Source organism: Rana temporaria (genome assembly GCF_905171775.1).
Source record: "Rana temporaria chromosome 7 unlocalized genomic scaffold, aRanTem1.1 chr7c, whole genome shotgun sequence".
NCBI lineage: Eukaryota > Metazoa > Chordata > Amphibia > Anura > Ranidae > Rana > Rana temporaria.
In genome coordinates, this window is record NW_024404470.1 from 1 (window position 1) to 107,714 (window position 107,714).

Consider the following 107,714-nt stretch of genomic DNA (forward strand, 5'->3'; position numbering starts at 1 on the left):
AGTATTCATATCCCTCTATATACAGAGACAGGAAAAAGTATTCACACCCCTCTATACACAGAACCTGGAAAAAGTCTTCATACCCCTCTATACACAGAGACAGGAAAAAAGTATTCAATCCCTCTATAGACAGAGACAGGAAAAAGTCTTCACACCCCTCTATATACAGAGACAGGAAAAAGTCTTCACACCCCTCTATGTACAGAGACAGGAAAAAGTCTTCACACCCTCTATATACAGAGACAGGAAAAAGTCTTCACACCCCTCTATATACAGAGACAGGAAAAAAGTATTCATATCCCTCTATATACAGAGACAGGAAAAAGTATTCACACCCCTCTATATACAGTGACGGAAAAAGTATTCATACCCCTCTATACACAGAGACAAAAAGTATTCACACCTTGAAATTTCCCACATTTTGTTACAACCTAAAACATAAATGTATTTTATTGGGATTTTATGTGAGAGACACACAGTGTCACATAATTGTGAAGTGGAAGGAAAATGATACAAATAAATGTGTGAAAAGTGTGGGGGGAGGGGCATTTGTATGGCGCCCCCGGAGTCAGTACTTTGTATGGCGCCCCCCGGAGTCAATACTTTGTAGAACCCCCTTTCTCTACAAGTCTTTTTGGGGTGTCTCTACCAGCTTTGCACATCTAGAGAGGAACATTTCTCCTCCATTCTTCTTCTCTGTAAAATATCTCTGTCTCTGTCAGATTGGATGGAGAGCGTCTGTGATCAGCAATTTTCAAGTCTGGCTACAGATTCTCAATGGGATTTAGGTCTGGACTGTGACTGGGCCATTCTAACACATGAATAGGCTTTGATCTAAACCATTCCATTGTAGCTCTGGCTGTACTTTAGGGTCGTTGTCCTGCTGGAAGGTGACCCCCCCCCCGGTCTCAAGTCTTTTCTTCTAAGATTGTCCTGTATTTGTCTCCATCCATCTTCCCATCAACTCTGACCAGCTTCCCTGTCCCTGCTGAAGAAAAGCATCCCCACCACATGATGCTGCCGCCACCATGTTTCACGGTGGGGATGGTGTGTTCAGGGGATGGGCAGTGTTAGTTTTCCCCAACACATAGAATTTTGGTGTCATGTGACCAGAGCACCTTCCCACATGTTTGCTGTCCCCTCCCCCACATGTTTGCTGTGTCCCCTCCCCCACATGTTTGCTGTGTCCCCTCCCCCACATGTTTGCTGTGTCCCCTCCCCCACATGTTTGCTGTGTCCCCTCCCCCACATGTTTGATGTGTCCCCTCCCCCACATGTTTGCTGTGTCCCCTCCCCCACATGGCTTCTCACAAACTACAAACAGGACTTCTTATGTCTTTCTTCTCCAATGTCTTTCTTCTTGTCACTCTTCCATAAAGGGCAGATTTGTGGAGAGACCACTAATAGTTGTCCTGTGGACAGATTCTCCCCCCTGAGCTGTGCAGCTCCTCCAGAGTTACCATGGGCCTCCTGGCTGCTTCTCTGATGAATGCTCTTCTTGCCCGGCCCGGTCAGTTTAGGTGGACGGCCGTGTCTTGGTAGGTTTGCGGTTGTGCCATACTCTTTCCATTTTCCGATGATGGATGGAACAGAAGCTCTGTGAGATCTTCAAAGCTTGGGAGATTTTTTTATAACCTGACCCTGCCTTATACTTCTCCACAACTTTATCCCTGTCCTGTCCGGTGTGTTCCTCGGCCTTCATGATGCTGTTTGTTCACTAAGGTTCTCTAACAAACCTCAGAGGGCTTCACAGAACAGCTGTATTTATACTGAGATTACATGACACACAGGTGGGACTCTATTTACCAATTAGCTGACTTCTGAAGGCGATTGGTTCCTCTAGATCAGGGGTCTCCAAACTTTTCAAACAAAGGGCCAGATTATTATCCTTTAGACTTTAGGGGGCCGGATTGTGACAGTGAAAGAATGTCTCGGGCCCGGCATCAGTGAGAATAAACATGGGTTTGTGGTCAGGAAGGAGTAATGCCTCATCATTGGTATCAGGTGACGATTTCGTGCCCCATTGTTGGTGTCAGTAGGAGGAATTGGCTTCATATAATTGTCAGGAATAGAACTCCAAGGGCCACATAAGGCTGGCGAAGGGCTGCAGTTTGGAGACCCTGCTCTAGATTTTAGTTATCAGAGTAAAGGGGGCTGAATACAAATGCCCCTCCCCCCACACTTTTCACAGATTTATTTGTATCATTTTCCTTCCACTTCACAATCATGTGACACTTTGTGTCTCTCACATAAAATCCAATAAAATTAATGTTTTTGGTTGTAACATGAGAAGATGTGGGAGATTTCAAGGGGTATGAATACTTTTTCCTGTCTCTGTAGACGGATGATAGAAGTAGAGAATAGCCGCCATGTCTTGTGATTTCTTAGCTTGCGGCTCCCTCTGGTGGACGGAGGACGTCATTACAATGATTGGTGATATCTCAGGGATGAGAGTGGAGACGTGGAGAACGCACAATTTCATGTGAATGAGAGGCGGAGACCACATCTCCGGTATTGCGACCCCAAAGCCGTGCGATTAGGGGGTGTGACCGAGTGCAGCTCTGATCCAACTTTACATTCTCCGGAATCAAAAGTCGCATCAAAGTGGCGCAGGCAACCTATTCCAAAGTCGCAGAGATGGAGACGGGGGCCATTGAGATCCACGGGCTGCGACTTGTCATGTGACTTTGTGTCCGAAGTCACACCTTTACACTTGTAGGACTCCTCCCACGATTTGGGACGAGTCACATGACAAGTCACCCCCCCCGACTTCCAATGACAACCATTCCTATCGGTGCGACTTCATCGTAGTCCCTGCACTGCTTTGATGCGACTGACACCGACATTCCCTCATTCAATGTGAAAGGGGCGTGGCTTCTATTATAAGGCTCCTCCTCCTCGTGTCTTTTATAGAATTTTTTTGCGTGTTTTTTCCTAACAACTGCAATGACATCATTTCACCAAATGTCAAAGCCCCTGCCCCCACACGCTTTCTCACCATCACTGCGTCCAATCAGATGTCCATCATCGTCAGGAGGTGGGAGGGGACGTCACATTTCTAATTGGCTGCATGGAGATGGATATACATTATATATACACCGTCCAACAGAGAACATTTTACAAGTTCACATCCCTTTAACCACTTCACCCCCGGACATTATGCAGGTAAAGGACCTATGTCCGATTTTGGCGATTCGGCGCTGCGTCGCTTTAACTGACAATTGCGCGGTCGTGCGACGTGGCTCCCAAACAAAATTGGCGTCCTTTTTTCCCCACAAATAGAGATTCTTTTGGTGGTATTTGATCACCTCTGCGGCTTTTATTTTTTTGCGCTATAACAAAAATAGAGCGACAATAAAAAAAAAAAAAAAAAAAAAAGGATTTTTGTACTCACCGTAAATCCATTTCTCTGAGTTCATAGACGGACACAGCCTTCATTGACCTTAGGGTTATGCTTCTTCTACCAGGAGATTTAGGCAGATTCTACAGCACTTAAGGTGATAAAAACTTTCCTTCATGCTGCTCCTCCCAGGGGGCGTGGCTCCCCCAGGCATAACCCACACCCTGCTTTAGCAGCCTCAGTTCGTAACAAGCAGTACAAACAAAGGGGGGTGGGTGCTGTGTCCGTCTATGAACTCAGAGAAAAGGATTTTACGGTGAGTACAAAAATCCTTTTTTCTCTTTCGTTCTTAGACGGACACAGCCTTCATTGACCTTAGGGACGTCCCCCAAGCAGTGTGAAAAAAATTCGAAGGGGCGGGAAAAATAACACAGCAAAAACAGGTTACACCCCAAACAAAAACCGGAGTTACTCAACGGAGGAACTCCAACCTTAAACTGCCGCCTGTAACACCCTGCGGCCAATGGAGGCATCGAAGATGCACTCACATCCACCATATAAAACTTTGAAAAAGCGGTTGGACCGACGACCAGGTCGCAGCCTTACACACCAGTAACACAGAGGCTTGGTGTCGGAAAGCCCAAGAGGCCCCGATCGCCCTGGTCGAATGCGCCATGACCCGAAAGGGGGGCGCCCGCCCTTCAGGCATAGGCCTGAAGCACAATCCGCCGGATCCACCTGGAAATGGTGGCCGACGAAACTGCCAGGCCCTTACTGGGACCGGACACAGACACGAACAGCGAGTCCGACATCCGGAACGGAGCTGTCGCCGACAAGTAACTCGAAGGGCCCGAACCACATCCAAAGAAAGTAAAGTGGCCTCCTTCGGGTTCTTCGGCTGAGGACACAAGGATGGAAGAACAATGTCCACATCCAAGTGAAAAGCCGAAACGACCTTAGGGAGAAAAACGGCTGCGGCCGCAGCACCACCTCATCCTTACGGATGACCAAGCAGGGAGCCTTGCAAGACAAGGCCACCAGAACAGCCAGACACCCGTCTGATCGAGGTAATTGCTACCAGAAATAAATCACCTTTTGTGACAATAAAACAAAAAACCTCCCGAATGTCCTCAAAGGGAGCATCCCGAAGCACTGAAAGGACTAAATTCAAGTCCCATGGGGGTAATGGAGGGCGCACCGGAGGGGCCACCTGCCAGACCCCCTGACCCAAAGCACGCACCCAGGAGTGCTATGCCAAGGGTCGCTGCAAGTAAAAAACAGCCAGAGCAGAAATCTGGCTCCTAACCGTACGTAAGGCGAGAGCCTGAACCACTCCCTGCTGCAAAGACAGCAGAATCCTGTACACAACGCATGTACGAGAGTGCCAGTTCATCTCCCCACACACAGAGAAGTAGGCCTTCCATGTATGAGGAAAAAACCTACGTGAGGTAGACCTCCGTGCAGGCAGCACGGTAGAGACCACCGAGCCCAATAGGCCTTGGTCCTTAAGCCCCTGGCTCTCAACAGCCACGCCGCTAAGGCCGGTGGCTGTGAAACAGGGTGGAAGATTGGACCCTGTAACAGAAAATCAATTCCCAGGGGAAGACGCTAGGGGGCGTCTGCCAGCAGACGCACCTGGTCCGCGTACCAGAAGCGACGCGGCCAATCTGGGGCAATCAGGACCGATAGAATCCCTACAGCTTCTACTCTGCGCAGCAGGCGAGGAAGAAGCTTCCGAGGAGGGAAGGGTGTAAAGTAGGCGACAGCGACCCCAAGGAGCCACCAACGCGCCTGACGCGTCCGCCCACGGTCCTTAAACCTGGCCACGAACCGTGGCACCTACCGATATAGAGACGGGACGCTAGAAGGTCCACGTCCGGAGTGCCCCACTTTCGGCACAGACCCCGAAACACCTGCGGGTGGAGAGACCACTCTCCTTGGCCCAGTGCAGTGCGACTTAGGTAGTCGGCTAGCCAATTCCGTATTCCCGGAATGTACCCGGCCGATAGAGCCGGAACGGACCCTTCGGCCCACCGAAAGGATGCGCGCGACCCCCGTCGCTGCAACAGAACTCCGTGTGCCTCCCTGATGATCAACCTACGCCACGGACGTGGTGTTATCGGACAGGATCCTGACCGGTCGGCCCTGTAGATCCAGGGACCACCTGGTAAGGCAAAGCTTGATTGCTCGGAGCTCCAGAACGTTGATCAGTAGGCAGGACTCCACCTGAGTCCAGTGCCCCTGGGCTGACTGGGTGCCCCAAGCGCCCCTCCCCAACCGGAGAGGCTGGCATCCGTCGTGACCACTGTCCAGTGGCCTGCAGAAAAATTACTTTCCGGCCCGAAGCACCGGAAATGCCAGCCACCATACCAGGGGAGACATGATCAGATGACTCAACTGAATCTGGTAATCCAGAGATGACGGAAGCTAGTCCCATCGTGACAGCAGTTCCCTCCGTAGTACCCTGGCGTGGAATTGGGCATACGGAACCGCCTCGAAAGAGGCTACCAACTGACCCAGAACCTTCCTGCAGAATCGCAGAGATGACCGCTTCTGGGTCGGCAACTACTGCACAGCAAATATCAGAGTCTGAAGTTTTTCCGCTAGGAGAAAAACACTCCCGCCCCGGAGGAATCCAGGACCAGTCTCAGGTATCCCTGAGACGGAATCAACCCTGATTTCAGGACAATCCAGAAACCAGCCGAACACTCGGAGAGCCTGACACGTGATAGACACGGCTCCACCAATGCAGAGCTCGAAGAAGCTCGTAGGAGAATGTCGTCCAGACATCCCATGATAACAAACCCCCGCTGTCACAGCCGGGCGAGTATCGGTACGAGCACCTTGGCGAAAACCCGCCGAATGGGAAGGACACCATTGAAAATGGTCCCCCCCGACCGCAAAGCACAGAATCTCTGGTGGTTTGAGGATATGCAGGTACACGTTCATGACATCCAAGGATGCCAGAAAAACCTGACAAAACAAAACGAGGGACTTGAGGCCCAGGATCGACCGGGCCCCATCCTCCATGGGGACACAAACAGAATGGAGTAAAACCCTGAGACCGTTCCAACGAGGGAACTGGCACAATCACTCCCCTGACCAGAAGATCCTGGACAGCCCCTGACGGAGTCAACCGGCGAACCGGAGGAGGCCAGAAGCCGGAGGGAAAAAACCTGTTTGGCAGACAAGAGAGAAACTCAATCTTGTACCCCAAGGAAAACACTTCGCAATGCGAAGCCAGTCTCCCACCCGAGACACGGGCGGGAGCAGACCTTCAGGCGGAAGCAGGTATGTCCGCAGACTTGTTAGGCATGCGGTATCCGGTGCGCTGCTACCCCGCAGCGGGGATTCAAGCACCATGTAGACCTACCCCCCACCGCACAGGGCGAGCGAAAAAACGCTCGGAGGTAGGCAAGGAGGGTCCTTGCACAGGGCGAGGTCCCTAGCCCTTCCCAAACCGTGGGAACAGCATGCGCTTACCACCTGTGGCATCCTCAATGATGCCAGTCAGGGAAGACCCAAAAGGACCGTTCACCCTTAACGGTGATCACCAAGGCCACCTTAGAGGTCCTTCTTCCAGCTCCTGCAGCAGGAGCTTCGCCCTTTTAGTCGGGGCCTGCCAGGGCCCCGGCCAGAGCCGGCCTCACCGCCGAACCCACCACCGTGAATAGGGAGCGGGCCACGGCCTCCACTCTCCTATCAGCGGGATCCTGAAATGCAGGAGCCCCTTCCACAGGCAATGTGGTGGCCTTGCGCAGTCTGGACACAGGGGGGTCCACTGGCGGAGGAGAGACCTACTTTTTTTTTTTTTTTTTTTTTTAAAACCCCCCTCAAGGGGGTAACGGGTTGCAAAGTTTTTTTGACAAACTTTTTGCGGTGCATCCCATTCCTTGTATAACATATAGTCCAAATAAGGAACACAAGGAAACACTTCAGCGATGCGTGGTAGTGTGCTGGTACTGACACGGAGGTGTCTCCGCCACATCCTCAATTTTTAGAGCCTCACGCACCGCAGAAACAAGAGCTCCAACAAATTCTTGCCAGCAACTGACTGCAGCAGAGTCATCCTCACTATCCATAAGGGTTAAAACCCGCAGCCTCTGACATAACAGAACCAGAAAAAAACAGCGATTCTGTGTCATCCCCAGAAGCAGGCTTCAGGGAGGGGGCGCTTTTTTACCCCCCATCCGGGCACTAGCTGCTTCAAACCTGGCAAGAAACCCAGGACAGCCAACATAACAGATGTGGCAGGGGGAGGGGCGGTAAGGGTTAACTCAGGCATAGCTTGAGTTCCATAGTGTCAGCGCTGAGTCACCCACCCTGCAAGGCAGGACAAAAAAACCCCACTGGTCACCTCCTTGCTGCTATTGCAGAGCATGGGGGGCCCCCGGTATTCACCACCCCACCCAGCTGCAGAGGGAGCTGAAAAACCTCAGGTGTGCTCTGATGTGCTGACTGTGATGTGTATTCACCTCATGGAAGATTCACAGCACTAAAACTGTAACAGCACTAAAACTGACCAGAGGCTGTGCCGAGTCATCTCAGGGAAGAATCACATCGTTACCAAGGAGATTTCCAAGATGGCCACCATCTGAGGTAAAAATTACCTCATAGAACACAGCAGCACTGACTGCTTTGTTACCTCAGAAAAGAATCACATCGTTACCAAGGAGATTTCCAAGACGGCCGCTGTCTGAGGTAAAAATTACCTCATAGAACACAGCAGCACTGACTGCTTTGTCTGTTACCTCAGAAAAGAATCACAGCGTTACCAAGGAGATTTCAAGACGGCCGCTGTCTGAGGTAAAAATTACCTCATAGAACACAGCAGCACTGACTGCTTTGTCTGTTACCTCAGAAAAGAATCACAGCGTTACCAAGGAGATTTCCAAGACGGCCGCTGTCTGAGGTAAAAATTACCTCATAGAACACAGCAGCCCTGACTGCTTTGTCTGTTACCTCAGAAAAGAATCACAGCGTTACCAAGGAGATTTCCAAGACGGCCGCTGTCTGAGGTAAAAATTACCTCATAGAACACAGCAGCACTGACTGCTTTGTCTGTTACCTCAGAAAAGAATCACAGCGTTACCAAGGAGATTTCCAAGACGGCCGCTGTCTGAGGTAAAAATTACCTCATAGAACACAGCAGCACACAGCAGCACCCCCCAGAGTAACAACACAGTCCCCCTAACAACACACGGGCCCCGGTGGTAACAAAGAAAACCCAGGAGGCCCCCCTTCACAGCCACTACCCAGTCAGGGGAAGGAGGGAGAGGAAGGGGAGAGAGGAAAGCAGGGCGGACCCTCAGTCGACCTCCCCAGGGAAACCACCAGCCAGACCACTTACCTGAGTAAGGGGCCACTACTTACCTGTCCTGCGACTACCCGGCTGGAGGTATCCCAGACAGAACCAACATCCGCGAACGGCATGGCTGTCGGCCAGACACACTGTGACAAAGCCATAGAGACCGGTCATATGTGTGCCCTAGAACCAAAGTTCCCCGGCCGCCCCTGGAGCAATGGGGCCTGTCGTGGACGTCCCAAAGCTGAGCTGAGGGCCGGCACACGCTCGAAGGCCGAACATGGGGGGACTACAAGAGTCGAGGACCCAGCCTGTCACCCAGTCGGCTGTTGATAGAAGAATCGCAGGATTCAAAAATGCAGGAACAAAATAATAAAAAAAAAAAAACGAGAAAAATCGCCAGAAAAAAACTCCAGAGTCCAGGAACTCCAGAGATAGCCTTGACCTCCTGTCGTTAGGCAGAAAACAAACTGAGGCTGCTAAAGCAGGGTGTGGGTTATGCCTGGGGGAGCCACGCCCCCTGGGAGGAGCAGCATGAAGGAAAGTTTTTAACACCTTAAGTGCTGTAGAATTCTGCCTAAATCTCCTGGTAGGAAGAAGCATAACCCTAAGGTCAATGAAGGCTGTGTCCGTCTATGAACGAAAGAGAAATATTTGTTACTTTTTGCTATAATAAATATCCCATTTAAAAATAAAATAAAAATTCTCCTCAGTTTCGGGCGATACGAATTCTTCGATCTATTTTTGGTAAAAAAAAAAAAATCGCAATAAGCGTTTATTGATCGGTTTGCACAAAATGTATAGCGTTTACAAAATAGGAGATAGTTTTATGGCATTTTTATTAATATATTTTTATTTATTTTTTTACTAGTAATGGTGGCGGTCAGCGATTTTAATCGTGACTGCAATATTGCGGCGGACACATCGGACACACTTGACACTATTTTGGGAACATTGTCATTTATACAGCGATCAGAGCTATACAAATGCCGTGATTGTTGTGTAAATGACACTGGCAGGGAAGGGGTTAACCACTAGGGGGCACTGAAGGGGTTAAGTGTGTCCTAGGTATGTGTTCTAACTGTGGGGGGGATGGGCTGTGTGTGACGTCAGTGATCACCGCTTCCGATGACAGGAAGCAGTGATCAGTGTCCTGTCACTAGACAGAATGGAGAAATGCTTTGCATCTCCCCATTCTTCCTCTGAGTGACGATCGCGGGACTCCCGGCGGACAGCGAATCCGCGGGACCCTCGGTCGGACTCACAGAGCTCGCGGCAGCTGTACGTGCCCACAATGCGTATCTATACATCCATCTGCTGACATTTATCGTCACGCGATGGTCGGCAAGCGCTTAAAGAACACTCAGCGGAGTTTTCCCACAATCACCACTGGGGGGCGCCATGCAGAGAAAATGCCACCAATAGGAGAAAGGAATGGAAAGTGATCAGCCAATAGTCAATGATTTCCATCAGGTTACATTGTTTATTTCTCTGCATACAATAGAAAACGGAACAAAACGCAGGAAATGTGTAGACAGGTTCTCTTCATTACATGCAGTCCTTACAATGTATACAGTGAGGACCCCGGAATCAGGATGACCCGTCCAAAAGGTGGAATCGTCTCCGCCCTTGACTCCTCCCACATACTTGTCTCCACCCCTCACTCCTCCCACAGACTCGTCTCCACCCCTCACCCCTCCCACACTCGTCTCCACCCCTCCACAGTATCCTCTCCGCCCCTCACCTCTCCCACAGACTTGTCTCTGCCCCTCACTCCTCCCACAGTATCCTCTCCACCCCTCCCACAGTATCCTCTCCACCCCTCACCCCTCCCACAGTATCCTCTCCACCCCTCACTCCTCCCACAGACTCGTCTCCACCCCTCACTCCTCCCACAGACTCGTCTCCGCCCCTCACTCCTCCCACAGACTCGTCTCCACCCCTCACTCCTCCCACAGTATCCTCTCTGCCCCTCCCACAGACCCGTCTCCACCCCTCACACAGTATCCCCCCCCCCCCCCACAGACTCGTCTCCACTCCTCCCACAGTATCCTCCCCTCCCACAGACTCGTCTCCACCCTTCACTTCTCCCACAGGATCCTCTCCGCCCCTCACCCCTCCCACAGACTCGTCTCCACCCCTCACCCCTCCCACAGACTCGTCTCCACCCCTCACTCCTCCCACAGACTCGTCTCCACCCCTCACCCCTCCCACACTCGTCTCCACCCCTCCACAGTATCCTCTCCGCCCCTCACCTCTCCCACAGACTTGTCTCTGCCCCTCACTCCTCCCACAGTATCCTCTCCACCCCTCCCACAGTATCCTCTCCACCCCTCACCCCTCCCACAGTATCCTCTCCACCCCTCACTCCTCCCACAGACTCGTCTCCACCCCTCACTCCTCCCACAGACTCGTCTCCGCCCCTCACTCCTCCCACAGACTCGTCTCCACCCCTCACTCCTCCCACAGTATCCTCTCTGCCCCTCCCACAGACTCGTCTCCACCCCTCACACAGTATCCCCCCCCCCCACAGACTCGTCTCCACTCCTCCCACAGTATCCTCCCCTCCCACAGACTCGTCTCCACCCTTCACTTCTCCCACAGGATCCTCTCCGCCCCTCACCCCTCCCACAGACTCGTCTCCACCCCTCACCCCTCCCACAGACTCGTCTCCACCCCTCACTCCTCCCACAGACTCGTCTCCACCCCTCACCCCTCCCACAGACTCGTCTCCACCCCTCACTCCTCCCACAGACTCGTCTCCACCCCTCACTTCTCCCACAGTATCCTCTCTGCCCCTCCCACAGACTCGTCTCCACCCCTCACACAGTATCCTCCCCCCCCCACAGACTCGTCTCCACTCCTCCCACAGTATCCTCTCCCCCCCCCCCCCCCCCCTCCCACAGACTCTCCTCCACCCCTCACTTCTCCCACAGGATCCTCTCCGCCCCTCACCCCTCCCACAGACTCGTCTCCACCCCTCACTTCTCCCACAGGATCCTCTCCGCCCCTCACCCCTCCCACAGACTCGTCTCCACCCCTCACCCCTCCCACAGACTCGTCTCCACCCCTCACTCCTCCCACAGACTCGTCTCCACCCCTCACCCCTCCCACAGTATCCTCTCCGTCCCTTACCCCTCCCACATTTTCGTCTGTCTCGACCCCTCACACCTCCCACAGTATCCTCCCGTCCCTCACCCCTCCCACAGACTCGTCTCCACCCCTCACTCCTCCCACAGTATCCTCCCTGCCCCTTACCCCTCCCACAGACTCGTCTCCACCCCTCACTCCTCCCACAGTATCCTCCCTGCCCCTTACCCCTCCCACAGACTCGTCTCCGCCCCTCACTCCTCCCACGGACTCATATCCGTATCGATAGCCACACAGTTGTACGCGGCGTAACGCAGCTTCTCCTCGCAGATCTTGGCGCTGAAAGACACAAAATACAAGTCACATGACATGAAGACACAACACCCCTTTCTGTCACTCAGTTCCTGACCCCATTTGTTTATAACAAAAATTGCCGCTCTTTTCTGCGAATCTTCGTGTGCGAAGGAGTGGAAAATCGAAGGTTATTAAGATATAATCTCTGCAGAGATTAAATGAATAGAGCAAATCAGGAAAATACCACATCATGGCCACTAGAGGGAGCCGATGATCATAGGAATGAGAGACTTTTTTTTACTTGGAATGTCGGCTCCATCTAGTGGCCAACATTATAAGAACACGTTTGCTTCGGTCTCTCGGCCTTTTCTGACACTTTTTTTCTAAAAATCAGTATTTCTAGAAAATTACTCGGAACCCCCAAACATTATATATTTTAGCAGAGGCCCTAAAGAATAAAATGGCAATCGCGATTTTTTTTATCACGTGGTATTTTCGCAGTGGTTTTTAAAACCCTTTTTTAGAAAAAAAAAACACTATATAACCCAATTTTTTTGGTAAAATATAAAAGATGATGTTCCGCCGAGTACAGAGACACCCAACAAGTCACACGTAAAAATGTTTAAAGCGTCGCCGATGGAGAGTATTAAGTATCGTAGTTTTTCGCCATAATTAAAACTCTCCATAGGCGACGCTTTACTTTTTTTTTCCACAGGTTACCAGATTTACTTTCTTTTTCACCGTCTCATTGATTATTTATTTTATCACTTTTATTCCTATTCCAATGAATGTAAACATCCCTTGTGACAGAAATAAGGATGACAGGTCCTCTTTATGGGAAGATCTGTAAGACCCCAAATCTCTCATCGACCTTGAAAAGCAAAAGATTAAAAAATAAATCGATCTTTTGCTTAAAAAGAAAACTAACAAAAAAAAAAAAAAATGTATTTTGGCTCTAGACAGGAAGTGACATCATGGCATCGCTCCGGTCCTCCTAGATCAGGGGTATGCAATTAGCGGACCTCCAGCTGTTGCAGAACTACAATTGCCATGAGGCATAGCAAGACTGACAGCCACAAGCATGACACCCAGAGGCAGAGGCATGATGGGACTTGTAGTTTTGCAACAGCTGGAGGTCCGCTAATTGCATATCCCTGTCCTAGATCATAGAGGTGATGAGAGACAATCTGGTCATTCTTCCCCTCTATGGTCTGTTGGATCGTTTCATTGGCTCGCCGGTGGGCAGAAAACGGATGTTGTGTATCGACCATTAGAATGAACGGTAACCAAACGCAAGTTGCGCATTTTTCTGCAATTTTAGCAAATTCCAAATCGCTCAGATGAGACCCTCCCAGCCCAGGAGCCGAGCGCCGTCATCACCCGGGGAAGATCTTTGGATCCCCACTGCGCATGCACAAGAGGCGCTGCACTTTCAGACCGGTCCTGCAGCCTCCATGTGTCCCTAGAGGTGGGGGGCGGGGAGGGGCAAACGTCCACAATGGATGGATAGTTTGGGGCGGATTACGTCTCTCGGGAGCGCGGGGATCGGGGGGACTCACCTGGGGTAGTTGGGAAGGTACAAGGTGCTGGAACACGTGGAAGACTCGGGGAGCGAATCTGTGGATCTGTGAAATAAAAGAAACAAAGTTTTCATCACGTGGGAAATAGGGGGCGGGGCTAGCGGGAGAAAATGGCCGTTTATCAGAAAGAAGGAGACGGGAAATGTTGAAATATTTTTTTGGGGGGCTTTCATAGACTTTCAATGGAGAGAAGGAAACTTCCGGTGACCTTTCTTCTGTATTCTGTGCAATATCTGCCTTCAACCCGCCCATCCCCCCTCATTATCCGGCGATGGAGGATCAATAATGAGAAATAAGGGGGGAGGGGGAGGTTCTCAGCAATCCGATCACACGGAATATCTGGAGGTACGTCGTCTGCGACATTCAACTGGACGTGTTCTGTAACAAAATTTCCACCCACAGAGGGACCGCCACACCCCAAATTGTACAGGTCAGGATTCAAGACTCAGTCAGTATCTTGAATCTCTGAATATAAATGTTGGGGCTCTTCCTCATTACAATCGTAGAAGTGGCTGCGAGAAGCTTTGAAGCGTCTTCAGTTGAATGCGACCAATTACAACTCACTTCTCCTTAATCCCACCCAAATCAGGGCGGAGCCTCTGTAGAGGGTCCTCATGATTGGTAGTTTGATCCATACCAGGCAGACCTCTCAGCTTCGATCGTCCATAGACAGAGATCAGACGCAGGTCACCAGGGCGGAGCCATTATCAGCTCTATCCTGCAGCAACCAATCAGATCCTCAGCTCTCCTTTTCCCATAATGCACCAGGTGGCAGCACAACCCTCTCAATCCATCACTCCGCCCCTCAGACATGTTGGTGAATTGGGGTCAGAGGTCACACTAATATTTCCAGGGGATCCCCGACTCACCCCGACTTATCTGGATATATGTAGATGGGAGCCGGAAGACGACTCCGCCCAGTCACAAACCTCAGGAAGCGGCTGCGATCCTCTGCGGGAGAAAGTTTCATTAGTGAGGGACAAAAATATTCAAAATAAAGATCCCAATCTAATGTACCCGCTACAGCCAAACGTCTGAGGACACGCCCTATTCCAGCCTGGGGGCACGCCCTATTCCAGCCTGATGACACGCCCTATTCCAGTCCGAGGGCACACCCTACTCCAGTCCGAGGACACGCCCTACTCCAGTCCGAGGACACGCCCTACGCCAGCCTGGGGACACGCCCAATGCCAGTCTGGGGACACGCCCTACTCCAGTCTGAGGACACGCCCTATTCCAGTCTGGGGACACGCCCTTCTCCAGCCCGAGGACACGCCCTATTCCAGCTTGAGGGCACGCCCAATTCCAGGCTGAGGACACGCCCAACCCCAGTCTGAGGACACGCCCTATTCCAGTCTGAGGACACGCCCCATTCCAGTCTGGGGGCACGCCCTATTCCAGCCTGGGGGCACGCCCTATTCCAGTCCGAGGACACGCCCTACTCCAGTCCGAGGACACGCCCTACTCCAGTCCGAGGACACGCCCTATTCCAGTCTGAGGACACGCCCCATTCCAGTCTGGGGGCACGCCCTATTCCAGCCTGGGGGCACGCCCTATTCCAGTCCGAGGACACGCCCTACTCCAGTCCGAGGACACGCCCTACTCCAGTCCGAGGACACGCCCTATTCCAGTCTGAGGACACGCCCCATTCCAGTCTGGGGGCACGCCCTATTCCAGCCTGGGGGCACGCCTAATTCCAGTCTGAGGACACGCCCAATTCCAGTCTGAGGACACGCCCAATTCCAGTCTGAGGACACGCCCTACTCCAGTCCGAGGACACGCCCATTTCCAGTCAGAGGACACGCCCCATTCCAGTCCGAGGACACACCCAATTCCAGTCCGAGGACACACCCAATTCCAGTCCGAGGACACGCCCTACTCCAGTCCGAGGACACGCCCTACTCCAGTCCGAGGACACGCCCTACTCCAGTCCGAGGACACGCCCTACTCCAGTCCGAGGACACGCCCTGCTCCAGTCTGAGGACACGCCCTACTCCAGTCCGAGGACACACCCTACTCCAGTCCGGGGACGCGCCCAATCCCAGTCCGGGGACACGCCCAATTCCAGTCCGGGGACACGCCTAATTCCAGTCTAAGGACACGCCCAATTCCAGTCTGAGGACACGCCCAATTCCAGTCTGAGGACACGCCCAATTCCAGTCTGAGGACACGCCATATTCCAGCCGGAGGACACGCCCTACTCCAGCCGGAGGACACGCCCTACTCCAGTCCGAGGACACGCCCTACTCCAGTCTGAGGACACACCCTATTCCAGTCGGAGGACACGCCCTATTCCAGTCGGAGGACATGCCCTATTCCAGTTGGAGGACACGCCCAATTTCAGTCAGAGGACACGCCCAATTCCAGTCTGAGGACACGCCCTATTCCAGTCTGAGGACACGCCCTATTCCAGTCTGAGGACACACCCTATTCCAGTCTGAGGACACACCCTATTCCAGTCTGAGGACACACCCTATTCCAGTCTGAGGACACACCCTATTCCAGTCTGAGGACACACCCTATTCCAGTCTGAGGACACGCCCTATTCCAGTCTGAGGACACACCCTATTCCAGTCTGAGGACACACCCTATTCCAGTCTGAGGACACACCCTATTCCAGTCTGAGGACACGCCCTATCCCAGTCTGAGGACACACCCTATTCCAGTCTGAGGACACGCCCTATTCCAGTCTGAGGACACGCCCTATCCCAGTCTGAGGACACACCCTATTCCAGTCTGAGGACACGCCCTATCCCAGTCTGAGGACACACCCTATTCCAGTCTGAGGACACGCCCTATTCCAGTCTGAGGACACGCCCTACTCCAGTCTGAGGACATGCCCTACTCCAGTCTGAGGACACACCCTATTCCAGTCTGAGGACACGCCCTATTCCAGTCTGAGGACACGCCCTACTCCAGTCTGAGGACACGCCCTATTCCAGTCTGAGGACACGCCCTATTCCAAGATCTTGGAGGGTGTCTGGTGGAAATGGCGCCCATTTGTGAGCTCAGCTACTATTGTTGGATGAGAAGATCTGGTTCTAAACCAGACCAATCCATTGTAAAGGTGATCAGTAGGGATGAGGTCAGGACTCTGTGCAGGACACTCGAGTTCCTCCACCCCAGACTGGTCACACCGTGTCGTTATGTTGCTGGCTTTGTACACGGGGGGGGCGCGGGGGGCACAGTCATTGTGGAACAGAAAAGGGGGGTCTTCACCAAACGGTTACCACAAGGTTAGAGGAGTCTACGATGTCATTTGTGACCCGGGTTCCTCTTCGGGGGTTTGCTGGAGTTTTGGCCGATTGACCTCCGACCTGATGGCACTTCCATGGTTCGGGTTCAGAGCCTCTGGTATGATCCCAATAATGTAGGGACATTCTCGGGCCCCCCAAACAATGGAGACCCCATCAGGTAGGAGGTCCCAGGGAACCCCTCACTACCCTTCCCTGGAAATATCTGGGCTCCATTCTTTGGAAGGGGGGTGTACCGACTTCTGGAAAGATAATGATCATCATTTTCACTCTACAGACCTGATAAAGATCCGCTTACCATTTGTGAAGCTGTTCAGAGCCTCCCAGAAATATTGAACTCGGATGTCTGTGGCCCCCAAATCCTCAAACCTGGCTGAAGAGACAGAAGAGACACAATGGGGTGAGAAGTGATGAGCAGGGGGCCAGGCTCCTCGGGGGCGGGGGTTCCTTGGGGGGCGGGGCTCCACGGGGGACGGGGCTCCTCGGGGGACGGGGCTCCTCGGGGGACGGGGTTCCTTGGGGGACGGGGCTCCTTGGGCGGGGCTCCACAGGGGGCGGGGTTCCTTGGGGACAGGGTTCCTCGGGGGGCTGGGGTTCCTCGGGGGGCAGGGTTTCTCACGTGGTTGGATGAAGATGTCACATGATTACAGGATCCCCTCCCCCCGCATACTTACTCAGTTTTTTCAGGGCCTCCACAGAGATCTCGGGGTCCCCGCAGACCCTTTTCTCCAGCTCCTGCCAGGTAAGGAGGTCCAACACAGCCTGAGGAACCACCTTCAGCAGTCCGGCCTGAATGGCTTCTACCTGAGAAAGGGAAGAAAAATGTCAGACGGGAGGCGAGACATGGGGGGGGGGGGCGAGACATGGGGGGGAGGCGAGACATGGGGGGGGGCGAGACATGGGGGGGGGGGGCGAGACATGGGGGGGGGCGAGACATGGGGGGGGGGGCGAGATGAAGGGGGGGGGCGAGACATGGGGGGGGGGAGACATGGGGGACGGGACACAGGGGGGGCAAGACATGGGGAGGTGAGACGCGGGGGGGCGAGACATGGGGGGGGGGGCGAGACAAAGGGGGACGAGACACAGGGGGGGCAAAACATGGGGAGGTGAGACGCGGGGGGGCGAGACATGGGGGGGGGGGGGCGAGACAAAGGGGGACGAGACACAGGGGGGGCAAAACATGGGGAGGTGACACGGGGGGGGCGAGACACGCGGGGGGGGGAGGACGCTGTCAGAGTGACTTCAGGAGACAATGCTGCCGCCACATACAGGCTATAGAAAGAGGGCGTGGTCACCCTTATACAGGAAGTCCCGCCTCTTGGGTGTATTTATAAATATTTCATTCTTTGTGAATGGAGAAACAATCCGATATTATTGGGCCGTCGAATGTTATTCATTCATACAGAACAGAGCCAATCAGGGAAATATCACAATGTATTTCCTACAATCGTCATCTCCATCTAGTGGACATAATGTGGCATTTTCCTGATTCACTCCATTCTTTATGAATGAATAACATTCAACCTGGAGAGAAAACAGCCTAATAACGTTCGTTGTTTTCCCCTCCGCACAGAAGGAGCGGACATGAAGTGTCGCAGAATAAATCGCCCTTCCCCCCGGAGTCCATAAAAAGAGACAAGAGTAGAGATATCACAAGATACAATGTTTCCCCATAAAGGATTGGATACACCTTGGCTCCGCCCACCTGCTCTTTACTCTCCTCCAGCCGCGCCTTCTGCACCATCTTGATGAACTCCAGCCGGTCCTCGTAATGTACGGATATGTTCCCGCCCCCGAGGACCAGCTCCACCATTCGCTGATCGCTCAGGACCGTCGTGTACGTCAGCTCCGCCCCAAACTTAAACTCAAACGTCTCTTTATCCATCAGCTCCATCATCTCCAGGAGTTTAACCTAAAAAAAGAGCGCCCCCCCGGAGGGAGACCACACCCCCTGGTTATACTTCCGACCAATCAAATCACACACAAGAGACGAGTCATGTGACTAAATAATCGTCAGGCCAGAAAGCTGCTTTAACCACTTCAGCTCCAGAAGAGTTTACCCCCCTTCATGGCCATTCATTGCTATTCAGCACTGCGCTGCTTTACTGGTAATTGCGCGGTCGTGCGACGCTGAACACAAATCACATCATCACTTCCCTGAAGAGCTGCGACTCGAGGGAGTTTAGGGAGACTTCAATATTAGGGCCGCGATTTCCATGGTGAATTTCATCCGTTGCGATCGCTCAAATTCGCAAGTCATTTAAATAACCATTTTCCACGAGCGCCGTTCACATCGACACGTTGCAGATCTAAGCTGCGGAAAAAATCTGTGTGCGATGCGAATTCAGCGAATATTTGCAGGAGAATCACAAGAACACAAAGAATTCGCAATGAAAATTGGCGCTGCAGCGTGTGAACCGCCCCTTACATTGCTTCAAGACGCGTCAACGTTGTGTCAGAGTCGCTGCAAAGTCGCGTGACTTTCCCGTTGTACTTTTTTTCCACTTTGCTGTTACCGTGACAATCACAAAAGTTCATTCATAACAGCTGTGATTACTATTGTGTGCTGTGATTGGCCCACCGCTATCACATGGTACAGGGTGCTGTGATTGGCCTGCAGCTATCACATGGTACAGGGTGCTGTGGTTGGCCCACAGCTATCACATGGTACAGGGTGCTGTGATTGGCCCGCAGCTATCACATGGTACAGGGTGCTGTGGTTGGCACACAGCTATCACATGGTACAGGGTGCTGTGGTTGGCACACAGCTATCACATGGTACAGGGTGCTGTGGTTGGCACACAGCTATCACATGGTACAGGGTGCTGTGGTTGGCACAGGTACCATGTGATAGTTGTGGGCCAATCACAATACCAAGTGCAGCCGTTATGAATGAAGAGTTTACACTGTGATCTTGTGATTGCATAGAAATCCCGCGATACCCGAAATCGGCCGAGTCCATTGTGGGCGTGTCCATCAGCTGGTGATCCAACCTGACCCAGTAATTGGACCGTGGGTGGGCGGGAACTGGTTAACTTCATAATAACTAGGAGACTAACGATCTTTTTTTATTTGATACATTGTTTTAATACATTTCCTGCTCATGTTTGTAATATTAACAAAATGTTTTAACCGCTTAAGGACCGGCGCACGGCGATTTACGTCGTCAGAACGGCACAGTTGGGCACAAGGGCGTCCAGGTACGTCCCCTTTAGGAACCCAGCCCCACCGAGGAGGGTTCTGTTCCGGCAGTCCCTCTGAGGAATGGGGTCCTTGTGGCTTCGGCTGTATGGACCGCAGATTACTCTTTTCCCTGCCAGGAGCCCAACGCCCCGGGGGGTCAGGGTTGGGCCCTTTTCGGAGGGCCACTTGGCGATGCCCCCGTCACAGTTTTTTGTGTATCACTCTTTATGTGTGTGCACATTTTTTCCTCCACCGGGTGAGGTTTTTGGGTTGTGTTATGCACGCCACGGGCTTTTCAATAGAGCAGGCCGCGCACTTGCGACCCAGTCCGAAGCTCCATGACAGCGCCCGCGGGACCCGATCACCGCCGGTGTCCTGTGATCGGTCACAGGAGCTGAAGAACGGGGAGTGTAAACAAACATTCCCTGTTCTTCTCTGTGGCTTGTCAGTGATCGTCTGTCATACGGAACGACGATCAGTGATGTCACACGTCCAGCCCCGCCCCCCTACAGTAAGAATCACACACAGGGAACACTTTACCCCTACAGCTCCCCCTATTGGTTAACCCCTTCACTGCCAGTGTAATTTTCAAATTTTTTTTTTCAAATATGTCGCTCTATTTTTGTTTATAGCGCAGAAAATAAAAATCGCAGAGGTGATGAAATACCACCAAAAGAAATCTCTATTTGCGGGGAAAAAAGGACAAAGATTTCATTTTGCTACAGCGTTGTATGACCGCGCAATTTTCAATTAAAATGTGACAGCGCTGAAAACTAAAAAATGGCCTGGGCAGGAAGGGGGTGAAAGTGCCCCGTAGGCAAGAGGTTAAAGTTTCACAGTGGCACCAACATTTTAATGACAAAATGGTTTTTAATCTTTTTTTAACTTTGCAATAAAATCATTCCTGGTGATCCTGCCATGAAGGACACTTCCTGTTAAATATTCGGTCTCCGTCTTGTGTCATCGCCCTGTCACTGCCTGAAGGTGGCAGTGTTCATTTATTTAAATATGTTAAAACTGGATGGACTTGTGTCTTTTTTCAACCTGACTAACTATGTAATTGTGAGATACAATCGCAGTATAAAAAAAAAAGGAACGAAAAAAATGATTTAGTAAATTTGTCAGCTTGTAATAAAAAGAGGAAAACTAGGACAGGCGCACTCCAATCATTAGCTATGATTAAGCACCGAGATACAGTGTGAAACGCGTCAGCTTCTGTCTACCTTTTGCTGTGGCATGTCATTTTTGTGACCAGTTTTAATTAAAGGAACGTTTTTTGGAGTGCGGCTGTCCTAGTTTTGCATATGGTTGCATTGCCGGCACCCACGGTTTGGACTCAGTGAGAAGGTTCCTTGGTATCATCTGAGCGGTTCTTCCTCTTCTCATTGTAATAAAAAGAGCTTTCTAAAAATCAGAAATATTTATATACATTTTACTTGTAGTTCTTGTTGAACGCGGCTGGCTCGGCATCGCTGGCCTCGGACCATGAAAGGACTAAATACAGAGACTATTATTATTATTATTATTGTCGGAGATATTTGGGAATATTTCTCACCAGCAGGGAATCCACCGCCGGGAAATCTTTACTCCAACTGACTTCCTCTCCGGTCAGCTGTTTCCACACAAAGCCGGGCAGTGCCAGGACCTGCGGGCACACAAAGGTCAGGATCACCGGGGGGGTCCAGAGAGATAAGAGACAACATAGAAACCATACAAAATACTGGAGGGGTCATTTACAAAGACAGAATCCCCCCCCCCAGTGTATGAAGGACGGAGACCAGCGCCCTCTTGTGGCCAGAAGTAGAATCGCACCTTCTATAAACATTTTTAGGGGGAAGTTGCAAATGACGTTATGAATTTATTTCAGCTTCATATAAAGAAACATGGAGAACAAACCAATCAAGTGATACATTGATATCTAATTAATAAAGCCAAAGGGGTAAAGGGGAACTCTAGGTGTGGTTACATTGTTTCAGCTTGGACATATTCCGTAGCTGTGGGGCTGGAGAAGGAGAAGAATTGTAGTAGTCGGAGTTACTACAATAATCACCACAGTCACCCCTCCCCCTCCCTGTGCCAAGGGGATCCCATTGGTTGGAATATAAATGTCACTTACCAGGAACTCCTTCCCTCGGAGAGCCGCGCCCATCAGCTGCCCGATCCATTGGTACTTGGCCAGATCTCTGCAGGACGGGTTTGGCACATACATGTCCCGAGCTTCTCCGGTGCTGTTACCCTGGAAGAATTATCAGGACAGTCACATGGGGGAGGGGCAGAGCCGGGGGGGGGGGGGGGGGGGACATTAGAGTGTAAGCTCCTCTGTACAGAGACTGATGTGACTGTGGGTGGGAGGGGACATTAGAGTGTAAGCTCCTCTGTACAGAGACTGATGTGATGTGGGGGGGGAGGGGACATTAGAGTGTAAGCTCCTCTGTACAGAGACTGATGTGATGTGGGGGGAGGGGACATTAGAGTGTAAGCTCCTCTGTACAGAGACTGATGTGATGTGGGGAGGGACATTAGAGTGTAAGCTCCTCTGTACAGAGACTGATGTGATGTGGGGAGGGACATTAGAGTGTAAGCTCCTCTGTACAGAGACTGATGTGACTGTGGGGGGAGGGGACATTAGAGTGTAAGCTCCTCTGTACAGAGACTGATGTGATGTGGGGGGGAGGGGACATTAGAGTGTAAGCTCCTCTGTACAGAGACTGATGTGATGTGGGGGGGAGGGGACATTAGAGTGTAAGCTCCTCTGTACAGAGACTGATGTGATGTGGGGGGGGAGGGGACATTAGAGTGTAAGCTCCTCTGTACAGAGACTGATGTGATGTGGGGGGAGGGGACATTAGAGTGTAAGCTCCTCTGTACAGAGACTGATGTGACTGTGGGGGGGGGAGGTGACATTAGAGTGTAAGCTCCTCTGTACAGAGACTGATGTGATGTGGGGGGAGGGGACATTAGAGTGTAAGCTCCTCTGTATAGAGACTGATGTGATGTGATGTGGGGGGGAGGGGACATTAGAGTGTAAGCTCCTCTGTATAGAGACTGATGTGATGTGGGGGGGAGGGGACATTAGAGTGTAAGCTCCTCTGTACAGAGACTGATGTGACTGTGGGGGGGGGAGGTGACATTAGAGTGTAAGCTCCTCTGTACAGAGACTGATGTGATGTGTGGGGGGGAGGGGACATTAGAGTGTAAGCTCCTCTGTACAGAGACCGATGTGACTGTGGGGGGGGGGGAGGTGACATTAGAGTGTAAGCTACTCTGTACAGAGACTGATGTGACTGTGGGGGAGGGGACATTAGAGTGTAAGCTCCTCTGTACAGAGACTGATGTGATGTGTGGGGGAGGGGACATTAGAGTGTAAGCTCCTCTGTACAGAGACTGATGTGATGTGTGGGGGGGAGGGGACATTAGAGTGTAAGCTCCTCTGTACAGAGACTGATGTGATGTGGGGGGAGGGGACATTAGAGTGTAAGCTCCTCTGTACAGGGACTGATGTGATGTGGGGGGGAGGGGACATTAGAGTGTAAGCTCCTCTGTATAGAGACTGATGTGATGTGGGGGGAGGGGACATTAGAGTGTAAGCTCCTCTGTACAGAGACTGATGTGACTGTGTGGGGGGGGGGACATTAGAGTGTAAGCTCCTCTGTACAGGGACTGATGTGATGTGGGGGGGAGGGGACATTAGAGTGTAAGCTCCTCTGTATAGAGACTGATGTGATGTGGGGGGAGGGGACATTAGAGTGTAAGCTCCTCTGTACAGAGACTGATGTGACTGTGTGGGGGGGGGGGACATTAGAGTGTAAGCTCCTCTGTACAGGGACTGATGTGATGTGGGGGGGAGGGGACATTAGAGTGTAAGCTCCTCTGTATAGAGACTGATGTGATGTGGGGGGAGGGGACATTAGAGTGTAAGCTCCTCTGTACAGAGACTGATGTGACTGTGGGGGGGAGGGGACATTAGAGTGTAAGCTCCTCTGTACAGAGACTGATGTGTGGGGGGGGGAGGGGACATTAGAGTGTAAGCTCCTCTGTACAGAGACTGATGTGATGTGGGGGGAGGGGACATTAGAGTGTAAGCTCCTCTGTACAGAGACTGATGTGTCTGTGGGGGGGAGGGGACATTAGAGTGTAAGCTCCTCTGTACAGAGACTGATGTGATGTGGGGGGGGGGAGGGGACATTAGAGTGTAAGCTCCTCTGTACAGAGACTGATGTGATGTGTGGGGGGAGGGGACATTAGAGTGTAAGCTCCTCTGTACAGAGACTGATGTGACTGTGGGGGAGGGGACATTAGAGTGTGAGCTCCTCTGTACAGAGACTGATGTGACTGTGAGGGGGAGGGGACATTAGAGTGTAAGCTCCTCTGTACAGAGACTGATGTGATGTGGGGGAGGGGACATTAGAGTGTAAGCTCCTCTGTACAGAGACTGATGTGATGTGGGGGGGAGGGGACATTAGAGTGTAAGCTCCTCTGTACAGAGACTGATGTGATGTGGGGGGGGGGGACATTAGAGTGTAAGCTCCTCTGTACAGAGACTGATGTGATGTGGGGGGAGGGGACATTAGAGTGTAAGCTCCTCTGTACAGAGACTGATGTGATGTGGGGGGAGGGGACATTAGAGTGTAAGCTCCTCTGTACAGAGACTGATGTGATGTGGGGGGAGGGGACATTAGAGTGTAAGCTCCTCTGTACAGAGACTGATGTGATGTGTGGGGGGAGGGGACATTAGAGTGTAAGCTCCTCTGTACAGAGACTGATGTGATGTGGGGGGGGGGACATTAGAGTGTAAGCTCCTCTGTACAGAGACTGATGTGATGTGGGGGGAGGGGACATTAGAGTGTAAGCTCCTCTGTACAGAGACTGATGTGACTGTGGGGGGGGGGGGGAGGGGACATTAGAGTGTAAGCTCCTCTGTACAGAGACTGATGTGATTGGCTCAGTGATCTCTGTACTGCACTGTGGTATATGTCAGCGCTATATATTAATAATAAAACAGACTTTGTAAAACAACATTGGCTTGCCTGGTTTGATGTGCGCACAAAGAAAGGCAGCGGCACAGGGGAGTCGGCAGAACTGGGGCACAGCTCCTCAGAAATATCAGCCAGGCTGTCCCGGAATCCTCCGCCTGGAATCACCACAATTGTAAAAAAGAGGAAACAGATATTGTTTTATACAAATAATAACACAAATGCATCGAGTTCATCCAACGGATACTAATCAGAGACTGCGGACATAATACAGGAGATGATCAGAGACTGCAGACATAATACAGGAGATGATCAGAGACTGCAGACATGATACAGGAGATGATCAGAGACTGCAGACATAGTACAGGAGATGATCAGAGACTGCAGACATAGTACAGGAGATGATCAGAGACTGCAGACATAATACAGGAGATGATCAGAGACTGCAGACATAGTACAGGAGATGATCAGAGACTGCAGACATAGTACAGGAGATGATCAGAGACTGCAGACATAATACAGGAGATGATCAGAGACTGCAGACATAATACAGGAGATGATCAGAGACTGCAGACATCGTACAGGAGATGATCAGAGACTGCAGACATAATACAGGAGATGATCAGAGACTGCAGACATAATACAGGAGATGATCAGAGACTGCAGACATAATACAGGAGATGATCAGAGACTGCAGACATAGTACAGGAGATGATCAGAGACTGCAGACATAGTACAGGAGATGATCAGAGACTGCGGACATAGTACAGGAGATGGTCAGAGACTGCAGACATGATACAGGAGGTGATCAGAGACTGCAGACATAGTACAAGAGATGATCAGAGACTGCAGACACAATACAGGAGATGATCAGAGACTGCAGACATAGTACAGGAGATGGTCAGAGACTGCAGACATAATACAGGAGATGATCAGAGACTGCAGACACAATACAGGAGATGATCAGAGACTGCAGACATAGTACAGGAGATGATCAGAGACTGCAGACATAGTACAGGAGATGATCAGAGACTGCAGACATATTACAGGAGATGATCAGAGACTGCAGACATAATACAGGAGATGATCAGAGACTGCAGACATATTACAGGAGATGATCAGAGACTGCAGACATAATACAGGAGATGATCAGAGACTGCAGACATAATACAGGAGATGATCAGAGACTGCAGACATATTACAGGAGATGATCAGAGACTGCAGACATAGTACAGGAGATGATCAGAGACTGCAGACATATTACAGGAGATGATCAGAGACTGCAGACATAATACAGGAGATGATCAGAGACTGCAGACATAATACAGGAGATGATCAGAGACTGCAGACATCGTACAGGAGATGATCAGAGACTGCAGACATAATACAGGAGATGATCAGAGACTGCAGACATAATACAGGAGATGATCAGAGACTGCAGACATAATACAGGAGATGATCAGAGACTGCAGACATAGTACAGGAGATGATCAGAGACTGCAGACATAATACAGGAGATGATCAGAGACTGCAGACATAGTACAGGAGACGGTCAGAGACTGCAGACATAGTACACGAGATGGTCAGAGACTGCAGACATAATACAGGAGACGGTCAGAGACTGCAGACATAGTACAGGAGATGATCAGAGACTGCAGACATGATACAGGAGATGATCAGAGACTGCAGACATAATACAAGAGATGGTCAGAGACTGCAGACATAATACAGGAGATGATCAGAGACTGCAGACATAGTACAGGAGACGGTCAGAGACTGCAGACATAATACAGGAGATGATCAGAGACTGCAGACATAGTACAGGAGATGGTCAGAGACTGCAGACATAGTACAGGAGATGATCAGAGACTGCAGACATAATACAGGAGATGATCAGAGACTGCAGACATAGTACAGGAGATGATCAGAGACTGCAGACATAGTACAGGAGATGATCAGAGACTGCAGACATAATACAGGAGATGATCAGAGACTGCAGACATAATACAGGAGATGATCAGAGACTGCAGACATAGTACAGGAGATGATCAGAGACTGCAGACATAATACAGGAGATGATCAGAGACTGCAGACATAGTACAGGAGATGATCAGAGACTGCAGACATAGTACAGGAGATGATCAGAGACTGCAGACATAGTACAGGAGATGATCAGAGACTGCAGACATGATACAGGAGATGATCAGAGACTGCAGACATAATACAGGAGATGATCAGAGACTGCAGACATAGTACAGGAGATGATCAGAGACTGCAGACATGATACAGGAGATGATCAGAGACTGCAGACATAATACAGGAGACTTCCTGGAACTTTGATTTCTTTGGCCCCTCCCCCTTCCATACCACAAATGATTGCAATTATTAGAATATAGGGAACTCGTACCTTGATCGATGATCCCCTCTGCGATGAACTTACATTCCCACCATTGGTCGTAGCGCACCGGCCACCTGCCAATCACAAAACACGATTATTAGACCCGAGTATGGAGAGGACGGGGAGAGACGGGAGATTCTGGGCTTTGTGTGATGAGCAGCGAGATGACGGCACAGAGCAGAAAATCGATGAAATATCCAGGATGAGGGGAAATCGGAAGTCATTTATTGTCTGTGGGCCCCGCAGGATAAAGATGGGATTTTATTTCCGTCGGTCAGCCGATCATCCTGTGTGTGTCGCCGCCGTACAATCCCTGAATGATGATTGGAGTGTCTGAGATCCTGTGTGTGTTGCTGCTTTATATTAAATCATCAATGTGAAAAAATGGACCAATTTTCCTGAAAAAAAGTCCCCAATGCACAGCCCCCCCCCCGCCACACAGCCCCCTGACATACAGTCTCCCCACCGCACAGCCCCCCGACATACAGTCTCCCCGACACACAGCCCCCCCCCCCCCCGCCACACAGCCCCCTGACATACAGTCTCCCCACCGCACAGCCCCCTGACATACAGTCTCCCCGATACACAGCCCCCTGACATACAGTCTACCCGCCACACAGCCCCCTGACATACAGTCTCCCCACCGCACAGCCCCCCGACATACAGTCTCCCCACCACACAGCCCCCTGACATACAGGCTCCCCACCGCACAGCCCCCTGACATACAGTCTCCCCACCGCACAGCCCCCCGACATACAGTCTCCCCACCACACAGCCCCCTGACATACAGGCTCCCCACCGCACAGCCCCCCGACATACAGTCTCCCCACCGCACAGCCCCCTGACATACAGGCTCCCCACCGCACAGCCCCCCGACATACAGTCTCCCCACCGCACAGCCCCCCGACATACAGTCTCCCCACCGCACAGCCCCCCGACATACAGTCTCCCCACCACACAGCCCCCTGACATACAGGCTCCCCACCGCACAGCCCCCTGACATACAGTCTCCCCACCGCACAGCCCCCTGACATACAGTCTCCCCACCGCACAGCCCCCCGACATACAGTCTCCCCACCGCACAGCCCCCCGACATACAGTCTCCCCACCGCACATCCCCCCGACATACAGTCTCCCCGCCACACAGCCCCCCGACATACAGTCTCCCCACCGCACAGCCCCCCGACATACAGTCTCCCCACCGCACAGCCCCCCGACATACAGTCTCCCCACCGCACAGCCCCCTGACATACAGTCTCCCCGACACACAGCCCCCTGACATACAGTCTCCCCACCACACAGCCCCCTGACATACAGTCTCCCCAATGCACAGCCCCCTGACATACAGTCTCCCCACCACACAGCCCCCTGACATACAGTCTCCCCACCACACAGCCCCCTGACATACAGTCTCCCCAATGCACAGCCCCCTGACATACAGTCTCCCCACCACACAGCCCCCTGACATACAGTCTCCCCACCACACAGCCCCCTGACATACAGTCTCCCCACCACACAGCCCCCTGACATACAGTCTCCCCACCACACAGCCCCCTGACATACAGTCTCCCCACCACACAGCCCCCTGACATACAGTCTCCCCACCACACAGCCCCCTGACATACAGTCTCCCCACCACACAGCCCCCTGACATACAGTCTCCCCACCGCACAGCCCCCTGACATACAGTCTCCCCACCGCACAGCCCCCTGACATACAGTCTCCCCACCGCACAGCCCCCTGACATACAGTCTCCCCACCACACAGCCCCCTGACATACAGTCTCCCCACCGCACAGCCCCCTGACATACAGTCTCCCCACCGCACAGCCCCCTGACATACAGTCTCCCCACCGCACAGCCCCCTGACATACAGTCTCCCCACCGCACAGCCCCCTGACATACAGTCTCCCCACCGCACAGCCCCCTGACATACAGTCTCCCCACCGCACAGCCCCCTGACATACAGTCTCCCCACCGCACAGCCCCCTGACATACAATCTCCCCACCACACAGCCCCCTGACATACAGTCTCCCCACCGCACAGCCCCCTGACATACAATCTCCCCAATGCACAGCCCCCCTGACATACAGTCTCCCCACCGCACAGCCCCCTGACATACAGTCTCCCCACCGCACAGCCCCCTGACATACAGTCTCCCCACCGCACAGCCCCCTGACATACAGTCTCCCCACCACACAGCCCCCTGACATACAGTCTCCCCACCACACAGCCCCCTGACATACAGTCTCCCCAATGCAAAGCCCCCTGACATACAATCTCCCCAATGCACAGCCCCCTGACATACAGTCTCCCCACCGCACAGCCCCCTGACATACAGTCTCCCCACCGCACAGCCCCCTGACATACAATCTCCCCAATGCACAGCCCCCTGACATACAGTCTCCCCACCGCACAGCCCCCTGACATACAGTCTCCCCACCGCACAGCCCCCTGACATACAGTCTCCCTGATGCACAGCCCCCTGACATACAGTCTCCCCACCGCACAGCCCCCTGACATACAGTCTCCCCGATACACAGCCCCCTGACATACAGTCTCCCCACCGCACAGCCCCCTGACATACAGTCTCCCACCACACAGCCCCCTGACATACAGTCTCCCCACCGCACAGCCCCCTGACATACAGTCTCCCTGATGCACAGCCCCGTGACATACAGTCTCCCCACCGCACAGCCCCCTGACATACAGTCTCCCTGATGCACAGCCCCCTGACATACAGTCTCCCCACTGCACAGCCCCCTGACATACAGTCTCCCCAATGCACAGCCCCCTGACATACAGTCTCCCCACCGCACAGCCCCCCCGACATACAGTCTCCCCGCCACACAGCCCCCCGACATACAGTCTCCCCGCCACACAGCCCCCTGACATACAGTCTCCCCACCACACAGCCCCCTGACATACAGTCTCCCCACCACACAGCCCCCTGACATACAGTCTCCCCACCGCACAGCCCCCTGACATACAGTCTCCCCAATGCAAAGCCCCCTGACATACAATCTCCCCAATGCACAGCCCCCTGACATACAGTCTCCCCACCGCACAGCCCCCTGACATACAGTCTCCCCACCGCACAGCCCCCTGACATACAGTCTCCCCGCCACACAGCCCCCTGACATACAGTCTCCCCACCGCACAGCCCCCTGACATACAGTCTCCCTGATGCACAGCCCCCTGACATACAGTCTCCCCACCGCACAGCCCCCTGACATACAGTCTCCCTGATGCACAGCCCCCTGACATACAGTCTCCCCACCGCACAGCCCCCTGACATACAGTCTCCCCAATGCACAGCCCCCTGACATACAGTCTCCCCAATGCACAGCCCCCTGACATACAATCTCCCCAATGCACAGCCCCCTGACATACAGTCTCCCCAATGCACAGCCCCCTGACATACAATCTCCCCACCGCACAGCCCCCTGACATACAGTCTCCCCGATACACAGCCCCCTGACATACAGTCTCCCCACCGCACAGCCCCCTGACATACAGTCTCCCCGCCACACAGCCCCCTGACATACAGTCTCCCCAATGCACAGCCCCCTGACATACAGTCTCCCCAATGCACAGCCCCCTGACATACAGGCTCCCCGCCGCACAGCCCCCTGACATACAGTCTCCCCGCCGCACAGCCCCCCGACATACAGTCTCCCCACCGCACAGCCCCCTGACATACAATCTCCCAATGCACAGCCCCCTGACATACAGTCTCCCCAATGCACAGCCCCCTGACATACAGTCTCCCCAATGCACAGCCCCCTGACATACAATCTCCCCAATGCACAGCCCCCTGACATACAGTCTCCCCACCGCACAGCCCCCTGACATACAGTCTCCCCACCGCACAGCCCCCTGACATACAGTCTCCCCACCGCACAGCCCCCTGACATACAGTCTCCCCACCGCACAGCCCCCTGACATACAATCTCCCCAATGCACAGCCCCCTGACATACAGTCTCCCCAATGCACAGCCCCCTGACATACAGTCTCCCCAATGCACAGCCCCCTGACATACAGTCTCCCCACCGCACAGCCCCCTGACATACAGTCTCCCCACCGCACAGCCCCCTGACATACAGTCTCCCCACCGCACAGCCCCCTGACATACAATCTCCCCAATGCACAGCCCCCTGACATACAGTCTCCCCAATGCACAGCCCCCTGACATACAGTCTCCCCGCCGCAGAGTCCCCTGACATACAGTCTCCCCAATGCACAGCCCCCTGACATACAGTCTCCCCGCCGCACAGCCCCCCGACATACAGTCTCCCCACCGCACAGCCCCCTGACATACAATCTCCCCAATGCACAGCCCCCTGACATACAGTCTCCCCAATGCACAGCCCCCTGACATACAGTCTCCCCAATGCACAGCCCCCTGACATACAGTCTCCCCACCGCACAGCCCCCTGACATACAGTCTCCCCACCGCACAGCCCCCTGACATACAGTCTCCCCACCGCACAGCCCCCTGACATACAATCTCCCCAATGCACAGCCCCCTGACATACAGTCTCCCCAATGCACAGCCCCCTGACATACAGTCTCCCCAATGCACAGCCCCCTGACATACAATCTCCCCAATGCACAGCCCCCTGACATACAGTCTCCCCACCGCACAGCCCCCTGACATACAGTCTCCCCACCGCACAGCCCCCTGGTCTCCCCCCAGCCCACTGACATACAGTCTCCCCACCGCACAGCCCCCTGACATACAATCTCCCCAATGCACAGCCCCCTGACATACAGTCTCCCCACCGCACAGCCCCCTGACATACAATCTCCCCAATGCACAGCCCCCTGACATACAGTCTCCCCAATGCACAGCCCCCTGACATACAGTCTCCCCGCCGCAGAGTCCCCTGACATACAGTCTCCCCAATGCACAGCCCCCTGACATACAGTCTCCCCGCCGCACAGCCCCCCGACATACAGTCTCCCCACCGCACAGCCCCCTGACATACAATCTCCCCAATGCACAGCCCCCTGACATACAGTCTCCCCAATGCACAGCCCCCTGACATACAGTCTCCCCAATGCACAGCCCCCTGACATACAGTCTCCCCACCGCACAGCCCCCTGACATACAGTCTCCCCACCGCACAGCCCCCTGACATACAGTCTCCCCACCGCACAGCCCCCTGACATACAATCTCCCCAATGCACAGCCCCCTGACATACAGTCTCCCCAATGCACAGCCCCCTGACATACAGTCTCCCCAATGCACAGCCCCCTGACATACAATCTCCCCAATGCACAGCCCCCTGACATACAGTCTCCCCACCGCACAGCCCCCTGACATACAGTCTCCCCACCGCACAGCCCCCTGACATACAGTCTCCCCACCGCACAGCCCCCTGACATACAATCTCCCCAATGCACAGCCCCCTGACATACAGTCTCCCCAATGCACAGCCCCCTGACATACAGTCTCCCCGCCGCAGAGTCCCCTGACATACAGTCTCCCCACCACACAGCCCCCTGACATACAGTCTCCCCACCGCACAGCCCCCTGACATACAGTCTACCCGACACACAGCCCCCTGACATACAGTCTCCCCGACACACAGTCTCCCCAATGCACAGCCCCCTGACATACAGTCTCCCCGACACACAGTCTCCCCAATGCACAGCCCCCTGACATACAGTCTCCCCAATGCACAGCCCCCTGACATACAGTCTCCCCGCCACACAGCCCCCTGACATACAGTCTCCCCAATGCACAGCCCCCTGACATACAGTCTCCCCAATGCACAGCCCCCTGACATACAGTCTCCCCACCGCACAGCCCCCTGACATACAGTCTCCCCGATACACAGCCCCCTGACATACAGTCTCCCCACCGCACAGCCCCCTGACATACAGTCTCCCCGCCACACAGCCCCCTGACATACAGTCTCCCCACCGCACAGCCCCCTGACATACAGTCTCCCTGATGCACAGCCCCCTGACATACAGTCTCCCCACCGCACAGCCCCCTGACATACAGTCTCCCCACCGCACAGCCCCCTGACATACAGTCTCCCCACCGCACAGCCCCCTGACATACAGTCTCCCCAATGCACAGCCCCCTGACATACAGTCTCCCCAATGCACAGCCCCCTGACATACAATCTCCCCAATGCACAGCCCCCTGACATACAGTCTCCCCAATGCACAGCCCCCTGACATACAATCTCCCCACCGCACAGCCCCCTGACATACAGTCTCCCCGATACACAGCCCCCTGACATACAGTCTCCCCACCGCACAGCCCCCTGACATACAGTCTCCCCGCCACACAGCCCCCCTGACATACAGTCTCCCCAATGCACAGCCCCCTGACATACAGTCTCCCCAATGCACAGCCCCCTGACATACAGGCTCCCCGCCGCACAGCCCCCTGACATACAGTCTCCCCGCCGCACAGCCCCCCGACATACAGTCTCCCCACCGCACAGCCCCCTGACATACAATCTCCCCAATGCACAGCCCCCTGACATACAGTCTCCCCAATGCACAGCCCCCTGACATACAGTCTCCCCAATGCACAGCCCCCTGACATACAATCTCCCCACCGCACAGCCCCCTGACATACAGTCTCCCCACCGCACAGCCCCCTGACATACAGTCTCCCCACCGCACAGCCCCCTGACATACAGTCTCCCCACCGCACAGCCCCCTGACATACAATCTCCCCAATGCACAGCCCCCTGACATACAGTCTCCCCAATGCACAGCCCCCTGACATACAGTCTCCCCAATGCACAGCCCCCTGACATACAGTCTCCCCACCGCACAGCCCCCTGACATACAGTCTCCCCACCGCACAGCCCCCTGACATACAGTCTCCCCACCGCACAGCCCCCTGACATACAATCTCCCCAATGCACAGCCCCCTGACATACAGTCTCCCCAATGCACAGCCCCCTGACATACAGTCTCCCCGCCGCAGAGTCCCCTGACATACAGTCTCCCCAATGCACAGCCCCCTGACATACAGTCTCCCCGCCGCACAGCCCCCTGACATACAGTCTCCCCACCGCACAGCCCCCTGACATACAATCTCCCCAATGCACAGCCCCCTGACATACAGTCTCCCCAATGCACAGCCCCCTGACATACAGTCTCCCCAATGCACAGCCCCCTGACATACAATCTCCCCAATGCACAGCCCCCTGACATACAGTCTCCCCACCGCACAGCCCCCTGACATACAGTCTCCCCACCGCACAGCCCCCTGACATACAGTCTCCCCACCGCACAGCCCCCTGACATACAATCTCCCCAATGCACAGCCCCCTGACATACAGTCTCCCCAATGCACAGCCCCCTGACATACAGTCTCCCCAATGCACAGCCCCCTGACATACAATCTCCCCAATGCACAGCCCCCTGACATACAGTCTCCCCACCGCACAGCCCCCTGACATACAGTCTCCCCACCGCACAGCCCCCTGACATACAGTCTCCCCACCGCACAGCCCCCTGACATACAATCTCCCCAATGCACAGCCCCCTGACATACAGTCTCCCCAATGCACAGCCCCCTGACATACAGTCTCCCCGCCGCAGAGTCCCCTGACATACAGTCTCCCCACCACACAGCCCCCTGACATACAGTCTCCCCACCGCACAGCCCCCTGACATACAGTCTACCCGACACACAGCCCCCTGACATACAGTCTCCCCGACACACAGTCTCCCCAATGCACAGCCCCCCTGACATACAGTCTCCCCGACACACAGTCTCCCCAATGCACAGCCCCCTGACATACAGTCTCCCCAATGCACAGCCCCCTGACATACAGTCTCCCCGCCACACAGCCCCCTGACATACAGTCTCCCCAATGCACAGCCCCCTGACATACAGTCTCCCCAATACACAGCCCCAGCATCGGCATCCATAAAACACAACAGCTAAGTAGTTATTGGCGCAGCCTTGCAGCACTGGGATCCTGGCTCCGTTATCTGAATGGAGTTGGTATATTGCCCCCCCCCCCCCCCCCCTCTTGTTTCTGTGAGTTTCCTCCACATGTACAGATTTCCTCCCACAAGAAGCCATGAATTGCATTTTCTGTCTCTCATATTCAGCCCGTTGTTTGTATCAGTATATAAGGGGGGGGGAGGGGACATTTACAGGTCCCATTATGTTAATGAATAGAATGATTACCAGATATATTCCCAGACTCACCTGTAGTCCAGAGGCTTCTCAGACTTATCGGTGGGCTTCAGACCCTCGTAGACCTGACATCAGACAAGACATGAGAAGAATTCACATTTCATAAAGATGAACGCCGGAATTTACCATTCACATACATATATTGGGAAGTTCTACATTTCTGCCCATCCAGTTCTGACATTTGTCACAGCTCTGTCACACAGCCAATCAGGAGACCCGACTTTCCTACGCTGCAGTCAGGCAACACAGCACCTCCCTCCCCCCTCCCCCCAGCCTGTGATTGGACCGTGAAGGAGCAGCAACAGACTGATGAGGTCATCTCTCTGCTGTATCTCCCAGCAGCCAGCTCCTTCCTTGTCAGCCAATCTGCATGCAGGATGTCCGATTGGCCCCAAGTTCTGCCCCTCCCCCTCTCTGCCTGAATTGCAAACTGCTGAAATAATGTAAAATTCAGGTAATCGCCGGGGCGGCGCGGCTCTCATTCTGGGAGGCGGCGCGGCTCTCATTCTGGGAGGAGGCGCGGCTCTCACCCTGGGAGGAGGCGCGGCACCCTGGGAGGAGGCGCGGCTCTCACCCTGGGAGGAGGCGCGGCACCCTGGGAGGAGGCGCGGCTCTCACCCTGGGAGGAGGCGCGGCTCTCATCCTGGGAGGAGGCGCGGCTCTCATCCTGGGAGGAGGCGCGGCTCTCATCCTGGGAGGAGGCGCGGCTCTCATCCTGGGAGGAGGCGCGGCTCTCACCCTGGGAGGAGGCGCGGCTCTCACCCTGGGAGGAGGCGCGGCTCTCACCCTGGGAGGAGGCGCGGCTCTCACCCTGGGAGGAGGCGCGGCTCTCACCCTGGGAGGAGGCGCGGCTCTCACCCTGGGAGGAGGCGCGGCTCTCACCCTGGGAGGAGGCGCGGCTCTCACCCTGGGAGGAGGCGCGGCTCTCATCCTGGGAGGAGGTCCTATGTGATTACTAATGATCCCTAGGAGGGAGAAGGAGATGTCTCTCTAATTCAGGGTTTGACAAATTTGCTTGGAATCTCGGAGCCAGCTAAAAAAGTTAGTAGCTAAAAACGCGCCCCGTCCCGACGAGCTCGCACGCAGAAGCGAACGCATACGTGAGTAGCGCCCACATATGTAAACGGTGTTCAAACCACACATGTGAGGTATCGCCGCGATCGTTAGAGCGAGAGCAATAATTCTAGCCCTAGACCTCCTCTGTAACTCAAAACATGCAACCTGTAGAATTTTTTAAATGTCGCCTATGAAGATTTTAAAGGTTAAAAGTTTGTCGCCATTCCACGAGCGGACGCAATTTTGAAGCGTGACATGTTGGGTATCAATTTACTTGACGTAATATTATCTTTCACAATATAAATTGGGCTAAATTTACTGTTGTGTATTTATTCCCAAAAAAGTGCGCTTGTAAGACCGCTGCGCAAATACGGCGTGACAGAAAGTATTGCAACGACCGCCATTTTATTCTCTAGGGTGTTAGAATAAAAAATATATATAATGTTTGGGGGTTCCAATTAGAGGGAAGGAGATGGGCAGGCAGTGAAAACAGACAGGGGAAGCTCCATTAGCATTGCTGGTTGTCTTGTCATACCAACGGCCACCACAAGAGGGCGCCAGAGATTCCAGAAGGAAGCATAGGACTGCAGAAGGCCGCAAAGCCGCGGCCTCAATTACCGGCCAGCACTGCCCAACGCGATTGCGCCTGGGGGGGGGGGGGGGGTTGGGTTTTGCGCACGGAGACAGGATATTCCAGCTGTGCCGCCCAGGTCAAATTCTAGTCGCAAATGTGACCTGGCGCGCTGGGTTTGTCTGCTTTAATTACTTGCTTACCGGGCCAATCCTGACACGTCTCTCCTACATGTAAAAATCGACTTCTTTTTGCTAGAAAATTACTCAGAACCCCCAAATATTATTTATATATATATATATACACACACACTCACATATACAGTATATATATATATATATATATATACACACACACATACAGTATATATATATTTGCAGAGGCCCTATAGAATAAAATGATGGGTGTTTGTAAAATATAAAAAAGATGATGTTACGCCGAGTAAATAGATACCCAACATTTCACGCTTTAAAATTGCGCCCGCCCGTGGAATGGCGACAAACTACAATATTTTAAATTCTCTGGCATGTGGGCACAACATGGCGGAGGGTTCAGGCTCAGGGGGGACGGTGTTCAGGGGCGGTGAAGGGACTTGGCGCCATTACAGGCCAATTGCAGGACACCAATAATCTCTTGTAGTTCTCTGGGGCAATTCTTCCTACCGACCAACAATGTAAGGGGCATCTTTCCCATTGGACCACAATTGGTTTTGGGGTTCCTCTGGGGTAAAAAGATTGAGAAAGGCTTTTCTAGAGGGTTCTCACTGGAATGTTTCAGGGGAACCTCAGATTACGAGGATAATCCGTTCCAGGAGAACGCTCGTAATCCAAAGCACTCGCATAGCAAAGCGAGTTTCCCCCATTGAAGTCAATGGAAATGAATATAATTTGTTCTGCATTGACTTCAATGGCATGCAATACCGCATGTGGCCAGAGGTGGGGGGGGCCAGAGAGCCTCGGAAACAGCCGAGACTCTGTTCCCGAGGTTTGCCAAGCTGTCCTCGGGCCTTTCCGAGCGGCGCCAATCGGCTCTGTTCGGTTCCAGCACCCCCCCCCCCCTCCGGCCAAACGTGGTACTGCACACCGCTTTGGCTTGAATCCTGACAACACTCCGCGTTACTCGCAATCCGAGGTGCCACTGTATATACATCGGTCTGAGCCGAAACAATGTAACTATGTAAAGATATCTCTAGCTGGAAATTTGGGCGACATAGAAAATGGTCTCCGTGGAAATGGAGGGCAATGAATTAATCAGAATCCACGTTTTATCCTTACAAGCCCTTTTCAGACCCCACTTGGGCCCCCTCCATCCTCCGGGCCCCATGGGGCATCTGCATGGGTTGCTATGGTTACAGTTACCCCCTTGATCCCCTTATAAGCCCCCCCCCCATACCTGGCTGAACACGGTCTTCTTGTAGGTGGGGTCTAAGGCAGGGTTGTCGCGGTGCTCCACGGCCAGTCGGCGGTTGATGTAAAGCCGCGGCATGCTGTTGGGTTTGGTGGTTTCCGAGTCCTTCAAGCACTGAGTGATGAGCGCGGTGCGGCGTTTCGACATCAACAGGAACTGCTTAATGTGCTGAATTCAGGAGGAGAGAATTCGGGGGGTTCATATATACAAGAAATGGGGCGTCATAACATTCGATCCGGGGAGCGGATGTAATAAATCCTCACCTTTAGCTGGCTGAACGTGCCGATGCTGTGATCCCAGGTGGGGACGAGGTGATTGAGGACGTTGTCAAGAAGCTTCACAAACCTGGAGGGAGAGGAGGACAGGAGGTGATTGGCCGACCAATGGCTCATTCTGTACATCATCATCATAGAGATTTATACAGGACGGACCCCAGATGTCTAAAAGTGTCCCACCGACCAGAAAACCCCGAAGGGGACCCCTTATGAGATACACGCTATATCACCAAAAGTATTGGGACACCGGCCTTTACACACACGTGACCTTTAATGACCCCCCAGTCTTAGTCCGGAGGGTTCAATATTGAGTTGGCTCCGCCCTTTGCAGCTATAACAGCTTCACCTCTTCTGGGAAGGCCGTCCACAAGGTTTAGGGGTGTGTCTATGGGAAGGCTTTCCACAAGGTTTAGGGGTGTGTCTATGGGAAGGCCGTCCACAAGGTTTAGGGGTGTGTCTATGGGAAGGCTTTCCACAAGGTTTAGGGGTGTGTCTATGGGAAGGCTTTCCACAAGGTTTAGGGGTGTGTCTATGGGAAGGCCATCCACAAGGTTTAGGGGTGTGTCTATGGGAAGGCGGTCCACAAGGTTTAGGGGTGTGTCTATGGAAAGGCCGTCCACAAGGTTTAGGGGTGTGTCTATGGGAAGGCCGTCCACAAGGTTTAGGAGGGTGTCTATGGGAAGGTCTGTCCACAAGGTTTAGGGGTGTGTCTATGGGAAGGTCTGTCCACAAGGTTTAGGGGTGTGTCTATGGGAAGGCCGTCCACAAGGTTTAGGGGTGTGTCTATGGGAAGGCCGTCCACAAGGTTTAGGGGTGTGTCTATGGGAAGGCCGTCCACAAGGTTTAGGAGTGTGTCTATGTGAAGGCCGTCCATAAGGTTTAGGGGTGTGTCTATGGGAAGGCCGTCCACAAGGTTTAGGGGTGTGTCTATGGGAAGGCCGTCCACAAGGTTTAGGGGTGTGTCTATGGGAAGGCGGTCCACAAGGTTTAGGGGTGTGTCTATGGGTAGGCCGTCCACAAGGTTTAGGGGTGTGTCTATGGGAAGGCTTTCCACAAGGTTTAGGGGTGTGTCTATGGGAAGGCTTTCCACAAGGTTTAGGAGTGTGTCTATGGGAAGGCTTTCCACAAGGTTTAGGGGTGTGTCTATGGGAAGGCCATCCACAAGGTTTAGGGGTGTGTCTATGGGAAGGCGGTCCACAAGGTTTAGGGGTGTGTCTATGGAAAGGCCGTCCACAAGGTTTAGGGGTGTGTCTATGGGAAGGCCGTCCACAAGGTTTAGGAGGGTGTCTATGGGAAGGTCTGTCCACAAGGTTTAGGGGTGTGTCTATGGGAAGGTCTGTCCACAAGGTTTAGGGGTGTGTCTATGGGAAGGCCGTCCACAAGGTTTAGGGGTGTGTCTATGGGAAGGCCGTCCACAAGGTTTAGGGGTGTGTCTATGGGAAGGCCGTCCACAAGGTTTAGGGGTGTGTCTATGGGAAGGTCTGTCCACAAGGTTTAGGGGTGTGTCTATGGGAAGGTCTGTCCACAAGGTTTAGGGGTGTGTCTATGGGAAGGTCGTCCACAAGGTTTAGGGGTGTGTCTATGGGAAGGTCTGTCCACAAGGTTTAGGGGTGTGTCTATGGGAAGGCCGTCCACAAGGTTTAGGGGTGTGTGTCTATGGGAAGGCTTGACCATTCTTCCAGAAGAGCATTAGTGAGGTCAGGTGCTGATGTTGGATGAGAAGGCCTGGCTCACAGTCCTCAATATTGAACCCTCGGGACTGAGACTGGGAGGCCATTAAAAGTCGTGTGTGTGTAAAGGAAGGCGTCCCAATACTTTTGGTGATCTAGTGTATGATCTCTCTGTGGCACATTTAAAGTCGCAGAATTTCCTTTCTCTTCTTTCTGCCCCCAGAGTAGGCGGGATTGGTGAACAGAAAAACCACTTCCTGCGATTTAAAATTTTTTATTTTAAAAAAGCCGACGCGTTTTAGGGCTGCGAGTTTCCCTTCTTCAAGGCTACAGAGATAGAAGGGAGGATTCCCAAAACGCGTCGGCTTTTCCTTGGAGATCCCTAATCAATGTTACTTCTGTATGTGGAGCGACGCTTCGATTTCTTCTTTTTTATCTCCGGATAAATAGAGCTGCCAGTCGACTCCAATAAACTTTTAAGATAAATGTTAAGGGGTCCATTTAGAAAACAAATCACTGTATGCGTCAAACATTCTCACAGCTGCAACAGCTCTGGACCCCTTTACATTACACAGCCCCCTGCACCTCGGGACCCCTTTACATTACACAGCACCCTGCACCTCGGGACCCCTTTACATTACACAGCCCCCTGCACCTCTGGACCCCTTTACATTACACAGCACCCTGCACCTCTGGACCCCTTTACATTACACAGCACCCTGCACCTCTGGACCCCTTTACATTACACAGCACCCTGCACCTCTGGACCCCTTTACATTACACAGCCCCCTGCACCTCGGGACCCCTTTACATTACACAGCACCCTGCATCTCTGGACCCCTTTACATTACACAGCCCCCTGCACCTCTGGACCCCTTTACATTACACAGTCCCCTGCACCTCGGGACCCCTTTACATTACACAGCCCCCTGCACCTCTGGACCCCTTTACATTACACAGCACCCTGCACCTCTGGACCCCTTTACATTACACAGCACCCTGCACCTCTGGACCCCTTTACATTACACAGCACCCTGCACCTCTGGACCCCTTTACATTACACAGCCCCCTGCACCTCGGGACCCCTTTACATTACACAGCACCCTGCATCTCTGGACCCCTTTACATTACACAGCCCCCTGCACCTCTGGACCCCTTTACATTACACAGTCCCCTGCACCTCTGGACCCCTTTACATTACACAGCCCCCTGCACCTCTGGGCCCCTTTACATTACAGAGCCCCCTGCACCTCTGGACCCTTTACATTACACAGCACCCTGCACCTCTGGACCCTTTACATTACACAGCACCCTGCATCTCTGGACCCCTTTACATTACACAGCCCCCTGCACCTCTGGGCCCCTTTACATTACACAGCCCCCTGCACCTCTGGACCCTTTACATTACACAGCCCCCTGCACCTCGGGACCCCTTTACATTACACAGCACCCTGCACCTCTGGGCCCCTTTACATTACACAGCCCCCTGCACCTCGGGACCCCTTTACATTACACAGCACCCTGCACCTCTGGGCCCCTTTACATTACACAGCACCCTGCACCTCTGGACCCCTTTACATTACACAGCCCCCTGCACCTCTGGACCCCTTGCATGTTACACAGCCCCCCTTCAGTGTAGCCCTCCCGTTCAGTGCAGCCCCTCCCCCATTTAGTACCTCAAATCAGCGCAGCGGCACATACACAGCCAGATCCCTCCACCCCGTTTACATAAAAACAGAGAGGAGGGGGAGGCGGCTTCACTCTGCTCGGCTGTCCCTGTGTGACATCCAGGATCGCACGCGGCCGCGAGAGGAGGGTAAGGTAGGTGCAGCGGTGTCACCCTGCACCCCCCCCACACACACCCCCCTCCCCCGTGTATCCCCACTATAGCTCGTCTCGCCTCTTTCTGCCTGTCTCTGTGCTGCGGTGCCACCGCTTCAATCGCGGAGGGGGGTGCCGGCCTGACACCCCCCAGTGTGTGGTCCCCCCCCACTTAGTACGCCAGTCTGACCTCTGGAGGATCATGGCTCTCCTGTACAAGACGTCGGGGTCGATGGCCTCCAGTCGCGGGTATCGTACCAGGTTAGGGGGCAGAAACATGTCGGCCCGGAGGCCCAAATCCCTTTCCTTGGAGGACTTGATCTTTATTCCTCGTAATCGGACATCAATCCCTTCATCTGCAGAAAGATCCATAAAAACAGGAAATTACAGGAGAGCAGCAAAAGATGAGTGCTGATTGGTTGTTCCGGGTGATTGGATCCCGAATATTATAAAGAGAGAAATGTCTGACTCCAGTGAGGGGTCCCGGCAATACTACAACATACAACATTGGAGACAATTGGACTCTTCCAACCCTTTTGTGCCCCCCCCCCCCCCCCATGACGGTGCCCCCCCCCCCCCCCCCGTGTACAAAGCCAGCTCCATACAGTCATGGTGTGACCAGTCTGGTGCAGAGGAACTCCATTGGCCTGCACAGAGCCCTGACCTCATCCCTCCTGAACACCATTGGGATGAATTTGTATGAGCCAGGAATATGAATAGCCCAGTCATGTGAGGAATGGAGCCAAGTTTCAGCAATACCGATCACATCATAGCTCTCCTCATGCACCAGAGCTTCCAACTCACCTGTTTTGATTGGCAGACTTCTGCCATTGGTGGAATTCATTTTAAAATCTACTCCGTGAACTAGAATGCCACCCGGTCTCAGACTTTGAATAACGTCTCTTCACCAAGTCATTGCCTGGAGCTGGCATGGGGCAGTAAAGTGGTCGGCTTCAATGCATGAAGGTAAAAAAACCTGTGTGCTGCTGCCCCCCCCCCCCCAATACTCACCCGAGTCCCCTCCCGATCCAGTGATGTGCACGGGAGCCTCGGCTGTCTGGGTCTCTCTCATTGCTGTCAATCACAGCCAGTGAGCCAATGAGAAAAGAGGGCGATAGCGGGGGCCGGAGTCTTGGCTCTATGTGTCTCATGGATGTATACAGCAGGGCTCGGGGGGGAGTGTGCACCAGTTGCCCCCACAGTGAGTGGCTTGCTATTTGGGGCACTGGTCAAGGGGGAGGAGCGCCGGTGGGGGACCCAATAAGAAGAGGATCGGGGGGGGGGGGGTCTGTGCAAAGCTACTGCAGAGAGAAGGCAAGTATAACATGTTTGCTTTTAAAAAAAACAAAAAACAAAGGCCTGGATTCAAGAAGCAATTGCGCCTGTGTAACCATAGTTACGCAGCGCAATTGCTTACTTGCCCCGGGGTAACGAGTGCTCCTGATTCAGAAAGCTTGTTACGCCGACTGCAGCCTAAGATCTGCGCGGTATAAGCCTCCTTATGCTTTCATATCTTAGGCTGCATTCTAGCGTTGGCCGCTAGGGGGCGCTCCCATTGTGCTCAGCGTATAGTATGCAAATTGCATACTAACGCCGATTCACAACGTTACGCGAGCCCTGCATACGCAATTTACGTAGTTTCCGTATGGCGTGTTTAGCGTAAGGCTGCCCCTTCTAATAGCAGGGGCAGCCAATGCTAAAGAATACCCGTCGTTCCCGCGTCACGACGTTTGAATTTTACGTAATTTGCGTAAGTGATTCGTGAATGGCACTGGACGCCATTCACGTTCACTTTGAAGCAAATGACGTCCTTGCGACGTCATTTGCCGCAATGCACGTCGGGAAAGTTTCCCGACGGAGCATGCGCTCTACGCTCGGCGCGGGAACGCGCCTAATTTAAATGATTCCCGCCCCTACGGGATCATTTACATTAGGCGCTCTTACGCAGGGCAAGTTTACACAGCGCACATGCAATTTACGGAGCTACTGCTCCGTGAATCGCGGGTAGCGCAGGAAATTTGCGGGGGCGCAGGGCAAAAACGCTGCCCTGCGCCTCTGTAACAAAGGGGCAAATCTACCTGAATCCGAACCATTGAATCTTTAGACCTTCGAATGATTCTATTTACAAAGCAATTCCCTGGATGATGTCACTTATTCCCGTGTTTTGTCCATTATGTGTATCTCCTATGATCATCAGCGCCATCTACTGGCCATCATGTGGTATATTCCTGAAATAACTCAATCAGGAGAAAACCTCATTACTGTCACTAGGTGGAGCCAATGAGCGAAGGAAATAAACACGTTCTGTGATAATTATCTACTCACCAAAGCACTCTGTGATCCGGATCTCGATAAGAGGCAGGTGACACGTCATATCTTCCAGGACACAGACATCCCCGATCAAATTACTATATGAGAGAGAGCGAGAGAGAGAGAGAGTGAGAGAACAAGAAAGAGAGAGAGAGAGAACAAGAGAGAGAACAGGAGAGAGAACAGGAGAGAGAGCGAGAGAACAAGAGACAGAGAGAGAACAAGAAAGAGAGAGAGAGAACGAGACAGAGAGAGAGAACGAGACAGAGAGAGAGAGACAGAACGAGACAGAGAGAGAGAGAGAGAACGAGACAGAGAGAGAGAGAGAACACGAGAGAGAGAGAACATGAGAGAGAACGAGAGAACAAGAGAGCGAGAGAGAGAGAGGAGAGAGAAAACACGAGAGAGAGAACGAGACAGAGAGAGAGAGAACGAGACAGAGACAGAGAGAGAGAGCGAGAGAGAGAACGAGAGAGAGAGAGAACGAGAGAGAGAGAGAACAAGAGACAGAGAGAGAGAGAGCGCGAGAGAACAAGAGAGAGAGCGAGCGAGAGAACGAGACACAGAGAGAGAGAGAACAAGACAGAGAGAGAGAGAACACAAGAGAGAGAGAACATGAGAGAGAACATGAGAGAGAACGAGAGAACAAGAGAGCGAGAGAGAGAGAGGAGAGAGAAAACACGAGAGAGAGAACGAGACAGAGAGAGAGAGAACGAGACAGAGACAGAGAGAGAGAGAACGAGACAGAGAGAGAGAGAACGAGACAGAGAGAGAGAACGAGAGAGAGAGAACGAGACAGAGAGAGAGAGAGAACGAGACAGAGAGAGAGAGAGAACGAGACAGAGAGAGAGAGAGAGAGAGAATGAGACAGAGAGAGAGAGAGAGAACGAGACAGAGAGAGAGAGAGAGAACGAGACAGAGAGAGAGAGAGAGAACGAGACAGAGAGAGAGAGAGAGAGAATGAGACAGAGAGAGAGAGAGAGAACGAGACAGAGAGAGAGAGAGAGAGAATGAGACAGAGAGAGAGAGAGAATGAGACAGAGAGAGAGAGAGAGAGAGAGAGAGAGAGAACGAGACAGAGAGAGAGAGAGAGAGAGAACGAGACAGAGAGAGAGAGAACGAGACAGAGAGAGAGAGAACGAGACAGAACGAGACAGTGAGAGAGAGAGAACGAGACAGAGAGAGAGAGAGAGAACGAGACAGAGACAGAGAGAGAGAACGAGAGAGAGACCGAGAACGAGACAGAGAGAGAGAGAGAACGAGACAGAAAGAGATAGAATGAGACAGAGAGCGAGAGAGAGACAGAGAGCGAGAGAGAGACAGAGAGAGAGAAAGAGAGAGAGAGAAAGAGAGAGAGAGAAAGAGAGAGAGAGAGAGGGGGGGAGAGAGAGAGAGAGAGAGAGAGAGAGAACGAGACAGAGAGAGAATGAGACAGAGAGAGAGAGAGACAGAGAGAGAGAGAGAGAGAGAGAGGGGGGGAGAGAGAACGAGACAGAGAGAGAACGAGACAGAGAGAGAGACCCCAAGAGACAGTGAGAGAGAGGGGGGGAGAGAGAGACAGTGAGAGAGAGGGGGGGAGAAAACATCAGAGAACTGTAATGTGTCACTAGAAACATTTTATAATAAAGTATCTTTGGCTCATTTTGCTTTCCCTGGTCCCTCTCAGCAACATTCTAATGATTTCTTTTATAAACCTTTTTCCGTTGGAATTTCATCTCCCATCTCAGACCCATTGATGTCATAACTGGGTCTCAGTGCTTCTCTATTCAATGCAGGCAGATCATGAGATGACATGAAAAGTAAGGGTCGGTAGGAAGCTCAGGAGGCCACATAACGGGTGGAGAAATAATGCCGGAGCTACGATGGAGAAGACAAAGCTCTGTAGGACGCTGCCGGCTCCTCCACATTTATTTATTGGTCCAACTTGTAGGTAGACACAGGTAGGAACAGGGGCACTAAGGGTTCACTCTGGCATGCTTGGGGTAGAAGCTTCCGGTTCGGACGCCATGCTGACCCACTGTATATGCCGCCCTTGTACTGCAAGGCAGGACCCACAGGCCACCCTCCCGGCCGCAACAGAGAGCAGGGGACTCCCCAGAGGACTCGCCACCTGACCAGGCTGTAGCGCTAAGGAGAAGCTGAGAACGCTGCCCGCGCTGTGCCATCCCTCAGGAAGAGCGCTAAGAGCTTTTGGCCGCCGAGTCAATAGAGGCGCGTCACCGGCAAAATGGCGGCCATACACGTGTTTTAAAAATACAGTGACAAACACAGCAGAACACAGTAAAAGCACCAGACCCTGCAGCCCCCCCCCCCCCAGCGCACACGGCATCATACAGGACAGGAACATAGCACCCCACAGCAGCGCAGCCCCCCGGTAGTAACGGAGGCCCCAGGGACCCCCCACCTCGCGGCCGCCACCCAGAAAACGGGGAAAGAGGGAGAGGAAGGGAGAGAGGAAAGCATGGCGGATCCCCGATCGACCTCCCCAGGAATGCACCAGCCGAACCACCATGCCAAGGCAAGGGGACACTACTTACCCGTCCTGCGACCACCGGCTGGAGGCATTCCAGACAGAACCAACGTCCGCGCAGTTACGGCATGGCTGTCGGCCCGGCACACTGTGACACGGCCATAGAGACGGTCATATGTGTGCCCCGGAGCGTATAGCTCACTAGCCACCCCTGGAGCACGGGGCATGTCGTGGACGGCCCAGCGCGTAGCTAAAGGCCGCCACACGCTCGATTGCCGAACATGGGAGGACTACAAGGATCGGGGATCCAGCCTGTCACCCAGTCAGTAGATCCCAGGATCCAAAAAATGCAGGAAAAATAAAATGAAAGCGAAAAAATAAAATCGCCTAAAAACCTCCAGAGCACATGGGCCCCGAGGAGCCATGTCTTCTCCTCGCGCTAGGCAGAAAATACTGGGGCTGCATCGTGCAGAGAGTGGGATGTACCCGGAGGACCCGCCCCCTGGGAGGTGCTGTACTGAAAGAAGTGTTTTAACACTTGAAGTGCTGTTTTTTCTGCCTAAGTCTCTCCTGAAGGGAAGGATATATAACCCGAAGGTCAATGCTGCTGTGTCTGTCCATGAACGGAAGAGAAAATGCAACAGGCATGAGCTTTATAACGTGTGTGCTTGATGAAGCCAAAAAAACAACATGTCCCTTTTTTATACACAGGAAGAGATCAGCCAGGAGGAGGAGGCGGCTCCGGAATGTGTCAGCCAGGAGGAGGAGGAGGAGGCTCCGGAATGTGTCAGCCAGGAGGAGGAAGGGGTGAGTGGCAGCCAGGAGGAGGAGGAGGCGGCTCCGGAATGTGTCAGCCAGGAGGAGGAAGGGGTGAGTGGCAGCCAGGAGGAGGAAGGGGTGAGTGGCAGCCAGGAGGAGGCTCCGGAATGTGTCAGCCAGGAGGAGGAAGGGGCTCCGGAATGTGTCAGCCAGGAGGAGGAAGGGGTGAGTGGCAGCCAGGAGGAGGCTCCGGAATGTGTCAGCCAGGAGGAGGAAGGGGTGAGTGGCAGCCAGGAGGAGGAAGGGGTGAGTGTCAGCCAGGAGGAGGAAGGGGTGAGTGTCAGCCAGGAGGAGGAGGCTCCGGAATGTGTCAGCCAGGAGGAGGAAGGGGTGAGTGGCAGCCAGGAGGAGGAGGAGGAGGCTCCGGAATGTGTCAGCCAGGAGGAGGAAGGGGTGAGTGGCAGCCAGGAGGAGGAAGGGGTGAGTGTCAGCCAGGAGGAGGAAGGGGTGAGTGTCAGCCAGGAGGAGGAGGAGGCGGCTCCGAAATGTGTCAGCCAGGAGGAGGAAGGGGTGAGTGGCAGCCAGGAGGAGGCTCCGGAATGTGTCAGCCAGGAGGAGGAGGAGGAAGGGGCTCCGGAATGTGTCAGCCAGGAGGAGGAAGGGGTGAGTGGCAGCCAGGAGGAGGAAGGGGTGAGTGTCAGCCAGGAGGAGGAGGAGGAGGCTCCGGAATGTGTCAGCCAGGAGGAGGAAGGGGTGAGTGTCAGCCAGGAGGAGGAGGAGGCGGCTCCGGAATGTGTCAGCCAGGAGGAGGAAGGGGTGAGTGTCAGCCAGGAGGAGGAGGAGGCGGCTCCGGAATGTGTCAGCCAGGAGGAGGAAGGGGTGAGTGGCAGCCAGGAGGAGGCTCCGGAATGTGTCAGCCAGGAGGAGGAAGGGGCTCCGGAATGTGTCAGCCAGGAGGAGGAAGGGGTGAGTGGCAGCCAGGAGGAGGAAGGGGTGAGTGTCAGCCAGGAGGAGGAGGCTCCGGAATGTGTCAGCCAGGAGGAGGAATGGGTGAGTGGCAGCCAGGAGGAGGAAGGGGTAAGTGTCAGCCAGGAGGAGGAGGAGGCTCCGGAATGTGTCAGCCAGGAGGAGGAAGGGCCGAGTGGCAGTCAGCAGGTGCCCAGACCCAGTGGCAGCACTGTATCACAGGTGCCTCCCCTCCAGATGCGCCCACCAAAAAAAATGAGGCGCATGACCCAGCTGGAGGAGGAGTCACTGCGGGTCATTAAGGAGGCAGCAGAAATTATGAGGGGCCCCCTTAACCCTGTTAAGAGCTTTGGCTCATACATTTCACATGAACTGCAAGAAATGGAGCAGCAACAACGGGGCCCGGCCCAGTCTTCCCCTTCCTGCTGCCACATTTTCACCACCTGCAAGGGGCCGTGGAGGGAGCCGTGGAAGGAACGATGCAGGGAGCCGTGGAAGGAACGATGCAGGGAGCCGTGGAAGGAACGCTGCAGGGAGCCGTGGAAGGAACGATGCAGGGAAGCGTGGAAGGAAGGCTGCAGGGAAGCGTGGAAGGAACGATGCAGGGAAGCGTGGAAGGAAGGCTGCAGGGAAGCGTGGAAGGAACGCTGCAGGGGAAGCGTGGAAGGAACGCTGCAGGGAAGCGTGGAAGGAAGGCTGCAGGGAAGCGTGGAAGGAACGCTGCAGGGAAGCGTGGAAGGAACGCTGCAGGGAGCCGTGGAAGGAACGATGCAGGGAGCCGTGGGAGGAACGATGGAGGGAGCCGTGGGAGGAACGATGGAGGGAGCCGTGGAAGGAACGATGGAGGGAGCCGTGGAAGGAACGATGGAGGGAGCCGTGGAAGGAACGATGGAGGGAGCCGTGGAAGGAAGGCTGCAGGGAGCCGTGGAAGGAACGATGGAGGGAGCCGTGGAAGGAAGGCTGCAGGGAAGCGTGGAAGGAACGATGGAAGGAGCCGTGGAAGGAAGGCTGCAGGGAAGCGTGGAAGGAAGGCTGCAGGGAAGCGTGGAAGGAACGATGGAAGGAGCCGTGGAAGGAAGTCTGCAGGGAAGCGTGGAAGGAAGGCTGCAGGGAAGCGTGGAAGGAACGCTGCAGGGAAGCGTGGAAGGAAGGCTGCAGGGAAGCGTGGAAGGAACGATGGAAGGAGCCGTGGAAGGAAGGCTGCAGGGAAGCGTGGAAGGAAGGCTGCAGGGAAGCGTGGAAGGAAGGCTGCAGGGAAGCGTGGAAGGAACGCTGCAGGGAAGCGTGGAAGGAACGCTGCAGGGAAGCGTGGAAGGAACGCTGCAGGGAAGCGTGGAAGGAACGCTGCAGGGAAGCGTGGAAGGAACGCTGCAGGGAGCCGTGGAAGGAACGCTGCAGGGAGCCGTGGAAGGAACGATGCAGGGAGCCGTGGAAGGAACGATGCAGGGAGCCGTGGAAGGAACGATGCAGGGAGCCGTGGAAGGAACGATGGAGGGAGCCCTGGGAGGAACGATGCAGGGAAGCGTGGAAGGAAGGCTGCAGGGAAGCGTGGAAGGAAGGCTGCAGGGAAGCGTGGAAGGAAGGCTGCAGGGAAGCGTGGAAGGAAGGCTGCAGGGAAGCGTGGAAGGAAGGCTGCAGGGAAGCGTGGAAGGAAGGCTGCAGGGAAGCGTGGAAGGAACGCTGCAGGGAAGCGTGGAAGGAAGGCTGCAGGGAAGCGTGGAAGGAACGCTGCAGGGAAGCGTGGAAGGAACGCTGCAGGGAAGCGTGGAAGGAACGCTGCAGGGAGCCGTGGAAGGAACGCTGCAGGGAGCCGTGGAAGGAACGCTGCAGGGAGCCGTGGAAGGAACGATGCAGGGAGCCGTGGAAGGAACGCTGCAGGGAGCCGTGGAAGGAACGATGGAGGGAGCCGTGGAAGGAACGATGCAGGGAAGCGTGGAAGGAAGGCTGCAGGGAAGCGTGGAAGGAACGCTGCAGGGAAGCGTGGAAGGAAGGCTGCAGGGAAGCGTGGAAGGAACGATGGAAGGAGCCGTGGAAGGAAGGCTGCAGGGAAGCGTGGAAGGAAGGCTGCAGGGAAGCGTGGAAGGAAGGCTGCAGGGAAGCGTGGAAGGAACGCTGCAGGGAAGCGTGGAAGGAAGGCTGCAGGGAAGCGTGGAAGGAACGCTGCAGGGAAGCCGTGGAAGGAACGCTGCAGGGAGCCGTGGAAGGAACGCTGCAGGGAGCCGTGGAAGGAACGCTGCAGGGAGCCGTGGAAGGAACGATGCAGGGAGCCGTGGAAGGAACGATGCAGGGAGCCGTGGAAGGAACGCTGCAGGGAGCCGTGGAAGGAACGCTGCAGGGAGCCGTGGAAGGAACGATGCAGGGAGCCGTGGAAGGAACGATGGAGGGAGCCGTGGAAGGAACGATGCAGGGAAGCGTGGAAGGAAGGCTGCAGGGAAGCGTGGAAGGAACGCTGCAGGGAAGCGTGGAAGGAAGGCTGCAGGGAAGCGTGGAAGGAACGCTGCAGGGAAGCGTGGAAGGAAGGCTGCAGGGAAGCGTGGAAGGAAGGCTGCAGGGAAGCGTGGAAGGAACGCTGCAGGGAAGCGTGGAAGGAAGGCTGCAGGGAAGCGTGGAAGGAACGATGGAAGGAGCCGTGGAAGGAACGATGCAGGGAAGCGTGGAAGGAACGCTGCAGGGAAGCGTGGAAGGAAGGCTGCAGGGAAGCGTGGAAGGAACGATGGAAGGAGCCGTGGAAGGAAGGCTGCAGGGAAGCGTGGAAGGAACGCTGCAGGGAAGCGTGGAAGGAAGGCTGCAGGGAAGCGTGGAAGGAAGGCTGCAGGGAAGCGTGGAAGGAAGGCTGCAGGGAAGCGTGGAAGGAAGGCTGCAGGGAAGCGTGGAAGGAACGATGGAAGGAGCCGTGGAAGGAAGGCTGCAGGGAAGCGTGGAAGGAACGCTGCAGGGAAGCGTGGAAGGAACGATGGAAGGAGCCGTGGAAGGAAGGCTGCAGGGAAGCGTGGAAGGAAGGCTGCAGGGAAGCGTGGAAGGAAGGCTGCAGGGAAGCGTGGAAGGAAGGCTGCAGGGAAGCGTGGAAGGAACGCTGCAGGGAAGCGTGGAAGGAAGGCTGCAGGGAAGCGTGGGAGGAACGCTGCAGGGAAGCCGTGGAAGGAACGCTGCAGGGAGCCGTGGAAGGAACGCTGCAGGGAGCCGTGGAAGGAACGCTGCAGGGAGCCGTGGAAGGAACGCTGCAGGGAGCCGTGGAAGGAACGATGCAGGGAGCCGTGGAAGGAACGCTGCAGGGAGCCGTGGAAGGAACGCTGCAGGGAGCCGTGGAAGGAACGCTGCAGGGAGCCGTGGAAGGAACGATGGAGGGAGCCGTGGAAGGAACGATGCAGGGAAGCGTGGAAGGAAGGCTGCAGGGAAGCGTGGAAGGAAGGCTGCAGGGAAGCGTGGAAGGAAGGCTGCAGGGAAGCGTGGAAGGAACGCTGCAGGGAAGCGTGGAAGGAAGGCTGCAGGGAAGCGTGGAAGGAACGCTGCAGGGAAGCCGTGGAAGGAACGCTGCAGGGAGCCGTGGAAGGAACGCTGCAGGGAGCCGTGGAAGGAACGCTGCAGGGAGCCGTGGAAGGAACGCTGCAGGGAGCCGTGGAAGGAACGATGGAGGGAGCCGTGGAAGGAACGCTGCAGGGAGCCGTGGAAGGAACGATGGAGGGAGCCGTGGAAGGAACGATGCAGGGAAGCGTGGAAGGAAGGCTGCAGGGAAGCGTGGAAGGAACGCTGCAGGGAGCCGTGGAAGGAACGATGCAGGGAGCCGTGGAAGGAACGCTGCAGGGAGCCGTGGAAGGAACGCTGCAGGGAGCCGTGGAAGGAACGCTGCAGGGAGCCGTGGAAGGAACGATGGAGGGAGCCGTGGAAGGAACGATGCAGGGAAGCGTGGAAGGAAGGCTGCAGGGAAGCGTGGAAGGAACGCTGCAGGGAAGCGTGGAAGGAAGGCTGCAGGGAAGCGTGGAAGGAAGGCTGCAGGGAAGCGTGGAAGGAACGCTGCAGGGAAGCGTGGAAGGAAGGCTGCAGGGAAGCGTGGAAGGAACGATGGAAGGAGCCGTGGAAGGAAGGCTGCAGGGAAGCGTGGAAGGAACGCTGCAGGGAAGCGTGGAAGGAAGGCTGCAGGGAAGCGTGGAAGGAAGGCTGCAGGGAAGCGTGGAAGGAACGCTGCAGGGAAGCGTGGAAGGAACGATGGAAGGAGCCGTGGAAGGAAGGCTGCAGGGAAGCGTGGAAGGAAGGCTGCAGGGAAGCGTGGAAGGAACGCTGCAGGGAAGCGTGGAAGGAAGGCTGCAGGGAAGCGTGGAAGGAAGGCTGCAGGGAAGCGTGGAAGGAAGGCTGCAGGGAAGCGTGGAAGGAAGGCTGCAGGGAAGCGTGGAAGGAACGATGGAAGGAGGCGTGGAAGGAAGGCTGCAGGGAAGCGTGGAAGGAACGCTGCAGGGAAGCGTGGAAGGAAGGCTGCAGGGAAGCGTGGAAGGAAGGCTGCAGGGAAGCGTGGAAGGAACGCTGCAGGGAAGCGTGGAAGGAACGATGGAAGGAGCCGTGGAAGGAAGGCTGCAGGGAAGCGTGGAAGGAAGGCTGCAGGGAAGCGTGGAAGGAAGGCTGCAGGGAAGCGTGGAAGGAAGGCTGCAGGGAAGCGTGGAAGGAAGGCTGCAGGGAAGCGTGGAAGGAACGCTGCAGGGAAGCGTGGAAGGAAGGCTGCAGGGAAGCGTGGAAGGAACGATGGAAGGAGCCGTGGAAGGAAGGCTGCAGGGAAGCGTGGAAGGAAGGCTGCAGGGAAGCGTGGAAGGAAGGCTGTATGGAAGACCAGAAAGTGATTCCCTGGCTTCAAGCTGATTTGGCATAAAACGGAGGTTGTTGTGTAGCACAGCTTGGGGTCATGTATGACATCTGCTTGTGATTTCTGGGATTTGGGGAGCACATTGTGCCCCACATTAGAGGGACTCCTGATGTTGATGATTTTGTGGTTGATCACGGTGGAATGTGCCTTTGGTGTCCGAAGTCGGCATATATTTGGCTGATTGGGCAATTGTTGTCCTTCGTGTTGATTTTTTTTTTATCCAGAATAAATGGAGATTTAAATGAAGTTAAATACGTGTCTATTGTGTTTTTCTGGTGAATAGCCATCAAACATTTCCGAAATACAATGTGTAATTAACAAAAGGACACAACTTACTTGGGGGGGGGGGGGGGTGAAAAAAAAAAAAAACATTGTGATACTTGAGAAAAAAAAAATTATGAAATTTCTCAAAAAAAATAAATTATTATTATTATTATTATTATGTGGAGTACAAAAAATTATTTTGGAGATCTGGCTAAAAAAAAAAGAAAACCATGAGATCACAAGCAAAAAATAAAAGAAGTCCGTATGGGAGAACTCTGTCTAAATAGCATCAGCAAAACACTGGGGTAGATTCAAAAAGCAATTGCGTCTGCGTAACCATAGTTACGCAGCGCAATTGCTTACTTGCGCCGGCGTATCGAATGCTCCCGATTCAGGAACCTCGTTACGCCGACTGCAGCAAGATATGCCTGGCATAAGGCTCTTATGCCCGCATATCTTAGGCTGCATTCTTACGCAGGCCGCTAGGTGGCGTTCCCGTAGTGGTCAGCGTAGAGTATGCAAATTGCATACTAACGCCGATTCATAACCCTACACGAGCCCTGCGTACGCAGTTTTACGCCGTTTGCGTACGTCGTTTTTTGCGTAATGCTACGTATACCCGTCGTTCCCGCGTCGCGTTTTCGAAAAATTACGTTGTTTGCGTAAGTGAATCGTGAATGGCGCTGGACGCCATTCACGTTCACTTTGAAGCAAAGGACGTCCTTGCGACGTCATTTACCGCAATGCACGTCGGGAAAGTTTCCCGATGGAGCATGCGCACTACGTTCGGCGCGGGAACGCGCCTAATTTAAATGATCCACGCCCCCTACGGGATCATTTAAATTGCGCGCTCTTACGCCGGGCATTTTTCAGGAGCGCCCACGCAATTTACGGAGCTACTGCTCCGTGAATCAAGCGTAGCGCAGGAAATTTATGGAGGCGCAGCGGCAAAACGGTGCGCTGCGCCTCCGTAAGAAATGGGCAAATGTACCTGAATCTACCCCAATGCGTTTATTCTAGCAATAGAACGAAGGAAAAAAATGCGCTGCAATAAACGAGGCACTAATTGTAAAAATGTAGAATGTGCTATGTCCAAGAACGAGCGCTCCCATCCCCTAGTTTAGTCTGAGCATGCGCGGGTTTTTAACCGATGGTCGTGCGCACTAACGCTCGGTTTTGACCTATCGGTTAGGAATCCATCGGTTAAAATTTAAAGCAAGTTGGCTTTTTTTTATCCGAAGGTTAAATAACCAATGGGGCCCGCCCACACATGACCCGCCCACACACGACCCGCCCACACATGACCCGCCCACACACGATCGGTTTTGACCAATGAAAACAGTCCATCAGACCGTTGTCCTCTGGTTACCCTATCGTGTGTGTTTTACTACGACTGCAACTTTGTATTTCACTAAATAAAAAATAATAAGCGTCAAACAGGAAATACTTGGCTCGGCGGTAACATTGTAAATACTGAAGATGAAAGCTTCTATTCTAAATAAAATAATTCTGATATTAAACCAACAAGCAAGCCCAGCGTTAGCCGGGCATCAAAAAATTATTAGAAACTCATAGTTGTTCCTCTCCACGGAAATCTTTAGTAAAAGGCGAAAGATTTATTCGATCTGAAGAGAAACCAGAGTATGCCCGGAAAGGCGCCGAGAGAACCGCCCACTGAGAGACCGTTCCTATCCACCTCATAGAGAGCCCCCCGCTCATTATATTTTATATCATTTATAATCCTCCATATCACTTCCTTCATACACCCCAAGCTAGAGAACATGAAGAGAGACACGAAAATGTATTATTATATTCATCAGACCGATAAATCTCTATAGAAGGGGAGAGATCTGTATGCAAATCATCAGGAACACAGAGAGAGGGATCATGGGAAGGGGCGGGACCTCCTCCTCTCCACCATGCCTCCCCCAGTATATCATTAGGAGTCCTGATTACATCCGCTGCCTATCACAGAACGCTCCGGAAGTGACGTTCCCTCGCCGACATCTTGCTACACTCCAAACTCCTGCACAGTCATGATAGTGTGACGGGGGGAGGCGGACATCTTGCTACACCCCAAACTCCTGCACAGTCATGATAGTGTGACGGGGGGAGGCGGACATCTTGCTACACCCCAAACTCCTGCACAGTCATGATAGTGTGACGGGGGGAGGCGGACATCTTGCTACACCCCAAACTCCTGCACAGTCATGATAGTGTGACGGGGGGAGGCGGACATCTTGCTACACCCCACACTCCTGCACAGTCATGATAGAGTGACGGGGGGAGGCGGACATCTTGCTACACCCCACACTCCTGCACAGTCATGATAGAGTGACGGGGGGAGGCGGACATCTTGCTACACCCCACACTCCTGCACAGTCATGATAGTGTGACGGGGGGAGGCGGACATCTTGCTACACCCCACACTCCTGCACAGTCATGATAGTGTGACGGGGGGAGGCGGACATCTTGCTACACCCCACACTCCTGCACAGTCATGATAGTGTGACGGGGGGAGGCGGACATCTTGCTACACCCCACACTCCTGCACAGTCATGATAGTGTGACGGGGGGAGGCGGACATCTTGCTACACCCCACACTCCTGCACAGTCATGATAGAGTGACGGGGGGAGGCGGACATCTTGCTACACCCCACACTCCTGCACAGTCATGATAGAGTGTGAAGGGGGAGGCGGACATCTTGTTACACCCCCCGGAGTTTTACATTTCACACTTATTTTCAACACAAAACGGAGCTTATTTGCTTAAAGGGGAGTTCCAGCCAATTTGCATGTTTATTAAAAGTCAGCAGCTACAAAAAGGTGTACCTGCTGGCTTTTAATAAACAGCCACTTACCTGCTCCAGCGACGCGCCGGCCGGGGCTCTGCTCCTCTCCCCCCCTCCCCGGCCGGCGTCTTCATTCTCAGTGTGGGCACCCGGCCGTGACAGCTTTCGGCTTCACGGCCGGGCACCCACTGCGCATGCGCGAGCGGCGCGGCCCGGTGCTGCGCCGTGTAATTGGCCAGGAGATCGCCTAGGACCTGTGACGTGTCCTAGGCGATCGCCTACAGCAGCCCCTTCCTGTAGGCGATTAAGCTTAGTCGCCTACAGGAAGGAGGAAGTGGGACAGGAAGTCCCACTCTTCCTGAAGCCCCCACTCCCCCCCCCCCAAAAAAATGACATGCCAAATGTGGCATGTAAGGGGGCGAGGAGTGGGTTAAGAGGAAGTTCCAAATTTGGGTGGAACTCCTCTTTAAATACAGTGGGCCAGATTCAGAGAGATCGGCGCATCTTTAGATAGGCGTAGCGCATCTCATATGCACTACGCCGTCGTAACATTGAGAGGCAAGTCCAGTATTCACAAAGCACTTGCTCCCATATGTACGCCGGCGTAACGTAAATTGGCCGGCGTAAGCCCACGTAATTCAAAGTAGCAAGGCAGTGGGCGTGTTGTATTATAATTAACCATGACTCCATGTAAATAAATGGCCGATCGAACGGGGGATGCGCGCGCATTCTCAGAATCACGTCGCAAATACTCCCTAAGATACGACGGCTCAATGCTTTCGACGTGAACATAACCGACACCCAGCCCCATTCACGTACGACTTACGCAAACAACGTAAAATACGACGCTGTTCCCGCGCCCATACCTTAACATGACTAACCCCTGCTTTATGAGGGGTAAAGTTACGCCGGACGTACACCTTACGTAAACGGCGTAGCTTAATGCGACGGGCGCAAGTACGTTCGTGAATCGGCGCATCTAGCTCATTTACATATTCGACGTGTAAATCAACGGAAGCGCCCCTTGCGGCCAGCGTAAATATGCGCCCAAGATACGACGGCGTAGGAGACTTATGTCGGTCGTACGAAGCCAAAATTCAGGCGTATCTGATTTCCTGAATAAGCGTATAAATACGACGGCGCACATTTGGACTTACGACGGCGTATCTGGAGATACATCATCGTAAGTCCTTTCTGAATTCAGCCCAGTGTTTGGAAATCTGATGGACTGTTTAAGGCTTCATTCACACCTGAGCGTAGCGTTTTGCGTTGTTTTTTTACTGCGACAAAACGCAGCGTTTTTTACCGCGATTTGCCGCGACAAAAGGCGAAGTTTTTTACAGGTCTAGGGTCACCAATGTAAAACGCCCAAATTCGAGCGACAAAAAAGGGTCCAGAACTTGTTTGGGCTTCAGGCGTTCGGCGATTTGTAGTGGAGATGTGAACCATCTTCATAGAGAATAATGTATTTTTTCCCCTCTAGCGTTTTGGGGCGTCGCGCTTCAGGCGACAAAACGCTCAGGTGTGAATGCAGCCTAAATGTTAAAAGCAGCAGCAAACCTGCTGACCTGACATGGTTTGCTAATGTGACAGAACACCTCTGATTTTCACATTTAAACATGTAAACAGTCCGTCGGATTTCCAAATACTGTATTTTTTTTTTTATATACCATATTTATCGGCGTATACCGCACACTATTTTGCCCTGAAAATCAGGGCAAAATTGTGGGTGCGCGGTATACGCCGATACCTGCTTTCTCGCCACGAGTTTGAATACTGCACCGGCATATACCGAGCGCAGTACACTCATGTATCTTCGGGCAGTCTCGGCACTTCTTGCGCTGACATCCTGAGCGTACAGGACATCAGCACGAGAGTTGCCGAGCCTGCCCGACGATACACGAGTGTACTGCGCTCGGTATAAGTCGGCGCAGTATTCAAACTCGGCACGGGAAACGAGCGGGGAGGACCCGAGGACGCCGCAGAAGGACGCCGGACCCGACGAAGAGGACCCCCGGAAGCCGCAGAAGGACGCCGCGCAAGACACCAAATCTGTAAGTACAAAAAAAACGTTTTTTTCCACAGGATTGGGGGCAAAATTAGGGGTGAGCGTTATACCGCGATAAATACGGTATATATATTTTATTTGTTTTCAAAAAGATAAAACAGATACACGTTAAGGGCATTCACAATAATCACATCTTGTTATACCATCAACCATTTGAATTATCAAGAAAGTGAAAAAGATAAAAAACGAAAAGGAAAAACCGAGAGACGGGAAGACCGGGAGAGCCCCCGATGTAGATTCTGTTTGGGCTTACCCCTCTCAGGGGGTCTCTACCCTTCTAATTGTCTACCGGGTTTCCTAACATTGGCTACCCCTCAACCAGTATCGACTACCTACTGTCTAATCCCACCTACTTCCCCCTACCCCCCCCCCCCAAAAAAAAAGGGAAAAAAAGCCCCATGAGAGCAAGTGAACTAAGCCAGAAGGCTGTGTCCCCCCACTCCCAAGACTTTCAGGGCCCGAGGACCCGCACCCTACTAATCACACAGTGAACAAAACGTGCACAAACAAAAAAAAAGACAAAAACGTGACAAAACACGGGGAGAAATAAAAAAGAAAGGTGGGTGAGAAAGAGAGATGAGGAGAGTGGAAAGTGACCATTGTACAATGGCCGGCCCTAGAGGCAGGTGTTAAAAAGTGTAATATGGTGACGTGACCAAGGTGCCAAAAAAGCAAATGTGCCGGGAAAAACACAAGTGCAATTACAGCACCCATGGACTGCCACTCCAGGGGCACATCTTTTTATTTTAGAAAAGCCTATGGCGTGTGAACACACCCAAAAAACTCCACCCGGTGCAGAAAAAATGTGCACACACATAAAGAATGGCCCGGATTCAGGTAGATTTGCTCTTTTTTTAGGGAGGAGCAGGGCAACGTTTTTGCCCTGCACCCCCGCAAATTTACTGCGCTGCCCTTGATTCAAGGAGCAGTAGCTCCGTAAATTGCGTGGGCGCGCCGGCAAAATGCCCGGTGTAAGCGCGCGCAATTTAAATGATCCCGTAGGGGGCGGGAATCATTTAAATTAGGCGTGTTTCCGCGCCGATCGTAGAGCGCATGCTCCGTGCATTGCGGCAAATGACGCCGCAAGGACGTCATTTGCTTCAAAGTGAACGTGAATGGTGTCCAGCGCCATTCACGAATCACTTACGCAAACAACGTAAATTTGAAATTTCGCGACGCGGGAACGACGGGTATACGTAACATTGGGTGCCCCTGCTAATAGGGGCAGCCTTACGCGAAAGACGCCGTACGGAAACGACGTAAACTGTGTACGCAGGGCTCGCGCAACGTTGTGAATCGGCGTTAGTATGCAATTTGCATACTATACACTGAGCACAATGGGAGCGCCCCCTAGCGGTCATAAGAGCCTTATGCCGCGCATATCTTAGGCTGCAGTCGGCGTAACGAGGTTCCTGAATCAGGAGCATTCGTTACGCCGGGGCAAGTAAGCAATTGCGCTGCGTAACTATGGTTACACAGGCGCAATTGCTTCTTGAATCCGGGCCAGTGTTCACAAAAACGTGCAGACGGGTGCAACGTCAAGTGGTCCTCCTGTGAGAAAGGACCCAAAACCCTGATCCCCCGGGGCGTTGGGCTGCAGACGGGGACTGAGGTACTCAAGTCTGAGGAACCGAAGCCGACACGGACCCAACTTCCTTAGAGGGTCTGCCGAAACAGAACCCTCCCAGTACTAGGTAGGGCTCCCCTGAAGGGAGACCCCATGAGAGCAGGAGAACTAAGCCAGAAGGCCGTGTCCCCCCCTCCCAAGACGTTCAGGGCCTGAGGACCGGCACCCTACAGATCAGACGTGACAAACGTGAACACCAAACAAAAAAACAAAAAACTTAAAAACCTCACTGAAGCACCAAGCAAAGGCCTGTGTTAACAGAACTATAAGTTAACCATTTAGAGACATGAGCTTTGACTGGCATTCACGACGGAGCTTTAACAAAGCCTGTCCGAAGCCTTGTTTTGAAACGAGTGTAAACTACTTCTCAGTGGTGCTTCAAAGTCCCCATAGAAGTCTATGGCAAAGCTCGCTTGAAGCCCCTGCGGCTTTTGAGAGTCTTTATATCAGCTTTAGCTTCGCTTTGTTTTGGAGAAATTGCAGGTATGAGATATTCACACACAGAGGACAAGCTTCAAAAGAGCATCACTGAAGCATCAAAAACACATCATAAAAGCATGTTGAAGCGGGAGGCACTTTAATGCGTGTTGAAGTCGGAGAAAAGTGTAAATGAAGCCCCAACAGCACAGAAACATCCACACAAGGATTGAGAAACTCAAACAAATAGGTGGACTTTGTGGGCACATCTTGTTGGCATGGTGAGGTGAAACATCGGCGGCCCGGCAATGTATATGTACAGTGTGGGCAGTAAAGCCCCACCCCCTTTTCCCGCAGCGCACATATATGTTACACTCCAGGATTCTGCATGTGTAGTGCATTCCTAAGTATCATACATGTGCATAACCGATACCGTTAGTGTGTGTGTACGGGGGGGGGGGGGGGGGGGTGTTGCTTTTTACATATTTGTTTTATAATTTAATGGGGAAAAAAATAAAGTTTAAAAAAAAAATTATTGCCACCAGAAGGGGGCTGTTTTACTTCAGGTGACAGTTTTTTTTTTTTCCACGGTGGTGCCGCAAAACGAAAGCCATCAAAGTTCAGGTGACAGGTTCACTTTAAAAGTAAAGTTCACCTTTTCATAACAAATTAAAAGCATTGAACTTCATTTTTCCTCGGCTTGTTGTAGAGTTGTACGTCACCGTGTTTTTGACAGTCAGGATTTAGTGTGACCCATGTGTATGCAAGACAAGCGTGAGCCCCCCCCCCCCCCCCCCCCCCCAACAGAAAATCCGTTGGTGTGTACGCGGCATTAGAGATATTCCTAAAAAAAGCATCAATTTACTTTTAAAGAGGAAGTTATCCCGGACGGGTTTTACCCCGAACCTGATAGAACACCTTTGGTGATATGGTGTATATATAGAGGGGGTGTGTGTGTAAAGGCAGCAGTCCCAATACTTTTGGTAATATAGCGCGTGTGTGTGTATGTATATATATATAGATATATACACACACACACACACACACATATATACATATACACACACACTGTATATATCATCATTATTAGATCCCGGGAGTTGCTGGACCCTCAGTGCACACACCTCTGCTGCCCAGGGATGCATCGTTGGGGTGTGTTGGCATTAAGCCCCGCCCTCTGTGTTCTATGGGCAGCAAGAGGGTAAAATGATCGTTTCTGAAATGAAGATCATATGAAATTATTGATACATTTGGCACAACAGGCGAGTTTGTGAATTTGGAAATACTCAAAGAGAAAATAAAAAAATCGACCAAATCCCAATCACGACTCCCATATACAGTCTAATAAATAGAATTTCCCCGCCACCATGTGACCCCGGCGTTGTACTCACTCCTCTAGGAGGACGTCATTCAGCTTCTTCAGGGAGTCTCGCTCGCCGCCGTACACCATCACCCTTTTGGGCATGTAGTTGTCGTCCGTAGAGTCCACAACCAGGAGCAGCTTCCTGCAGACATAGAAGGAAGGTCAGAAGGGCTCACATGTCACCAAAGAACCCAACACTACAGGTGTAAGCCAGACATCTCTATAAAAGGTCATTTCATAGATCCCATCCTCTCCCCCATAGGGCCGATCGGCGCTGGAGTCCCGCGATCGGTCCCCGGAGCTGAAGAACGGGGAGAGCTGCGTGTAAACAAACCTTCCCCGTTCTTTATTGGGGGCGACTCGGCAAGACGACTTCAGAGGCGACTTGCAAAATGACTTCTGTAAGTCGCCCCCAAAGTCGCACCCGAACCTTTTTCTAATTCTGAGCGACTTGAGCCTCTCCTATCAGAACGGTTCCATTGAACAGAGCGGAGCGCCACTTGTCAGGAGGGCGAGTCGCCCGGTGTGAACGGATCTTACATCGTATTACATAGAAGGTGAGGCTGAAAAAAGACACAATCCCCCCCCCCCCCTGTGTGATTGGATGTCGGGGTTACATTGTATTTTTCTGCTTCCATAGTTACATAAAATCTTTTCACACTTTTATAAACTCTATTAAATATATAAAGAAGTGCGGACTCTTCTGAAGACCCTCGTACGTGGAATACGTTTCCCCCTCCCCCCCCCCCACCAGGTCATGTGGTCTGCGGTTTCCCATCAAAGCATTCCTCTCCATTGTCCGCGCCTCCGGAACGCCGGCCTGCAATGGTTATCACTGGGAAAGGCCACAAGTCAGCAACATTCCATTCATGGAGGAGATCCCATCAGAACAGCCTGCAGAGCCCGATAGGGAGACCCTCCACCCCTCCGTTATACTCAGCGAGATCACCGACCAACAGATCTTGTTCTGCTTGTCAGAATTCTGTGAAGTACGGTTATACCTTGGTTTGAGAGTAACTTGGTTTGAGAGCGCTTTGCAAGACAAGCATATTTTTTTAAATAACTTTTGCCTTGATATACAAGCGATGTCTTGATATAAGAGTAGCGTTACGTCACAACTGAGTATAAAAGAGAAGAGAGGCGCCTCTAAGTGTAGTAATTTGGTTACATTTAACCACTTAAGCCCCGGACCATTTTGCAGCTAAATGCCCAGGCCAGGTTTTGCGATTCAGCACTGCGTCGCTTTAACAGACAATTGCGCGGTCGTGCGACGTGGCTCCCAAACAAAATTGGCGTCCTTTTTTCCCCACAAATAAAGCTTTCTTTTGGTGGTATCTGATCACCTCTGCGGTTTTTATTTTTTGCGCGATAAACAAAAATAGAGCGACAATTTAAAAAAAAAATGCAATATGTTTTACTTTTTGCTATAATAAATATCCCCCAAAAACATATATACATTTTTTTTCCTCAGTTTAGGCCGATACGTATTCTTATACCTATTTTTGGTAAAAAAAAAATCGCAATTAGCGTTTATCGATTTGTAAACGCTATAAATTTTGCGCAAACCAAATAGGGGATAGTTTTATGGCATTTTTATTAATTTTTTTTTTTTACTACTATTGGCGGCGATCAGCGATTTTTTTTCGTGACTGCGACATTACGGCGGACACTTCGGACAATTTTGACACATTTTTGGGACCATTGTCATTTTCACAGCAAAAAATGCATTTAAATTGCACTGATTACTGTGAAAATGACAGTTGCAGTTTGGGAGTTAACCACAGGGGGCGCTGTAGGAGTTAGGCTTCACCTAGTGTGTGTTTACAACTGTAGGGGGGTGTGGCTGTAGGTGTGACGTCGTCGATCCAGTCTCCCTATAAAAGGGATCACACGATCGATGCAGCGCCACAGTGAAGCACGGGGAAGCTGTGTTTACATACGCCTCTCCCGTTCTTCAGCTCCGGGGAGCGATCGCGACGGAGCGGCTATAAACGAATAGCCGCGCCGTCATCCCGGATCGCTCCCCGAGGGAATCTGCCCGCCGCACGCAGTGGTGGGGGGGGTCCCGATCGGACCCCCCACCCGCTAGAAGGCAAGGACGTATATATACGTCCTTCTGCCTGTCCATGGCATTTTGCGGACGTATATAGTCGTGCGGTGGGCGTTAAGGGGTTAATGAAGGGACAACATTTAGCAACTTATTGCTACACTTGGAGGCGGAGCCTCTCTTCTCTTTTATACCCTGTAAAATAAATGCTTTGATATACAAGCGCTTTGGATTACAAGCGTGTTTCTGGAACGAAGGCTTCACTGTACATAAAACCGTCATTTACACCTTCAGACTACGGAGCACGTGACCACCCTGTGCTGCCTCATAGCTGAGGTGGGAGGACAGTAGAGTACACTGCAAGGCCAAAGCGTAGGGATTCTCCGTCCGAGGAAAGGGGGGGGGAGGGGGTCTACATTGAAAAATATTGTTATACTCCACCATACAAAGACATTCATCTCTTCCAACCTTATGGTAACAGTTTGGTGAAGACCCTTTTCTGTTTCACCATGACCCCCCCCCCCCCGTGTGTACAAAGCCATGGATTGACCAGTTTGGTTTGGAGAAACATGAGTGACCTGCACAGAGTCCTGACCTCAACCCCTTTTGGGATGAATTAGAATGAGCCGGGTCTTCTCATCCAACATCTCCATAATGACATGCAAAAAAATAGAACACTCCTAAAGCCACATCCATATAGGATCAAGTTTGTGAAAAAAAGAAGAATCAAAGACTCTGGGACGGACTTTGTGGGCAAGATGGACGAGAGAATAATACAAATTGTATTTTATTAATAAGGAATCGCTCACAAACAGATCAAGTATAGAAAGGTTTAAAAAAAAAAAAACACATACATTATACACAGAAAGATACATAAAACGATGATGTGAACAGAAGGTTGTCACCAAATGGACAGCAGTGAGCCCCTGGGAGTCAACGCGTTTCGCTATTTCGCTTCGTCAGGGCACACTTGGGGACGATGGAAAAGAACGGGTCTCACCATCTTATCAGCACACAATTAACCCGGAAGGGAGACTCCGGATTGGACCTCAAAGTGACGCCATCGTATGAAGAGGAAAGGGAAAAAGGTCTTCTACCGTTCCAGCGGCCAAATATTGTGTAGAAAATATTTCTTCCTATTGGGTTTATTGCAGAGTAACATCTATCACATGATAAACACCCGGATGATTAGAAAGAAATAGGAACACGGGAGGGGGAGGGGGGTTTGGTCCATAGTATCAGAGACTTGTTACTATGGGCAACAGCCAGACCCGTCTGTCACAGAAAGGTGCAACTGTATCTGTAGGACAGGCAGGGATAGAGTGGGATTCAGTACACCCCCCACGGAAGCACCGACCACCACGCTCCTTTGCTACACAATATTTAGCCGCTGGTAACGGTAGAATACCTTTTTCCCTTTCCTCTTCATACGATGGCGTCACTTTGAGGTCCAATCTGGAGTCTCCCATCCGGGTTAATTGTGTGCTGATAAGATGGTGAGACCCGTTCTTTTCCATCGTCCCCAAGTGTGCCCTGACGAAGCAAAATAGCGAAACGCGTTGACTCACAGGGGCTCACTGCTGTCCATTTGGTGTCAACCTTCTGTTCACATCGAAGTTTTATGTATCTTTCTGTGTATAATGTATGTTTTTATTTTTAACTCTTTCTATACTTGATCTGTTTGTGAGCGATTCCTTATTAATAAAATACATTTTTTTTTGCTATGGGGAAACACTGAGGGAGCGTACACAGGGCCGGGATTCTCCCCGTGTGTAGGGGGGAAACTTACCGAGCCGGTTCTCAGTTTTCCCCATCGGGATTCCCGGCGGACTTTATAACACCAGGAATCCCGGTCGTGTGTACGGAGCTTAATCAATACTTCTCGCTGACACCACTGAATGTGGGAGGGAGTTCCACAGCCTTACTGCCTACGCAGTTTGGGGTTAAACCGCTTCTCCTCCAATCTCTTCGAGTGGCTCCGAGTCTTCTGATACTTCCTGAATCTGAATAGTTTCTTCCCCATGTTGGGCTCACCATTGATGTATTTATGAATCCCGATCAGATCTCCTCTCAGGTGTTTCTTCAAGGCGACATCTCGCAATGTTCACCCTCCAGCGGCTCTTCAAGAAACGCGTACATGGCGCAAGATGTGCACCGAGTCACACCACCAATCTACTCTAATGGGGAGAATCTCTACTCGAGTTACTCCCAATAAGGCCCCTTTTACACTGGGGCAGGAGGCGCAGTGGCGGTATAGCGCCGCTAAAAAATAAAGCTAAAAATAGCGGCGCTATACCGTCGGAATTGCCGCGGGATTCGGCCGCTAGCGGTGCGGTATTAACCCCTGCTAGCGGACAATAAAGGGTTAATACCGCTCGCAATGCGCCTCTGCAGAGGTGCATTGCAGGCGGTATTGCCGCGGTTTCCCATTGTTTTCAATGGGAAGGAGCGGTGAAGGAGCGGTGAAGGAGGGGTGAAGGAGCGGTGAAGGAGGGGTGAAGGAGCGGTGAAGAAGGGGTGAAGGAGCGGTGAAGGAGGGGTGAAGGAGCGGTGAAGGAGGGGTGAAGGAGCGGTGAAGGAGGGGTGAAGGAGCGGTGAAGGAGCGGTGAAGGAGGGGTGAAGAAGTGGTGAAGGAGCGGTGAAGGAGCGGTGAAGAAGGGGTGAAGGAGGGGTGAAGAAGGGGTGAAGGAGCGGTGAAGGAGGGGTGAAGAAGGGCTGAAGAAGCGGTGAAGGAGCGGTGAAGAAGGGGTGAAGGAGCGGTGAAGAAGGGGTGAAGAAGCGGTGAAGGAGCGGTGAAGAAGGGGTGAAGGAGCGGTAAAGGAGCGGTGAAGAAGGGGTGAAGGAGGGGTGAAGGAGCGGTGAAGAAGGGGTGAAGGAGGGGTGAAGAAGGGGTGAAGAAGGGGTGAAGAAGGGGTGAAGGAGGGGTGAAGGAGGGGTGAAGAAGGGGTGAAGGAGCGGTGAAGGAGGGGTGAAGGAGCGGTGAAGGAGGGGTGAAGGAGGGGTGAAGGAGGGGTGAAGAAGGGGTGAAGGAGCGGTGAAGGAGCGGTGAAGGAGGGGTGAAGAAGGGGTGAAGGAGGGGTGAAGAAGCGGTGAAGGAGCGAAGAAGCGGTGAAGGAGCGGTGAAGAAGGGGTGAAGGAGCGGTGAAGAAGGGGTGAAGGAGGGGTGAAGGAGTGGTGAAGAAGGGGTGAAGAAGGAGGGGTGAAGGAGGGGTGAAGGAGCGGTGAAGGAGGGGTGAAGAAGCGGTGAAGGAGCGGTGAAGAAGGGGTGAAGAAGCGGTGAAGAAGGGGTGAAGGAGCGGTGAAGGAGCGGTGAAGGAGTGGTGAAGAAGGGGTGAAGAAGGGGTGAAGAAGGGGTGAAGGAGGGGTGAAGAAGGGGTGAAGGAGGGGTGAAGAAGGGGTGAAGAAGGGGTGAAGGAGGGGTGAAGGAGCGGTGAAGGAGTGGTGAAGAAGGGGTGAAGGAGGAGCGAAGAAGCGGTGAAGGAGCGGTGAAGGAGTGGTGAAGAAGGGGTGAAGGAGGGGTGAAGGAGGGGTGAAGGAGCGGTGAAGGAGTGGTGAAGAAGGGGTGAAGGAGGGGTGAAGAAGGGGTGAAGGAGCGGTGAAGAAGGGGTATACACGCCGCTCCTCTCACCGCTCCAAAGATGCTGCTTGCAGGAGATTTTTTTTCTCTCCCGCCAGCGCATCGCCGCAGTGTGAAAACCTTCCGGCTTTCACATTGAGGTTGCTGGCCAGGAGTTTTTCAGGCGGTATTTAGGCATTTAGTACTTTAACCACTTAAGACCCGGACCAAAATGCAGGTAAAGCACCTGGCCATTTTTTGCGATTTGGCACTGCGTCGCTTTAACTGACAATTGCGCGGTCGTGCGACGTTGCTCCCAAACAAAATTGGCGTCCTTTTTTCCCACAAATAGAGATTTATTTTGGTGGTATTTGATCACCTCTGCGGTTTTTAGTTTTTGCGCTATAAACAAAAAGAGAGCGACAATTTTGAAAAAAATTAAATATTTTTTACTTTTTATCCCCCAAAAATATATAAAAAACATTTTTTTCCCTCAGTTTAGGCCGATACGTATTCTACATTTTTTTTTATTTATTTATTTTTTTTACCAAAAATATCGCAATAATCGTTTATTGATTGGTTTGTGCAAAATTTATAGCGTTTACAAAATAGGGGATATTTTTATTCAAAATTTTTTTTTTACTACTAATGGCGGCGATCAGTGATTTTTTCGTGACTGCGACATTATGGCGGACACTTCGGACAATTTTAACACATTTTTGGGACCATTGTCATTTTCACAGCAAAAAATGCACTGATTACTGTGAAAATAACAACTGCTGTTTGGGAGTTAACCACTAGGGGGCGCTAAAGGGGTTAAATGTGACCTCATCTGTGTTTCTAACTGTAAGGGGGCGCGGGGCTGGACGTGTGACGTCATTGATTGTGTTTCCCTATAAAAGGGATCACACGATCGATGACAGCGCCACAGTGAAGAACGGGGAAGGTGTGTTTACACTCACCTCTCCCCGTTTTTCAGCTCCGGGGACCGATCGCGGGACTCCAGTGGCGATCGGATCCGCTGGTCCCGCGGCTTCGGACCGGATCGCATGCCTGCGACCCGTGGCTGGGTACTAGCAGAGGACGTACAGGTACATGCTTGTGCCCAGCCGTGCCATTCTGCCGCCGTATATGTGCAGGAGGCGGTCCTTAAGTGGTTAAATAAAGTTTTTTTATATAAAAAAAAAAAACAACCCCTCACGTTACTCCCAATACACCCAGTTCCTCTTGGTACTTTGTTACTCTGAGTTGACCTCACAAATGTTCTTTGGGGTGAATCGGCACAAATTGCTCCCGACACGCGTCTGTGGGAAGATCTTCCAAAAAGAGAGGAACCTTCTCCATACAGACCGGGTCTGATGAGGTTGGGGTGGAGGAACTCGGGTGTCCTGCACAGAGTCCTGACCTCACCCCTACTGAACGCCTTTGGGATCAATTGGAAGGCCCATTGTGATCCAGGTCTTCTCATCCCACATCAGTACCTGACCTCACAAATGCCCGCGTACACGCGCCAACGTCTTGTGGAAGGTTTCCCAGTAGAGTGAAGGACGTTACACATAGAAAGAGGCCCCTCCATATTGGTGGGCGTGGTCTTGGAACAAGCGCTGGTCAGGGGTGCACAAACTTTTGAGAACACACTTACTTGACGATGGTTCCTTCCTTCATGTTGAGTTGGACCCAATGCTGGCCGTGGGACCCGTCGCTCTCCCAGTACGTGTCGTGGTAGCCGTCTGTCAGGCAGGCCAAGTTATTATCCTCCTGGGGGGGGGACACAGGGGTCACATTTCAGTTTCGGGGGCATTTTACTTTGGAAGTGGATAGGTGGGGCCCCGGGCCCCCGGGACTGTCCTATTGGGGTGTTCATGCCGGGTATCTGGATTGGGGGTTTCTATACAACAAACGATTCCCTGTCACCAAATCAATGGACCCGAGACTGAGGCGCCGCACCCCGAGCCGACAGTCCAGATACAAAATGTGTAACATGAGGTGGAAGATTTCACAGAAAGGCCGACGCGTTTCGGGGGCCAAAGGACAGGAAATAATGTACAAGGACCAGGGATACAAAGAACTCAATGGAGAAGCAGCCAGGGGCCAATTCCTGAGATCCTCCCTCCAGTGTAATCAGCCGGTCTCATTATGTTCATGTCCCTGCGTCAGACCAAGTCATGTGACTTCTGCCCCTCCTACCCCCCCCCACATGACATGGTTCTGCCCCTCCTACCCCCCCCACATGACATGGTTCTGCCCCTCCTACCCCCCATATGACATGGCTCTGCCCCTCCTACCCCCCCACATGACATGGCTCTGCCCCTCCTACCCCGCCCCACATGACATGGCTCTGCCCCTCCTACCCCCCCCCCCACATGACATGTCTCCACCCATCTCCCCGCCCCCATGTGACATGTCTCCACCCATATCCCCGCCCCCCCATGTGACATGTCTCCACCCATTTCCCCGCCCCATATGACATGTCTCCACCCATTTCCCCGCCCCCCATGTGACAGGTCTGTACCGTAGCAGAGGAGACGTTGATACTGTCCACAAACTGTTTGATGTTCCCCAAAGTCTCGTCTTCCTTCCCCACATGTTCATGCAGGAAGTGCACCAAATCCTCGTCACACTCGTATGTCCAGGAGGGAGGGACAAACCTGCGGGGGGAGACAGTGGGAGGAGTCACAATGGGGGAGGGATTTCTGACATAAAGGTAAGTACTACAGAAATGAAGGGGGGGGGGTGCAGAGATAATGGGGGTGGTCCTAATACAGATATAAAGGTGGGTACTGTGTACATATAGGTAGGTACACCTGGTAAGGACATACAGGTGGTATCCCCAGTAATAAGATAAGATTGGGTACTATAGAAATAATGAGGGTGGCCGTGTAGGGACATAAAGGTAGGTGGCTCATGGATAAGGGTGAGTACTCCAGGTAAAGCATACAAGGTGGGCATTCCTAGCACATAGGTACAACCTCTATGGTACTACATTTCATAGATAAGGTATTCCTAATATAAACATAGGAGGTGGACACTAGCTGGGTGTAGGTGGGCATTTTTAGTAAAGACACAAGGTGGGTGGCACACAATTAGGGTGGGTACTCCTAGTGAAGACACAAGGTGGGTGGCACACAATGAAGGTGGGCATTTCTAGTAAGGACACAAGGTGGGTGGCACACAATTAGGGTGGGTACTCCTAGTGAAGACAAAAGGTGGGTGGCACACAATGAAGGTGGGTACAACATGGTGGCAGACATTGGGGGGGGGGGGGGTGTTGGCATTGCCGGTCATTACCGTAATTTCTGTACCGCCTCCTCGTCCGGTTGGGTAGATCTCGGTTGCCTCGCCAGCCGCATGGAGTAAGTGGCGTCCACAACATCCTCCCACCTGTAGAGACACAGAATGAGCCCCTCCCCCAACAAATCTCTATATACACCCTGATCCCAGAGCCGCCCCCACCCTGGGCTCCACCTACCTGCTGATGGGTTTGTAATCCACTCCGAATAAGTCCTGCTGGCCGGTCAGCTTGTTGGGGGATTCCACAGCGACCAGCCGGTCCCCTCCATTGTCCTGCCGGCAGAGCAACACCCAACCCTCCGCCATGACACATCCGCCGCCTGCGCCGCCGTACTCCTCCATCTGATCCTGAACACCGAGAGAGAGAGAGAGAGACGGGCATTACCCCCGCTCCATCCCCCCGACACCCTAAAAATCACTTACCACCATCCCTGTGCTGAGTTCCCGGCTCTGTACACCCGCTGTGCCCATTATGAGGGGTTCCCACCATCCCTGTGCTGAGTTCCCGGGTCTGTACACCCGCTGTGCCCCATTATGAGGGGTTCCCACCATCCCTGTGCTGAGTTCCCGGGTCTGTACACCCGCTGTGCCCATTATGAGGAGTTCTCTCCATCCCTGTGCTGAGTTCCCGGGTCTGTACACCCGCTGTGCCCATTATGAGGGGTTCCCACCATCCCTGTGCTGAGTTCCCGGGTCTGTACACCCGCTGTGCCCCATTATGAGGGGTTCCCACCATCCCTGTGCTGAGTTCCCGGGTCTGTACACCCGCTGTGCCCATTATGAGAGGTTCCCACCATCCCTGTGCTGAGTTCCCGGGTCTGTACCCCCGCTGTGCCCATTATGAGAGGTTCCCACCATCCCTGTGCTGAGTTCCCGGGTCTGTACACCCGCTGTGCCCATTATGAGGGGTTCCCACCATCCCTGTGCTGAGTTCCCGGGTCTGTACACCCGCTGTGCCCATTATGGGGGGTTCCCACCATCCCTGTGCTGAGTTCCCGGGTCTGTACCCCCGCTGTGCCCATTATGAGGGGTTCCCACCATCCCTGTGCTGAGTTCCCGGGTCTGTACACCTGCTGTTCTCATTATGAGGAGTTCCCACCATCCCTGTGCTGAGTTCCCGGATCTGTACACCCGCTGTGCCCATTATGAGGGGTTCTCACCATCCCTGTGCTGAGTTCCCGGGTCTGTACACCCGCTGTGCCCCATTATGAGGGGTTCCCACCATCCCTGTGCTGAGTTCCTGGGTCTGTACACCCGCTGTGCCCATTATGAGGGGTTCCTACCATCCCTGTGCTGAGTTCCCGGGTCTGTACACCCGCTGTGCCCATTATGAGGGGTTCCCACCATCCCTGTGCTGAGTTCCCGGGTCTGTACACCCGCTGTGCCCATTATGAGGGGTTCCCACCATCCCTGTGCTGAGTTCCCGGGTCTGTACACCTGCTGTTCTCATTATGAGGAGTTCCCACCATCCCTGTGCTGAGTTCCCGGATCTGTACACCTGCTGTGCCCATTATAAGGGGTTCTCACCATCCCTGTGCTGAGTTCCCGGGTCTGTACACCCGCTGTGCCCCATTATGAGGGGTTCCCACCATCCCTGTGCTGAGTTCCTGGGTCTGTACACCCGCTGTGCCCATTATGAGGGGTTCCTACCATCCCTGTGCTGAGTTCCCGGGCCTGTACACCCGCTGTGCCCCATTATGAGGAGTTCCCCCCATCCCTGTGCTGAGTTCCCGGGTCTGTACACCCGCTGTGCCCATTATGAGGGGTTCCCACCATCCCTGTGCTGAGTTCCCGGGTCTGTACACCCGCTGTGCCCCATTATGAGGAGTTCCCACCATCCCTGTGCTGAGTTCCCGGGTCTGTACCCCCGCTGTGCCCCATTATGAGGGGTTCCCACCATCCCTGAGTTCCCGGGTCTGTACCCCCGCTGTGCCCCATTATGAGGGGTTCCCACCATCCCTGAGTTCCTGGGTCTGTACACCCGCTGTGCCCATTATGAGGGGTTAATTTTGTTTATTGAAAAAATCTTACAAACAACAACTTATATCCAATAAAACCATAATAAATAAAACATATTTACAAAACAATTGAATATGACTATACAAAACAGAAACAAACACAAGAACATAATAAACGGTGCAAACCAAATTGCGCACAACATAATCCCTACGGGAGAGCCAGACTAAAGAGCATCACCATGCATGTCACCTTTTATATAAAGTGAGTGGGAACTGCCATTAAGGTGGCTGAGGCTGTTTCCTAGCCTGGCTCCTCCCTCTCCCTGGAGAACCAGCGCGCTTCGTTGCACCCTGGCACTCTTCATCCATAGAGGATGCAGAACTGAACGAGTCCCATTCATAGTCATCCTCAGACAGTACCGTAAATTTATTCGCCAAAGGCAAAACCTCAGGACTTAAGGTAACTGTACCTCCTTTTTGCCTCTCCTCCTTTTATCCTCCAACCACTCCATATCATCCTTGGACAACCCGGAGTCACCAGCCTCCCCACACCCTTCACCCCCCTCCCCCCCATACTCCCTTCCCTTATCTACCCCCAGGCCAGCCTCTTCACCATCCTCCCCACTCCTCTGCACCCCACCATCCTTAACAGGAACCCTGCAGCATCGAGGGAGGGGGACTGGCACCGCACCTGATGCACCAGCACCTCTTGCTGCCTCTGCAATTTTAGAAGACACAGAAGGATTGGACACATTCTCTGCAACTGACACCTTACTTACAGACTGGGAAGACACTGACACATTGGGAATTGGCACAGTCTGGGGCACCACGGACACATTGGGAATTGGCACAGACTGGGGAGACACGGACACATTGGGAATTGGCACAGTCTGGGGCACCACGGACACATTGGGAATTGGCACAGTCTGGGGCACCACGGACACATTGGGAATTGGCACAGTCTGGGGCACCACGGACACATTGGGAATTGGCACAGTCTGGGAAGACACTGACACATTGGGAATTGGCACAGTCTGGGGCACCACGGACACATTGGGAATTGGCACAGTCTGGGGCACCACGGACACATTGGGAATTGGCACAGACTGGGGAGACACGGACACATTGGGAATTGGCACAGTCTGGGGCACCACGGACACATTGGGAATTGGCACAGACTCAGATGGACTCACAGGCCCTCCAGCTGTTGAGCTCCGAGCATCCTCCATGTCCAGGCGGAAGAACTCTCTCATGAGCTCAGGCTTATTGTGCATTGCCTCAGGACACTGGCTATAAGGATGCCCCACCGCATTGCACAGATTGCACCTTATGAGGTTACAATCCTTAGCCAGATGTCCTATACCCTGGCACAGAGAGCACTTCATCACTGGACAGGAGGACGCAAGGTGACTCTTGTCTCCACATTTATTGCAGAGCTTTGGCTGGCCCGGATAGAAGATGGTCAGCCTGTCCCTCCCCAGGAAAGCTGAGGATGGCAGATGCTGGACGACATGGTCAATGACTTTTAGTTTCAACTGAGCAGACCATCCCCCCGTCCATATTCCCCGGTCATCCAGAATCTTCTTTAGGGGGCCCAGGACGTCTCCATACCTCCTCAGCCATATACATAGATCCCCCGATGGTATGGACTCATTGCGGACCAGAATCGTGACCACTTTAATGAGTGGCTGGCGGGAGACAAGTTTGGGCATGAGCCCCTTCCAGTCCGGCAGGCCCCTACACACGTGTTCATATTTCTCCCAAAAAATGTCCAAAGACTCCGGACGGAGAAAGGACAAATCATACTCATAGGAACCTGCCGGACTGATCAGGGCGAAGATATCTGCGGGCGTGAACCCCATCTGCAGAATCTTATCCACCACCGCCCTCCTATGTGGGGGGATTCCACCACCGCCCTCCTGTGTGGGGGGATTCCACCACCGCCCTCCTATGTGGGGGGATTCCACCGCCTTCCTATGTGGGGGGATTCCACCACCGCCCTCCTATGTGGGGGGATTCCACCGCCGCCCTCCTATGTGGGGGGATTCCACCGCCTTCCCACCTCAGCTGCACAACATTCCTCCTTTTGAACATGGAGGAAGACAAACCATTCCCATGCTCCTTCCCTGCTTGTTCCCCCTTCCCAGATCCTGCAGCAGCAACACCAGCATAGGATTTCCTTCCACCCCCAGTACTTGCAGTCCTGTCCTTAGACACAGTCACACCTGCCGGCAAAGCGTCTGATTCAGCTGGGATTGTATTAGCAGAGGCAGGACCCACCCCCTCCCCCCGCTCTGTACACACAGCTCCAGTCCCGTCCAATGCAGACTTCTGCTGAGTTGTGGCACTACTGCACCCAGCATCTCCTCCATCATTCGCAGGTACAGCCGCTGTGCCTGGTCCAGGCAAAGTCACTGTATTGTCCATGGACCTCTCTGCAGACTGGCAGTTTTTATCAGGTGTACGCTGTACATTGTCCATGGGCTGACTGCCTGCAGCACTACAACCCTCAGCAAGCTTATTGTCATTAATAAAGTTCCCACCACCATCCTGCACACACACTGTACCTGCTTGCTGGGTTGTCACCTGTGCGATTTTATGGCTGGGATCAGAGCTTCCCTCAGCTGCTGCAGACTCCATGGTGGATCTTGCTCTCTCCACAGGATTGGAAACGGCGTCCATCTTGACATCACCATCCGGGGAAGCCGCATCTGGAGGGGATTCCAACTTGGTTATGAAATCCAGCATGGCAGGACCTTCACCCTCCTGAGATGTGCCACATTGCTGGGGTGTGAAGGGGGCAGAGGGCTCAGCGAATGTCAGAGGTGCCTGCACCTGCATCTCCTCGCTGGCTTCCCCATCCTCCATGCATGAAGCGGCTCCTCTTCTCATGCGATTAAATCGCTCCTCATTCTTATATATTTTTTTAAATATTCCGCTGTTCTCCTTCAGAGAATACAGAAAATCCTTCTGTTTCCTCACAGCTTGTTCCAGGTCCTTCAGCTCAGGCCTCAGAGCCGGTCTTTTCTTACTGTATACTTTAGCACAGATCTGTTTTTTCTTTCTGAACTCGGCCATCAAAACCATCAATTTCTCCTCCTCCTTCTCAATCCGCTTCAACTTACTGACAGTCCTCTGTCTGAAGGCTGACAGGGACTCATCTTTCCTTTGGGTAGGCCCAGAATCTTCCACAGGCCTATCCAGGGGGGCCCCGCCCGGCTCTTCCCCAGGATCCAGCATCCCTCCTGGGGCAGAGAAGCCACTCTAGCCCCTGGTCTCTGGAGCACAGGAGCAAAGGAACTAGCAATCACACCCTTCACTGACAGGAGTGGAATGGCAGTTTCCCACCATCCCTGTGCTGAGTTCCCGGGTCTGTACACCCGCTGTGCCCCATTATGAGGGGTTCCACCATCCCTGTGCTGAGTTCCCGGGTCTGTACACCCGCTGTGCCCATTATGAGGGGTTCCCACCATCCCTGCGCTGAGTTCCCGGGTCTGTACATCCGCTGTGCCCATTATGAGGGGTTCCCACCATCCCTGTGCTGAGTTCCCGGGTCTGTACACCCGCTGTGCCCATTATGAGGGGTTCCTACCATCCCTGTGCTGAGTTCCCGGGTCTGTACACCCGCTGTGCCCATTATGAGGAGTTCCCACCATCCCTGTGCTGAGTTCCCGGGTCTGTACACCCGCTGTGCCCATTATGAGGGGTTCCCACCATCCCTGTGCTGAGTTCCCGGGTCTGTACACCCGCTGTGCCCATTATGAGGGGTTCCTACCATCCCTGTGCTGAGTTCCCGGGTCTGTACACCCGCTGTGCCCATTATGAGGGGTTCCCACCATCCCTGCGCTGAGTTCCCGGGTCTCTACACCCGCTGTGCCCATTATGAGGAGTTCCCACCATCCCTGTGCTGAGTTCCCGGGTCTGTACACCCGCTGTGCCCATTATGAGGGGTTAATTTTGTTTATTGAAAAAATCTTACAAACAACAACTTATATCCAATAAAACCATAATAAATAAAACATATTTACAAAACAATTGAATATGACTATACAAAACAGAAACAAACACAAGAACATAATAAACGGTGCAAACCAAATTGCGCACAACATAATCCCTACGGGAGAGCCAGACTAAAGAGCATCACCATGCATGTCACCTTTTATATAAAGTGAGTGGGAACTGCCATTAAGGTGGCTGAGGCCGTTTCCCAGCCTGGCTACTCCGTCTCCCTGGAGAACCAGCGCGCTTCGTTGCACCCTGGCACTCTTCATCCATAGAGGATGCAGAACTGAACGAGTCCCATTCATAGTCATCCTCAGACAGTACCGTAAATTTATTCGCCAAAGGCAAAACCTCAGGACTTAAGGTAACTGTACCTCCTTTTTGCCTCTCCTCCTTTTATCCTCCAACCACTCCATATCATCCTTGGACAACCCGGAGTCACCAGCCTCCCCACACCCTTCACCCCCCTCCCCCCCATACTCCCTTCCCTTATCTACCCCCAGGCCAGCCTCTTCACCATCCTCCCCACTCCTCTGCACCCCACCATCCTTAACAGGAACCCTGCAGCATCGAGGGAGGGGGACTGGCACCGCACCTGATGCACCAGCACCTCTTGCTGCCTCTGCAATTTTAGAAGACACAGAAGGATTGGACACATTCTCTGCAACTGACACCTTACTTACAGACTGGGAAGACACTGGCACATTGGGAATTGGCACAGTCTGGGGCACCACGGACACATTGGGAATTGGCACAGTCTGGGGCACCACGGACACATTGGGAATTGGCACAGTCTGGGGCACCACGGACACATTGGGAATTGGCACAGTCTGGGGCACCACGGACACATTGGGAATTGGCACAGTCTGGGGCACCACGGACACATTGGGAATTGGCACAGTCTGGGGCACCACGGACACATTGGGAATTGGCACAGTCTGGGGCACCACGGACACATTGGGAATTGGCACAGTCTGGGGCACCACGGACACATTGGGAATTGGCACAGACTGGGGAGACACGGACACATTGGGAATTGGCACAGTCTGGGGCACCACGGACACATTGGGAATTGGCACAGACTCAGATGGACTCACAGGCCCTCCAGCTGTTGAGCTCTGAGCATCCTCCATGTCCAGGCGGAAGAACTCCCTCATGAGCTCAGGCTTATTGTGCATTGCCTCAGGACACTGGCTATAAGGATGCCCCACCGCATTGCACAGATTGCACCTTATGATGTTACAATCCTTAGCCAGATGTCCTATACCCTGGCACAGAGAGCACTTCATCACTGGACAGGAGGACGCAAGGTGACTCTTGTCTCCACATTTATTGCAGAGCTTTGGCTGGCCCGGATAGAAGATGGTCAGCCTGTCCCTCCCCAGGAAAGCCGAGGACGGCAGATGCTGGACGACATGGTCAATGACTTTTAGTTTCAACTGAGCAGACCATCCCCCCGTCCATATTCCCCGATCATCCAGAATCTTCTTTAGGGGGCCCAGGACGTCTCCATACCTCCTCAGCCATATACATAGATCCCCCGGTGGTATGGACTCATTACGGACCAGAATCGTGACCACTTTAATGAGTGGCTGGCGGGAGACAAGTTTGGGCATGAGCCCCTTCCAGTCCGGCAGGCCCCTACACACGTGTTCATATTTCTCCCAAAATATGTCCAAAGACTCCGGGCGGAGAAAGGACAAATCATACTCATAGGAACCTGCCGGACTGATCAGGGCGAAGATATCTGCGGGCGTGAACCCCATCTGCAGAATCTTATCCACCACCGCCCTCCTATGTGGGGGGATTCCACCGCCTTCCTATGTGGGGGGATTCCACCACCGCCCTCCTATGTGGGGGGATTCCACCGCTGCCCTCCTATGTGGGGGGATTCCACCACCGCCCTCCTATGTGGGGGGATTCCACCGCCGCCCTCCTATGTGGGGGGATTCCACCACCGCCCTCCTATGTGGGGGGATTCCACCACCGCCCTCCTATGTGGGGGGATTCCACCGCCGCCCTCCTGTGTGGGGGGATTCCACCGCCGCCCTCCTATGTGGGGGGATTCCACCACCGCCCTCCTATGTGGGGGGATTCCACCGCCGCCCTCCTGTGTGGGGGGATTCCACCACCGCCCTCCTATGTGGGGGGATTCCACCACCGCCCTCCTATGTGGGGGGATTCCACCACCGCCCTCCTATGTGGGGGGATTCCACCGCCTTCCTATGTGGGGGGATTCCACCACCGCCCTCCTATGTGGGGGGATTCCACCGCCGCCCTCCTATGTGGGGGGATTCCACCGCCTTCCCACCTCAGCTGCACAACATTCCTCCTTTTAAACATGGAGGGAGACAAACCATTCCCATTCTCCTTCCCTGCTTGTTCCCCCTTCCCAGATCCTGCAGCAGCAACACCAGCATAGGATTTCCTTCCACCCCCAGTACTTGCAGTCCTGTCCTTAGACACAGTCACACCTGCCGGCAAAGCGTCTGATTCAGCTGGGATTGTATTAGCAGAGGCAGGACCCACCCCCTCCCCCCGCTCTGTACACACAGCTCCAGTCCCGTCCAATGCAGACTTCTGCAGAGTTGTGGCACCACTGCACCCAGCATCTCCTCCATCATTCACAGGTACAGCCGCTGTGCCTGGTCCAGGCAAAGTCACTGTATTGTCCATGGACCTCTCTGCAGACTGGCAGTTTTTATCAGGTGTAGGCTGTACATTGTCTATGGGCTGACTGCCTGCAGCACTACAACCCTCAGCAAGCTTATTGTCAATAATAAAGTTCCCACCACCATCCTGCACACACACTGTACCTGCTTGCTGGGTTGTCACCTGTGCGATTTTATGGCTGGGATCAGAGCTTCCCTCAGCTGCTGCAGACTCCATGGTGGATCTTGCTCTCTCCACAGGACTAGAAACGGCGTCCATCTTGACATCACCATCCGGGGAAACCGCATCTGGAGGGGATTCCAACTTGGTTATGAAATCCAGCATGGCAGGACCTTCACCCTCCTGAGATGTGCCACATTGCTGGGGTGTGAAGGGGGCAGAGGGCTCAGCGAATGTCAGAGGTGCCTGTACCTGCATCTCCTCGCTGGCTTCCCCATCCTCCATGCATGAAGCGGCTCCTCTTCTCATGCGATTAAATCGCTCCTCATTCTTATATATTTTTTTAAATATTCCGCTCTTCTCCTTCAGAGAATACAGCAAATCCTTCTGTTTCCTCACAGCTTGTTCCAGGTCCTTCAGCTCAGGCCTCAGAGCCGGTCTTTTCTTACTGTATACTTTAGCACAGATCTGTTTTTTCTTTCTGAACTCGGCCATCAAAACCATCAATTTCTCCTCCTCCTTCTCAATCCGCTTCAACTTACTGACAGTCCTCTGTCTGAAGGCTGACAGGGACTCATCTTTCCTTTGGGTAGGCCCAGAATCTTCCACAGGCCTATCCAGGGGGGCCCCGCCCGGCTCTTCCCCAGGATCCAGCATCCCTCCTGGGGCAGAGAAGCCACTCTAGCCCCTGGTCTCTGGAGCACAGGAGCAAAGGAATTAGCAACCACACCCTTCACTGACAAGGAGTGGAATGGCAGTTTCCCACCATCCCTGTGCTGAGTTCCCGGGTCTGTACCCCCGCTGTGCCCATTATGAGGGGTTCTCACCATCCCTGTGCTGAGTTCCCGGGTCTCTACACCTGCTGTGCCCATTATGAGGGGTTCCCACCATCCCTGTGCTGAGTTCCCGGGTCTGTACACCCGCTGTGCCCATTATGAGGGGTTCCCACCATCCCTGTGCTGAGTTCCCGGGTCTGTACACCCGCTGTGCCCATTATGAGGGGTTCTCACCATCCCTGTGCTGAGTTCCCGGGTCTGTACACCCGCTGTGCCCATTATGAGGGGTTCCCACCATCCCTGTGCCCCATTATGAGGGGTTCCCACCATCCTGGGTATGATGGAGAAGTCACCTTGCTCAGCTTCACCCACAGGCCGTTGGCGTTGCCGTACTCCTCGCCCGTGGCTTTGACGCAGCTTCCTTTCTGCACCTCCACGGTGGTCCTGACAAGCTTCTTCAGGTTCTGTTTGGAGTATCCGGGGGCCTCCCAGACGGTCAGCAGGGAGCGGGACGAGGCGGCTGCGTTGGGGTCCTTACAGATCTTGTACAGAACCTCCCCGGGGACATAGCACAGCGCTTGGGGGAGGGGCTTGGCCTGGCGCAGACAATCGATACATTCCAGAACACAGCGGATCTGACCCAGGAGCCGCCGCGGGTCGTTACCGTCCAACATGGCGGAAAACACTGCGGACAACAAGAAAAAACACAAAGAATGAAAAACACGAGTCTGATCATTCGTATCGCCCTCCATCGAACGCGCTCTTTCACACGGGCGGCCCGTTCAGATCCGCCTGCCACTTTTTTTTTGCGGACCTGAACGGGCGCTCCGTGCTCCTCTATGGAGCCGCGGATGTCAGCGGTGACACGCCCACTGACATCCGACCCGCCAAAGTGCGACGGAGGAAAATCCTACTTTTCCCACAGTGTGCGGGGACCGCCCTGTCATCTGCCGGCTCAGCGGGGATCAACGGATCCCTGCTGAGCAAGCGGAGGTTCACGGGGCGAATTATTACTGATCATTACTGATCCTCCCCGTGTGAAAGGGGCCTTATGTGTCCTTACCAGATAAACCAATCAAATTTGGGGTCAAGCATTGGCACGCCCCTTTTTTACATTCCCTGTACAGCAGAGCTCAGCCTGGGGGAGGGAGAAGGAGCCAATCAGCTGTGTGCAGTGTAACCACTTAAAGACCGAACTTTTTATGGAACTTTTTATTTTATTTTTTAAGTTTACATTTGTTTGCTAGAAAATTACTCAGAACTCCCAAAAATGTATTTTATTTTTTTAGCAGAGACCCCAGAGAATAAAATGGTGATTGTTGCCATTTTTAAATGTCACATTGTATTTGCGCAGCGTTTTTTTTTAAAACCAATTTTTTTGTATAATGTGAGGCTCTCCTCTCCTCCCATGCAGGCAGCGGTGGCGTGCTCTCCTCTCCTCCATGCAGGCAGCAGAGGCATGCTCTCCTCTCCTCCCATGCAGGCAGCGGAGGTGTGCTCTCCTCTCCTCCCATGCAGGCAGCAGTGGCGTGCTCTCCTCTCCTCCCATGCAGGCAGCAGTGGCATGCCCTCCTCTCCTCCCATGCAGGCAGCGGTGGCGTGCTCTCCTCTCCTCCATGCAGGCAGCAGAGGCATGCTCTCCTCTCATGCAGGCAGCGGAGGCGTGCTCTCCTCTCCTCCCATGCAGGCAGCAGTGGCGTGCTCTCCTCTCCTCCCATGCAGGCAGCAGTGGCGTGCTCTCCTCTCCTCCCATGCAGGCAGCAGTGGCATGCCCTCCTCTCCTCCCATGCAGGCAGCGGTGGCGTGCTCTCCTCTCCTCCATGCAGGCAGCAGAGGCATGCTCTCCTCTCCTCCCATGCAGGCAGCGGAGGCGTGCTCTCCTCTCCTCCCATGCAGGCAGCAGTGGCGTGCTCTCCTCTCCTCCCATGCAGACAGCAGAGGCGTGCTCTCCTCTCCTCCCATGCAGGCAGCAGTGGCATGCCCTCCTCTCCTCCCATGCAGGCAGCAGAGGTGTGCTCTCCTCTCCTCCCATGCAGGCAGCAGAGGTGTGCTCTCCTCTCCTCCCATGCAGGCAGCAGAGGTGTGCTCTCCTCTCCTCCCATGCAGGCAGCAGAGGTGTGCTCTCCTCTCCTCCTTAAAGCGGGAGTTCACCCACAAAAATTCTTATCATTAGATTGAGGCTCATTCTGTGAAGGGGAATCGGGTGTTTTTTTTAATCAAAGCCGTACTTACCGTTTTAGAGAGCGATCTTCTCCACCGCTTCCGGGTATGGTCTGCGGGACTGGGCGTTCCTATTTGATTGACATCCTTCCGACCGTCGCGTCTGCATCTTTATGCACTTTTTTGTGTTGTATTTTTTTTTATATGGGGGAGGGGGGATTTTAATGCCCAAAAACTGTGGGTTTAAAAAAAAAAACTTTCACTTCCTGTGGTGTCTGCAGGACAGGAAGTGAAGAAAAATCTCCCCTCTGGGTCACATGACTGAAAACAAACAAACAGACCTTTGGCTTTTGGAAATCTCTCAGGAAGATACAATGTGACACGTCGTCTTCTCGTCCAATCACACGCTGTGCTCATTCTTGGCGCACACAGAAGTGATTTGTCTCTGTAATCTGATACAAAGTGGCGATCAGCGCTGAGTCAGGGAATGCGTCACCCCCACCCCCGCGCCGATCATCTGAGGGTGACTCATGGCTGATCGTATAAATATCACCACCAACTTCACCTTCTTTAACCACTTCACCTCCGCTTTACCCCCCACTTCATGACCAGGCCATGTGCGACTATAACTGGCGCGGTCATGTGACATTTATATCGTTATTTTCACAGATATAGAAATTTCTTTTGGTGGGATCTTAGCAACTTTTTTTTTTATTATTATAAAAATAATACTGCGGCAGAGTGGCCCCCGCTGCGCCAAATCATGTACAGGGTTGGAATTTTTGTGAAGGTGTCGATTTCTGGTTTTCGGTGCTAAATAGCAAAAAAAAAAAAATGGCCTGGTCCTGAAGGGGGGGGGGGGGGGGTAAAACCTTCCAGCTCAGGTGGTTAAAGGTTCACGTTTTTCACCTTAATGTATTCTATGCAAAAAACATTCAGTGATTAAAGACTGAAGGGGAGGAGCCAGTATGCCTGTGCGAGACTGAAGGGGAGGAGACAGTACACCTGTGCGAGACTGAAGGGGAGGAGCCAGTACACCTGTGCGAGACTGAAGGGGAGGAGCCAGTACACCTGTGCGAGACTGAAGGGGAGGAGCCGGTACACCTGTGCGAGACTGAAGGGGAGGAGCCGGTACACCTGTGCGAGACTGAAGGGGGAAGACGGAGGGGGGGGGCTTTCTGTATCTAGTGATTGGGGCCCTGCTGTGTGGTACTTACCTCCTCCAGGGGCCCCAACCCACCGGCTCGGGAGATTTGTGCCTGGGGGGGGGGTTGTTGCTGTGTTGGGGGGGATGTTGGATGGTCCTGTGTCCTTCCCATAGACCAAAATACCTACCCAGGGGGGCGCAGTCCTGCCTTCCTGACCACCTAACCTCCCCCCCTGTAGGAACCCCCAGTGACACCGCTCCCCTTCTTTATACAGGAAGCACAGACCCGACTCCATTCCATCATACAGTATATATTATATATATAGGGGGAGGGGGACACGCACCTACCTGCTCTCCTCTTCTCCAACACAAATCACTATCGTAATCACCTCGCCCAACCCGGAAGTACCCTCTACCTTATATCCCAGAATAGCTGCGCACTCTTCCCGTATATTCCAGAGTAGCTGTGCATCCCTACCGTATATACCTCAGTATGAGAGCATCTCTACCGTATATACCTCAGTATGAGAGCATCTCTACCGTATATACCTCAGTATGAGAGCATCTCTACCGTATATACCTCAGTATGAGAGCATCTCTACCGTATATACCCCAGTATGAGAGCATCTCTACCGTATATACCTCAGTATGAGAGCATCTCTACCGTATATACCTCAGTATGAGAGCATCTCTACCGTATATACCTCAGTATGAGAGCATCTCTACCATATATACCTCAGTATGAGAGCATCTCTACCGTATATACCTCAGTATGAGAGCATCTCTACCGTATATACCTCAGTATGAGAGCATCTCTACCGTATATACCTCAGTATGAGAGCATCTCTACCGTATATACCTCAGTATGAGAGCATCTCTACCGTATATACCCCAGTATGAGAGCATCTCTACCGTATATACCTCAGTATGAGAGCATCTCTACCGTATATACCTCAGTATGAGAGCATCTCTACCGTATATACCTCAGTATGAGAGCATCTCTACCATATATACCTCAGTATGAGAGCATCTCTACCGTATATACCTCAGTATGAGAGCATCTCTACCGTATATACCTCAGTATGAGAGCATCTCTACCGTATATACCTCAGTATGAGAGCATCTCTACCGTATATACCTCAGTATGAGAGCATCTCTACCGTATATACCTCAGTATGAGAGCATCTCTACCGTATATACCTCAGTATGAGAGCATCTCTACCGTATATACCTCAGTATGAGAGTATCTCTACCGTATATACCTCAGTATGAGAGCATCTCTACCGTATATCACCAAGTAGATGAAAATCCTCAACTTTGTACATGCAATGAGGTTATATCGGTGTACGGAGGTGTATTATAGCACAGAGCTGGGGGGGATATCATACAAGATATGACCCCCCGGGGGGATGGTGGGCACAGAGGTGGGGGGGATCTCATACAAGATATGACCCCCCCGGGGGATGGTGGGCACAGAGGTGGGGGATCTCATACAAGATATGACCCCCGGGGGGTGGTGGGCACAGAGGTGGGGGGATATCATACAAGATATGACCCCCCGGGGGGATGGTGGGCACAGAGGTGGGGGGGATCTCATACAAGATCTGACCCCCCCGGGGGGATGGTGGGCACAGAGGTGGGCGTTCTCATACAAGATATGACCCCCCCGGGGGATGGTGGGCACAGAGGCGGGGGGGATCTCATACAAGATATGACCCCCCCTGGGGGATGGTGGGCACAGAGGTGGGGGGGGGGATCTCATACAAGATATGACCCCCTGGGGGGATGGTGGGCACAGAGGTGGGGGATCTCATACAAGATATGACCCCCCGGGGGATGGTGGGCACAGAGATGCGGGATCTCATACAAGATATGACCCTCCCCCTGGGGATGGTGGGCACAGAGGCGGGGGGGATCTCATACAAGATATGACCCCCCGGGGGGATGGTGGGCACAGAGGTGGGGGATCTCATACAAGATATGACCCCCCCTGGGGGATGGTGGGCACAGAGGTGGGGGGGGATCTCATACAAGATATGACCCCCTGGGGGGATGGTGGGCACAGAGGTGGGGGATCTCATACAAGATATGACCCCCCCGGGGGATGGTGGGCACAGAGGCGGGGGGGATCTCATACAAGATATGACCCCCCGGGGGATGGTGGGCACAGAGGTGGGGGGGATCTCATCCAAGATATGCCCCCCCGGGGGATGGTGGGCACAGAGGTGGGGGATCTCATACAAGATATGACCCCCCCGGGGGATGGTGGGCACAGAGGTGGGGGATCTCATACAAGATCTGACCCCCCGGGGGATGGTGGGCACAGAGGTGGGGGGATCTCATACAAGATATGACCCCCCGGGGGATGGTGGGCACACAGATGGGGGATCTCATACAAGATATGACCCCCCCGGGAGATGGTGGGCACAGAGGTGAGGGGATCTCATACAAGATATGACCCCCTCCTCGGGGGATGGTGGGCACAGAGGTGGGGGGGATCTCATACAAGATATGACCCCTCGGGGGATGGTGGGCACAGAGGTGGGGGATCTCATACAAGATATGACCCCCCGGGGGATGGTGGGCACAGAGGTGGGGGGATCTCATACAAGATATAACCCCCCCGGAAGATGGTGGGCACAGAGGTGGGGGGATCTTATACAAGATATGACCCCCCCGGGAGATGGTGGGCACAGAGGTGGGGGGATCTCATACAAGATATAACCCCCCCGGAAGATGGTGGGCACAGAAGTGGGGGGTCTCATACAAGATATGACCCCCCCCCCCGGGGAAGGTGGGCACAGAAGTGGGGGGTCTCATACAAGATATGACCCCCCCCCCCGGGGAAGGTGGGCACAGAAGTGGGGGGTCTCATACAAGATATGACCCCCCCCCCGGGGAAGGTGGGCACAGAAGTGGGGGGTCTCATACAAGATATGACCCCCCCCGGGGGATGGTGGGCACAGAGGTGGGGGATCTCATACAAGATATGACCCCCCCGGGGGATGGTGGGCACAGAGGTGGGGGGGGGGATCTCATACAAGATATGACCCCCCAGGGGATGGTGGGCACAGAGGTGGGGGATCTCGTACAAGATATGACCCCCCCGGGGATGGTGGGCACAGAGGTGGGGGGGGGGATCTCATACAAGATATGACCCCCCCGGGGGGATGGTGGGCAAAGAGGTGGGGGGGATCTCTCGTACAAGATATGACCCCCCTGGGGATGGTGGGCACAGAGGTGGGGGATCACATACAATATATGACCCCCCCGGGGGATGGTGGGCACAGAGGTGGGGGGATCTCATACAAGATATGACCCCCCGGGGGATGGTGGGCACAGAGGTGGGGGGATCTCTCATACAAGATATGACCCCCCCCCCCGTGGGATGGTGGGCACAGAGGTGGGGGATCTCATACAAGATATGACCCCCCCGGGGGATGGTGGGCACAGAGGTGGGGGGATCTCATACAAGATATGACCCCCCCGGGGGATGGTGGGCACAGAGGTGGGGGATCTCATACAAGATATGACCCCCCCGGGGGGATGGTGGGCACAGAGGTGGGGGATCTCATACAAGATATGACCCCCCCGGGGGATGGTGGGCACAGAGGTGGGGGGATCTCATACAAGATATGACCCCCCGGGGGATGGTGGGCACAGAGGTGGGGGGATCTCATACAAGATATGACCCCCCGGGGGATGGTGGGCACAGAGGTGGGGGGATCTCATACAAGATATGACCCCCCCGGGAGATGGTGGGCACAGAGGTGGGGGGATCTCATACAAGATATGACCCCCCCGGGAGATGGTGGGCACAGAGGTGGGGGATCTCATACAAGATATGACCCCCCGGGGGATGGTGGGCACAGAGGTGGGGGATCTCTCATACAGGATATGACCCCCCGGGGGATGGTGGGCACAGAGGTGGGCGTTCTCATACAAGATATGACCCCCCAGGGGGATGGTGGGCACAGAGGTGGGGGATCTCATACAATATATGACCCCCCCGGGGGATGGTGGGCACAGAGGTGGGGGATCTCATACAAGATATGACCCCCCGGGGGATGGTGGGCACAGAGGTGGGGGATCTCATACAAGATATGACCCCCCGGGGGATGGTGGGCACAGAGATGGAGGATCTCATACAAGATATGACCCCCCCCCCCCCCCGGGGGATGGTGGGCACAGAGGTGGGGGATCTCATACAAGATATGACCCCCCCGGGAGATGGTGGGCACAGAGGTGGGGGGATCTCATACAAGATATGACCCCCCCGGGAGATGGTGGGCACAGAGGTGGGGGGGGGGGATCTCATACAAGATATGACCCCCCCGGGGGATGGTGGGCACAGAGGTGGGGGGATCTCATACAAGATATGACCCCCCGGGGGATGGTGGGCACAGAGGTGGGGGGATCTCATACAAGATATGACCCCCCGGGGGATGGTGGGCACAGAGGGGGGGGATCTCATACAAGATATGACCCCCCGGGGGATGGTGGGCACAGAGGTGGGGGATCTCATACAAGATATGACCCTCCCCCTGGGGATGGTGGGCACAGAGGTGGGGGGGGGATCTCATCCAAGATATGCCCCCCCGGGTGATGGTGGGCACAGAGGTGGGGGATCTCATACAAGATATGACCCCCCCGGGGGATGGTGGGCACAGAGGTGGAGGGATCTCATACAAGATATGACCCCCCCGGGGGATGGTGGGCACAGAGGTGGGGGGGGGATCTCATACAAGATATGACCCCCCCGGGAGATGGTGGGCACAGAGGTGAGGGGATCTCATACAAGATATGACCCCCCCGGGAGATGGTGGGCACACAGATGGGGGATCTCATACAAGATATGACCCCCCCGGGAGATGGTGGGCACAGAGGTGGGGGATCTCATACAAGATATGACCCCCCGGGGGATGGTGGGCACAGAGGTGGGGGGGATCTCATACAAGATATGACCCCCCCGGGGGATGGTGGGCACAGAGGTGGGGGGATCTCATACAAGATATGACCCCCCCGGGGGATGGTGGGCACAGAGGTGGGGGGGGATCTCTCATACAAGATATGACCCCCCCCCGGGGGATGGTGGGCACAGAGGTGGGGGATCAAATACAATATATGACCCCCCCGGGGGATGGTGGGCACAGAGGTGGGGGATCTCATACAAGATATGACCCCCCCCGGGGGATGGTGGGCACAGAGGTGGGGGATCTCATACAAGATATGACCCCCCGGGGGATGGTGGGCACAGAGGTGGGGGATCTCATACAAGATATGACCCCCCGGGGGATGGTGGGCACAGAGGTGGGGGGATCTCATACAAGATATGACCCCCGGGGGATGGTGGGCACAGAGGTGGGGGGATCTCATACAAGATATGACCCCCCGGGGGATAATGGGCACAGAGGTGGGGGATCTCATACAAGATATGACCCCCCCGGGGGATAGTGGGCACAGAGGTGGGGGATCTCATACAAGATATGACCCCCCGGGGGATGGTGGGCACAGAGGTGGGGGGGATCTCATACAAGATATGACCCCCCGGGGGATGGTGGGCACAGAGGTGGAGGATCTCATACAAGATTTGACCCCCCGGGGGATGGTGGGCACAGAGGTGGGGGGATCTCATACAAGATATGACCCCCCCGGGGGGATGGTGGGCACAGAGGTGGGGGATCTCATACAAGATCTGACCCCCCCGGGGGGATGGTGGGCACAGAGGTGGGGGGGATCTCATACAAGATCTGACCCCCCCGGGGGGATGGTGGGCACAGAGGTGGGGGATCTCATACAAGATCTGACCCCCCGGGGGATGGTGGGCACAGAGGTGGGGGGATCTCATACAAGATATGACCCCCCGGGGGATGGTGGGCACAGAGGTGGGGGGATCTCATACAAGATATGACCCCCCGGGGAAGGTGGGCACAGAGGTGGGGGGGATCTCATACAAGATATGACCCCCCGGGGAGATGGTGGGCACAGAGGTGGGGGGGATCTCATACAAGATATGACCCCCCCGGGGGATGGTGGGCACAGAGGTGGGGGATCTCATACAAGATATGACCCCCCCCGGGGGATGGTGGGCACAGAGGTGGGGGATCACATACAATATATGACCCCCCCGGGGGATGGTGGGCACAGAGGTGGGGGGGGATCTTTTATACAGGATATGACCCCCCCGGGGGGATGGTGGGCACAGAGGTGGGGGGATCTCATACAAGATATAACCCCCCCCCGGGGGATGGTGGGCACAGAGGTGGGGGGATCTCATACAAGATATGACCCCCTCCCCGGGGGATGGTGGGCACAGAGGTGGGGGATCTCATACAAGATATGACCCCCCCGGGGGATGGTGGGCACAGAGGTGGGGGGATCTCATACAAGATATGACCCCCCGGGGGATGGTGGGCACAGAGGTGGGGGATCTCATACAAGATATGACCCCCCGGGGGATGGTGGGCACAGAGGTGGGGGGATCTCGTACAAGATATGACCCCCCCGGGGGATGGTGGGCACAGAGGTGGGGGGATCTCATACAAGATATGACCCCCCCCCGGGGGATGGTGGGCACAGAGGTGGGGGGATCTCGTACAAGATATGACCCCCCCGGGGGGATGGTGGGCACAGAGGTGGGGGATCTCATACAAGATATGACCCCCCGGGGGATGGTGGGCACAGAGGTGGGGGATCTCATACAAGATATGACCCCCCCGGGGGATGGTGGGCACAGAGGTGGGGGATCTTTTATACAAGATATGACCCCCCCGGGGGGATGGTGGGCACAGAGGTGGGGGGTCTCATACAAGATATGACCCCCCGGGGGATGGTGGGCACAGAGGTGGGGGATCTCATACAAGATATGACCCCCCCGGGGGATGGTGGGCACAGAGGTGGGGGGATATCATACAAGATGTGACCCCCTGGGGGATGGTGGGCACAGAGGTGGGGGGATCTCATACAAGATATGACCCCTTGGGAGATGGTGGGCACAGAGGTGGGGGATCTCATACAAGATATGACCCCCCCGGGGGATGGTGGGCACAGAGGTGGGGGGATGGTGGGCACAGAGGTGGGGGGGATGGTGGGCACAGAGGTGGGGGGATCTCATACAAGATATGACCCCCCCCCCGGGGGATGGTGGGCACAGAGGTGGGGGGGATCTCATACAAGATATGACCCCCCCGGGGGATGGTGGGCACAGAGGTGGGGGCTCTGACACAAAATATGACCCCCCCTCCATCATACATGAAGCGCCCCGCCCGGCTCAGCAGCCTCTGATAGGGCAATCCACACGCCTGGCTGTTATCAGAGAACACAGGCGGGGGTGGGGGTGTCGGCTCTGCTGACATCAGGAACTCTCCTGATCCTTCTGATCTTGAGGGACCACGTGGCCCCGCAGAACTCCGGGGGCCCCATTTCCTGCAGCAACACACGTGTATTATGTTGTGCGTCACCTTAAGACCCCCCCCCCTCGCACTGGAGGAGCTTTATAAGTCTCTATGGTGATTGTGAATAAATGAGAATTCCCCCCCCTCAAATCCCTCCCACTCGTTACAATGAGACGTTCTCAGAATCCCCCCCCCCCCCCCGACTTCATTCACCTTCATCTCGTCTTTTGTACCCCAATATTTTCCAGCCAATGAACATGCATGACGGATGTGATAAATGGTGTGGCCCTTGTGCCGAGGTTTGGGGCCCCGACCTCACAGGACATGCAATGTACGGCGCCGATCCTCCCATTATCCCCACATTTGTATGGGAGAGAATTTGTTAATAAAGTTTTCCTGATGATATTGTGGATCCCTGACACCAACTTCAATGGTCCCCAATGTCCCCCCCGGGGGACAGGATCCTCCGGGAGCGTGAGCCTCAGGGGACGGGATCCTCCGGGAGTGTGAGCCTCTGGGGACAGGAGAGGATCCTCCAAGGACGGGATCCTCCGGGAGCGTGAGCCTCGGGGTACGGGATCTTTTGGGGAAGGGATCTGACGGGAGAGGATCCTTCAAGGACGGGATCCTCCGGGGATGGGATCGGACGGGATCAGAATCTTCCAGGGCACGAGATCCGAATCCTCCAGGGATGGGATCTTCCGGGGGACAGGATCTGACAGGATCCTCCGGGAGCATGAGCCTCGGGGGACGGGATCTGAATCTTCCAGGGGACAGGATCCGGATCCTCTGGGGATGGGATCTTCCTGGGGACTGGATCTGACAGGATCCTCTGGGAGCGTGAGCCTCGGGGGACGGGATCTGAATCTTCCAGGGGACAGGATCCGGATCCTCTGGGGATGGGATCTTCCTGGGGACTGGATCTGACAGGATCCTCTGGGAGCGTGAGCCTCGGGGGATGGGAAAGGATCCTCCTAGGACGGGATCCTCCGGGAGCCTGAGCCTCTGGGGACGGGAAAGGATCCTCCTAGGACGGGATCCTCCGGGAGTGTGAGCCTCTGGGGACGGGAAAGGATCCTCCTAGGACGGGATCCTCCGGGAGCGTGAGCCTCTGGGGACGGGAGAGGATCCTCCAAGGACGGGATCCTCCGGGAGCGTGAGCCTCTGGGGACGGGAGAGGATCCTCCAAGGACGGGATCCTCCGGGAGCGTGAGCCTCTGGGGACGGGAGAGGATCCTCCAAGGACGGGATCCTCCGGGAGCGTGAGCCTCTGGGGACGGGAGAGGATCCTCCAAGGACGGGATCCTCCGGGAGCGTGAGCCTCTGGGGACGGGAGAGGATCCTCCAAGGACGGGATCCTCCGGGAGCGTGAGCCTCTGGGGATGGGAGAGGATCCTCCAAGGACGGGATCCTCCGGGAGCGTGAGCCTCTGGGGACGGGAGAGGATCCTCCAAGGATGGGATCCTCTGGGAGCGTAAGCCTCGGGGGACGGGATCTGACAGGATCCTCTGGGAGCGTGAGCCTCGGGGGATGGGAAAGGATCCTCCTAGGACGGGATCCTCCGGGAGCGTGAGCCTCTGGGGACGGGAAAGGATCCTCCTAGGACGGGATCCTCCGGGAGTGTGAGCCTCTGGGGACGGGAAAGGATCCTCCTAGGACGGGATCCTCCGGGAGTGTGAGCCTCTGGGGACGGGAAAGGATCCTCCTAGGACGGGATCCTCCGGGAGCGTGAGCCTCTGGGGACGGGAGAGGATCCTCCAAGGACGGGATCCTCCGGGAGCGTGAGCCTCTGGGGACGGGAGAGGATCCTCCAAGGACGGGATCCTCCGGGAGCGTGAGCCTCTGGGGACGGGAGAGGATCCTCCAAGGACGGGATCCTCCGGGAGCGTGAGCCTCTGGGGACGGGAGAGGATCCTCCAAGGACGGGATCCTCCGGGAGCGTGAGCCTCTGGGGACGGGAGAGGATCCTCCAAGGATGGGATCCTCTGGGAGCGTAAGCCTCGGGGGACGGGATCCTCCAGGGACGGGATCTGAATCTTCCAGGGGCCAGGATCCGAATCCTCCGGGGATGGGATCTTCCTGGGGACGGGATCTGACAGGATCCTCTGGGGGACGGGAATGACAGGATTTTCCAGGGACAGGATCCTCAGGATACAAGATCCTCGGGGTATGGGATCTTCCGGGGACAGGAACCTCCAGGGAAGGGATCTGATGGGATTGGGATCCTCCAGGAACTTGATCCTCGGGGATGGGATCTTCCGGCTAAGGGATCTGACAGGATCTTTCGGGAACGTTATACTTGGGGGATGGGATCTGACGGGATCGGGATCCTCCAGGGAAGGGATCCTCGGGGGACGGGATCTTCCAGAGATGGGATCTCCAAGGAGGAGAATCTTCCAGCACTGACCCCTTCCCCCTTCAGGGCCCGCTGCGCGCGCACTACACACAATACGGTTCTCTCACCACACAGCCGTACACGGATTCTCCTTGGCGCTCCCGGTCACCTAGCAACCGGCCGCCTTCCTTCCTGATGCACGCTTACGTAAACGTCTTGCGTCACGACGTCCTGCTCGGAGGAAAGGGGCGTAGCGGATGCGGATAGGACAGGGTAGGGGGGCGGAGTGTGGGCGGGGACAGCCGTGTGTGGAGGGCAGAGCGGATAGGACAGGGATTAGGGGGTGGAGTGTGGGCGGGGACAGCCGAGTGTGGGGGGGCGGAGATATCGGAGTGTGGAGGACACAGCGGATAGGACAGGGAGTAGGGGGCGGAGTGTGGGCGGGGACAGCCGAGTGTGGAGGACAGAGCGGATAGGACAGGGAGTAGGGGGGGGGCGGAGATATCGGAGTGTGGGCGGGGACAGCCGAGTGTGGGGGCGGAGATATCGGAGTGTGGAGGACGGAGAGGAGAAGAGAGCGGACAGTGATCGGGATGGAGCGGCCGGAGAACCTCATGTGAGTAATCCCGGGGTGATTGGTTGCCTCTGTGAGTTCTCTTATTATTATTATGGGGTGTCCGGTACTCGTAGCAACCAGAACCAATCACTGGGTCTGTCCTGACAGCTGATTGGAGGAGGGAGCCCCTGTCAGGTGATCACACCTTGCCGGACAGGTGACAGGAATTGTGGGAGTAACAGTTGTCACCAGGACAGGAAGTGAGAGGAAATCCTCCAATGGAGACACCGGATGACCACTTCCCGTTGTGTCTCCAGAGCAGGAAATGAGGGAAAATCTCCCCCAATGGCCCAAAAATGTCCTGACCAATCCTGGACAGTCGGCAAGTGTGATGTAATGAGATTATTATGGGGCCCCCGGGCAGTGCCCAGGGTTGCCCATGCATTAAACAGGCCTGACACGATCTCTCGGGGGGGGGGGGGCGTATTTTTTAGAGAGAGGCTCTTTATGGATCTCTTCCACAAATGAGATCTTCCAGGGACGGGAACTTCTGTAGACAAAGTCTTCCATGGTCCAGACTCTTCCAGGGACGGGATCTCTGAGGGACTTTTCCGGGGACGAGATGCTTCCATGTTTGGGATCTTCTAAAGACAAAATCTTCCGCGCAGGGGGTCCTGAGGGGGGAGGGGGTCAGTGCTGGAAGATTCTCCTCCTTGGAGATCCCGTCCCCCCGGAAAATCCCATCAGATCCCTTCCCTGGAGGTTCCTGTCCCCGTCAGATCCTGTCCTCCAAGCATCCCGTCCCCGGAAGATCCTATCCCCTGAGGATCCCATACCCAGAGGATCTTGTACCCTAAGGATCCCAATCCCATCAGATCCTGTCCCCCGAGGCTCATGGTCCCCTGAGGATCCCATCCTCAGAAGATTCCATCCCCTGTAAGATCCCATATCCCGTCCCCTGGAAGATCCTGTCAGATCCCGTCCCCGGAGGATCCCGTGTCATCAGATCCCTTTCCCTTTCCCAAAAGATACCGTCCTCCGAGGCTCACACTCCCAGAGGATCCTGTCAGATCCCGTCCCCAGGAAGATCCCATCCCCAGAGGATCCGGATCCTGTCCCCTGGAAGATTCGGATCCCGTACCCTGGAAAATTCTGATCCCTTTAGATCCCGTTCCCGGAGGATCCTGTCCTTGAAATATCCTCTCCCGTCAGATCCCTTCCCCAAAAGATCCCGTCCCCCGAGGGGACATTGGGGGACCATTGAAGTTGGTGTCAGGGATCCACAATATCATCAGGAAAACTTTATTAACAAATTCTCTCCCATACAAATGTGGGGATAATGGGAGGATCGGCGCCGTACATTGCATGTCCTGTGAGGTCGGGGCCCCAAACCTCGGCACAAGGGCCACACTATTTATCACATCCGTCATGCATGTTCATGGTGAGTGTCTTCTGGAGGGGAAAAAAAATTGGGAGTTTTGTGGTCCTATGGGGGGGATCCATTGGGGGTGATGTGGTCCTATGGGGGGGATCCATTGGGAGTGATGTGGTCCTATGGGGGGGATCCATTGGGAGTGATGTGGTCCTATGGGGGGGATCCATTGGGAGTGATGTGGTCCTATGGGGGGGATCCATTGGGAGTGATGTGGTCCTATGGGGGGGGGATCCATTGGGAGTGATGTGGTCCTATGGGGGGGGATCCATTGGGAGTGATGTGGTCCTATGGGGGGGGGATCCATTGGGAGTGATGTGGTCCTATGTGGGGGATCCATTGGGGGTGATGTTGTCCTATGTGGGTGATCCATTGGGAGTGATGTGGTCCTATGGGGGGGATCCATTGGGAGTGATGTGGTCCTATGGGGGGGATCCATTGGGGGTGATGTGGTCCTATGGGGGGGATCCATTGGGGGTGATGTGGTCCTATGGGGGGGATCCATTGGGGGTGATGTGGTCCTATGGGGGGATCCATTGGGGGTGATGTGGTCCTATGGGGGGATCCATTGGGGGTGATGTGGTCCTATGGGGGGGATCCATTGGGGGTGATGTGGTCCTATGGGGGGATCCATTGGGGGTGATGTGGTCCTATTTTCTCCTAAACGCTCGGGTCCCCTATTCTTGCCTAGCGGAGGATGGGGGCGTAGTTGGACATGTTGGGGGTGGTTCTGGGATTTCTTAGTCCCTCCTCGCCGGAGACGGATGGCGGGATCTCCTATATATGGGAGGGGATGTCGCCACCGGGGTCCACAGTGTTCCTGTCTGCAAGCGTTCTGGCGCATTCGCAGACACGCTACAGGACTCTCTGGCAAAGATCCCGGCGTCGTTGTGTGCGCATGCGCCAGAAATAAGTTATGGGGAGAAGTTCCCCAACAAGTGAGACAACGCCGGACTCCGAGGACTAGTAATGATGGGGGGGAGGGGTTCATATTCTCTGTATGCAGCATGTCGGGGCTCGCTGATCATCAGAAACACGCGGTGGGCGGACTCGGGTTCAGGGACGCTCGCCCCAAAAGTTGTATTCAGTGTTTGGGGTGTACGTCCCGGAGCACATACACTGCTGACCAATCAGAACAGAAGAGCGTCCGCTGAATCTGTCTGTCCAGTCGTTGAGTCCGCTGGCGGCAGGCACCGCCCCTAAAAGACAGGTGTTTTTTTTTAAACTTTATGAACCTCCCCCCATGTGGTGGAGGCGCTTCCCTCCCCCGTGTGGCTTGTAGTATGTCGGTGTGTTTTTATTTTATTTTTTATTTTAGCCTCGGTGTAAAGTAACGCGGAGGGCGCCGTTTCTTGCGTTGGGTGTGATGAGTCCTAATCCTCAGAGGTCATCGGGGTTCCCGCGGTCATGTGACGGATTAGAGCGCGGTGCCGACATTCCTGTGTGGCGCAGAAATCGTATCATGTGACCTCGGCCTGTTCAGAAATCTTCTTTTTTTTTTTTTACAGAAAATCATAATTTTTTTTTTACACTGCTGATTCCCTGCAGCTTCTTTGCTGCTACTTCACGCCTCAATGCTCTCCAGCGATTGGCTGTACAGTATTTCTCCGGTGAGGTCTCCTGATGGTGACAGCGGACCGTGTCTGTGTAATGTGACGGGGTGACAACACAGAGCACACTGGGGGGGGGGGGGGGACAGAGCGTTGTCACCCTATAACAGGAAGTGCCTGAACAGGGATCTCCATGGCGGGATCGGCAGGGATTATTTCCACCTCATGTACACGGAAGATCAGCATCTCCTCTGTCGAGGTGGAAATTTCCCGGTTTGGGGGGCCCCCCGGGGTGCCATGTACAAGTGACCATGCTGGGTGTACAGCTCTTCTCCCCGGTGATCCCGCCATGGAGGCACTTCCTGTTCTAGGGTGACAACGCCCCGCCCCTTTCTCAGATTTGTGCTCCTGTGTTGTCACCTCGGCTTCTGATGGAGACCTCTGGCAGCTTTTCATTCCACAGACGCTCCACTGCTGTCAGAAGCCGGCTGTACGCGGCACGTGCGCCCCTCCCCCCCGGGCATTGGTAAGTATCCGCCGCGTATGTGAGACATTCGATGAAAACGGCGGATATAAAGCGGATGACATTCGCTTGTTCGATCTTCCAGGAGATTGCCGGGGTCTCCTCTGGAGGGATTGGTGGGAAGTCGCAGCAATCGGTTCAGTTGTGTCCTCGGCACACGATCGTAGCGCTGACCGCGCAGAGTTCCCTCATCGGCGTCCTTCTTCTGTGATTGGGCGGCTCAGACGGTTGTACGTTATCTGCAGCTCTGCGGTGACCCCGGGGTGTGTTATCTCCCCCCAGCAGAGCTCACCCCTCCCCCCTAGGAAGGGTCTATCTGCCCCATACAGACGGGGAGAGCTGCCGACTCGGCACTTCTCAGGGGAGGGGCCCTAAAGGAATGAATGGAGGAGCGCGGTCAGTGCTGAGTCTGCCGAATCCCCCCCCCCCCCCCCGATGGAATGAATGGAGCGCGGTCACCGCTGAGTCTGCCGAATCCCCCCCCCCCCCCCCCGATGGAATGAATGGAGGAGCGCGGTCACCGCTGAGTCTGCCGAATCCCCCCCCCCCCAATCCATATCCCAATACCATGACGGGGTGTCCCGATAACACTTTTATAAGACCGAGTACGGATACTCCTCCCCATGTCATGTGACTAGAGCTGAAACAACTACCGTATTTATCGGCGTATACCGCGCACTTTTTTGCCCTGGAAATCAGGGCAAAATCGTGGGTGCGCGGTATACGCCGATACCCGCTTTCCCGCGCCGAGTTTGAATACTGCGCCGACATATACAGAGCGCAGTACACTCGTGTATAGTCGGGCAGTCTCGGCTCCTCTCCTCTCGCGCTCACGTCCTGGACGTACAGGACGTCAGCGCGAGAGTACCCGAGCCTGCCCGACTATACCCGAGTGTACTGCGCTCGGTATATGTCGGCGCAGTATTCAAACTCGGCGCGGGAAGGACGCCGCAGAAGGACGCTGGACCCGACGAAGAGGACACTCGAAGCCGCAGACGGACGCCGGACCCGACGAGGCCGCCGCGCAAGACACCAAAACTGTAAGTACAAAAAAAACTTTTTTCCACAGGATGCGGGGCAACTTTAGGGGTGCGCGGTATACGCGGGAGCGCGTTATACCGCGATAAATACGGTAATCGATTCTGACCATTGTAATCAATTTTTTAATAATCGATTTAATCGGCCAGTAACATAATGGGGTTAAAAAAACTAAAATGATCCCTTTATAGTACAAAAAAGCAAATCTCTCCTGTAAATATCACTTTCTATGCCCCATAGTAAGAAAATGAACCCCCCCACAGTAATAATGACCCCCCCACAGGAGCGATTATTTGCTCTTTTTGTACTTATTTTTGTTTTTTTACCCCCCGTTATGTTAATAAACATCTCAGGCCTGGGTCACACCCAGGCCTGAAACTCACTACAGATCAATTTAATGTTTTCCTCTGGGTCGCGTTCACATCCAGGATTTTTTTCAGCTGCTGCGTATTTGGAAAGGGGCGGGGACTTTTTAACGCAAAACGGCGCCATTTTTTTTTTTTTTTGGCTCCATACACTTCAATGGAGAAGCTGCAGAAAAGCATGGAATGTGTTTTTGCGGCAATTTGTGTTTTGTAATCTGCCCGGCAACAAATTGGCCCAAATTTTATTTTTATTTTTTTAATGCAAATCTTTTTGTTTTTAAGGCGATTATCCGATGGAAACAATAATCAGCCAACTAATCGATTACGAAAATAATCGTTGGTTGCAGCCCTACATGTGACTGGGACACTGTTGTATTTGTCTTTTTTATTTTTTACTATATATCTATCTCTATGTAGAAGGTGGTATGAAAAACACAAAAACAGTCAAAACGATATCGGTCCGATACCAAAACCGCGCCAATGTTGGTAAATAAGAAGTGGCCAACTCCACAGTAAAAGTTTTTGAATAGATGAGTGCAGAGTGTCAGACGGCGTCCATGGCGATCCTAGAGAGATAAGAGCGCCTTCCACCGAAAATTCCTGGTCCACCTCCTGACTTTCAGCTGTGCAGCTTCTAATGCACATGGTGAGAAGCTCACAGTGTGCGGTGATATCAGAGGAAGCCGTTTCTGTCCAGGAGAGGAGCCACTGCACCTGTGTAAGACAGGAGGGGGAGGAGCCGCTGCACCTGTGTAAGACAGGAGGGGGAGGAGCCGCTGCACCTGTGTAAGACAGGAGGGGGAGGAGCCGCTACACCTGTGTAAGACAGGAGGGGGAGGAGCCGCTGCACCTGTGTAAGACAGGAGGGGGAGGAGCCGCTGCACCTGTGTAAGACAGGAGGGGGAGGAGCCGCTGCACCTGTGTAAGACAGGAGGGGGAGGAGCCGCTGCACCTGTGTAAGACAGGAGGGGGAGGAGCTGGTGCACCTGTGTAAGACAGGAGGGGGAGGAGCCGCTGCACCTGTGTAAGACAGGAGGGGGAGGAGCTGGTGCACCTGTGTAAGACAGGAGCCGCTACACCTAAGACAGGAGGGGGAGGAGCCGCTGCACCTGTGCAAGACAGGAGGGGGAGGAGCCGGTGCACCTGTGTAAGACAGGAGCCGCTACACCTAAGACAGGAGGGGGAGGAGCCGCTGCACCTGGTGTAAGACAGGAGGGAGAGGAGCCGCTGCACCTGTGTAAGACAGGAGGGGGAGGAGCCGCTACACCTGTGCAAGGCTGAAGGGGGAGGAGCCGCTACACCTGTGCAAGACTGGAGGGGGAGGAGCCGCTGCACCTGTGCAAGACAGGAGGGGGAGGAGCCGCTGCACCTGTGCAAGACAGGAGGGGGGAGGAGCCGCTGCACCTGTGTAAGACAGGAGGGGGAGGAGCCGCTACACCTGTGCAAGACAGGAGGGGGAGGAGCCGCTACACCTGTGCAAGACAGGAGGGGGAGGAGCCGCTGCACCTGTGCAAGACAGGAGGGGGAGGAGCCGCTGCACCTGTGCAAGACAGGAGGGGGAGGAGCCGCTGCACCTGTGCAAGACAGGAGGGGGAGGAGCCGCTACACCTGTGCAAGGCTGAGGGGGGATTTAGGAAGTGGAGGAACTACAAGTCCAAGCAGACATGCCGTCCCGCGCTCTCCTATGATTGACAGATCTGTACATCAGAGATTGGAGGATGTGATTGGTGGGGGGAGGGGTGTCGCACGGCTCCATCTAATAATGATCTTTATTTCTTGTATTTCTAGTGCTGAGAATTTCCCTCCTCTGCAGAATGACACGTTCCTGCGCGCCGCCCGCGGGGAAGAGTGCCGACATGTGCCGGTGTGGTGTATGAGACAGGCTGGCCGCTACCTGCCAGGTGAGGGCGCCATACCGGGGCAGGATGGGACTCTCCGGCTCATGGACTGTCGTGGCGGCCCCGGCCTGGCAGAGTGATTGGAAGTTACTGATTGCCAAGTCTCCCCTCCCCCTCCCCATGTCTCCTCCCCGGGCCCTGGGGGGGGGGGGGTTCCCCGTACCCTGGGGGGTTCCCCTCCTCCCTCACCATCCCATCTCTCCTCCCGAACCCTGGGGGGGGGGGGGGTTTCCCCTCTTCATATAAAACAAGCAGTTGCCCCCTAGTGATGAATGACGGAACTGCAGCTTTATTCTCTTCTTCTCCAGAGTTTCGGAAGACGCGCGCCGCACAGGACTTCTTTGCATCGTGTCGCAGTCCGGAGGTCTGCTGTGAGCTCACCTTACAGGTAACCATGGTGAGGGGGGAGGGGAGGGAGATTCATTGATTATAGAAAATAAAATCTGATTCCAAGATGGACATTTTCTTTGCTGTGCCGGCATCTCTCCCCCCTGGGGGGGTCACATCGCCCCAAAACCCGCACTGCACCCCCTTACTGGAATCACCAGGGGCCACTTACTGCTGTGCGTGTGCCGCCCCTTCATTGTGATTGGTCTGTAACCGTACTATAAGCCCCGCCTGTCACCACGACCGAGTGCGGCGAGTGTCCTTCTGGCACTTCCACCAGCCCCATAACAGAAGGTCTGTACCTGGGGGGAGGGGGGGCAGAATACCCCGGGTATTTCCCCCCCCCCCCCCACATTGCAAACTGGTAAAATAAAAATGTCCATTTACTAAATGTTTGCAGAGGTCGGAGTGCGCCTGGGGGGAGGGGGGGGGATATATGGAGTGCTGGGGGGGCAGGAAGAGGATATCCCAGAAAACAAACGCATGAATGAGATATTTATAGTGTTTGGGGGGAGGGGGGGGGTCCTCAATATCTCCGGATATTCTGGTTGTAGCAAATCTCTTCCTGTCTTCTATGAATAAACATCCTTAACCCCTTCCTCCCCGGTGCCCCTTTTATACAGTTCAGAATGTCGGGGGAGGGGGAAGATCGGTGATTGTGATCACATGACCACTGCCGACTCTTTAGTCCGGACCGAGGAGCTCGGACTTTGCGCTGTGAGCACGCTCAGCACATAAACAATAACCCCCCCCCCCCCCCAGAGATGTATATGTGCAGTGAGTGGGGTGTTGAAGATGACCCATGTGTGTTGGGTGGGTGGGGGAAGGGGTGAAATCCTGCCATGTTTAACGGCGCTCTGGTTCCTTTTCTGCTGGATAACGCTCTGATTCTTCACTTGCAGCCTCTGCGTCGCTTCCCTTTGGACGCCGCCATCATCTTCTCCGACATCCTCGTCATTCCTCAGGTACGTCCGGAACCATCCGAGGGATTTCTCATACAGGAAATGATTCCTCTGTAGACATGACTAAGATGCAGTCCGCCATCTTTCCTCACGGGGGGGGGGGGGTCCATTCACACCTCGGCGTCCCGGTGATTTGTGTACAAGAGGAACTACACCACATCCGAGCACCGAAAACCCCATTTCATTCATTTTTATTATTCATAGCGAACTCCCCACCCGTCTGTGTCTCATCTAACGCTGCACTCTATAGGCAGTGCTGCTGATCGGCCACCAGAGGCACAGACCTCATCCAGCGATCGATGAATCGGGTCAGACGTATAATTCCTTTACATCTGTTCTGCCGCACCCTACACTAGGAAAGGGGGGCTGTGAGAGTTGCTGCGGCATCAGAGGAGAGTTGCTCCTCTGATGGCACAGAAGCAACTCGGGGACAATGTGGCCCCCGACTGCAACACCCGACCCCATGAATGTGGAGCGCCATCAGGTTCTGTGTGCTGGGATCTGGACAGGGCGGGGTATATAGATCTCTGGGCTGGGCGGGGGTATATAAATCTCTGGGCTGGGCGGGGGTATATAAATCTCTGGGCTGGGCGGGGGTATATAAATCTCTGGGCGGGGGTATATCGATCTCTGGGCTGGGCGGGGGTATATAAATCTCTGGGCTGGGCGGGGGTATATAGATCTCTGGGCTGGGCAGGGTATATAGATCTCTGGGCTGGGCGGGGGTATATCGATCTCTGGGCTGGGCGGGATATATAGATCCGAGTGATATACTTGCTGCAATGGGGGCGGGGTATATAGATCTCTGGGCTGGGCGGGGTATATAGATCTCTGGGCTGGGCGGGGTATATAGATCTCTGGGCTGGGCGGGGTATATAGATCTCTGGGCTGGGCGGGGTATATAGATCTCTGGGCTGGGCGGGGTATATAGATCTCTGGGCTGGGCGGGGGTATATCGATCTCTGGGCTGGGCGGGGTATATAGAGCTCTGGGCTGGGGGGGGTATATATAGATCCGAGTGATATACTTACTGCAAAGGGGGGATGGGATGCACCTTTTTCACCAACATAATTTTAGTTTTTAAATAAAACCTTTCCATTGTCTATAACACGCTTTTATTTGTGACCCCCCCACCAGAGTATAATGCATTCTTCTCGTCTCTCGCAGGCTTTGGGTATGGAGATCCGGATGGAGCCGGGACGAGGACCCGTATTCCCGGAGCCCCTCCAGACTCCTCAGGACCTGCAGAAGCTGAAGCCCACCGTGGACGTCTCCCAGGAGCTGGGCTATGTGTTCCGTGCCATCACCCTCACCCGTCACAAGATCGCGGGGAAGGTCCCTCTGATTGGCTTCACTGGCGCTCCGGTGAGTGGGGGGGGGGGGGTGATGATGAAGGGGCCCTGTGTGGCCCCAAATGTTGCAGTTTACTGCTGTGATGTGATTGCTTTGACCACCTCCAATCCGGACCTTTTCTGACGTAACAATCCGAATAAATTTGTGGGTTTTATTTTTTTGACGTCAGACGGTATTTGCGCAGAGATTTTTCAAACGTAGGTTTTTTGGGGGGGAAAATGCACTTATTTGAATGCAAAAAAAAAACACTAAAATATATATATTATAACCCAATGTTAGCTAAAATATAAAAGGTGATGTTGCTCCGAGTAAATAGATACCAAACATGTCACACTTAAAAATTGAACACACTCATGCAAAGGATAGAATAGCTGCCGTGATCTGACGTTCGCAGTGACACCTCGCATGTGTGCGACGATCGCTGTTTGTGTGTGAGAACGAGGGACAGGGGCACCTTTAAAAGAAAATGTATACTTTATATATCTCTGGGGTCTATAATGAAAGTAAACATCCCATGTGACAGTAATAGGAGGTGACAGGTCCTCTTTATGGAGAGATCTGGGGTCTATAATGTAAACATCCCATGTGACAGTAATAGGGGGTGACAGGTCCTCTTTATGGAGAGATCTGGGGTCTATAATGAATGTAAACATCCCATGTGACAGTAATAGGGGGTGAGAGGTCCTCTTTATGGAGAGATCTGGGGTCTATAATGAATGTAAACATCCCATGTGACAGTAATAGGGGGTGAGAGGTCCTCTTTATGGAGAGATCTGGGGTCTATAATGAATGTAAACATCCCATGTGACAGTAATAGGGGGTGAGAGGTCCTCTTTATGGAGAGATCTGGGGTCTATAATGAATGTAAACATCCCATGTGACAGTAATAGGGGGTGAGAGGTCCTCTTTATGGAGAGATCTGGGGTCTATAATGAATGTAAACATCCCATGTGACAGTAATAGGGGGTGAGAGGTCCTCTTTATGGAGAGATCTGGGGTCTATAATGAATGTAATAGGGGGTGACAGGTCCTCTTTATGGAGAGATCTGGGGTCTATAATGAATGTAATAGGGGGTGACAGGTCCTCTTTATGGGGGGATCTGGGGTCTATAATGGATGTAATAGGGGGTGACAGGTCCTCTTTATGGAGAGATCTGGGGTCTATAATGAATGTAATAGGGGGTGACAGGTCCTCTTTATGGGGGGATCTGGGGTCTATAATGAATGTAATAGGGGGTGACCGGTCCTCTTTATGGGGGTGACAGGTCCTCTTTATGGAAAGATCTGGGGTCTATAATGAATGTAATAGGGGGTGACAGGTCCTCTTTATGGGGGGATCTGGGGTCTATAATGAATGTAATAGGGGGTGACAGGTCCTCTTTATGGGGGTGACAGGTCCTCTTTATGGGGGTGACAGGTCCTCTTTATGGGGGTGACAGGTCCTCTTTATGGGGAGATCTGGGGTCTATAATGTAATAGGGGGTGACAGGTCCTCTTTATGGGGGTGACAGGTCCTCTTTATGGGGGTGACAGGTCCTCTTTATGGGGGTGACAGGTCCTCTTTATGGGGGTGACAGGTCCTCCTTATGGGGGTGACAGGTCCTCTTTATGGGGGTGTGGGTAGATGTCAGGTGACCTGTGTCTCTTCTCTTCCATCCCAGTGGACACTGATGACCTACATGATTGAAGGTGGCGGATCGGCAACCATGTCCAAGGCCAAACGTTGGCTCTATCAGAACCCAACTGAGAGTCGGCAGCTCCTGCAGCAGCTCACAGACGTCATTGTGGATTACCTGGTGGGACAGGTGGCAGCGGGTGCCCAGGTAGAGTGACCTCTCTATTCTTTGGTTACCTAAGAACTCCAGTATGTGTGATCACCCTTACCCGGGAACTCCACACCACCATATGGAGGGACACCCTTACCCGGGAACTCCACACCACCATATGGGTGGACACCCTTACCCGGGAACTCCACACCTCCATATGGGTGGACACCCTTCCCCGGGAACTCCACACCACCATATGTGTGATCACCCTTACCCAACAACTCTACACCACCATATGGGGGGACACCCTTACCTGGGAACTCCACACCACCATATGGGGGGACACCCTTCCCCGGGAACTCCACACCACCATATGGGGGGACACCCTTACCCGAGAACTCCACACCACCATATGGGGGGACACCCTTCCCCGGGAACTCCACACCACCATATGGGGGGACACCCTTACCCGAGAACTCCACACCACCATATGGGGGGACACCCTTACCCAACAACTCTACACCACCATATGGGGGGACACCCTTACCCGGGAACTCCACACCTCCATATGGATGGACACCCTTACCCGGGAACTCCACACCACCATATGTGTGATCACCCTTACCCAACAACTCCACACCTCCATATGGGTGGACACCCTTCCCCGGGAACTCCACATCACCATATGTGTGATCACCCTTACCCAACAACTCTACACCACCATATGGGGGGACACCCTTACCTGGGAACTCCACACCACCATATGGGTGGACACCCTTCCCCGGGAACTCCACATCACCATATGTGTGATCACCCTTACCCAACAACTCTACACCACCATATGGGGGGACACCCTTACCTGGGAACTCCACACCACCATATGGGGGGACACCCTTACCCGGGAACTCCACACCACCATATGGGTGGACACTCTTACCCATCAACTCCACACCACCATATGGGGGGGGACACCCTTACCCGGGAACTCCACACCACCATATGGGGGGACACCCTTACCCGGGAACTCCACACCACCAGTATGTGTGATCACCCTTACCCGTGAACTCCACACCACCATATGGAGGGACACCCTTACCTGGGAACTCCACACCACCATATGGGTGGACACCCTTCCCCGGGAACTCCACATCACCATATGTGTGATCACCCTTACCCAACAACTCTACACCACCATATGGGGGGACACCCTTACCTGGGAACTCCACACCACCATATGGGTGGACACCCTTCCCCGGGAACTCCACATCACCATATGTGTGATCACCCTTACCCAACAACTCTACACCACCATATGGGGGGACACCCTTACCTGGGAACTCCACACCACCATATGGGGGGACACCCTTACCCGGGAACTCCACACCACCATATGGGTGGACACTCTTACCCATCAACTCCACACCACCATATGGGGGGGGACACCCTTACCCGGGAACTCCACACCACCATATGGGGGGACACCCTTACCTGGGAACTCCACACCACCATATGGGTGGACATTTTGGTTTATTTTTTTAGCTCCTCTGAATGTCCATTTCTCAGTTCCTGTAGAACCGCAGGAATGTCGCCCTCTAAGTAATGTAGTCGGGGAGACGAGTACCTGGAATGTTTCTACAGTCATCGGTTGTGTCTTTGTGTCTTCAGGCTTTGCAGGTGTTTGAGTCTCACGCCGGCTGTCTGGGACCCCAGCAATTCGCCGAATTCTCTCTGCCGTATCTCCGCGAGATCGCGCAAAGGGTCAAAGAGAAGCTGAAATCTGAGGGGATGGAGGTGGTGCCCATGGTAAGTTCCCTGCCGTCCGTACATCCCATTCCCTCGCTTCCTGTTCCGGGGACACCCGATTCAGGAAATGAGGGGGAAGATTCCCCCCCCCCCCCCCCCCGATTGCTGGACGGGGATTTCTATCCTGGGGGGGGGGGGTTGCTGGTCGGGGATTTCTACCCTGGGGGGGGGGGGTTGCTGGTCGGGGATTTCTATCCTGGGGGGGGGGGGGTGCTTGTCCGGGATTTCTATCCTGGGTTGGGGTTGCTGGTTGGGGATTTCTATCCTGGGGGGGGGGGGGGGTTGCTGGTT

At 53.9% G+C, this 107,714-nt stretch overlaps 2 protein-coding genes and 1 non-coding gene across 5 annotated transcripts; 1 reads left to right on the forward strand and 2 right to left on the reverse strand.

Moving 5' to 3' along the window:
• Positions 1–11,940: 11,940 nt before the first annotated feature.
• Positions 11,941–93,996, reverse strand: HECTD3 (HECT domain E3 ubiquitin protein ligase 3). 3 transcript variants are annotated; one of them, XM_040334369.1, is made up of 22 exons: positions 93,919–93,996; positions 81,108–81,439; positions 71,365–71,534; positions 71,184–71,276; positions 70,408–70,543; positions 69,538–69,653; positions 62,321–62,434; positions 44,733–44,815; positions 42,598–42,763; positions 38,905–38,986; positions 38,627–38,809; positions 35,620–35,672; positions 27,427–27,491; positions 25,074–25,177; positions 22,163–22,282; positions 21,602–21,691; positions 18,569–18,775; positions 17,538–17,667; positions 17,162–17,236; positions 14,479–14,560; positions 13,589–13,654; positions 11,941–12,074 (listed from the first exon to the last, which is right to left on the reverse strand). In XM_040334369.1, the coding sequence occupies exons 2-22, from the start codon at positions 81,426–81,428 to the stop codon at positions 11,990–11,992; spliced, it is 2,541 nt and encodes an 846-aa protein (XP_040190303.1). In that variant the 5' UTR covers positions 81,429–81,439; positions 93,919–93,996; the 3' UTR covers positions 11,941–11,989. The 3 variants fall into 3 exon arrangements, with proteins under 3 accessions (XP_040190303.1, XP_040190302.1, XP_040190304.1); XM_040334368.1 differs by lacking the exon at positions 93,919–93,996 and adding an exon at positions 84,410–84,503; XM_040334370.1 differs by lacking the exon at positions 93,919–93,996 and adding an exon at positions 84,406–84,500.
• LOC120921881 lies at positions 55,556–55,670 on the reverse strand. The gene has a single exon (XR_005745011.1). It is a non-coding gene; the product is annotated as a U5 spliceosomal RNA (small nuclear RNA).
• Positions 93,997–94,312: 316 nt separating the features above from the next.
• On the forward strand, positions 94,313–105,677 carry UROD (uroporphyrinogen decarboxylase; the record flags this gene model as incomplete). Its single annotated transcript, XM_040334366.1, is given in 6 exon segments — positions 94,313–94,406; positions 101,043–101,155; positions 101,461–101,540; positions 102,442–102,504; positions 103,669–103,866; positions 105,516–105,677. Coding segments are annotated over 6 exon segments (639 nt in total), but the record flags the coding sequence as incomplete, so codon positions are not given.
• Positions 105,678–107,714: the final 2,037 nt, after the last annotated feature.

What these genes read in the sequence shown, in the direction of transcription:
- HECTD3 (XM_040334369.1), bottom strand. Translation starts at nt 81,428, where the DNA reads ATGTTGGACGGTAACGACCCGCGGCGGCTCCTGGGTCAGATCCGCTGT. An exon ending in AAGGAAGGAACCATCGTCAA is followed by an intron (nt 62,435 to 69,537) that starts GTAAGTGTGTTC and finishes CTATGTCTGCAG; the next exon opens with GAAGCTGCTCCTGGTTGTGG. An exon ending in CGGCGGTGGATTCCCTGCTG is followed by an intron (nt 18,776 to 21,601) that starts GTGAGAAATATT and finishes CTCTTTTTTTAG; the next exon opens with GTTAAACTCCTGGAGATGAT.